The sequence below is a fragment of the Phocoena phocoena genome, chromosome 21 (assembly GCF_963924675.1).
Source record: "Phocoena phocoena chromosome 21, mPhoPho1.1, whole genome shotgun sequence".
Lineage (NCBI taxonomy): Eukaryota > Metazoa > Chordata > Mammalia > Artiodactyla > Phocoenidae > Phocoena > Phocoena phocoena.
Genome location: NC_089239.1, coordinates 35,634,861 through 35,779,039, shown reverse-complemented (window position 1 = coordinate 35,779,039; position 144,179 = coordinate 35,634,861).

Genomic DNA, 144,179 nt, shown 5'->3' with positions numbered 1-144,179 from the left:
TACGTGGCAATGGGTAGACCAATATTTTTGGTTCTGCTCGCCATACAATTCTTCCTGTATTTTTATATCTTTGTTGACAGGATTCTGTGAAAACCCACTACATCTAATCAGCTTAAACTGGTCTGACAGTCACGAAGACTCAGCCGGGGCAGAGCTGCCTTCCATGCTTACATACCCTTAGTGAATTTACCTGATAAATCCGCCTGCATCTGTTCCTACAGAAAAAAGAATTAAAAATAAAAAAGCATCTCAGAGCCGAGATTAGACTTTTAGACCCTCCTGAGCGATAATCCTTACTCTGGCATTGACTTTCTTTGTGGGGTTTGGCAAATGAGTTTTCTCCTCTATAATACAGGGATAATGATGCTTTAGTCAAATGGATGCTGTGAGAATTAATCCCTGTTATACAATTTATTGAAGATGGGAAGTCCCGTACAAAATATTGCTACTGCTTATAGGATTGAGGTGCAAAGACAAAACCACCACACGTAGCAAAGAAATCAAAACATCTCCAAACCCCTACTGTTCCCTCTCTCCCAGTGCCCTCCTTCTTAACTCAGGTGGAAAGTAGGCAAAACACTTTTCAAGGACATGTCCCCTCCTTCTGTGACAAGAATTGAAATGCACCACTGGACCCACCTGTGTCCGATGTGCTGTGCCTCCCCCAGTGCACGGGTGGAAGGATGGAAAGGTCTCATTTACGAGAATTGCAACGGGGGGGAAAAGGAGGGCTTTGGTTTCCTATGCAATTCTTTTGACCCTGAACCAGTATCTCTCTGAATCAATGGGTACCCTAAAGAGTAAATTTCAGGGAAAGATCTTTTCAGCGGCACTTAGGAAGGGGCTGGTTAGACTTTGAACTGTCAAGAAAAGAAAGAAGGAGCCCTGCTGTAAGGCGAAAACTAACGGGTTATAAAGATTGAGCCTTGTTTTAAGGAAACGAGCAGTTTTAATAAACACTAACAGCCCACAAGATGCTGGCTGTCGTGGCATGAGGAATTTCTGTATGCTGAATTACAGTTTTTAAATGACCAGAGATAAGAGAACACTGCCCTTATAGGGATTAAGGGAGGTAGGGACATGATTTTGTCCCCCAACCAAAATAAAGCATAGAATGGAAAACACTACCTAAGGTTCGTGTTTGTGGGAAGCTTATTTTTACAGAGATGCCGTCAGCCCGAGGTCCACTATCAGGTCAACTCTGACGATAACACAATTTTCAGAGGGGTTTTGAAGTGGCCTCTAAGGATATGAAGAATTGAGAACATTCTGACTAGAGAGTCTCTGCTTCAGAGGGTCCAGGTGGTAAGCAGAACTGAACTGAACAGGTTGGACTCGACGTGAGCATTTCCTGAAAGTGAGGATTTTGAGGGTGAGTCGTGGGCTGCTGTGGATGTCCTTCCACCCTGGTCCCCAGGTTATTCACTCATTCATTCATTCACCCATTTATATATTTAAACTTAATTGAAACAGTTTGGGTGTACTTTTCCCTAGAGAAAGGGTATGGATTAATCTTCGAGATTGCCTTCAGTTTTGTTTTTCAAGGATCAGTCTCCCTTAGTTTTAAACCTTAGATGGGGAAAGAGCAGAGAGGCAAACAGGAGACGGCGGTGGAGGTCTGTGTCATTTCCCATCTACGAGGCGAGAGGGCCTGAGCTGGGGCGGTCTCGTTCCAGGCACCTCTGCTGATATCTCCTCTCAATGAACCTCGAGTTCATTCACTCACTCATTCCTTTCATCACTCAACAGCATTTAGAGAGTAACTGCCATGCACCAATTTTCTTCTACTTTCCCTTTGTCAACTGTCCTGGTGCTTTGCCATTTACACTTTGTGAAAATAAATCATTTCCCTTCACTTCCCCGTCCTCTACGATCTTTTCTGGCCCGTGCAGATGTCTGAACCCCCTTCAGGATTTAGCGAGTCACGGCAGTCACACGCCACTGCAGTGGTGCCCAGCAGTGCTCTGATCCCTTATTCACAGAAAAAGACAAACACTGTAATATGCTCACACGCATGTGGAGGCAACGATAATCTCTCAAGCCTGTAAAACAAACAGCACCACCAAACTTTGTCTGTTTCAAGGCCTCTGTGTTAATATTGTGAATTCTTTGAATTAGAATAAAAGGGCAGTAAAATTTGAGTATATGCACTCCCTACAGAGGAAGTAAATAGCTTGTGACATCTGAATAGACTTTCCTAATTAAACCCTTTAAATTTCATCTAGTGTCATTTAGTTATTACCAATGCCATGGAGCCAGGAGATTATCAGGTGTGGTGCTTAAGTGATGTAAAAAATGCAAGTCTTCATTGTTTGTCTTCACACGTATCCATCGCCTGGAAGTGGGGTGCTCGAGCCTCCCCCCTTTTCTTACAAAGGATATACTGATTCCAAGATAGTAGCAGGTGGTTGGCTTGTGATGTTGGCAGTTTTTATTTGGAAAAGGGTTAAGTGATTAGAGCCATCTGGGGATCCTCAAGATCAACTGTGGCGTTTCTCGAATGAGCCTTTTCTCTGGCCTTGATGGAGGGCTGGCTGAAGCAACCCACTGTGATAAGGAAGTGCACATGCGGGAGAGTCGGAACATGTGACATGATGGCACGTATGGAATTACGCACCTTAGGTAACGATCTGACGTCTAAACCAACATACCTGCACCCTGGGACCAGGAGAGTGGGAGCACTGCCACTGAAGGGTCATGGTGGGGTCCGACCCCAACTGGGACAGTACTGCTCTAACTGTGGCCTTCTTTGGAACACATCTTTGCAAGTTCAAAAGCCGATATTATACTCTCTTACTTTTCCTATTCTCTTTGATAAAAGCCATCATTCTTTAAAAGTAAATACGTTATTTGAAAAACCTAAAAGTTTAGAGTTAAGTCAAATGAAGATGATGTCTAACTGAAAACACCGAGATGCAAACAATGGGTGGTCACACTCATTAGAGGGAGTTCTACAGGTCACATCACCTGGCTGTGACAGAGAAGACTGTCACTGTCACAAGGCTGGAACAGCCGTCACCCCCCCAAAGGTGATGATTCTCTGAAGGGTAACATTCAATTCTGTGCTGGAGTTCTGAAAGGTTTTGTTTGAAAAATACGCAGAACTTTACAGTACAACTTACTAGCTTACAATATTGAATGTTCAGATCAGTGCCTAGAACTTTGGTATATTCTCGATTCATTACTGAATAAGTGAATATTTTAAAAATACATGAATTAAGCTCCTGGTAACACATTTCATATACTATTTCCTGGCAACAGGATAACCATCGTGATCCAGTAACTGATAATTTTTTAGGGTTATCAATATTATATTTTGAGTTCAGCGCCTTGATTTGATTTTCTATGTTACAGATATTATGTAAGAATAATTCGCTCATTTGTTAGTGTGAAAGCTACACTCAAAGAGTAGCCCTGTGGATAAGAAACAACTTTTATTTGAAAAGTATGATTTTTCTTTTTAACAGAACCATTTCAGAGTTGGAGGTAAAATCAGAAAACAACCAAACAAGAGTATTTTTAAAGAGCTGTTATTATGGTAGTCCCAATAATATAATTCCTATAATATCTTAACACTCTTTGGCAGGCTATAAATTTATTATACTGGGTTGTCAAATTGACTGTATATAGCTGCTTGTTTTAACATTGATTTGCCTGCTTTTTTCACATTACCAGTCAACGTAGTAGGAAAGAGGAACTCTTAAAAAAATAACTCTTAAAATATCCATAAAAGTAACTTTTAAAAATTTGGAAGTGGCTCCCTGAAATGTTCCGTAAATTATCCGTAGAAGCTAGTATCGTAGTCAGATCTGATGACCTTATCCTAATAGCCAGGATCGCCGGAATCTGAACACCCGCTTCACAGGCAGCTCTGCTCCTACTGGGCTTCACGCTTCTCAAATATTTCTTTGCCATCTTCTAGCTTGGAGTGCCATTGAAAGGTGCAAAATATAAGTAGCTTCACAGACAAAGGTATCTGCCTTATGTGATTACTAAGACATTTAAAAGCTGTTTGTTATCCTCCAAAATAAATCCAAAGCCAACTAAACAAGAAGCACAGCCCTGCAAAAACAGCCTTTTCAATACAACCTTGAAGTTACTACGTGTTTCAATGCTGAGTTTCTGGAGTCCTTTCCAAGCAGCCAAAGCTTTGTCCCTCGCAGATTGATGTTTATGTCACAAACGCTCACTGAGAAGAGGTGAGGAATGGTTGCCTTCTGTTAGAACTACCTCTCTAAAATCCTGATATTAGTTCACTAGGTAGTCCTTGCATGGTCTTTTACAAAAAAAAGATTTTGTAATATGGTTATAAAACTCAAAGATCGGCTTTTCCCTCGGTGGGATTAAAGTCTATAACACACGCACAGTTACAAGGAACAAACTGAAACTCAGAAAGCAATGAAAATATCTTATTCTGTCTTCTCACATAACAATACCCTTTTCTTTGAATTGCAAATGAGCCCTTGGCCAGTTTTTCTGGCTTTATTTTTTGAGGGGAAGATGGCTTTCTTACACACACTAAGCAATTGAAAGTATGTGGTCACTGGCTACACAGATGAAACATGCCGTGAGCATTTGTACTGGCGCTGTTCTTTTCACACAGTTGTGAGATACAAAAGTGAAATCTGTTTTTCCCCGTGAGGATTCCTGTTGGATACGAGTTATTAATCGTCTAAAGAAGTCATTATAAATCACTTAAAATACTTCCTATTAAGTACTTGGTGAGGTTTAGCAACCAGCATACTCACCACTCGATTCAGTAATAAGCCCGGGAACCAGAATAATACACGGAGGAGAACTTCCCTCCAAGTACACGCGTGCGCACACGTTTGTAAACGCACAGAAGGGCTGGAAGCATGTACAACACTCTATATACGTTCTTCTCTATCCTTCGTACATTTGTTTACGGACTATATCTTTCATATAGTATATGTATATACTATGTACTATGTACATTTATCCTTTATACATTTATACTACATACTCCTGAATTCTGCCCATATTTTATAACCAGGATATACTATGTTGCTCACGTAGGAAAAACAATAAAGTTGGCGATAAAATGTACTGGTGGCTGGGCCATGGAGCGCCATATAATTGGTAAAGCCTTGTTCCACGTCCACCAGATTAGACACTGTATAAAGGGGAGCAGTTTGGGGACCAGATGAATACTTCTGTACCTCGCTTCTATCATATAATAGCTTTATGACCTTATGCAATTATGCGTTTTCTCTGAATCTAAGTCTCTCATCAGTGTAATGAGGGTACTAACACTCATCTCCGAGGGCTGCAGTTAAACAAGACCGTATCCACTGGAAATCCAAAGCTGCTCCTTTCTGCCCTGGTGGCTGCACATTCTTTCTTTGCCAATCACAACTCAACCGGTGTTCCTGCAACTCAGTGAAAGCCACAGAAATGCACCCTTGGCCGGTGTCACTGGGCAGTACACCACGTCCTCTAGACACTCCCACTTTTGTCACCTCGAATGCTACGTTCTCTGAGTTCACTCTTGTCACTTCGCCTTCTCCCAACAGACTGTGTTTCAGAGGCGTTACTGGCGCCGCCCCTTCCAAACAGTCATTATCTACTGCGTCCTCTAAGGTTTGGAGGACGATCGCGATCCGGTCCGTGGGTGTGGCTTCCACCGCATCACTGTGCAACTTGCAAAAATACATATATATAAACACACACACACACACACACACACACACACACACACTTGAATGCAGACGTCTCAAAGGCTGGCCCCAGATCAAGGGGCTCAACATTGCCTGGGAACACGTTACAAATGCAAACTCCTGAGGTCCAGTCCCCACCTGGTACATGAGTCTGAGGCGGGACCGGCACCTTCAACCAGCCCTTCGAGGGACTGCGCTGCTCACTAAGGTTTGAGAGCTGCTAAATATAAAGGCCATGACGCCCAATGGTAGCTGCAAACTGCAGGTAACTCTTAAATACAGAATGCATTCAGAACCTGTTTTGACACCGTTTCTACTCTAAGAGAGTTCCGTGTGAAGCTGAGAGAAGAAAATAGTACAGGAGTGGGTAGCTTTTATATGTGTGTGTGTGTGTGTGTGTGTGTGTGTGTGTATTTATTTATTAAGCAGTGTTTGAAACAAGAAAAGAGTAAGCTAAAAAAATAATAATCCAACAGAATTTGGCCTACAACCATTTCCATTTCATTTGGCTTTCTCTTGGGCTATATTACAAATGGAAATGTTCCAATAGTCGCTAAAATCATTTTCTATCTGGAAACAAGAATATCCAAATTCATAAGACTTTTTAAATAAACATCTGAAATAAAATCGATCATTGCAATGCTCTGGTCTTCCTTTAGACAAGGGAATCAAAGGCCAAAGGCCACTTTACAAGAGAAAAGTAGGAAAGCAAAATTACAGGGGATTGTGTTACTAACCCGGAAAAAACACACAGACACAGGAAAACAAAGTAGTGGTTACCAGAGGGACACTGGGGGCAGGGCAGGGGAATGGGTAAAGGGGTCACTGCATGGTGACAGATGGAAACTAAATTCTTGGCGGTCAGCAGGCTGTAGCGCAAACAGAAGTAGAAATATAATTTGTACACATGAAGCTTACATAATGTTATAAACCAGCGTTGCCTTCAAAAAACTGGTGTCGAGGTTCTTCACGGGCAATATACTAAAATGGTGAGAGTTGAAGGCTCTTAAGAAGCGGATGGACGCATTTTCATTTTGCAGTTTTATCTACAGGATATAGCAGCAAATGTCCACTCAAACACTTTTAACTGCTCTCATATATAGTTTCCCATATGGTCACCAGCTTCAGTACGTGATCGGGCAGCTTCACTAGTCCCAAAGGAAGTCTTTATTATATGGCTCCTCAGTAGGACGTCACCTGCCACTCACACCTTACATGGAAATAGCCCCCCACTTACGACGGGCTGCAAAGGAACCCGTAATAGACTCTAATTTGATCCATTCTTCTTTACAGCTATGGCCAAAGGGGACAATTAGCTCCTGCAGTTTATGCTTATACGTTTTGGGTTGGAATTATTTACAATTATCAGAGTAACCGCAAGAGGCCCTACAAGGGAAGAAGCGTCGGTTTCCCCGTCATTTACGGGAAAACCGGAACTGACATGTATGTCCAAGTGACGTGCAGAGCGGCCAGAGCCCGGGGATGCCCCAGAACACTCAGTAGGCCTTTAATGGGGGCTGCGAGGGCCCTGAAACGCGCATGTTCTAAAGGAATAAATTAAGTGACAGAACGGCCGAGAAAGAACAAAGAAGAGGAATACACAGAGGACTTCAGGGTACGTGGGAGTCAGGCCACGGTACAGCGCAGATTAAATATACCTACATTTTTAGACTACAACCTTTCAGTACTTCAGTCTTATCGTTTACGGGGGAAAAAGTAGTAACAACATAGAGCCCAGATTTTAGAACTGGCAGTGAAAGAATTAGTCTGATCAGTCCAATTCTCTGGACCCATCCCCTCCCCCAAACATATAAACCCAGTTCCGGCAGGGTCAGAACCTCCAGGGAGAAATCCCTCTGGCCGCTGCGCCCTGCCCTCAGGCTCCACTCACGGCTCTTCCCTCAGAAGACCTGCTTCCTGGGGAGTCAGGAGAGCTCCACGCAATTCCCCGACCCAGCTGCTGACTGTCAAGCACTTGTTAAAACCCTTGCCTGAGATGCCGGTAATTCTGGAACCTCAGAATGTCTAGTGAAAAGTATAAAATACACAATTCTCTGCAAGTTGTGATTTCATTTCTTTCCCAGTATAATGCCAGGTGAGTAACATAAAGGCAGGATCAGGCCCTTGTGCAGGTCCTAGGTTAATTACTTTATAATTATAAGCTCTTTTCTACCATATGATCCAGCAATCCCACTCCTGGGCATATATCCAGAGAAAACCATAATTCAAAAGATACATGCACCCCAATGTTCACTGCAGCACTCTTCACAATAGCCAAGACATGGAAACAGCCTAAATGTGCAATGACAGATGAATGGATAAAGAAGATGTGGTGTATTTATACAATAAAGTATTAGTCCTAAAAAATAATGAAATAATGCCATTTGCAGCAACGTGGATGGACCTGGAGATTATCATACTAAGTGAAGTAAGTCAGACAGAGAAAGACAGATATCATATATCACTTATATGTGGAATCAAAAAAAATGATACACATGAACTTATGTACAAAACAGAAACAGACCCACAGACACAGGAAACAAACTTATGGTTACCAACGGGGAAGGAGGGGCAGTAAACTAGGAGTTTGGGATTAACATAAACACACTAATGTATATAAAACAGATAACCAGCAAGGACCTACTGAACAGCACAGGGAACTGTATTCAATATCTTTTAAATAACCTATAATGGAAAAGAATCTGAAAGTGAATATATATATATATATACATATCTGAATCACTTTGCTGTACACCTGAAACTAACACAACATTGTAAATCACTATACTTCAATTAAAAAATAAAAAGACATAATAGTAATAAGCTCTTTCTTCCCCCATCGACCAGCTTTCTTCCTAAACACAGTTAACACGCTCTTCTATGAAACGTTTGAAAACGTTTACGAGGTTTGTGCTTTGGGGGTACGCTATGATGACGGCTTGAAGGAGCTCCTGTGGACTCACTGTCTTAGGAGAGCTTAGATCTGGCCAGCACGCAGATGGGGAAAGCAAGGGGGTCCCAGAGGCTGTCATCCCTGCCAACTGACACAAAAATTAAGCTCTCACATTTAAGTTATATACGACTCCCGAAGTGTAGGGTAAAAACTGGTTCCTTCTCCCTGCCTTCAAATTTCGAGATAGTTTCCAATTTTTCAGAAAGTATTCGATCCTTCGTTCAGTGAGCACTGACTGAATTGCCTTAGAGACAGACTGTGTCCCTGCACAAACTGAAATATACGCATACAATGTGTAAACAATCCCAAAACCCACAGTGCGTACTTTACTGTTTTATGCTGACTATAACAGTCTCACTCTTGTTTCCTCATGGCAATGGGTATTGATGTTTTGGTATATTATCTTCACTACTGGTTGGATGTTTTATTTACATGTCTTCGGAAATCTGAAACGGAGGACGCAAACACTACGTGATAACTAAAAGCCATAAGTTAAAGAAAATAACAGGTTGTGACCAAAGGAATAAAAGGCTTTTTACACACGTCGAATTCCTCCAGTTTAATGTTTGAATGAAAAGAATCTGCAGTGTAGCATCTCCCGAAATGAGGGAGATTCCACTCTGTTAACCAAAGCTTTCTGCTGCTTATAAAGACCCGAAAGGATTAGAAATACCCCAGCCTTCCTCAAGGCATCCATACTCAAAGAGCGCCAAATCCTGAAAGAATGACTTTCCAATTCGGTTTTTAAGTCGACTGATATTCTGGTGAAATATTCTTATCTTATTCTCTTTAAAAAAATTTAAATGAGCATTTCTTTTCTATCATGTTTTAAAGCTTCAATAACTACCAAAAAAATGGCTCTCAAAAGAGAGAGGAACACGGAAAAGCTGAAGGTGGCACGGCTCACAGGGTCACCCGAGAGCCGTAAGGAGCCCTCCAAAATCCAGCCTTGTCTTTATCCAGCCTGCACAGACCTGATGTTTTTTAGCACAATCCTTTGTTTCATAATTTACATGTAAACTTTACCTAAAGGCATTAAGTCTTGTTTTTTTCTCTCATTGAGAAAACATGCTCCACCAGACAGAACAGGTTTTGGCATCAAGAAACTGATGTCTACCACAATCCAATAATGCAAACCTCCTTTTCCATATAGGAAGAGAATAAGAGAGAACGGTTCAAAAAAGAGTCACTGGAAGGTCCTAGCAATGAGATTGTAGTTAGACTCACGGAAACAGAGGTAGATGGACCAAAAGCAAAGATAAATGTACAATATTTACACATCAGTTTGAAAGTCAGTCAAGCGAATTGTCATTTCAATAAAAGTGGGTTTGTTTCTTTTTTCAGAAAAGTTTACTCTTTGCTATAAACTGTACGTTTTAGAAAGCCATTGACTTGGTTTGTGACATTTACTATCTCAATTTTGAAGCAAATGTCACACCATCTTTACTCCCTCTTTTAAGTATTAACTTTGTTCAACCAAAACAGATGAGATGACAGTGACTAATCTTAAAAAATTAAAAGTTTGCTTCAATTTTAAAAGATAATATCATTTACTTTTCAGAGAGCCCGAAGGTTGCAGGGAGAAGAGGATGGAAGGCAACTTAAGAAGACAAGTATTGTACGGAGAACCTCGAGATGTTTATTATCAAAGAAAATGTTTCTCTGTCTAAGATACTGGAATTATGCTTTCAATATAGAATGGTCTACTTTGCCTGAAACATGAGAAATTTTGAATAATCCCATCAACTTCTCTGTATAATTCTAACTGGGAAAAATGTTTCCGCAAGAAGACAGCGTTTGGGGCTGTCCACAGGCTGTGTTAAAACCTAAAATAAAATATGTGATACAAGAGAGATCAAGGGCTTTATTTCCTGAAAAAAGATCACTTCATCTTTCCTAAGGTGATATCATGTCTGGAGGAAGTGCTGATCAGGGAATACAGCCAAGGATTTTGATACACAGGAATCTGGGTCCAAATTCTTACTCTCTAAGTTCTGTGACTTTGGGCAGACACCTAACCTACAAGAACCTGGGTTTCCTTGCCTTTCAAAAAAAAAAAAAACCCCGTAACTATTGTTCCCAATCTAAAGGACTTTTGCAATGTGGCTAAATGAGACACAGAGTAAAGCTCCTGGCACTTAATAGGCACCGAATAGATGTCATTTTGCCTCCTTTTGTTAGCCAGGTGTCATTTTACGTAGAAAATGTCTCAACTGAAGTACTGAGCCAAAAGCTATCCCAGAGCCTTTCTATGATAATTATGCCCATTTAAATAGGCAGGTGAATTCTATGAGTAGAATAAGCCTCTACCTAACAGTGATCTTGAAAAATAACAATATAAGGAACTTTGAAGGTCTATGAAGAAAATTAAAAAAAAAAAAGAAAAAAGAAAGTTTTAGTGGAAAAATATTTAAAAGTCAGCTGCTTGATAAATAGAAAGTCAGTAGTTCTGTTTACTGCATTCTTGATTTTAATATTCATGTATCTTAAGTATGCTGATTTGCCAACTGCAGACTAAATCACGTTATTTAATTTTTTTTTCCTTTCCAAATATCCACAAAGGCACTTTCTACTTTCAGAGCAGTATACATCTGATCTGATGGAGAGATTTTAGATGTCTTAAAAGCTTCGCACTTCATATCTGTTGAACTTACAAGGAGCAAAATAAAGGAAAGTTGTGTCTATACTTAAATAATTAAGAGCAGTGGACTCATCTGGGCATGTGACGTTATCAGCGACCACATATTTTAATTCAAACGCAGCTATTCAAATTAATGGACTGCAATGAACAAAATAAGTCACTATAGTTGAGAGATTTCATTCACGGTGACCAAGAATTTTATGTTCAGTACACACCTTAACTCAGAGTTTGAGACAGTACCTTTACGCGCAAGACGTAAACAATGTTGGCATACATCATGAACATAAACAGATTTCTGCCATTAAGGAAGGTGAAACTTATGCCTTTGGGGAAAAACAGAACTCTAGTGATTAGTAAACTATCAACCACCTTATTTTATATCTTAAATTCAGAGTTGTAAAAAGCTGACTCTAATTATACGAGAAAGGAAGGCCCACCTAGTACGGGAAAGCATAACACTAATTTCATTTTCTCCCCACACCCTTCCATTTTAACAGTGAAAGACAGCTTCCCAGGACGACTTTCTAAGTGGAAGGGCTTTTTTAGTTCCCAAACAGGTTCCCCTGGAGAAGAGTCACCTGGAAATTCAGACCCCAAAATGCAGCCATTTAATTAAGGCCACGGATCCTTCAGATGAAAATATCTTTGCGGCCGTGGACGTCAAGAAGAAACTGTGATTTGATGGAAAAAGTCCCCATCACCCTGAGCAAATCTGTTTCTGTGTCTTAGGAGCCCTTAGATATTTTGAGGCAATCAGATGTAAACAAATCCTTGTTTGCATAACAGATGTTTACACCCATCTGAAAATGTTGCACCATTAAAATTCCTGGTGGCGTTAAGCGAGAGAGCTGATGTAGAAAACATTACCAATTAATCATCCCACATCTAATACCCTGTGGACTACGTAAAAATTGCTACAAATGTGTATTTTTTTCAGTCAGCAGAAGTATAAAAGTCCTTGTTTTAAAAGGTGAAAGCTTCAGTAACCTGAAAAACCCAGCTGGGATGACTGATTGCCGTATAGGTTACAGATGGTTTAGGTTTTACTTTACTGGCTGGCAATCCTTCCCAGAGAAGAGTTTTTCAAATTTACAAAATAGTCACTTCGATGGTCCAAACCTGAACCAAATTCGTTAGCAATTTCCCTACAGACAGGAGGCATACTGAAGTGGAAAGTGTGAGGTTTGGAAAAGGAAAACCTGGGTTTAAAACCTGACTCGGTCCTCTAAGAATTGTGTCCCCTTAGGCAAGTTAGGCGACTTTTCTGTTTCTACTCCATTTCCTCATCTATAAAATGGGGATGATAAAGCCAAGAGGGTTGGGTAAAATAAAAGATGTTACATTTGGAAAAGGACTAGAACAGCGCCAGGCACATAGCAGTTTGCAAATAAATTAGTTTTAAAAGCTAACTAAACGTCTTCATAAAAAATAGATAACAATTGCTCAAAATATTTGCAACTCTTTTCTATCAGACTCATCCTACAGGGCCCCTCCTTGGTGCCCTCACAGGGGGAGGTGGACATTTCTTGTCCCATTGGTTGTATGACTTGCTTTGGCCAAGATGTGAACAGAAGTGGTGCAGTCTGTGTTCAAGTAGAAGCTTTGGGAGCCATTGCGCGGTCCGCCATCACTCTTCCTCACTGCCACGAGAGCAGCCACGTCTGCGATAAAGGCTTCTCCTTCTGGCATGAAAACAACAGAGAGTGGAGCCCCGTCGACCCCTGCAGCTCATGGAGTGTGAGTAAAAAAATAAAACTTCGTGGTTGCAAGCCACAAGACGGTGGTGGTGTTTGTCATCACAGCATAACTCAGCAAAGGCTCGCTTAATTAATACAACGGCGTTACGGCTCGGTGCCAGAAAGCTGTGGGGCGCTGAGAAAAGCACGGCCTTGAAGTCAGAAAACCTAAATTCAATTTCCACGTGGCTGTGTGACCTGGGCCAGTGCATGGCTTCATCGCTTCCATTTCCGCAGCCGCGGTGCAGGGGACCAGGGCACGGGATCCGCCGTGATTAGCTGCGTAGTTATAGGCAAGGGACTTCATTTCTCTGTGTCTCAATTCCTTCATCTGCAGAATGGGGATAATGATACCTATCTCACAGGTTGTTGTAAACATCAAAGGGGTTAATGCACGTCAGGTTTTTAGAGGAGTGCCTGACACATGGTAAACACTCAATATGTGTTAGTCATATTATTGTATTACTATTATTATTTTATAACTTTTCCACGGGTTTTGGGGGGAAGCTTAAAGGTAATACGGTTTGTGAAGGTACTTTGTAAACTATTAAGTGTTAACAGGTACCTATGATTGTAATGAATAACTCATTCATCATCTCATTTGCGACCTTTAGTAGTTACAAGGAACTCTGTAAGAGCAGAGATCTTTAGCTGCTGTGTTCTATCCCAAGCCCTCAAACTCTACCTACCATGACCACCATTGATTTCCTTTGTAATCCATACGACGCAGATGCTATTTTTAAATTATATTCTTACTGGCTGAATCTCAGCCACTTTCATAAATCAAGGCTTCGTATATGCAAGCTTATTTCAGGTCCTGGGTATAATTAACTATCTACTTAAATTATCCAACTTACTAGATCTACGTTAAATAAAAATATCACATGTCATCACTTTTCAGCAGAGATCAGAATGGCTGGGGCTACACATCAGAAGAATCACCTTAAATGAAAGAATATGTTGTAATAATGTCTTTGATCAATGTATAATAAGAGTTGCATGTCAACGTTTTTATACTCTGAATTTTGAAACTAATCTAAGACTTTCAGTGTTTTTTTCCTTTGATATTTAGGCTAAGACTATTGAAATTATACTTTACAAAAAGGTGACAGTAAATTTAAAAGCAAATATTAACTGAAATATCATGAAGAAACTAATGAAATTTGTTTCATATGTGCTTGAAAGTCTAAAGGCAATTAGAAATGATACATTTTAGGTCAACTTTCAAAACCCCATATGTAAAGGCCAGAAAAATCCCCTGTAAGTTAAATAATATTTTCTATGTTATTACCAAACAGCAATGGTATTACTAGTGCTTTAGGAATCACAGGAGAGTTTGCATTAGGTGGCTTTGAGGGCTGAAAGGGCAACAGTGCATTTGTTACAGTTATTTTTAAAAGGCTCTTCACCAAAGTTAACAATTTTCTTCCCCAATAAATTTTTTTTTGTTTAAGTATTGAAGATCATTGTGATTTTACTCATGCCACAGAATTATAAAATTATAGAATTAGGTATGTTCTTAGAGGTCACCTAGATCAATCCTTGGACCAATTTCTGCTGTATTTTACTTGTTCATTTCTTTTTTTTTTTTTTTTTTTTGCGGTACGCGGGCCTCTCACTGTTGTGGCCTCTCCCCTTGCGGAGCACAGGCTCCGGACGCGCAGGCTCAGCGGCCATGGCTCACGGGCCCAGCCGCTCCGCGGCACGTGGGATCTTCCCGGACCGGGGTACGAACCCGTGTCCCCTGCATCGGCAGGCGGACTCTCAACCGCTGCGCCACCAGGGAAGCCCTTGTTCATTTCTTTTAACAAATATTGGCTAAGTATCACCTGCCAGGTACCGTGTTAGAGTGATGACGTACGTAGGTAGAATAGAGGTCACCGGCCTTAAAAGTCTTCTGTCTCTTCTTGCCTGACAGCACTCTGTGACTAGACACTGACAGCGTTGCGAGGTAGACAAGGCTTCTGGACCAGAGGCTAATGGTTCGAGTCCGTCCTGCGAAGCGCTCGGACTTCTGCCCTACGATGGCCCCCATCCCAGGGCCCGAGAGCTCCTCTGTGGAGCGCCCACCGTGTAGCCCTTGCAATAAAACGCTTTTCAGATGCTCAAAGACGTTTTCCAGGGCTCTTCTCCCCAAAGTCCTCATTTTAGAAATAATTCTCTGCAGTTCCTTTTGCTATTTCCATATGGCTTTAAAAACAAACTTCTCCCATTTTTGTGTTCACCTTTATGGGTCGATTCTTGCTGAACTACTTCAGCTCTGATCAGCACACAGTGAAATCCACTGTCTTTTTTTCCCCAACATCCCATCTAACCATGGTCTCCTTGTTCACTAGATTCCAGCTGAAGCTTTCCTTTCTTCAAAACACCATTTTTTTAAAAAACGCTTTACATTTGCCCATCTCTGTGTCTTCCCATAGCTTCTCGAATGTCTGGTTCCTTCCCATCCTTCAATCTGCAATGTACAAATCAACCCCCACCCCACCCCGAGAGGCATTCCTCACGATCCTAACTAAACTGACTTCTCTCTCTCCAGTCACTATCTTAAATCTCTTTTATTTTCAGTTTAACACCAGCATCTAAACTTATCCGCTTATTTGCTTACTTATTTATTGGCAATTTCCCCCCTAGAAAGCAAGTTCATTCTTACACTGCTGGAGCCTAGAACAGTGCACGGCAAGTGGAAAGAAGAAAGGGCAGGAGGGAACGTCCGTGCTCTGGATCCTATATGGATCCACGTTGCCATATTTTCTTATGAATACAGTCACGATCGCACAAGCTTTCCTGACAGTCAGTCCACATTTGGTTATTCTAACTGTCTGAGGTCAACAGAACCATGTCTTTTTCACGTGTGGATGAGACACCTTCTTACACGATGGGACCGCGCTGGTGAATTTTACAAGGAGGACTCGGATGGTCCGATGTAGCCCACCACCCTAGCTGGATTCTGATTCTAATGATCCAGCACAGTTCTCTTTACCTGCCCCTGTCAACGAGGACTTTGATAACCACGCCATAAATGTCCTGGAAAACAAATATATTTCCACCTTGTGTACCCTTTCACAAGCTGGCCAGGTACCGTGTCGACTTAACTGTATCTAAAATGTTATTCTAGGGAGTTAAGACAGGCCATGACGTAAGTCTGACCCATAAGCACTGTTCTGCTTTTCTCTCTCTTCCCCTTTTCCTCCCCGTCTCCCTCCTCTTCCTTCTTGTCTTCCCTAATTCTTTCTCTTCCTACGCCTTGGGGCTGCCACCGATGGTGGTGACCCTGGGGTTAAACAATTCGTTGACGCCTAAGACATCTGCAGTGTGTCCATGCGACAACTTCTAGGGACCTCATTTCAGGCCATTTATGAAAAACACGTGCCCATAGGTGCTGCCCTCTGCTATAGCTCTTACTGCCTCTGTTTGTTCAACAGGAGAGACAAGTTAGCTCTCATGATATTTGCTGTTCTTTGTAGAACCAGGGAGGGCACACGTGGAAAGGAGTCACTGCTTACTACAGAGTACGTATTCAGAGGAGCTCCCTCCATAAAATGTTATATTGGTACTGAACAGAAATTAGAAACTGCTTTCCCCGAATTCTTGGATTTATGAACCATCACAAATCTCTAAAATCAATGAGGACCATTATTATTCTACTGGTTTTCACTGATTAATGACGGAAATGTTAAGAAAGCATCTCAGAGTCCTAAAGCCAATTCAGTGTTGACATCAAAACAGCAGCCTCTGCTTCCTTTCTCCTGGGCCTGGCTGGGCCCAGAACAGAGAAAGTTTTCTGTCCTGTGAACGCATCACATACCGACATCCTCAGATACCTGCTTCAGACAGGCTCTAGCAGGGACCACAGTTGTCACATTCATCTAAAGAGCCTAAATAACATGTGCATTGCCACAGTTCAAAAGACCACACTTGCTAAACGGAGAAATAAACTGGGACATTGCCCTGCTTTCAGTTAGAAGTTGTGACAGAATTTAAAGAAAAGTACAGCCGGAAGAGCCTGGGAAATCAAAACAAAATTTACACCCCCAATAAAAATGTGTGATATACTCTGGGGACCACCTGAAAAGCAATGTGTGACACAAAGAAACAACATCGACAGAGAAAAGAAGATCAGATCAATTCCTTTCCACTGGCTCTTCACTTTTCTGAAGGCAGCTGGAGGACGCTACAACACGTGAGACGGAGCAAAGGTGCTGGGCTTTCATTTCTCAAGAGAACTTTGCTGCTGGAAACAATTGTGTCTGTTCCTTGAAACAGTTTTTGGGAACAAAGTCCACCGATTAAGTAAACTCATCCCATGATCCATTTCTGGGTAAAAAGAGAATGATTTCAGCATGTCACGGGCTGTCAATATCCCCAGAGCCACTGACCTCTACTCGTTAAACGAACAACAGTGTAAAAGTTGATGGCTCGTTTTATTTTATTTTTTTAAATGGTTCTGAAGCCTTTGGCTGGTTCCCCAAACACTCAAAAGTATCCTACCATTTAAGGGGATTAAAGGCTTTTGTTGATTATGGAAGGCTGACATTAAAATAGAAAGGGATTCTGGCGATTGAATTTTGTGAAGAAATGCAAGATTCTCGTGAATTTAATTCGAACACAAACGACATCGAGCGCGGTTAATACATCGAGCGCGGTTAATAAAGTCAACAGGACTTGATTTGCGAGAAGGTACATTAACGTGAGAAGTAAAGTGATATTTGCGACCTCTGAGCAAACTGTGAAGTAGTAAAGTTTCCCTAAAGAGTTTACATGTTAGGCTACACAGAAATTGGTCTTCTCCACCTACATTAAGCACCATGGCGGTTACTCAGACCCACTTACAGGGGCAGTGGGGTTCCAGGAACCACTGGAGTGCGGGGCTTGTGAGCCCAGGATTCCAGGAGACCCTGTCGTCCTCTTCACATCCTCCATCAGTCTGGGAGCCAGGCCAATGGCCAGCGCTTACATATTTCACAATCACAGAACGGAAAGCAGATACAAATTAGTTAACCTGGAGGCCATGTAAGTAAGTGCGTCTAAACGTAAAGAACAGTGGCTGGCATTATAAACCCTCATAATGAGTAGCTGTGAATTGTTCCAACGTGTACAGCTGCTTCGAACAATTCCGTCGGTCAAGATAATAGAATTAAAAAAGAGGTGTTTAAAGTTCAGTCAGCCCAAAGCAAACCAGCTACAATTATGCTTGGATTGTCTTGATCACCAGAATGCTCTACTGCCCTCGGTTCTGTACTATAATAGAAGAGACACATGATTTCCTTCATGAGAGGGAGAAGACAGTCAGCCATGAGTGGCCTGCTTTCTCTGATTTCCTTATCTAAGTTCTGGAACCTCAGTAATAAAAAGAAAAACAATATTTGACATCAACGGGCAACCATTTTAAAAGATTTTGCTGATGTGAATATCAACTTTACATTTTTACACAATGTAAAATTAGGAATTAATGGGGCTTCCCTGGTGGCGCAGCGGTTGAGAGTCCGCCTGCCGATGCAGGGGACGTGGGTTCGCGCCCCGGTCCGGGAGGATCCCACGTGCCGCGGAGCGGCTGGGCCCGTGAGCCATGGCCGCTGGGCCTGCGCGTCCGGAGCCTGTGCTCCGCAGCGGGAGAGGCCACAGCAGTGAGAGACCCGCGTACCGCAAAAAATAAATAAATAAAAATTAGGAATTAGTTAACAATACTTCTGACGTCTCCTCCATTTTAAACCATCTCGAACCCTTTTTTCCCTTGGCTTCCGAGCTCCAACACATCCCAAGTTTTCCTCACACGCCTTTGGTTACTTGTTCTCAGTCTCCTCCTGAGTCCTGTCTTGGCCTCCAGCACTCCAGTCTTCAAGGCTCAATCAACCCCTCTTTCACGCTCTCCCCTTGCTCTGGACGGCGCCGTCCGTGTCCTCAGTGCCCGCCCGTATCCAGATGGCTCAGTAATTTGGTTTATCCTTCGTTCAGACTCGTCCTGACTGTAGACTTGGCTAAAGGCCTACCCGCCATACCTTCCTGGACACCTCAAAGAAATCTCAAACTCGGCAACTGTCAGGGTGCATTCAGGGTACCTTCCTCCATGCAGTCTACTCGGAGTTCTTCCCGTCTCAGCGAATGACACCACCGTCCAGTCATGCAGGTTCAAAACCTCGGGCTTCTCTTGTTTGCCTGCCTGCTTCTCTTCCTCTTTGCTTCTAATACGTCACCAGCTCTTGTCAATTTCATCCCCTAAATAGTTCTTCAACCAGCCCCTTTCCTCCATCTCCCATAACTACTACCCCAGTACAAGCTACCATCCTCGCTCACCTGGATGACGGGTGTGTAGACCCAGGGTAGGATTCCGAGAGAGTGGTCAGGCAGGAGAACCAAGAAAGTTTTAAGAAGGCAAACTGATGGAAAAGGCGAGGGGCCAACAAGGGAAAACAAAATACTAGATTGGGACTGAAAAGAGACCACTGGCTTTAGAAATTAGGAAGTCATTGCTGACCTTTGAGAGTCATTTCGGCAGAGGAGGAGGTGTGATTTTAATGGGCTAATCCAGTAATGGAGTATATGCTGTTCTTTCTAGAATGCTGCTATAAAGGGAACGAGATCCTTGTTTCAGGGGGAGGCAGTGCTGAAGGCATGTTTTTAAAAGGATGGTTGATTTGGGGTTGCTGGATGCAAACTATTGCCTTTAGAATGGATAAACAACAAGGTCCTGCTGTAGAGCACAGGGAACTATATCCATCTCCTGGGATAAACCATAATGGAAAAGAATACTGAAAAAAGAATGTACGTATCTGTCAAACTGAGTCATTTTGCTGTACAGCAGAGATTGGTACACACTGTAAATCAACTATACTTCAATAAAAGGAAAAAGATGGTTAGACGTGTGCATTTTATAACTTGACAAGGAAAAGAAAGGGAAAAGGAAGCTACTGAAGGTGTGACCGTGGAAGAAGGATTGACAAAGCAAGGATCCCAAGGAAGGAAAAGGAATCCCACACAGGGCAAAGGAAGATGGAGCATCACTGAACAGAAGAATAGGTGAAGATGCTTCCTCTTGGCAAAGAAGAAAGAAACGGAGTCAATGTATGATGGCCTCTCACGTCTTAGCAAATCAGAAGGCAGCGTTATCAGAAACGGGAAAGAAAGCTGTTAGAAGAGATCAAAGTGTTTGGATACTTAACTGAGTCAACAAATATTTATTGAGTGTCTCTTATGAGCTTGAGCACCAAAAACCCAGTAGTAAATTGGAGCGAAGCCACCACTAGTCTTGTGAAGATTCCAGCCCTCCAGGGATGAGATTTCTGCTTCCGTATTAAATCACCAAGGACGGAGGCAGATTTAGGGAACTGCATGGGAAGAAAATCTTCAAACCAGATGCCCAAAGCCTCAAAGGATGCCAGGGGATGATCTTGAGCTTGCTAAATGATGCTGGGAAGTGGGCTTCAAAGGAGGAAACACTGAGTGAAGGCCCGTAGAATAATAGTGTAAGAGAGGTAGTAAAAATGCAATAGCGTTTACAGGGCTCAGAGGCCAAATCTGAGGGGATGTAAACGGGTCTGGTTTCAAAGCCACATAACGTGGCTTTCATGCAACAAATACGCAAACTAGTAGGTGGTTGAGCTGCACTAAATATGCTATTTACGGCACCTCTACTCCAGGCTCCATCCCTACAGACAGAAACCGTGACACTGCCCCAGGGAGAATGCCGCAAAGGGAGAGCCCTGGCTCCAGCCTGCCCTTCGCTGCCCTCCCAGGGCCCGGCCCCCCAAGGAGGGCTGTCGGAAATGCTGGTAATCATCCACCTGTTCAAAGTTCACATGACATAACTTGGAGAAAAGCGGAGGCATTTTCACTCTGAGATCATGACACACGGTCTCCATCGCCCCTTTTATCTCTAATCCTGACACCACAGTTTCACAATTTATTCAGCGTCTGAGGGGTCCCACCGGGGACTGAGATCAAAGTGAGCCAGAAAAGGATTAATCCAGATAAGACAGAGGTTCTGATGAGAGTCGGAGCAGGTATTTAAGGAATGTGGCGAGCGTGCTTCTGCTGCTACGAACGTAGCTTTTAATCCACGGTTACTTCTGGCATCTCGGTTGGTCCCAGTTGATGCCCGTGACGCGACAGGCCCGGCACAAGAGGCCTATGTATAGTCCTGAACTTAGAGTCGATGCCTGTGCATGAAGCAGCTCTCACTTCGCAATTTCTTGGTGGCTGGCGCCGACCAGGGTCTTATTAAATGATGAGTTTAAGGCAAAGGCCAGGGTCCTTTTTTTTCCTCCACGAACTTTCTCTCAATGAAGTTATGAGCAAAGCAAGAAATGCTACCCTAGTTTTCTTCAGTTGCATTCTCTCTAACTGTTATTACACTGATGTTTTTTTCCCAACCATTTTAATTAATGGTGTTTTGTGAAATTTCTTCTGAATGTATTTTTCTGAGAAGTTTCATTTTAGAAAGCCCAAATGTGTCAAGAGATCTAAAATTAATTACCCTATTTTACACTTTGAAAATAGCATTTACACTTTGAAAATAGTTATTCATCAATTTTGTGGGGGGGGGTTCTTTGTAATCAGATATGTGGAATTATTTCTTCTCTTACAGCCTTTCGGTGATTATTTGGGATATAATATTACTAAAAGCAACAAACAAAAAATTAGATAAAAGTTACTGTCCTTCCTCCTTACTTCATTTGAAGTGTCAGCAATGCTATTTTTTTCCTCCCCTGTTTCGGTCTCTATTTGGTGTTAAATTTTCAACTAGGTCTCTTTCTAGGAGAAAACTCCAGAGTCAATCATTGTTTTTTTTTCTCCCAGATAAACTTCACTCTTGAGGAAACAACTTATTTGTATGATACAAATATCAAAGATTTTCCAGCATACTAAATGGTAGACTGTAATAAGCCTTTGCCGATTTTTAGAAACTAGCAAAATATAATTTACTAATAATGGAAAGATTCAACAAATTGAACATTGAAAGGAGCAGCAGTTGTAATATTACACAAAAGTATAATCAAGGTTTTTTCAAACGACACATATCTTAGAATAGTCTCAGAAAGATTTTGTTTTTTTTTTCACAGAGGGAGCATTTATCTAGAAGAAAGAGCTATTCAAAAATTATGATCTCAGCCCTTTCTCTCTGTCTCTCTTTTCTCTTGTTTGTTTCTGGCATAAAAAGGCTCAGATATTAGTGAGAGTCACTAGAGTATGTAAGTGAATAAAGAAGAGAAGGAGAAAAATTACGTGTGTTTGCATTTAAAAAACACTTTAGGGGCTTCCCTGGTGGCGCAGTGGTTGAGAGTCCGCCTGCCGATGCAGGGGACACGGGTTCGTGCCCCGGTCCGGGAAGATCCCACATGCCGCGGAGCGGCTGGGCCCGTGAGCCATGGCCGCTGAGCCTGCGCATCCGGAGCCTGTGCTCCGCAGCGGGAGAGGCCACAACAGTGAGAGGCCCGCGTACCGCAAAACAAACAAACAAAAAACCCACTTTAAATAATTTTCCTAAGACTATCATCCCCATTGTCTAAAATTATAATAGTTGTAAGTTACAGATGAAAAGATGATTCAGTCCTTATGCATAGGCCAGGTCTCTTATGCGCCACCAATCATGGAAATATTCATTCATTGATTGATTCACTTAATGCACGGGGAGAGCTACTGTCTGCCACTCCCTGTCCCAGGCCCTCAGGGACTCAGCCAAGAACAGAAAGTTCCTGCCCCAGTGGAGCACACGCTCGCTCGTGAGGAGCTCAGATCAACAGGGAGTGAACACATACAAGAATCCCAGAGATCGACGAGGAAATAGGGGAAAGGGGCCCTGGCTGGTGGCCTGTGGGGAGAGCCCTGGGGGTTACATTTGAGCTGAGACCTAACTGATGATCAGGAGCTGCCAGGAGAAACTGGGGGGGGGGGGCAATGTTCCAGTCAGAGGGGACAGTAATGACCGAGACCTTAGGAAAGAATGAGCTTGACTTGTTCCAAATCTTAAAATTTCTCCTCTGGGACTCCGCTGTCGGAAAACTTTGGGGAAGTCATTCTGATATAGAATCCTTATATGGCTGGGGGGAATCCGGGGCTCATCTGACCCCGGACTCCCCTTCTGAGGATAAAGCAGCTAAGAAAGAAGGAAGAGACGGCTGCTATTTAAAACGTGGGGTCTTGTGACTTAACTGTTCTTTCATTCCCTCATTCATTAATTCATTTCCCCAACTCATTTAAAAGGAACATTATTAACCAAGTCACCTAGAGTCTTACAGTATGGAAAACAAAAGAAACCTATATATTCCCATTGTGGTTAACTAGTATTTCCAGACGTATTTGCCGTTTCTTCCTGTGAATGCCAGAGGCTGGTCTTGGAAAATTTCCAAAATTCCTTTGGGATTCGACTACAGGTGCACAGTCTCGTATCACATTCTAAACCCTGGAAAGCTCTAAAGAGAATCAAAGAGACTCATGTGATGGCAAAGCAACCCGTGCTGCCTTATGCCCTTTATTCATCTCACTAAGTCCGAACGTTCACGAGTTTCGTGGAAGAAATGTTAAGAAGTGTTTAATTGTCGGGCGTGGCTACCACATTACTTTTCTCAAATCCCAAAATCCTGAATTCGCCATGAGCTTTGGCTAAAGGGTTCTCCAAGAACCTGCCAGGCTTACTGTTGTATTCAGAATTCTCAGCAAGGGCACCGGGCACTGCTACTGCATTATTCATGGCTGTCAAGATTATACTGCTCCACGCTCGGACCCAGTGGTCGTCTGTTCCCGTGGACGCCACGCTTTACTGCATCAGGAAGGTTTCTTACTTCTTACCCAGATGACCTTGTTAAACCATTTTCACAGATAAATGATTTAACACATAAACATTTCACATGTAAATTTTACGTAAAATGATTTTAGATCTATGCTGGGGAAAAAGAAAATGTTTGTAAGGTCCATCGTACAGTCCCATGAAAGAGAAGGAACTGCCAATGAACAACCATATCGTGAAGGCCAATCAGGCATTTCCCGTGGCTGAAGTAACTGTTTATGAGAATTAATGTCCAAGTTATGAATGGGCAGATGGTCTGTTTAACCACACATATTCTAGTTTGTCTTTCTTATCAGCCGCCCCGATTCAGGAGCCATAAGAGGAACTGCAGGCAGATCTGCAGGCAACTGTCCATCAGGGGCACCCCTTAAACGTGTTATTCCAGAAGTGTGAACTTCAGAAATATGACAACCTATGCGGTGTAAAGCTTGAAGGTTTAGATAACTATACATCGCTTGTTTGGCATCTTTAAAACAACAGCTACAAAATCTCAGTAAATTTTTGTTCTCAGAGAAAACAGTCGATAACATGTGGAAGCTTATAGGTTGGCTGAAGTATTGGGTGAAAAGGGATTCTGCTAGTATTTCTTCATCACTCTACTCACAAACGATCCTGCCCTAAGACTTATGAATACAATGACCCGAGGTAAATGCGAATTTGATCGTGTCACTTGCCTGTATCAAACCATCGACGCTTCTCTTTGCCTTTGGGACAAAGTTCCCCTAAAAAGTAGGTTCCAGGAGGAGAGAGATTTTTTTTTTAGACTGCTGCATTCACTGCTCTATCCTTAGGGACTAGAGCAGTGCTTGCACATAATAGGTACTCAACAGTTATCCTTGAAGTTTCAGTCCGTGACGCAGCCCACGTGCAGCCCATGCCAACTGTCCCCCTGCGTGGTGGTGGGGTCCTGTCTCCCTTTGCCTAGAGCATCTTTCTCACAACCCATTTCCCTCTTGCTCCATCACCTCTGTCCCTGTACCAGTCACCGAGGTCCTCCTTGAAACCCCAAACCAGGTTAACTTCCGGTGTTACCATTTTCTGCTTTATTCGATACCTTCCCTTCTGAAATATTCTTGCCATTTGCACTGACTAATTCCATATCTGATTTCCGCACAAAACTGTAAGCCTAATGAGGACGGCGACCGCAGTGATCTTGTCCTCCTCTGTTTCTTAGCTCATAATAGGACCTCGATAAACAAGCGCTGTCTGGATGAAGCACGGATAAGCCTTCTCCCTCGCCTCCTCCAGGGCCAGAGCTTGTACCCCTCCCTGGGAGAAGCGTTCTGTACGTCTGCCCGTGACATGGCCCCTGCGGACGTGTCTGCTTAGCCCCAGGGCAGCCACGCTCTCCCTGCAAGTTTGTCGTCTGTCACTCTTGCCCCAAACCCTGGAGCACGCTGAGGCCAGTTCTTGCACTCTTTAGAAACTGCAGAAAGCTCGGCATCGCCATCTGCACCCGAGTCACCAGATAGCCTGTCTTCATGAACGCTGGCGACTAGCACGTAACAGTGTCCCACGAGAACCGCCACGAGGAGGGTAGATTCTGGCTGCAAGATCTCTATAAAGACCGTGCGTAACCACACACATGTTGAGATATTTGAGATCACAGACACACACAGGACATTTTTAACCTATTAATATTTGTTTTCCCTGTAAATGCCCATATGCTTGCAATCCAGAATCATTACTATATCCCAGAGGCATTTTAGAGCTATAACAAGCACAGGTGTCTGTCTGTCAGCAAGTTGGTACCTGCCCCCAAGGATAGTCACAAAGTGAGGGCCACTGGCCTCCAGTGGGGTCCTGAGATGGGGGCTGGACTCCGCAAGGGCAGGTTTTGTGTCTCAACAGGGCAAGTGTTTCTCAGTGCTCTCCACCCCAGTGCCCTCACGGCTGCTCTGCTTTGCTCATAATGACCTTTGGGTTTGGAGGAACGTCCTTCCTGTGTCTGTTTTCTATGCATCCTTTAAAACTCAGCCCAGGCTAATTTCACCTCCTCCAGGAAGTCTTCCTGTTCCCATCTTCCTGCAAACTGGTTTCTCCCAGTGAGTGCCCACACCCTCTGGTTAGTATCTCTGTCAGTACTCTTAGGAGACTTTATTACAACGACCTCTCTGCCTGATTCGCTCACACTTGAGAACACAGACCGCGTCCGAGTTGTATTTCTAACTCCAGTGTTTAGCTTGGCATGTGGCACGCAGCAGGCTTGGTGCTGGAAAGGAAGAGTGAATATTCTCGCTGAATTCACTTCCCAGGAAAATAACTGCTAGCAGGGAGGCAAGGGGCAGGGGTCAGAGCTGAGGGTCAGGAGGGAACTGTGCTCTCAGGCTGTTCCCTCATCAAAGGTGGGCCACTCGCTCTGAGTGGGCAAACGGACCTTTGTGGACAGTAAGCCTGGATTCTCACCTCTAAGACGGAGGCTGGAGAGAGACCGCCTTGGGAAGCCCATGGCTGGCAGTGCAGAAAGAAGTGGCAGGTCTTATGAAGAAAGAGGTAGCCTTTCCCAGTGAACTCAGACTTTTCTGCCTTTGTCAGAAACCCTAAACCAGGACCGCCCCGTGACGGCTCAAACTAATAAATGAACCAACCACCCGTGGCTCAGATCCCCATGTGAGAAGGGAAACGGTGATGACAACATCAGAGGCCTGGAAAGCTGGAAGAGCTGAAAAGTGTAAATAGTGACTTCACCAAGATGAAACGAGCCCAGATATTTGGAGCAAAAGCCTGTGCTTATATCCAAGAGAATGTGCGAGAGTTCGACCAGACGACAGGTACCTGCAGCTTCTTCCGAAATGGAAGGTGATGGTGCTTCTTAAAGCGATTCTTTGTTTGCTCCATGGAAAAAAAAAAAAATTGGGATTATCTTGTCACCTAGAATATTGTCCTTTGGTCAAAGAATCTACCTAAACTCATCTTGGGAAGTTGGGAAGATGCCAGATCTGGAACATCTGTTGGGAAAAACAACTGTGACGGTGACCTGACCATGTGTCAAATACACAGTCCAAGAATAAAGGAAATATACTCTAGAGAGAGAATCCAACGTTTTGTGAATTTTAAGCAGCTTCCAGAACGTCCTCTTCCATAAGAAGCATAAAATTTCAATAGTGTTATCGTACTGCCAAAAAAGAATTAAATGTAGGCAACCCGCAACTTAACGAACAGGTTGTACTTCAGGAGTGTGTTTCTGAGGCAGTCGTGTGGGAATCGGCAATGCCCATTTCCCACTGAAACTGTCACATACGTGGCGGTCACTTTCCTGAGCGGAATGAAGCCACGATGCACGTGGAGTGCAGTGTGACTGACGAGCCCGGGACCGGCCAGGGCGGGACCATGCCACTGTGGGAGTGCACGTGTGAGGTGCACGGTGCTCACATTTTCTCCTGCCGAAAAACCAGTGGAGGCATCCGGGAATTGCCCTCGCTCCTGCTTGGGGCTCTCCTAGTCCTGTTTTGGCCAAGCGGTAGAAGCAGGGATGCCTCAGCCTCAGGTCACTGGAGCAGTTTCAGCGCGCTGATGTCCTAAGTGGGTGATTTGGAGGAGCTGGGATTGTGGGGTACGGAGGTACTCCTCCCTCTGGAGACCCCCCCCCTTCTGCATATTTCTGAGACTGTACTGTCTACACTTGTCCTTAATGACTGACCAAAAAGAGTTCACTAGGTGGACAGAATCGGTACGCAACAGACCGTTTGTTAATGTTCCTCTTGGGGCTGATAACGGTGGAGGAAGCTGCTGGGCTACTTTTATTTTCTTCCCTTTCCTCCTTGACTTTCTCAGCCTGCAGTGAAGGAGGGTCTCTCTCCAGGACCAACACTGGGGCCAGGTGAGAAGCCAGAGCTAGGGTTCTGAATAGAAGCAGAATTCCAAGCTCTTTCAACCAAGTAGGGCAGGAGAGTCGGGAAGCCAGTGATCGGAATGGACATTTGTATGTAAATTACCAACAGTTCATTTCCCGGAAGACCTCAGACTAACAATAACAGCAACAAAACTCCAGAGATGCCCGTGTAGCGTGGAAAATGAGAATCCCGAATTCTCCTGAAGAGTTAGTGAAAAGTTCAGGAAAGTGATTTTAAATGCATATCACAGACACATGCAAAAAATACGCAAATGAGCCAGTCCGGACTCTGGCCAGTTTAATCTCTAAGGTGCTTTCCAGCTACTATTTTTTCTCCTGCAGATTCATCTCACACCCAGATTGTTAGAAATTGTGGTGGAAGGCTGCGTATCACTCAATAATTCTCTGGGAGTCTGCTGGTGCCCCGAGCCCCAGGGCATCCGAGCTCGGCGCGTGGGTGGTGTACAGGCGGACCAGCTGTCCCAGGAGTCCAGCCCGGGTACGAAGCGCACCATGCTACTGGCAACCTTACTGCTGTTCTAGGAGAAGAGCCACTCCTATGACAGCTGAGAGGTCCTCACGAAGCAAGAGCCAGGAACATTCCTGCCCTGGGCGTAACCCTTTGGCCAGAGCCTCCTTGCACTGCTAGCCAGAGTTCTCTCCACTTTTTCAGGTTGTGAGCAGCTGCTGGTGAAATATAAACCTGGGCAACTGGACACAGAGGTCCAGAGCTGAATGTACTCAAGTGAAAGCAGATCACAGGGTTGGGCTGATCGTGTAATCACAGGCAGAATTACGAATGCGAGAAGAGCTTGTGGGCCCCAAGCTAACTTCCCCCTCACGTTCTTTTTTTTTTTGAGTATAATTGCTCTACAATGCTGTTCGTTTCTGCTTTGTAACAAAGTGAATCAGTTATACGTATACATATGTTCCCATACCTCTTCCCTCTTGCGTCTCCCTCCCTCCCACCCTCCCTATCCCACCCCTCTAGGTGGTCACAAAGCACCGAGCTGATCTCCCTGTGCTTTCCCTGAGGAGAATCCACTCCAGCTTCCCAGGTCAACACCCTGTGGGTCGGTAAGGACTCGATCAGAACAGGTCCAGCCCTCTCCTCGGGCAATGGAGACACGCACATTCAGCGAGTGAAACAATACCGAGAGCAATGAAAGAGGACGGAGGTTGGGGAATTGAAATCCGAAAAACATTTCTGCGATCTGGGAAGAAAGAAGTATAAGGAGAAAACAGGAAGTGATTCAGGGGTCCTTCGAGGCTGTGACACAAGGAGTCCCTGGTAGCCAACCCTCTAGTTTCTTCCCTCCTCCAGCACAGAACGGTTTTGGGCCTGGCGGATGGGAGCCATTGACAATGAGACCCCAGGTCTGGTCCAGGAAAGACACTCGTTGGTCACGGCGATCATAAGCCAGGACGGCATCCTCTCTTTGGCTGGGAAAGTTGCCTCTAATGTGCCACAACTATGGGATTGCAGGAGGCAGAAGCAGGGCTGTATAGTCTGGGAAATCATCCTCTCTTTGGCTGGGAAAGTTGCCTCTAATGTGCCACAACTATGGGACTGCAGGAGGCAGAAGCAGGGCTGTATAGTCTGGGAAATCATCCTCTCTTTGGCTGGGAAAGTTACCTCTAATGTGCCACAACTATGGGATTGCAGGAGGCAGAAGCAGGGCTGTATAGTCTGGGAAATCATCCTCTCTTTGGCTGGGAAAGTTGCCTCTAATGTGCCACAACTATGGGACTGCAGGAGGCAGAAGCAGGGCTGTATAGTCTGGGAAATCATCCTCTCTTTGGCTGGGAAAGTTGCCTCTAATGTGCCACAACTATGGGATTGCAGGAGGCAGAAGCAGGGCTGTATAGTCTGGGAAATCATCCTCTCTTTGGCTGGGAAAGTTGCCTCTAATGTGCCACAACTATGGGACTGCAGGAGGCAGAAGCAGGGCTGTATAGTCTGGGGAATCATCCTCTCTTTGGCTGGGAAAGTTGCCTCTAATGTGCCACAACTATGGGACTGCAGGAGGCAGAAGCAGGGCTGTATAGTCTGGGAAATCATCCTCTCTTTGGCTGGGAAAGTTGCCTCTAATGTGCCACAACTATGGGACTGCAGGAGGCAGAAGCAGGGCTGTATAGTCTGGGAAATCATCCTCTCTTTGGCTGGGAAAGTTGCCTCTAATGTGCCACAACTATGGGACTGCAGGAGGCAGAAGCAGGGCTGTATAGTCTGGGAAATCATCCTCTCTTTGGCTGGGAAAGTTGCCTCTAATGTGCCACAACTATGGGACTGCAGGAGGCAGAAGCAGGGCTGTATAGTCTGGGAAATCATCCTCTCTTTGGCTGGGAAAGTTGCCTCTAATGTGCCACAACTATGGGACTGCAGGAGGCAGAAGCAGGGCTGTATAGTCTGGGAAATCATCCTCTCTTTGGCTGGGAAAGTTGCCTCTAATGTGCCACAACTATGGGACTGCAGGAGGCAGAAGCAGGGCTGTATAGTCTGGGAATCATCCTCTCTTTGGCTGGGAAAGTTGCCTCTAATGTGCCACAACTATGGGACTGCAGGAGGCAGAAGCAGGGCTGTATAGTCTGGGAATCATCCTCTCTTTGGCTGGGAAAGTTGCCTCTAATGTGCCACAACTATGGGATTGCAGGAGGCAGAAGCAGGGCTGTATAGTCTGGGAAATCATCCTCTCTTTGGCTGGGAAAGTTGCCTCTAATGTGCCACAACTATGGGACTGCAGGAGGCAGAAGCAGGGCTGTATAGTCTGGGAATCATCCTCTCTTTGGCTGGGAAAGTTGCCTCTAATGTGCCACAACTATGGGACTGCAGGAGGCAGAAGCAGGGCTGTATAGTCTGGGAAATCATCCTCTCTTTGGCTGGGAAAGTTGCCTCTAATGTGCCACAACTATGGGACTGCAGGAGGCAGAAGCAGGGCTGTATAGTCTGGGAATCATCCTCTCTTTGGCTGGGAAAGTTGCCTCTAATGTGCCACAACTATGGGACTGCAGGAGGCAGAAGCAGGGCTGTATAGTCTGGGAATCATCCTCTCTTTGGCTGGGAAAGTTGCCTCTAATGTGCCACAACTATGGGATTGCAGGAGGCAGAAGCAGGGCTGTATAGTCTGGGGAATCATCCTCTCTTTGGCTGGGAAAGTTGCCTCTAATGTGCCACAACTATGGGACTGCAGGAGGCAGAAGCAGGGCTGTATAGTCTGGGAAATCATCCTCTCTTTGGCTGGGAAAGTTGCCTCTAATGTGCCACAACTATGGGACTGCAGGAGGCAGAAGCAGGGCTGTATAGTCTGGGAATCATCCTCTCTTTGGCTGGGAAAGTTGCCTCTAATGTGCCACAACTATGGGACTGCAGGAGGCAGAAGCAGGGCTGTATAGTCTGGGAAATCATCCTCTCTTTGGCTGGGAAAGTTGCCTCTAATGTGCCACAACTATGGGACTGCAGGAGGCAGAAGCAGGGCCGTATAGTCTGGGAAATCATCCTCTCTTTGGCTGGGAAAGTTGCCTCTAATGTGCCACAACTATGGGACTGCAGGAGGCAGAAGCAGGGCCGTATAGTCTGGGAAATCATCCTCTCTTTGGCTGGGAAAGTTGCCTCTAATGTGCCACAACTATGGGACTGCAGGAGGCAGAAGCAGGGCCGTATAGTCTGGGAAATCATCCTCTCTTTGGCTGGGAAAGTTGCCTCTAATGTGCCACAACTATGGGACTGCAGGAGGCAGAAGCAGGGCTGTATAGTCTGGGAAATCATCCTCTCTTTGGCTGGGAAAGTTGCCTCTAATGTGCCACAACTATGGGACTGCAGGAGGCAGAAGCAGGGCCGTATAGTCTGGGAAATCATCCTCTCTTTGGCTGGGAAAGTTGCCTCTAATGTGCCACAACTATGGGACTGCAGGAGGCAGAAGCAGGGCTGTATAGTCTGGGAATCATCCTCTCTTTGGCTGGGAAAGTTGCCTCTAATGTGCCACAACTATGGGACTGCAGGAGGCAGAAGCAGGGCTGTATAGTCTGGGAATCATCCTCTCTTTGGCTGGGAAAGTTGCCTCTAATGTGCCACAACTATGGGACTGCAGGAGGCAGAAGCAGGGCTGTATAGTCTGGGAAATCATCCTCTCTTTGGCTGGGAAAGTTGCCTCTAATGTGCCACAACTATGGGACTGCAGGAGGCAGAAGCAGGGCTGTATAGTCTGGGAAATCATCCTCTCTTTGGCTGGGAAAGTTGCCTCTAATGTGCCACAACTATGGGACTGCAGGAGGCAGAAGCAGGGCTGTATAGTCTGGGAATCATCCTCTCTTTGGCTGGGAAAGTTGCCTCTAATGTGCCACAACTATGGGACTGCAGGAGGCAGAAGCAGGGCTGTATAGTCTGGGAATCATCCTCTCTTTGGCTGGGAAAGTTGCCTCTAATGTGCCACAACTATGGGACTGCAGGAGGCAGAAGCAGGGCTGTATAGTCTGGGAATCATCCTCTCTTTGGCTGGGAAAGTTGCCTCTAATGTGCCACAACTATGGGACTGCAGGAGGCAGAAGCAGGGCCACAACTATGGGACTGCAGGAGGCAGAAGCAGGGCTGTATAGTCTGGGGAATCATCCTCTCTTTGGCTGGGAAAGTTGCCTCTAATGTGCCACAACTATGGGACTGCAGGAGGCAGAAGCAGGGCCACAACTATGGGACTGCAGGAGGCAGAAGCAGGGCCACAACTATGGGACTGCAGGAGGCAGAAGCAGGGCCACAACTATGGGACTGCAGGAGGCAGAAGCAGGGCCACAACTATGGGACTGCAGGAGGCAGAAGCAGGGCTGTATAGTCTGGGGAATCATCCTCTCTTTGGCTGGGAAAGTTGCCTCTAATGTGCCACAACTATGGGACTGCAGGAGGCAGAAGCAGGGCTGTATAGTCTGGGGAATCATCCTCTCGTTGGCTGGGAAAGTTGCCTCTAATGTGCCACAACTATGGGACTGCAGGAGGCAGAAGCAGGGCCGTATAGTCTGGGAAATCATCCTCTCTTTGGCTGGGAAAGTTGCCTCTAATGTGCCACAACTATGGGACTGCAGGAGGCAGAAGCAGGGCCACAACTATGGGACTGCAGGAGGCAGAAGCAGGGCCACAACTATGGGACTGCAGGAGGCAGAAGCAGGGCCGTATAGTCTGGGAAATCATCCTCTCTTTGGCTGGGAAAGTTGCCTCTAATGTGCCACAACTATGGGACTGCAGGAGGCAGAAGCAGGGCCACAACTATGGGACTGCAGGAGGCAGAAGCAGGGCCGTATAGTCTGGGAATCATGCTTCGTCTCGCTGTTGTTTGCTTAACACACATTTTACAAATTACAATAATACAAACGACAGAAAATAAAGCTCAAAAATATTTGCCTCTCTGATAAGGCTAGGCAGAAAACAGGATGCAAAGAAAAGCCTTCGTTAAAGAGGGCGGGACACCCTCAAAGGGAGAGCAGCACGGAGATAAGTGTGAAAGCTGTAAGTAGAACGAAGCTCTGCAGGGGTCAGCTCTCTTTCCTGGAACGCCGGCTCCCTCACGGCAGGGACTGTCTGTTGGGGTCACTGCTCTATTGCAAAGAAAAGAGCTTGCTGCGGAGTGGGTATTCCAATCAATATTTTCCTAATCAAGAGGTTACTCAGGGTTCAGAAGGAAGTCCTATGAAGGATGGCAGAAATGTTGTCACCTCCCCGTCTTTGGTTCACCTGCTGCGTGGCTAGAGGGAGTCTTCCGGGGCACAGAAGAACGATTACTGAGGCCTCTTCTGACCAAGGTTTGCCGGAACGCTTTGCTGGCCTAGGGGTGAGGATCTGGGCGGAGGATGTACGTGGGGGACATGGCACATTCCAAGGGGCCATGCCTGGAGCTGGAGCCACACCCCTGAAAACTAGTTATTTGGAGATCAGGTACACTGTGTTCTTTATCCCAGTTTCTGGGAAGAATTTTTTCTTAGTAGCTCCAAGCAGGCAGGGGACATAAAGTTTCTGTGTCTGCTTACATCCAATTAACGTTCAGTGAGTCTCTGGCTACTTAAAATGGGGAAATAATGCATATTTATTCACACATGCTTTGAGATCTGTGGATAAAAATGCTATATTACTAGTAACCACAATGAATGCACATACTTTAAATATAATTATCAATTACCAGCTACCACCTGTTGCGATAACTAACTACAGTGCCTTAAACACCGTCCTTTCAAATTATAAGACTGGCAACATTCTTCAGTGTCATAGGCACTACGGTCAAGGAAGTTCTTTGTTACTCTTATTATGACTTATGTATCAGCAAGAGAAATGGAAATTAAGCTATACGAATTCCTCAAGTATCTGAGGACCTATAGTTAGGATCTGATCTTACAAAGTCATCTTTTAAAACTCTTTGAAGCCGCGCTTAATGGTATCCACATAGCCTAGGGTCATATCGCTGCATTTTAAAAACAAACTTTTACCCTCTTGTCACATCAGACATTAAATGGTTAAGATGCATACAAAGTGAGAGGCATTTTTATAAATACAAAGCCCCTGGTACAGTTCAGTTCATAAACCATGCATAAACAGAAGGTATTACGTTACTCTTTCACCACTCGGGAACAGAGATTGCAGCTGAAACCATAAGACTCTGCTTATAGACGGGCAATTATTACGGGGTTTTATTCTTCAAAAGCTATTAACATTTTTATAGCGTAAGCAAAGTTTTTACAAACAACCTCTAAAATGTGAAGAATGATTTTTCTGGAACTCCTCCTAAATCCTCGCCTCAACATGAGACACTAGATTTGTTTACTGAAAAGAAAAAAAAAAAGACTAAGTAGGTTAAAGCTGAAATAAAAATGCTGCTGGCGTAATGTCAAGGAAGTCTCAATGAAATTCCATCAAGCTGCTCTCCACAGCCTGTGTTCTGAAGGGCAAGGCAACAATAGAAAGCAAACAGACGTGGGTGTTAAGTCATCAGCAACATCATTAAAAACTTATTTACACAGCCTGATCCACAGAGTTGCAAGTCTCAAACTGGCCGGAGCTCAGGGCACTGAGGGTGTTCCCCCAGCCCACCTCAGTGCTGTTCGCCAGTGACCAGTGGGACACGCACCACTGTGGCGTCTCTACAACAAAACTGGAAGCTTCCAAACTACAAAGGAGGAGATACGGATGCCTCCATGCTCAAGTCGACAAAGGCATTTCACCTCACAGAATAAGACAAAGATAGAAATCCTACCATAATGCTAGGAGTGAAAGAGGAATGTCTCGAATCTGCTCCTACGCCTCTAAAGTTTGAGAGTTCATCCTAAAAATATATATATATGTATCTGCGAGTATAAGAATACGTTCTCTATGCGTTTGGTAACGAATTTTCTTGACGCCTGTTGTCACAAAGTGAAGAGACACCTGATAACTAGATGCTTTATCTGTGGAAGACACCAATTAGTGACAAGGCCGACTTCATTCCTCACGGAACCGCTAGGACCTGGCATGTCGCTGCAGAGTCACCGGGAGAGAAATCAATAGGACGGGATGTGAAGGGAAATATCTATTCTTAAAGACTTAGTCGTCCAATTTCGACTGCGCAACCTTTGAGTTACAGATTTTAGAGCTGCCATGGGTCTTAAACAACATCAAGTCCATCCTCATTTTATTCATAAGAAAACCTAAATACACTGCTGAAGGTAAAGTGATTTTCTCAAAGTCAGAAGGTCGCTTTTTGCTACTCCACTTACTCTCCCAGAGCACTGGGGTATTCCCCTTCCCCTTAATATGCTTTCCTTTAAAGAAAATTTCAGAAGCCCTGAACCTCAGGGCTAGCATAACAAGAAAAAGTAGATTTCAAAGAATTTTCTATTGGAACACGAGTGGTTTGGATGCAGTATTTTTTTTTTCTTTGCCGTGAAGCTGTGAAACACAGAATATTTTGAAAGGACAACAAAATTAAAATTAAAAAAAAAGACAAAACAAAATAACTGCACACACAAACACACACACACAAAGACAAAATTAGACTGAAGCTAGACTTCTGAGTAGCTAGGTTCACAGAAACGACTGCTTCTCACGCAAAGACCAGGTGCTACGAGCAGAAACTGGAGCGGTCAGGGACGCCTTCGGGAAAGATTCTAACTGTGTGGCCCGTAATGATCACCGTCACCAGGGAAGGGCCTGAGGCTGAAAGCCCAGGCATCGGCACCAGGAAGTCAACAGGACCCTGTGGTCATGTGACCCTAAGTGGGTCTCCAGGGCACCAGAACAGTGCAGACCTATACTCTCAGACCAGGAAAGGGCAGCTCTGGGAAACCAATGGGAAAACCAGGCAAAGAGGACTGCCCTGCCCACCCTTTGAGGCTGCAGGAGTGAAATCCAGCTCACCAAATGCAAAGTGGGGAAGTTTAAAGAAAAAGTCACTACGGCCCTATTCCATAGAAAGAAGTGTCTATACTTGAGCCCTCTTGTGCAACTCCCAAAGTTACAAAAGATAGAAGAGAAACGGGCAGCAATAGGAGTTATGGTAGAAAAGATGAGTTAAGACAGAAAAGCTCTAAACTGCCATTAAGTCACTGCAGGAAGATGCTAGTGACTTGCAGAGACGCATTGTGACCAAAGTCTGTACCCAGTCACTGCGATAGACCAGTGCAGGGTGGAACCACGGTGTAGCACGACTGCTCCACAGAAGAGGCTGAACACTCAGCCTCTCCAGCCTCAGTCACCAAACAGGGCTTGATAACTTTCAAGATTCACAGCTGCGTTTTCTGTAATGCAGCTACTTACACATCTATATCTAAGCTCGCTCCCAACTGGCAGCTTGATTCCAGTTTATTTTCACGTTATTCTTGTTTTTCTTAATTATTATCTTTGTTCTTGATGAACCAAGTTAAAGGAGCCTATTTGGGCATTGTTGAAATAGAAACTCATTAAGTTGCATTAGTCATCTTGCTTGTCCAGTTTTGGTGCTTAGATTGAGGCAATCAAGAATAAAATAGGGACTTGCCTGGTGGCGCAGGGGTTAAGAGTCCGCCTGCCAATGCAGGGGACGCCGGTTCGGGCCCTGGTCCAGGAGGATCCCGTGGAGCGACTAGGCCCGTGTGCCACAACTGCTGAGCCTGTGCTCTGGAGCCCGTGAGCCACAACTGCTGAGCCCACGTGCCGCAACGACTGAAGCCTGCATGCCTGGAGCCCGTGCTCCGCAACAAGAGAAGCCACGGCAATGAGACGCCTGCACGTGGCTCGTTGCAACTAGAGGAAGCCTGCATGCAGCAACGAAGACGCAAAACAGCCAAAAATCAATAAATATTAAAAAAAAAGAATAAAATAGATCTCTTGCCCTTGACTCACGTCTCCGTCAAGGGTCAGCTCTGCGCATTCCTCTCATCCTTAGAAAAGTCTCCCAGGAATTCATCTGCATTCTTCTCTTTTCCTTCATGGGTTGCCACCTTCTTTACTTTTCCAATTTCTTTTCTCTTGGCCCAGCTATGGAGTAGGACATCCTACCCAGGTTTTCTGTCTTTGTTGTCTCTGAAAACGGGCACACAGGCCTTCTTCATGTAAGTACTGAATCCATCAACAAGGAAATGGACGGAATAGCAAACACCAAAACCGAGAGTAAGTTATAAAGGTTCCAACACGTTACAGAATACTCAGCGTAATCGTCCTCGGTCTATATTTCCTGAAGGTCACTTTCTTGGAAGATATTTTAAGGTCTCTGTTAAATGGTCCCTTTTACTGAGCTGTGCTGTTTTAGATCTGTGATGGTAGATTAGGAGTTGTCACTGCAGCAATCTAGCAAATCCTGAGCCCTGTGAGATGCTGTGTTCTAACCTTCACTCCAGGTACAGTCTGCCCCTTTGTCAGATGCACGGATGTCTTACGTAAGAAAGCCGTTCTCTTTCCTGACCCCTATAGCTTTTCCTCTGGGGCACAAGCAGCTCTTCATTGACTTTGGAGAAACATCTCACACCTTCCTAATTGGTCCTTTTAAATCCCACAATTATCCATGTTCCCTCTTTGTGGAAGGAAGATCCTCCCTTCAAAGGACCCCAAGATTCCTCCCCTAGCCCTGAGATCATCGTGTGTGAATCTCCAGGCGTCAGTTCCACTCATCTCTGACTTTCCACGGTTCCAGCCCTAAGATGTCCTAACCATCCATATACCATAGTCCCTGCTTCCTGACGACCACATAATTTACGTTGGAAAGGTTTGGGTACCAGTCACTGGGGCAGGTTCTCTCAGTGAAGCCTGGCTGTTTTGTCTGTGGTAGTCTGTGGACATCGTGACCACTCTGTTTTGAAAGCAAACCTCCAAGAGCCTCCAGCAGAGACAAAGCCACACCTTCCCTCTCCAGGACCTTGATCTTTCCCATGTTTATTTGTCCCCATCTCCATGCTAAATCCAAATAAGACCCATTCTCAGGGGCCATTTCAAAACTTAACTGCTAGACGTTATACATCCTGAGACCAAAAATAATCATCATTGCTGTCACGTACTAAGTATGCAAACAGGATATACAAGGCTTGGAGGTACATGATATCCAGAGTGGGTTTCATTTAATCCACAAAACAAACCTAAGAAGATTGTATTTTCAACCCCATCTTCAGGCAAAGTAAGTCAGGATAGAGAGGTAAAACAACTTGCCCAAGGTCTCAGAACTAGTAAGGACGTCTGCCTCCAAAGCTAATGCTCTTAATTTCTGTGCTCCACTGCCTTCCTGCAGAAATGAACAAGCCCAGCAGGATGTGGGTTGTTACGAGCTGTGTACATAGCTTTGAACATCTCCCTTGTCTCACCTGGGACCACGAACTGGTGTGTTTCTATGTCCAACTTTATAATATAAAAATTTTAATATATTCATTATATTTTTCAATAAAAATAAATTTAAAATTGAAAAGTAAAATGTAAATATTGATAACCATAGTTTTCACCTTTGAAAGCAGAGGATTATTTCACCAGGAAAACTACCTTTGACAGAGTCTTCTAGGCTACCAGGTACATAAACAACTGTTACTCAATTCACGTCAGGAAAAACTTTTCTCCCATTTGAGAATTCCAGCCAGAAATATAGGGTCTGGCTACTCTCCCTGGTAAAACCTGCAAGCCAGGAGCTCCTCTTCCATACGTTGTCTAATTTTGCTGCTTTTGTTCTTATTCAGGAGAATATTCAGCAAGAAAAAGAACAGGGCTTCCCTGGTGGCGCAGTGGTTCAGAGTCCGCCTGCCGATGCAGGGGACGCGGGTTCGTGCCCCGGTCCGGGAGGATCCCACGTGCCGTGGAGCGGCTGGGCCCGTGAGCCATGGTCGCTGAGCCTGCGCGTCCGGAGCCTGTGCTCCGCAACGGGAGAGGCCACGACAGTGAGAGGCCCGCGTACCGCAAAAAAAAAAAAAAAAAAAAAAAATGAAAAAGAACAGAGCCGCTACTGAAAGGATCTCGCATGCCTATGAGAAATAAAAACTGTGAGAAGTGGTTGCCTCGTCTTTCAATTAAAACATTAAAAAATGTACTTAACTGAAAAAATTAAAATCAGAAAGTGGCTTGATTTATCAGTTGATAATCTATATTGTGGAGTACATAAAATAAGTCACACTATCATCGTTTTCAGAAAAAATTCTCTCAAGTGTTGGATTCGAAAAGAGGATAATCTTGGAAGGACGTTTCCACCATCTTTCTTCCATTGCCTGCAGTCAAACACACTCCTAACAGATCACTTTAATTGGATTGAAACGATCTGTTGGACATTCTACTGCTTATATTAACACAGGGCAATCCTGTAACTGCTGAGTGGTCTAGAGAAGTACTAATAATTTACCAGCTATTCAATTTCTTTCTTTTACCAATCTATATCCATTTGTGGCAGGGTTCTATGATTACATTCACATACACATACCCAAACACAAACACTCAGTATTACAGAAACACCTGGTGCAAACTAGGCAACTATGAAGATTTATTCTTGGTGAGCCTCAGTTTTCTCATTTATATAACGGAGATAATACTTGTTGACTTCTTAAAAGGGCTTTTTGGTTTTAGGAACAAATGTGGTCCTGTCAGGTATGTTAAAGCATGTTGTAAACTGTAAGGTGTAAGCGTGTAATAAAACATATACTACATGATTATATTATCACTATTATTATTAAGCTGATGTAGCTGTTCTTTTCTATGGTAGCATAGGCCTAGCAGAGAAGTATCATTAAAAGTACTATAAAAATCTACAACATACTTTTGTTACTTAGAATATAATCTAGTACTGATTTTTTTGTACGCATTTTATTGCCTGTGCTATTCTTCTCTTTCCCAAATCAACTTGAGAAAAGATGAGAGACAATGTGGCCGACAAGGTAAGAATAGAACCCTATATTGGCAGGAAAAGGGATATTAACATCGATTAACTTATTTTTACCAGAACAAGGAAGGCATTACAACCCTTCCAACTCATTTCTCCCTACAATCCGCTCAAAAGCATTTTCCCCCATTCTTCTCTCTCTCTCTTTTTCTCCTTCCTATTGACTGGCAAGGTGCTGAATGCGGAAACACCACTCAAGGAGTCCAGGTTCCTTTCCCATTTCTGGAGCCCAAGCTGGTTTGCATCGACCAGTGGGGAAAGGTCCAGAAGATGAACAATGCTGGAGGAGCTTCAAGACGGCGGAGGAATGAGACGCGGAGATCACCTTCCTCCCCACAGATACACCAGAAACACATCTACACGTGGAACAACTCCTACAGAACACCTACTGAACGCTGGCAGAAGACCTCAGACCTCCCAAAAGACAAGAAAGTCCCCACCTTCCTGGGTAGGGCAAAGAAAAACAGAAAAATCAGAGACAAAAGAATAGGACCTGCGACAGTGGGAGGGAGCCGTGAAGGAGAAAAGGTTTCCATACACCAGGAGCCCCTTCGCGGGCGGAGACTGCGGGTGGTGGAGGGGGGAAGCTTCGGAGCCACGGAGGAGAGCGCAGCCACAGGGGTGCGGGGGCAAAGCGGGGAGATTCCCGCACAGAGGATCGGTGCCGACCGGCACTCACCAGCCCGAGAGGCTCGTCTGCTCCCCCGCCGGGGCGGGCGGGGCTGGGAGCCGAGGCTCGGGCTTCGGTCGGAGCGCAGGGAGAGGACTGGGATTGGCGGCTTGAACACACCCTGCAGGGGCTTAGTGCACCACGGCTGGCCGGGAGGGAGTCCGGGGAAAAGTCTGGAGCTGCCGAAGAGACAAGAGACGTTGTCTTCCCTCTTTGTTTCCTGGTGCGCGAGGAGAGGGGATTAAGAGCGCCGCTTAAAGGAGCTCCAGAGATGGGCGCGAGCCGCGGCTAAAAGCGCGGACCCCAGAGACGGGCGGGAGACGCTAAAGCTGCTGCTGCCGCCACCAAGAAGCCTGTGTGCGAGCACAGGTCACTATCCACACCCCCTTCCGGGGAGCCTGTGCAGCCAGCCACCGCCAGGGTCCCGGGATCCAGGGACAACTTCCCCGGGAGAACACGGCGCGCCTCAGGCTGGTGCAAATCCAAATCTGAGCCCCGGGAGCTGTGCAAACAAAGAAGAGAAAGGGAAATCTCTCCCAGCAGCCTCAAGAGCAGCGGATTAAATCTCCACAATCAACCTGATGTACCTGCATCTGTGGAATACGTGAATAGACAATGAATCATCCCAAATTGAGGAGGTGGACTTTGGGAGCAACTGTAGACTTCGGGTTTGCTTTCTGCATCTAATTTGTTTCGGGTTTTATGTTTACCTTAGTTTAGAATTTAGAGTTTATTATCACTGGTAGATTTATTTATTAATTTGGTTGCTCTCTTCCTCCTTTATTTCTTTTATATATAGATATATATTTTTTTGCTTTTTCTCTTTTTGTGACTGTGTATGTATATGCTTCTTTGTGTGATTTTGTCTGTATAGCTTTGCTTTTACCATTTGCCCTAGGGTTCTGTCTGTCCTCTTTTTGTTGTTTGTTTTTTTAATAGTTTTCAGCCCTTGTTATCATTGGTGGATTTGATTTTTGGTTTGGTAGCTCTCTTTCATTCCTTCTTTTTCTTTTCTTTTTTTATTACTTTTAATTTTTTAATTTTTAATAATTTTTTTTAATTTTAAAAACTTTATTTTATTTTATATACTTTTTCTTTCTTGCTTTCTTTTGTTCTCCCTTTTCTTCTGAGCTGAGTGGCTGACACGGTCTTGGTGCTCCCGCCAGCTGTCACACATGAGCCACTCAGGTGGGAGAGCTGAGATCAGGACACTGGTCCACCAGAGACCTCCCGGCCCCCCGTAATATCAATAGGCGAGAGCTCTCCCAGAGATCTCTGTCTCAACACTAAAACCCAGCTCCACCCAATGGCCAGCAAGCTTCAGTGCTGGACACCCTATGCCAAACAACTAGCAAGACAGGAACACAATCCCACCCATTAGCAGAGAGGATGCCTAAAATCATAATAAACTCACAGACACCCAAAAACACATCACTGGACGCAGTCCTGCCCAACAGAAAGACAAGATCCAGCCTCATCCACCAGAACACAGGCACCAGTCCCCTCCACCAGGAAGCCTACACAACCCACTGAACCAACCTGACCCCCTGGGGGCAGATACCAAAAACAAAAGGAACTACAAACCTGCAGCCTGCAAAAAGCAGATCCCAAACACAGTAAGTTAAGCAAAATAAGAAGACATGGAAACACACAGCAGATGAAAGAGCAAGGTAAAAACCCCCCAGACCAAACAAATGAAGAGGAAATAGGCAGTCTACCTGAAAAAGAATTCAGAATAATGATAGTAAATGTGATCCAAAATCTTGGAAACAGAATGGAGAAAATACAAGAAACGTTTAACAAGGACCAAGAAGAACTAAAGAGCAAATGAACCATGATGAACAACACAGTAAATGAAATTAAAAATTCTCTACAAGGAATCAATAGCAGAATAACTGAGACAGAAGAACGGATAAGTGACCTGGAAGATAAAATAGTGGAAATAACTACCACAGAGCAGAGTAAAGAAAAAGGAATGCAAAGAATTGAGGACAGTCTCAGAGACCTCTGGGACAACATTAAATGCACCAACATATGAATAAGGGTCCCAAAAGTAGAGAGAAAAAGAAAGGGACTGAGAAAGCATTTGAAGAAATTATAGTTGAAAACGTCCCTAATATGGGAAAGGAAATAGTCAAATCCAGGAAGCACAGAGAGTCCCATACAGGATAAATCCAAGGAGAAACATGCAAGACACATATTAATCATACTATCAAAATTAAATACAGAGAAAAAATATTAAAAGCAGCAAGGGAAAAGCAACAAATAACATACAAGGGAATCCCCATAGGTTTAACAGGTGATCTTTCAGCAGAAACTCCAAGCCAGAAGGGTGTGGCAGGACATATTTACAGTGATGAAAGGGAAAAACCTACAACCAAGATTACTGTACCAAGCAAGGATCTCATTCAGATTTGACGGAGAAATTAAAACCTTTAGAGACAAGCAAAAGCTAAGAAAATTGAACACCACAAAACCAGCTTTACAACAAATGCTAAAGGAACTTCTCTAGGAAGGAAACACAAGAGAAGGAAAAGACCTGCAATAATAAACCCAAAACAAATAAGAAAATGGTAATAGGAACATACATATCGATAACTACCTTAAATGTAAATGGATTAAATGCTCTAAACAAAAGACACAGACTGGCTGAATGGATACAAAAACAAGGCCCGTACATATGCTGACTACAAAAGACCCAGTTCAGACCTAGGGACACATACAGACTGAAAGTGAGGGCATGGAAAAAGATATTCCATGCAAATAGAAATCAAAAGAAAGCTGGAGCAGCAATTCTCATATCAAAAAAAAATAGACTTTAAAATAAAGACAATTACACGAGACAAAGAAGGACACTATATAATGATCAAAGGATCAATCCAAGAAAAAGATATAACAATTGTAAATATTTATGCATCCAACATAGGAGTACCTCAATATGTAAGGCAAATGCTAACAGCCAAAAAAGGGGAAATCGACAGTAACACAATCATAGTAGGGGACTTTAACACCCCACTTTCACCAATGGACAGATCACCCAAAATGAAAATAAATAAGGAAACACAAGCTTTCAATGAGACATTAAACAAGATGGACTTAATTGATATTTATAGGACATTCCATCCAAAAACAACAGAATACCCTTTCTTCTCAAGTGCTCATGGAACATTCTCCATGAGAGATGATATCTTGGGTCACAAATCAAGCCTTGGTAAACTTAAGAATATTGAAATCATATCCAGTATCTTTTCCGACCACAATGCTATGAGACTAGATATCAATTTCAGGAAAAAACATGTAAAAAATACAAACACATACAGGCTAAACAATACACTACTAAATAACCAAGAGATCACTGAAGAAGTCAAAGAAGAAATCAAAAAATACCTAGAAACAAATGACAATGAAAACACGACGACCCCAAACCTACGGGATGTGGCACAAGCAGTTCTAAGACAGAAGTTTATAGCAATACAATCCTACCTCAAGAAACAAGAAACATGTCAAATAAACAACCTAACCTTACACCTAAAGCAATTAGAGAAAGAAGAACAAAAAACCCACAAAGTTAGCCAAAGGAAAGAAAACATAAAGATCAGAGCAGAAATAAATGAAAAAGAAATGAAGAAAATGATAGCAAAGGTCAATAAAACGAAAAGCTGGTTCTTCAAGAAGATAAACGAAATTGATAAACCATTAGCCAGACTCATCTTGAAAAAAAGGGAGAAGACTCAAATCAATAGGATTAGAAATGAAAAAGGAGAAGTAACAACTGACACTGCAGAAATACAAAGGAACATGAGAGATTACTACAAGCAACTCTATGCCAATAAAATGGACAACCTGGAAGAAATGGACAAATTCTTAGAAAAGCACAACCTTCCGCAACTGAACCAGAAAGAAATAGAAAATATAAACAGACAAATCGCAAGCACTGAAATTGAAACTGTGATTAAAAATCTTCCAACAAACAAAAGCCCAGGACCAGATGGCTACACAGGTGAATTCTATCAAACATTTAGAGAGGAGCTAAGACCTATCCTTCTCATACTCTTCCCAAATATAGCAGATGGAGGAACATTCCCAAACTCATTCTATGAGGCCACCATCACCCTGATACCAAAACCAGAAAAAGATATCACAAAGAAAGACAACTACAAACCAGTATCACTGATGAACATAGATGCAAAAATCCTCAACAAAATACTAGCAAACAGAATCCTACAGCACATTAAAAGGATCATACACATGATCAAGAGGGGTTTGTCCCAGGAAGGCAAGGATTCTTCAATATATGCAAATCAATCAATGTAATACACCATATTAACAAATTGAAGAAGAAAAACCATAAGATCATCTCAATAGATGCAGAAAAAGGTTTGACAAAATTCAACACCAATTTATGAAAAAAACCCTCCAGAAAGTAGGCATAGAGGGAATTTACCTCAACATAATAAAGGCCATATATGACAAACCCACAGCCAACATTGTTCTCAAGGGTGAAAAACTGGAACCATTCTCTCTAAGATCAGAAGGAAGACAAGGTTTCCCACTCTCATCACTATTTTTCAACATAGTTGTGGAAGTTTTTGGCCACAGCCATCACAGAAGAAAAAGTTTTAAAATGAATCCAAATTGGAAAAGAAGAAGTAAAGCTGTCACTGTTTGCAGATGACATGATAGTATACTTAGAGAATCCTAAAGATGCTACCAGAAAGCTACTACAGCTAATCAATGAATTTGGTAAAGTAGCAGGATACGAAATTAATGCACAGAAATCTCTTGCATTCCTATATACAAATGTTGAAAAATCTGAAACAGAAATTAAGGAAACACTCCCATTTACCACTGCAACAAAAAGAATAAAATACCGAGGAATAAACCTACCCAGGAGACAAAAGACCTGTATGCAGAAAACTGTAAGACACTGATGAAAGAAATTAAAGATGATACAAACAGATGGAGAGATATACCATGTTCCTGGACTGGAAGAATCAACATAGTGAAAATTACTATACTACCCAAAGCAATCTACAGATTCAGTGGAATCCCAATCTAACTACCAATGGCATTTTTCACAGAACTAGAACAGAAAATTTTACAATTTGTATGGAAATACAAAAGACCCTGAATAGCCATAGCAATCTTGAGAAAGAAAAACCGAGCTGGAGGAATCAGGCTCCTGGACTTCAGACTACACTACAAAGCTACAGTAATCAAGACAGTATGGTACTGGCACAAAAACAGAAATATAGTCAAGTGGAACAGGATAGAAAGCCCAGAGATAAACCCACACACATATGGTCACCTTATTTATTTATTTATTTTTGCGGTATGCGGGCCTCTCACTGTTGTGCCTCTCCCATTGCGGAGCACAGGCTCCGGACACACAGGCTCAGCAGCCAAAAAAACACAAAAACACAAAAAAACTACAATGAGGTATCACCTCATACCCGTCAGAATGGCCATCATCAGAGAATCTACAAACAATAAATGCTGGAGAGGGTGTGGAGAAAGGGAACCCTCTTGCACTGTTGGTGGGAATGTAAATTGATACAGCCGGGCTTCCCTGGTGGCACAGTGGTTGAGAGTCCGGCTGCCAATGCAGGGGACACGGGTTCGTGCCCCGGTCGGGGAGGATCTCACATGCCGCGGAGTGGTTGGGCCCGTGAGCCACGGCCACTGAGCCTGCGCGTCCGCAGACTGTGCTCCACAACGGGAGAGGCCACAAGAGTGAGAGGCCTGGATACCACAAAAAAAAAAAAAAATTGATACAGCCACTATGGAGAACAGTATGGAGGCTCCTTAAAAAACTAAAAATAGAACTACCATATGACCCAGCAATCCCACTACTGGGCATATACCCTGAGAAAAGCATAATTCAAAAAGAGTCATGTACCAGAATGTTCATTGCAGCTCTATTTACAATAGCCAGGACAGGGAAGCAACCTAAGTGTCCACTGACACATGAATGGATAAAGAAGATGTGGCACATATATACAATGGAATATTACTCAGCCATAAGAAGAAACGAAATTGAGTTATTTGTAGTGAGGTTGAGGGACCTAGAGTCCGTCATACAGGGTGAAGTAAGTCAGAAAGAGAAAAACAAATACCGTATTTTAACACATGTATATGGAATCTAAAAAAAAAAAAGGGTTCTGAAGAACCTAGAGGCAGAACAGTAATAAAGAGGCAGATGTAGAGAATGGACTTGAGGACACGGGGAGGGGGAAGGGTAAGCTGGGACGAAGTGAGAGAGTGGCATGGACATATATACACTACCAAACGTAAAATAGATAGCTAGTGGGAAGCAGCCACATGGCACAGGGAAATCAGCTCCATGCTTTGTGACCACCTAGAGGGGTGGGATAGGGAGGGTGGGAGGGAGACATAAGAGGGAGGGGATATGGGGATATATGTATATGTATAACTGATTCACTTTGTTATAAAACAGAAAGTAACACGCCATTGTAAAGCAATTATACTCAGTAAAGATTTTTAAAAAAGAAAAGAAAAAAAAGAATGCTGGACCCTCTGCAAAGGATGGCTTGCTCTAAAAGCTCTCCCAGGAGTGGGGTTGAGGTCACAGTGGTGTAGACCAGGAGCAGGCCCCTTAATCATGACTGAAAAGAAACCCAAATTAGTGCTCTCATTTCAAGCAATTTCTCCAGAGCAGACGCAGAACTGTGGAAGATGCTCCTCCCACACCACTGTAAAAGTATTAATTAAAAAAGCAAAGAACTAAACGTTAGAACAATGGGAAAAACTTAGAAAGAAATTCTTAATAAATGTAAAATACGTAACTTGCCTCTTGAAATGAAAGCTCGTCATGACATGTGATTTATTTTTTCTTTAGAGGAAACAAACCCACTTGGCAAAGATGAAATACCACTTGATGTACAATAGTAATTTCCTTACTCATCTTTTGAGGATGTATCTGTATTCACAAAGTATATAAATACATTTCCCCCCAGTCCCCTCATACTTCCAGATATATATGACCGGGAAAAAGAAAAAGCAAGAAGAAAAAACCAAAAGCCACAGACAAACAAACACACGTACACACACAGAGGTACACTCACCAATTCATTGGCTACGAATTTTGTTGTTGGTTTGAAACGTGGGGAGCAAGGAGTTAAGGGAGGTTTGTTGATAGCCTATGTGCAGACAATTTTGTACAGTTTAACGGGTTTTAAAGACCTCCATGCATCAGTGACTATTGTTAAAAACATAGTGAATTGGTTATGACAACCTGTGGGTTAGTTTACACCACAGTCTAAAAATTGGGAAATTCAGTTTAGAAATTTGATCAATATTCATGCCATCTCACATCATAATTCAATTGGCAAAAATGCAGTAGAAATCTCCCCAGGGCAACCCTGAAGAACAACTTACATGCTGGTGCTTTAACATGTGTAAACCTCCTGCTTGGAATCACTGATGGGGGTTGATGGAAGCCTTGAACTTTTAACAAGGGCTTCCTGGTGATTTGATTGAGGGGTTAACTGTGATAGAACAGCAACGAGAACGTTAAAATGAATATGCCAAGGCAAAAACTCAAGATGCTTTTTTTTAACTCTCCAAGAGCACTCTGCAAAAAGCATAAAGAACTGTCAAGATAGGATCTTGCTTAAAACGCAAAAGGTATTTTCAAAGCGAGGATGACATTTGCATACAATACGTGCTGACGACTGATGATATGCCCAAAATGTCTTACTTGTAGATTGAGTCTGTATGACATCAAATGCCAGGATTAAAAAAATAAAAAAGGGTTGAAAATATTAGATCTAAAAATATTTATTGATGCCTTTCTCTAATTAATTTAAACATTCACCTATTAGCAAATTCTGGAACTTTAAATTTATATAGGATATTATGACCTCTGAGCAGGATGGAGTATGTATAGGACGGTGGCTGGACCATTATTAGCTAATTATACAAGACTACATTTGAAAGACAGTAACTAATATAGCTTCCAGTGTTAGGCTGCCAGCATCATTATGATTTTAGCTCTGGTATTTTTACTCTAAAATGTTCTCCCACGTGGCCCACCACCAGATTTTGGGTCGTGGCCACCTTGTATCAATTCCTGGATTACCTCTTCATTTTGGGACAGAAACATGATGCTAAGGGCACTTTTCTAAAGTTCAATTTCAATAAAGTTTCTGGTCTTTAAAAAATAAATGTCATGGCAAATCCTTTAAAAGATCAAATATTCTAATATTATTCACCTGATTCTCTGAGCTTAAAGTGGCTAACTTTTAGCAGGGAAAAGAAAAAATTAGAAATTTTCCTTTAAAAGGAAAATTTGAAGAGGAAATTGCATGTTTACCACATGTAACAAAGGCACAGTGTCCTCCCCCTCCGACCTTATTTTGATAAAATCAGTGCAAATGAAATCAAGAACTGTTTAAAAATGTTAACATTTTTCTGCAGCAGTGTAACTGGATTTGAGCTAAGGTACTCAGGTACACACAGAACAATCGTGCCTTTCACCAAGAATTCTAAGTAACTTGACACCCATAAATCTTCATTATGTTTGATTAAGTGAAGGGGTAAAACAAAACTCTGCTAAAAGCTACGCATATAGAGAGGCTAACTCACTCTGAAGCGCTATCGTTCTGATAGTTTTGGTGGATAAAATCCACTGAAATAATTTTTCTAATCAGTAAAGAGAGGTCTTTTCCAGTCTCTCATGTTGGAGCTCAAAACTTATCCTAAATAACCCTTATATAGGAATAATTTCTCAAGAATAAAAAGAAGAAAAATATTTTTTACATGATGACCCTCACAGAGCTGTAGATTACTGTTTTATATCACACACTATTCATTACCAGTTACTAAAGGAAAAATAAAAATGGGGAAAATTACAGTCTTGGTATACACGTAAAATGTACACTGTACCATCTGCTAGCTATTTGGTAATTATAAGAAATATCATGTAATGTGATCATAAAGCTATGATTTTTACCTAACTGTTTGGCTTGGAAGTAAGTATTTCTACCTGTCAAATGGTCTCTGGCTAGCAAGTAGTGTGAACCTTTTCCAATGCACAATTTACTGTCAGTCTAAGGTGACTCTGGCTCCAGGGTGGTCCTCTCACATTGGAACACTGCTTGGAATGGCAGTGAGCTGCGTGATCCCATAAGGGATTGCAGGAAGAAGGGAAGGGCGAGGAAAAGGTCCAGCTGTCAGAGCCCGGAACTGTTCCAGCGGCAGAGACCCGAGACCAGCCACTGATCTTCTTTATCAAGCTGACTTGTCACAAGCCACCAAAACGGAAGACACTCCTAAGGGCCGAAGAACGTGGGCTGTGAGTCCTTGTTTTCATTTCATAGGCCACATTGAAAGTTGAGCTCTCTAAAATGTGTTCCAAGAAATAGAAAAACCCAGTCTGTCCAGAGGCATATTAAGTACTCCATTTACAGTACCAAAAAGCTTGACAAATAACATAAGAAAGATTTTCCAAATCAAGGATTACTTTCTTTTATTTTCTTCCTTTTTTTTTTGGAGGGTGAGCACACTTCACCGTCAGACTGAGTGACAGCGGAACTGGGTAAGTGTCAATCTGTGTGAGCTTGCGATGCAAACTGAAACAATTATTTTAAACCATCACTTGGATTTCAGAGAAGCATGATCGCGTGTGTTTTCTTAGGCTGGATTTTAACTGCCACCGTTTGAAGCTTTTGGATTTTAACTCTCACGATGTGCTTCTGACAAATGCTTTTGTTGACAATATTCAAATTAATAGAAATGAAATATGTTTCTTCATTTTCAACTACTTAGTTTCTATTCAAAATATTATATATCTTAGCTTAAAAAAATACCACGCCAGATAGTATACATGAGTGAAGAAAATGAATTTTAACATAATCTACACCAATCAAGGCACTGGTACTGTCAAATTTTCATCATCTTTTTTCTTCTTATGCATATGTTTGCAAATATATTAGGTGTTCCCTCAATGTATTTAACAGTTAAAGGTACAGAAGGGTTAAATTAATTATCACTCACTAGTTAGGTTGTGTAATGTGAAATGGCCAATAGTTGACCATTTTCTGACTTACCAAGATGGCTTAATCTATTTTGGTAGAATGTTCTGTGTGGAGCAGCAAAGGTCATGGGCTTTGAAGTCGCCTACTGCGTGACTTTAAACAATTTATCCTCTCTAGGCCTCAATTCTCTCCTTTATAAAAGAGGAATAATAATGATACCTACTCATCAGGGTCACCAGGCAGTTTAAGTGAGATAACACATGAAATTGCACGATGACCTACACCCAGGAAGCTATGATAAACTACTGCAAAACCTGGAAGCGCAACAGTATCATAGCTTATGTAACACGTTCAATCAGGATTTCAGTTAAAACACCTTCAAAAGATTAAGGGGTTCATCGAAACACCAAATACGTTCTTTCTTCCATGCGCTCAAGATGATTGCCGTAATGAGAGGACATTGTTCAAACCACAGATTTTGCGGTCAGATTTATTTTGATTGGGGGCCCTACTCTGCTTCCTCTAACATATGTCACTTGGAGCAAGGAAGTTGGTCATCCATAAAATAGGACTTATTTACACATAAGAAAACGCACCTGAAGCACCTGGAACGTTGCTTCCTTACAGAGTATGTTATGTGGATGCTACCCGTTACTTAAGGTGTTTTTATTGTTATCATGTGATGCTTGTCTTACTCAAGTTCTTTATTTTTGGCTGAAGTCCAAGGAAACAATTTTATCACCCCTGACATGTTTCCATATTTAATTAAAATATTTTTCTTAGGCAGGATACCTTTTTCTTTATGGGATTTTTAATGCCTATAACACTATTATTTAATTTTTTTCTGCCCTAAAGGTAGAAAGAATACTTTAAAAGGGATATTCCAAATAATATCACAAAGTAATAGCTAGTCATACTGCGGAAAGACTATAAGCACAAAAATCAGGCCAGACTGTCTGGATCCAAGTCTCAGTTCCACCATATCTTGGCTCTATAGCCTTGGACACATTATTTAATATCTCTGGGCCTCAGATTCCTCATCTGTAAAATGGGTAGAATAATGTCACCTGTCTCATAAGAGGATTCTGAGCTTTAAAACAGTTAACACATGTAAAATGCTTTGAACAAGTACTTGACACACGGTAAGCCCAGTAAGTTAGGCAAGTGCTCGTTAAACAGTTTGCTTTAAGAATACCAAGACACACGCCATAATCTTATTTAATACAACTTCAAGTACTTTGATCTTATATGCTGAATCTCACACAGGCCACTGTCTTTGCTTTGGCAGTGCTATTCAGATAATCACTTTGCAGAAAAGTTATGGGTTGAAATGATGAAATTTAAAAATGCACTGAGCCAGGTGTCCACGCCTCCGGTGAGACAGGGCCGGGGGATGCTCTCCTCAGCTCCTTGCCTGGGTGGGCAAGTCAGGCTCCAGGGCCGGCAGAAATCCTCTTGGGAAGGTCCCACCGAGTTCCCGGTCAGCATGCTGCACCCGAGCAGAACGGCTGCGTGGGACTACTGCTCGGCCGCTGCAGAAAGCCTTCTGGAATCCGACACGTGATCACTCTGGCACCATTGGCCAGCTGCTCCTGACCTGGCCACGTGAAGGCTCCGACTGTCCCAGCCTCTGAGCTGCAGAGAACCAACACTATCAGCATGTCTCTCACCACCATGAACGCAAAGTATCTCAGTGAAGAGCGTCAGGAGGACGTCCTCAAAGCCCAGACCGGCAGGTGCAAGGTCTGAGGAATGGGAATAACCCAGTGTATCTGGGTGACCTCTGGAGGCAGCTGAGACAGAGCTACAACAGGGCAGTGGCTGACACCCAACTCATAGCCCATCTTCTCCAGCCGTGTGGCTGACAGGGTCTTGGTGCTCTGGCCAGGTGTCAGGCCTGAGCCTCTGAGGTGGGAGAGCCAAATTCAGGACACTGGACCACCAGAGACCTCCCGGACCCATGTAATATCAATTGGCGAGAGCTCTCCCAGAGACCTCCATCTCAACGCTAAGACCCAGCTCCACTCAACGACCAGCAAGCTCCAGTGCTGGACACCCCATGCCAAACAACTAGCAAGACAGGAACACAATGCCACCCATTAGCAGAGAGGTTGCCTAAAATCATAATAAGGTCACAGGCACTCCAAAACACAACACTGGATGCGGCCCCGCCCACCAGAAAGACAAGATCCAGCCTCATCCACCAGAACACAGGCACCAGTCCCCTCCAACAGGAAGCCTACACAGCCCACTGAACCACCCTTACCCACTGGGGGCAGACACCAAAATCAAAAGGAACTACGAACCTGCAGCCTGCAAAAAGCAGACCCCAAACACAGTAAGTTAAACAAAATGAGAAGACAGTGAAATATGCAGCAGATGAAGGAGCAAGGTAAAAACCCCCCAGACCAAACAAATGAAGAGGAAATAGGCAGTCTACCTGAAAAAGAATTCAGAATAATCATAGTAAAGATGATCCAAAATCTTGGAAATAGAACGGAGAAAATACAAGAAACGTTTAACAAGGACCTAGAAGAACTAAAGAGCAAATAAACCATGATGAACAACACAATAAATGAAATTAAAAATTTTCTACAAGGAATCAATAGCAGAATAACTGAGACAGAAGAACGGATAAGTGACCTGGAAGATAAAATAGGGGAAATAACTACTGCAGAGCAGAATAAAGAAAAAAGAATGAAAAGAATTGAGGACCGTTTCAGAGCCTTCTGGGACAACATTCAGAGCCTTCTGGACCAACATTCGAATACGGGTCCCAGAAGTAGAAGAGAAAAAGAAAGGAACTGAGAAAGCATTTGAAGAAATTGTAGTTGAAAACTTCCCTAATATGGGGAAGAAAATAATCAAGTCCAGGAAGCACAGAGAGTCCCATACAGGATAAATCCAATGAGAAACACGCCAAGACACATAGTAATCATACTATCAAAAAATTAAATACAAAGGAAAAATACTAAAAGCAGCAAGGGAAAAAAATAAAAAGTACAAGGGAATCCCCATAGGGTTAACAGCTGATCTTTCAGCAGAAACTCTCCAAGCCAGAAGGGTTTGGCAGGACATATTTACAGTGATGAAAGGGAAAAACCTACAACCAAGATTACTCTACCCAACAAGAATTTCATTCAGATTCGATGGAGAAATTAAAACATTAACAGATAAGCAAAAGGTAAGAAAATTGAGCACCACAAAACCAGCTTTACAACAAATGCTAAAGGAACTTCTCTAGGAAGGAAACACAAGAGAAGGAAAAGACCTGACCGAAAACAATTAGGAGAATGGTAATAGGAACATACATATCGATAACTACCTTAAATGTAAATGGATTAAATGCTCCAACCGAAAGACACAGACTGGCTGAATGGATACAAAAACAAGACCCATATATATGCTGTCTACAAGAGACCCAGTTCAGACCTAGGGACACATACAGACTGAAAGTGAGGGCATGGAAAAAGATATTCCATGCAAATGGAAATCAAAAGAAAGCTGGAGTAGCAATTCTCATATCAAAAAAAATAGACTTTAAAATAAAGACAATTACAAGACACAAAGAAGGACACTATATAATGATCAAGGGATCAATCCAAGAAGAAGATATAACAATTGTAAATATTTATGCACCCAACATAGAAGAACCTCAACAATAAGGCAAATGCTAATAGCCATAAAGGGGAAATCGACAGTAACACAATCATAGTAGGGGATTTTAACACCCCACTTTCAACAATGGACAGATCATCCAAAATGCAGGCGAATTCTATCAAACATTGAGAGAAGAGCTAACACCTATCCTTCTCAATCTCTTCCAAAATATAGCAGAGGGAGGAAAACTCCCAAACTCATTCTATGAGGCCACCATCACCCTGATACCAAAACCAGACAAAGATGTCACCAAAAAAGAAAATTACAGACCAGTATCACTGATGAACATAGATGCAAAAATCCTCCACAAAATACTAGCAAACAGAAGCCAACAACACATTAAAAGGATCATACACCATGGTCAAGTGGGATTTTTCCCAGGGATGCAAGGATTCTTCAATATACACAAATCAATCAATGTGATACACCACATTAATAGACTGAAGATTAAAAGCCATATGATCGTCTCAGTAGAAGCAGAAAAAGCTTTTGACAAAATTCAACACCCATTTATGATAAAAACTCTCCAGAAAGTGGGAATAGAGTGAACCTACCTCAACATAATAAAGGCCAAATATGACAAACCCACAGCCAACATCATTCTCCATGGTGAAAAACTGAAAGCATTGCCTCTAAGATCAGGAACAAGACAAGGATGTCCACTCTCACCACTATTATTCAACATAGTTTTGGAAATCCTAGCCACGGCAATCAGAGAAGAAAAAGAATAAAAGGAATACAAATTGGAAAAGAAGAAGTAAAGCTGTCACTGTTTGCAGATGACATGATACTATACACAGAGAATCTTAAAGATGCCACCAGAAAACTACTAGAGCTAATCAATGAAACTGGTAAAGTTGCAGCATACAAAATTAATGCACAGAAATCTCTTGCGTTCCTATACCCTAACAACGAAAGAATGAGAAATTAAGGAAACAATCTCATTCACCATTGCAACAAAAAGAATAAAATTCCTAGGAATAAACCTACTTAAGGAGGTAAAAGATCTGTATTCAGAAAACTATAAGACACTGATGAAAGAAATCAAAGATGACACAAACAGATGGAGAGATATACCATGTTCTTGGATTGGAAGAATCAATATTGTGAAAAAGACTATACTACCCAAAGCAATCTACAGATTCAGTGCAATCCCTATCAAATTACCAATGGCATTTTTTTTTTTTACAGAACTAGAACAAAAAATCTTAATATTTGTATAGAGACACAAAAGACCCCAAATAGCCAAAACAATCTTGAGGGAAAAAAGCAGAGCTGGAGGAATCAGACTCCCTGACTACAGACTATACTACAAAGCTACAGTCATGAAGACAATATGGTACTGGCACAAAAACCTAAATATAGATCAATGGAACAGGATAGAAAGCCCAGAGATAAACCCACACACCTATGGTCAACTTATCTATGACAAAGGAGGCAAGAATATACAATGGAGAAAACTTCTTCAATAAGCGGTGCTGGGAAAACTGGACAGCTACATGTAAAAGAATGAAATTTGAACAATCCTTAACACCATACACAAAAATAAACTTAAAATGGATTAAAGACCTAAACTCTTAGAGGAAAACATAGGAATAACACTCTTTGACATAAATCACAGCAAGATCTTTTTTGACCCACCTCCTAGAGTAACGGAAGTAAAAACAAAAATAAACAAATGGGACCTAACGAAACTTAAAAGCTTTTGCACAGCAAAGGAAACTGTAAACAAGATGAAAAGACAACCCTCAGAATGGGAGAAATATTTGTAAACGGATCAATGAACAAAAGATTAATCTCCAAAATATATAAACAGCTCATGCAGCTCAATATTAAAAAAACAAACAACCCAATCCAAAAATGGGCAGAAGACCTAAATAGACATTTCTCCAAAGAAGACATACAGGTGGCCAAGAAGCACATGAAAAGCTACTCAACATCACTAATCATTAGGGAAATGCAAATCAAAACTACAACGAGGTATCACCTCACACCAGTTAGAATGGGCATCACCAGAAAATCTACAAACAACAAATGCTGAAGAGGGTGTGGAGAAAGGGAACCCTCCTGCACTGTTGTGGGAAAGTAAACTGATACAGCCACTGTGGAGAACTGTACGGAGGTTCCTTAAAAAACTAAAAATAGAACTGCCATATGCCCCAGCAATCCCACTACTGGGCATATACCCTGAGAAAACCATCATTCAAAAAGTGTCATGTACCACAACGTTCTTTGCATCACTCTTTACAATCGCCAGGACATGGAAGCAAGCTAAGTGTCCATCGACAGATGAATGGATAAAGAAGATGTGGCACATATATACAATGGAATATTACTCAGCCATAAAAAGAAACGAAATTGAGCTATCTGTAGTGAGGCGGATGGACCTAGAGAGTCATACACAGTGAAGTAAGTTAGAAAGAAAAAAACAAATACCGTATGCTAACACATATATGGAATCTTAAAAAATTAAATAAGTAAATAAATAAATGGTTCTGAAGAACCTAGGGGCAGGACAGGAATAAAGACGCAGATGTACAGAATGGACTTGAGGACATGGGGAGGGGGAAGGGTAAGCTGGGACGAGGTGAGAAGAGTGGCATGGACATATATACACTACCAAACGTAAAATAGATGGCTAGTGGGAAGCAGCCGCATAGCACAGGGAGATCAGCTCGGTGCCTTGTGGCCACCCAGAGGGGTGGGATAGGGAGGGTGGGAGGGAGACGCAAGAGGGAGGGGATATGGGGTATGTGTATACGTATGGCTGGTTCACTTTGTTATACAGCAGAAGCTAACGCACCACTGTAGAGCAATTATGCTTCAATAAAGATGTTGAAGGAAAAAATGCAGTGAAACACTGATTATGTATTTACATAAGAAAATGGGTGTTTGAATCACACCCATTTTCATTCCAAAAGGACTTTGGTTACAAAGATGGTCAGTGGAGCTCTTTAATGGGATGCAAGTCTGTCATTGTTCTAGAAAAGACCTGGATCATTTACAGGAATTAAAGTATGGAAGCATTGTCTGAACAAGGTGGCTGAATGCTATCAACAGGATTCATGACTCAATTCAGCATTTATTGTACACCTAATACATGCCAGACACAGAGCCAGCAGCTAGGAACTCAACAGTAACTGAGAAAGAGCTTCTAGTAAATAGTGTCTAAAATACGACATTCCTGTTTATCCCCTTGTTTCAAAGTGTATGAGGACTGCATCTACGTAATCTTTATTTTTCCTATTCAGTTAGGATTGATGACGGAGGTGGGGTAGCCAAACTGACAGGGAAACAGTATGCACCAGACCACAACTGATGCCCAGATGATTTATGCTTTCCAAGAAAGGACACAGGTACCAAGTGATAGCACATCAGATCATGAATTTGTTGACCTAGTGCAGTGGAATTGCAATGACCATGGGCAAGGTCACATGGGGACTGAACAAGCTGAAATTAGGCCACGTTAGCTTGAAGGGAACTGCATTCACCTGGTAACCTTTAGGTACCTTTTACACATGTGCAGTAATTTGAACCCAAATGGAACCCACCAGCAGGTCTGGCTCAGGAGTATTTCTGTCTCCTTTGTGAATATAGTCTGACCTAGCTGAAGATCACACGTTTTGAGGACTGTATGCTGGCGATCTTTTCTGGTTTGTAAATACAAGGACAGACATACAGCGGAATTTCCACTGTTTTGTCATGGTTACATGCGGACTGTTCACTGGCCTTTGGAACAATCAACTAGCAAAAAAAAAAATCAAAGAAGGGATTTTCAGCAGAGAATATAAATTCTCCAGAGACTCTGAGACCACCCAGGGGCTAGAGGGGGATAGAGCTGCATCCTTTTCTCCAGCTCTAGCTTTCCTTCCCTCATTCACAATTAGGTGTTCATTTCCAATTAATGTTTTATTACTTTCAAAGGTGAGTTTTCATAGAGGATTTCTGGAGACACTAAAGCCCCAGTCTTAGAAAGGTATCTATAGATCAATGGAATTTGAGACCTGATTGCGAGTCAGGAGCGAAAAATAAGTGAACCAATGTCCTTTGCAGTAAAGATTACTCTGTTGACGTGTTCAAGGTACAAACAAGAAGACCTGCTTGTGAAAAACAATCTCCTCTAGAATTCAAGGGAAAGCCTGCTGCCACTTTTGTGCCTTAAGTCCATAGGATCTATAGATTTCCATGGCCCTACAGTCTACAGATAACTTGATTCAAATTTTCTACTCCGCTACCATTACAAAAAGAATATACCATGATCTTTTCGATACATTTTGATTGGCTCTAGGAAACTGGGAAACTCTTCCTTTTTTTAATCACGTAGATTAAAAAACCAGCACCTTTTTCAAGGAAAACAATAGCACATGAGGACCCCACAGAACATCTGTCTGACCTCTTTTTTGGTTTTTTGTATCTTTTTAAAAAAGCTAGACAAGTGAAGTGGTCATTTAGTGAAGAGGGAGCTTGCCTCGATTCAACTATAACTGCCTCATTTTGGAGGCATCATTTTTTTTTTTTCTCATTAATAAAGATTGAATCAGTCACTCGCATCACCCTTTGCTTTAATGACATTTGTTCTCAGGAGTCAACTAGACTAAGTGCTGTTCTTGTCCACTAGGAAAGCTCTTGAGAATACCATTTATAGCCCACTGCCCACGTGACAAGGCGAGTTCTTTGCACTTCGTCTGCACTCTAGCTCAGAGCTATTTCTTCAAAAGTTTCTGATGTGCTCTTTTACCAGCAGAGTTTCACGCCTGCTATCAAGATAAATGATTACACTCTTGCAGACACCTTCCTTATCTCTAGCTGGAATTTCATTTGTGTACCATGATTTAGTTAAAGGGTGATATAATAGAAAATTAATGTATTTGTTTTGATCTCAAGAACGTGGGTAACTTAGGAAGATCTCCAATGCATTCTTAAGGACTGTTGACATCCATAACCTTAGTTACTCTCAAGTCGCTAACATTCTCTAACAGATGAATTTTATTGTAAGAAAGACTGCCCTTTATTCACAAACATTATGACGTCAACAACACAATCACTGTCAAAGTTTAAGTGCTTTGTTAACGTTTGTTACACCTTGTAGAAATTTAGAGAAGATTACCCAGAGTTCATGAGGGGTGTTGTAAAAAATAAATATGATAAATAGAATTTAAGCTCCTGAAATGAAGGTTCATTATGGACATCCAAAAACATCGCGGTAAATATGTGTCTCTCATCAAGAAGACACATATGTAATTAAATCTTCATATCCTATAGCATATTTGTGCCATAGCTTCCTTATCTGTAAAGGGGGAAAGATAATGCTGTTCACAGCTACTATAATGATTAAATGAGATCATATGATTAAATGAGATCATATAGAAAAAACTTCATATCTTACACTATGATGTCCATTTAGTTCTTCAAATTTTCAAAGGATAGAGTCAAACTACAGATCAGATGGCAGGCCAAAGAAATCTATTAGTTATGCTATAATTAAATTTACTTCGCTTTCTTGGAGATCACAGAGTAAGCACATATTTAAGAAACACCAGGAGTCAAGAAACTAGAATTATATCTCATTTCCAACAAGTGATGTATTATGCTTCCCTAATACATTCAAATTTCCATGTAGATGTAAACCCTAGTTCCCTAACAGCACATCTTTCTCCTTCTCATTTAAGAAAAGCTGCATTTCTTCTTTCTAGAAAATAGCCAAAAATATATAGACTAATTTTTAAATTCTATTACCATAGTGGGGTTTGTTTGTTGCTTAGAATTTTGGTCAGGCAAACAGAGCTAAAGAAGTGGTATCTCTATTTACTGAGATGACATTAAATATGCCTTCATATGGATTGTACTGTATCGTTTAGTAACTCTTCCTAATGAGACATTCACAAACAGCTCTCAAAAGGCAATAAATCACCATTGTATTGAATTGAATCGAGATAATAATTAAGCCCATTCAAAACAACCATGTTTGTTATGAATTATGAAAAGCCTATCTTAATTTCTTTATACTTTTGGGGGTATAATAGCTTTATTCTGAGGATAAAAATAGTTGTAGCCAAATCTTTAACAGTATAATTAGGAAAAAAGATGACTAAATGGCTCTGGAATGTATTAGTGGGTAGTATGGTAATTCATGTCACTTTTTAATTTCATTTTGCTTTTTGGCCCATGTTTTATCACTTCCATATAATATCTGAACTGACTCATAGGTTATATGATATTCTGAAATATGGTGCAACTATAATACTAAATGCACTCTGCTTTATTCAATTACTTAATAAGTTCTTAGAAGTTCTTTAGAAGCTTAACAGAATATCCATTTAAAATAGGACTGCCAATCACAGGGAAGGTCTGGTTTTCCTGGAGTAGGAAACAGTCCTCCAGGTAAACTTACAGACCAATGCTTTTAACTGCTGATCAGAGTGTAAATCCTCTAATGGAATGCCGCCGTGCTTCAAATCTGTAACATCACGCAAAAAGACAAGGAATCGCAGGATGGATGGGGCTCTGACGTTCGTGATGCGGTCTCCACATAAGACTTAATTTCTTTTGCTCTTTAAGTAAAGAAAAAACCCACCTCTTATGGTCAGCACTGCATCCCGCCTCTTTGGCATCTCGGCACCCAGGACAACGATAAAGGACATCTGTTTGTGACTGGTGACCTTTGGCACCACCAGTTCTATCTTTGGGAAGTCAAAACTGATTTTCTTCCACTTGTCACACTAAAATCTAGACTCTGTCCTTCCGGTTACATTCTCCAAGAGCTCAGTGGTACGGGCACCAAAGGATTAGGAAGCAGCAGCTTTAAGGGGAGCGGGCAGCGTGAGGAGCCCGGAGAGGCAATCTATTCCAGCTTCCGAGGGAGCACCGGCTAAGTGGTGAACAACATGTAAAGTGCTCACCTGACATAAGTTTTTTTTTTTTTTTTTTTTATGTAGTTGAGATAAAGAGAGCCTCCGGTGGCTGACCTTATATTATTACTCGGAGCCCCAAGTACTTGAGCAGAGGGGACCCCAGGCACACTCTTAGCTGCTGGTGTAATATTTGCTGCTGCCTCATTCTCCTTCCACTTGTTTGTTCCACTCATGGCCTGATGTGCCTGATGTCTGATTTCCAGCTCTGGAAACCGTGTGCAAGCCCTGCTGGGGGAGGGGGGGTGGGTTCAAGTCTGGATTTGAACTGCAAAGGAGCACATCGCTGCGGGCTCCCAGGAGTCAGGCGCAACTCAGTATCTGTCTCGGTTTCGCTTGGAAAATGTACAAACCTTTTATAAAACTTATGAAAGAGATAAGGGAATCCCTAGCATTTACATCTCCATTCCATATCTAAAAGTAGTCTAATAATGGGAAGAAAAGAATATGTATTCATATTCTTTGAGAGACAGGGATGGGGTTTAGCGAACTGTACATTTCAATTAATTTAATAAATAGATATTAGCACACCATTTGCTGTATTTCGTATATGCTAGGCTCGGTGCTACATGCTTGATGTATAAGAACCCATTTAATCCTAGCAACAAACCTGTCAGGAATTGTAATGTCTCCGATTTACAGATGAATGAACTGAGGGCCCTGCAAGGATTGAGGAATTTGTGCAAAGTCACACGATAAGTAAAGCAGCAATTTTCAAAGAATTAAAAACAACAAAGTGTATTTAAAACATATTTTCTTTGGTAAATCAGAAAGTACTTCAGTAGTATACATTGCTTCTGCCTCATTGTGATGAAATTCAATGCTTTCAGCATTGAAAAAAATGATTTCAGTATATTTTCTTGACGCAAGGATTCAGGATCTTTTAAAAAAATTAATAATCTGAATTACTTGATGATGATTTTTTACAGGTAGCAGACTTGATTTCTGAATCACCTACCAAGTCTTAAGTGGTTAACATTGGGGGTTTCTCTTCATGTACACACCAAATTTCTTTTCAAATTCAGAATCAGAATATAGCCTATATTTTAGACATATTTCTGTATGTAATTAAGCAATTTTCAAATAGAAAAGGGAGGCACAGCATAAATATAAGACATACTGGAGTGGTTAATATTTAATTATGGCATAATTAATCATAGAAGCTCACATGAATCTAATTTATTTGTGTTCTCCCCAAAAATGCCATCTTTGATTTCAACCAGAAAAAAAAAAGAGACAAAAGTATAAAGAACAATGCATGCACTGTATCTATACATCTTGTAAACAAGAGCCACATCCTCTGCTCATGCGTTCAAAGAGTTTCATGAATATCATCTTTACACTTTAAAAGAACCCTGCGGGCTTCCCTGCTGGCGCAGTGGTTGGGAGTCCGCCTGCCGATGCGGGGGACACGGGTTCGTGCCCCGGTCCGGGAAGATCCCACGTGCCCGTGAGCCATGGCCACTGAGCCTGTGCGTCCGGAGCCTGTGCTCTGCAGTGGGAGAGGCCACAGCAGTGAGAGGCCCGCGTACCAAAAAAAAAAAAAAAAAAAAAAAGTGACACCAGAGGGCAGGCAGCAGGTGGGTTTGCACAGGTAGGAAGGAGAAGCTGGCAGTGAAAAGGCAGGGGCAGAGCTCTGGTCTTCGAGCTCACATTCCTCCAAGTATAAATATTTAATACCTTCTAGTATAGCCAGGCTGATATGTTCATATGTTCAAATCCTTCAGATTCCATCACCCTCGCAGAACCCTAGATTCTTGCCCCGTGTAAGGACCTACTTACCTCCTGTATTTATTTTATTTTACCTCCTGTAAACCCAGTCAATACTCCCTTCCAACGGCATAAGATGCAGTTACAAAATGACTAATGGCTACTGAAGAAATTATCTACTGGACTAGGTAACCTTTCTTTCAAGGACCTTACCCAGCTCTAGCAGGAAAGGTATTAACAGAGGGGACATGTTTGGGGAAGGTGGGTTGCTAGCAGTGACAGATGCCAGGTAGGTGTTTAGGATAACAGCGACTGAGGATCTGAAAGAGTAGAGTCTTGGCAACTTGGGCCGTAGCTTGGAAAGAACGGTGAGGACGAGAACGGTATTGCAGAAGCATGTGACGAACACGCTGGTAGAGGCAACGAGGCACATTGGAAGAGTCCGGCTTGACCGGGGTGATGGGATGGCAGCTGGAGTACAGCAGCATCCAAATAATGCTTATTGTTTCAAAGGGGGTACCTGAGCCTATCTGAAGGCTGAAGGGGAAAAGTCCATGGAAAGTGCTGGATTTCCTAAAGATAGGAGATACACGTTGCCAACTAAACTAAGGTTGTAAGAGCCGCAGGGAAAGGCCAGATCAGATGAGCTTAATATGCAGGGAAGCCCAAGGATCGGCACATTTAACAAAGCAACTCAGTGATGAGACATCAGATGGTCCCAAGACCACACGTGGAGAAAACCTAACTTACAGAGTGATCAACACTCTACCGTCTTGCAAACATTATTTGTGGAAATTTGTTTTCTCTGCCACTGAGTACCTGCATACTATCCTTGATTTGGCCTCTTGACCCACAAAGCCTAAAATATTTACTATTTATCCTTTTTCAGAAACAGTTTGCTGACTCCTGCCTTAAAGGCGTCTGGATGAGAAGTAACTTTTATTCCCCAGACCAGAGACCCACAGGCAGATCCACAGAAAGTGATGTGTTCAGGTGCCTCGAGCTTTGGCACCTGACTTCCTAATGGTGTGGCTGCTGCAGGATTATCCAATGCTTTTTATTTTGCAAAGGCAAGTTCCTTTGCTCCTCACAAATATTTAACATCGCAATGCGTTTATAAAGTGCAAAGTCTGTTGCTAGAAAAGGCATGTTAAGACGCTAACTCTGCGATAAGCAGCCTGCATTATTAAAAAAAATACCTACAGTAGACAAGGCAAGGGCAACTTTCCTTTGCATCACTTACAGTTTTAAAGCTTGTGAAATGTTTGGAGAAACACACTAATATCCTACTACAAGGATATCTTCTTCCAAATCATGTCAGCATCAGCACCTTTAACCAGATGAATGTTTAGAAATAGCTTAAGAGCAAACACTTAAACTGCTGGGGAGGGATTTTAAGCACAGCTGTGATGCCTGCTACACAGAAAGGAGGTGCCGAAGACAAAGCTCTGGGTAGAACACAATCCAATAAAAACTGATTACAAAAAATAATGTCTGGTTTTTAGAAAACTGGCGTATTTAGGGACCCTACAGTTAAGTTACTTAAACGATTTCTGATCATATTGTCCAGTAGTTAACATATTGGGAAAGTTTTCAGACAGCCCAAATCTACTTTAATAATGGTTTTTTTTTTTTTTTTTTTTTTTTTTTGCGTTATGCGGGCCTCTCACTGTTGTGGCCTCTCCCATTGCGGAGCACAGGCTCCGGACGCGCAGGCTCAGCGGCCATGGCTCACGGGCCCAGCCGCCCCGCGGCATGTGGGATCTTCGCGGACCGGGACACGAACCCGTGTCCCCTGCATCGGCAGGCGGACCCTCAACCACTGCGCCACCAGGGAAGCCCAATAATGGTTCTTAAAAAGGCTTCTTCCTAGTGATTTTTTTAACTACCCTATGTGATGTACGAGTTACTTATATGGCAGGTTCAATTTGTAATATGGACTTCCAAGATAAGCACCAGTAATATCAGCTTTTAATACTTTTAATAACAGCTCTAACACTCGGGAGATCTTTTTATATATGGGTTGGGAGGGATGGTCACCTTAAAAGGAGAGCACAAATGTGAGAGTACTCTTTACATAAGGTACTTAAGCTACAAAATGAAGTAAACAACTTCATTTGTAAGTAGAAAATGCTCCCAGCTTAGTTTTAAAATATGAAGTACCAAGTGAACCTCGAGCTGCTTAAATAAGTGTTTTACATTTTTCCAGCGGAGGCTGAACTAGGAAAGGAACAAGAGGACATTTCTCCCCATTGAATGAAGATATAATCGCTTTTATTGTTGCCAGGTCAAAATTCAGATTCCACACAGCAACCTCTGACTAAAGAACAGTAAACCCTTTCAGGTCAGAAGGTCCTAGATGGAGCCCCTCAGAAACATAGCATAATAGTCCTGAAATAACAAGCAAACATGTAGCTTTCTTAATTTGCCCGGCTGGACTCCTGTAATAAGTACTTAACAACCGCAGGCTCCTAGCAGCTCAGCAGACATCGACAAGACCATTTGCCAGATGATTTAGCAAACAGATTTCCGAGCGTCTCATACGTAGGTTGAGCGCGTCACATAAGAAAACATGCAGGGAGTTAGACATAATAATAGTAGAGCGGAGTTTTAAGAATGAAAACAGAAAAAAGGATTGAGAATTTTAAAGTCTAGGGAATTAGGCAGATATGCCCAATTCTCTTCCTGAAAAGAAGCTCCCTGAATTTGAATCCTCAGAAACTCCTGCTAATTTTTTATTCTTTGAGCAAATAGCCTGAAATTGACTTCTTGGGAAGGGAGACAGGACAAAAGAATCCGGAATTGACTTGTAGGGAAGGAAGAAAAGGGCAGAAATCACTAGAATTTTGAGCAACTGACATTCAGCAAGTACGGAACATGAAAGGTTCTCGACAAATAGTTGCTGAAGGAATAAATCCAAGTCTATGACACATATGGGACAGCCCCACCATAAAGAATGCTGGCGGAATTCTCAATAAATAATAGCGGTTAGGAATGGGGAAAAGGCATTCATAAAGGATTCACTCTCTAGTGTCAGGAATTCCAGGCTTGACCATGGGAAGAGGGAGACATTTTCTTGAATCACAAGTAAGCAGTCCCGTGGCTTTCTTCTCACAGGACTGGGCCATGACCGAATCTGAGATGCTTCTAAGTGGGGAAAATCAGGGTAGCAGTGGCATTTACCATTTTAAGAATGAGAGCAATCCTGAGGGTCTGTGAGGCAAGCCATCCACACCAGAACAGGAAAACCAAATTTACAACGGAGAAGGGCTGGCCTCCAACAGGGGCCCAGGAAGCCTGTTCTGAGGAGGGAGGGTAATTACCCCACCACTTTACCTTACAGTTACACTGTGCTCTATTCTCTGAAGACACATTTTTAAACGGGAATGTGGACAATTTTACATGTCAAAAATCCAACCAACCATTTTTATTAGATCCCATATTCGTTTAGCTCTTTTTTTTTTTTTTTTTTCCATTTTAATTATTCCTTCTTTCAGTGAATTGTCTAAAGTAGTAAGTTGCAGGACTTCCCTGGTGGTCCGGTGGTTAAAAATCCACCTGCCAATGTAGGGGACGCGGGCTGGATCCCTGGTGGGGGAACTAAGATCCCACATGCAACGGGGCAACTAAGACTGAGCACCGCAGCTACTGAGCCCATGCGCCACAACTAGAGAGAAGCCCAGGCGCCGCTACGAGATCCCATGTGCCGCAACTCAGACCCGACACAGCCAAAAATAAATAAGTAAATAAAAATAAATAAATTAGTAAGTTGCTCTTCTTTCGGTCAGCCTTGGAGAAGGATAAAGTGCCCAATAGTTGACGAGAGGCCACATTTCACATTTGAGAAGCATGACTTAAAATTAATTGTCAGTTTGCTTAATTTTCTAATATTCTGCCTAACGCACTTTAAGTGTGTGCGAGAGTAAGATGGGGCCTTCGGAACCTTCCGTGAGTCGAAAGCATCCACACAGACTCCCCCGAGCTTCCGGGATAAACTTTACACAGGAGGAGGACAGCAGTCAAATGTGAGAAGAATATGCAAATAAATAAAAGGTTCCTGGAGTTGTCGACAGGAAAGCACGGTGCCAAGGGCACAATGAACGGAAGTGAAGCTTTAGAATGAGTCAGGCTGCCAGATGCTGCCTGGTGATTTGGGGGCTGCCCAGGGGAGCACCCAGGAATAGAAAGGCTGGGTGTAAATCAGTCATAGAAATACTCCACTGCAGCTGGGGGGCCCAAAGGAAATATAGTCACAGAGAATCAAGAGCAGGGTGCCGGGGTCTGGGACCAGCTGCACCGAGAATGGGGGGCGGCAGTCAGGTGTGAGAGGTGGAAGGTGGGCCCGAGGGGGGAGAGGGGCACGTGAGCCATCCAGAGGCCCCAACTTCTATAAGCAATGATGCAAACAGCTGAGGTTAGCGGATTCGATTATTTAGTAATTAAATGCAAAGAACTTTTTGGCTTTACGTGAACTGTTTCAGTTAGGAGAGCAATATTCACAAAGAGAAGGAGAGTTGTGAAATGTACACTGTTGGAAAGAGGGTGTGAGCAGAAAAGGGATGGGAGAATTAACTGTATTCTTAAGGCCAAATTGTGCTTTTGGAGTCGCAGCTTAAGTGGGAATTACACCATCCAGTGAGTGTGAGAGAATTATTTGCAAACTGTATTTTACTGTAGACGGGATGATTTTTAATTCAGAAAATGAAACGTAAAAGCTTTTGCACAGCAAAGGAAACTGTAAACAAGACAAAAAGACAACCCTCAGAATGGGAGAAAATATTTGCAAATGAATCAACGACAAAGGATTAATCTCCAAAATATACAAGCAGCTCATGCAGCTCAATATTAAAAAAACAAACAACCCAATCAAAAAATGGGCAGGAGACCTAAACAGACATTTCTCCAAAGAAGACATACAGATGCCAACAAACACATGAAAGAATGCTCAACATCACTAATTATCAGAGAAATGCAAATCAAAACTACAATGAGGTATCATCTCACACCAGTCAGCATGGCCATCATCAAAAAATCTACAAACAGTAAATGCTGGAGAGGGTGTGGAGAAAAGGGAACCCTCCTGCACTGTTGGTTGGAATGTAATTTGATACGGCCACTATGGAGAACAGTATGGAGGTTCCTTAAAAAACTAAAAATAGAACTACCATATGACCCAGCAATCCCACTACTGGGCATATACCCTGAGAAAACCATCATTCAAAAAGACACATGCACCCCAATGTTCACTGCAGCACTATTTACAACAGCCAGGACATGGAAGGAAACTAAATGCCCATCGACAGACGAATGCATAAAGAAGATGTGGTACATATATACAATGGAATATTACTCAGCCATAAAAAGGAACGCAATTGGGTCATTTGCAGAGATGTGGATGGACCTAGAGATTGTCATACAGAATGAAGTTAAGTCAGAAAGAGAAAAACAGATATCGCATATGAACGCATATATGTGGAATTTAGAAAAATGGTACAGATGAACTTGTTTGCAAGGCAGAAATAGAGACCCAGATATAGAGAACAAACATATGGGGGAGGAGGGGGGATGAATTGGGAGATTGGGATGGACATATATACACTAGTATGTACAAAATAAATAACTAATGAGAATCTGCCGTATAACACAGGGAATTCCACTTCACTGTACAGTAGAAACGAACACAACATTGTAAAACAACTACACCCCAATTCAGAAAAAAGGGAGAGAATGAATAAGAATGAATGTGAATCTTACGGGACAAACAATCAGCGGATCCACAGCTGAAACGGAAAAGTCCCAAAGCTTCCTGGGGAAATGGTAATGACACAGACTCAGCGTTCCTGAACAGCTTATGTGAATCTACCTTTTAGACAAATCTCTCAGCAGATCGTTCAATGCAAACGTCTCTATGTGCATCGAGGAGGAGAAAAGCTGTAATTTTAATTGAACAGACGCGTGCTTCTTTTGACTTTTTTAATCCTTTCCATTTGCATTTAATTATTATTTTCCATGAAACTGAATTTAACACTGGACTTGTGCGTAAGCCTTGTAGGAGAAGGTTTTCAGGAATCTGCCAGAGCCATTTCCTGTGTCTCATTAAAATAATGGGCAGGAGAGTCAATGCGTGAATGGAAGGACTGTAGTGTGCTGATTATGTGGAGACACTGAGCAGAACAGAGTGTGTGACACAGTGATTAAGATGACCTGGCTGGGGCTACCCTGGTGGCGCAGTGGTTCAGAGTCCGCCTGCCGATGCAGGGGACACGGGTTTGTGCCCCGGTCCGGGAGGATCCCGCGTGCCGCGGAGCGGCTGGGCCCGCGAGCCACAACTACTGAGCCTGCGCGTCCGGAGCCTGCGCTCCGCAACAAGAGAGGCCGCGACAGTGAGAGGCCCGCGCACCGCCATGAAGAGTGGCCCCCGCTTGCCGCAACTGGAGAAAGCCCTCGCACAGAAACGAAGACCCAACACAGCCAAAAATGAATAAATAAACAAATAAATTAAAGATAACCTGGCTTGAAACAAAATGGTGAACTGAAAACGGAGCTGTGTACAGAGCATCTAACAGAATCCTGCGAGGAAGCTCAAACGTGATCACTTACTTATTTCAAGTGTATTTTCAAGATAAACTTATTATGAATTATTCACTCTTTCCCAAAAAACAAAAAGAAAAAACCTGTTATGAATTAGTTTGGACTAAAGGTTTTCACATGTTTTCAACTTATTGTACCATACACACTTAAAAATAACACTCATGCATTCTGGAAACATCTGAACTCTTTTTTCTTTTTAAATTAATTAATTAATTAATTATGCTGTGTTGGGTCTTCGTTTCTGCGCGAGGGCTTTCTCCAGTTGTGGCAAGCGGGGACCACTCTTCATCGCGGTGCGCGGGCCTCTCGCGGCCTCTCTTGTTGCGGAGCACAGGCTCCAGACCCGCAGGCTCAGTAGTTGTGGTTCACAGCCCTAGTTGCTCCGCGGTATGTGGGATCCTCCCAGACCAGGGCTCGAACCCGTGTCCCCTGCATAAGCAGGCAGATTCTCAACCACTGCGCCACCAGGGAAGCCCCATCTGAACTCTTATATGGGCCTAAAGATAACACCCTGACAGTCAGCATGAGGATAACACCATTTGAAATCTGCACCAGACTGAACCTGCTGTCACTCTCATACTCTATCCAGCTGTCTCTGTATTCCTTATTTTTTTTTAACCATAATGCTGCTCAAAACCTCATCTTTGACTCTTTTTCTTTCTATTTTCCCTCATGGCCAACTAATTACTGAGTCCGGTTGATTTTCCTCCTTCAATATCTCTGCCCTCTACCCATCACCATCAGCACTCTGGTGCTTCGTTAGTGTTTAACCTTGAAAGCAACAGCTTCTGGACCACCTCCTTGAATCCATTCTGCACCTTGGATGGAACTCATTTTCTTGAAACATGGCTCTGCTTTTCTGTCATCCCCCAGCTCTAAAGCTTCCCATGACTTCAGGAGGTCTTCTGGGCTTCCACCGTGTTCAGGAGGGAGGCCGAAGGCCATATGCCTGGGCAACGGTGCGACTGAGCAGATGTCCTGCTAGAGGGGCTGTGCTGCTGTGCCCACGACGGGAAACCACTTGCCAAATATGCTCCACCGGAACAAGAAAGGTAGCAAATTCCTCCAGTGCAGCCATCGAAGCCCCAGCTCTCAGGCCCGGGAGGGGCTGGTTCAGAAAGAGAGGAGAGAAGCAGAGCAAAGCTGGAGAGTGTGGGCTCCGAGGGGCAACGTCTGCTCTGAGCCAAGTCTGTGGCTTCAACTCTTGGCCCCTGAAACAGGAGCTCGAGTCTCCCGACCGCCTTTGTCATTTATTGAAGACCTTAAGGCAGCTCTTGGGGCTCCAGAAAGCAGAAGGCATTCTTTGCCCTCTTTTCTTCGGGCAATTTCCTTCCAATGTCTTTCCTCCTACCATTTTGCAAGGTTGGGAGCGGGCTGGACAAGGCAAACACTGTCTCTTTCTCTCCGATACGCTAAGCGTGAGCCATGCTTAGGGAAACCTACCTGTCGCCTTGAAGCTGGGGTGTGAGCGGACGGTTAAGGGAGAAGAGGGAAAGGGACCACACGTTATACTTGAGTCCACTTGGATAATGATGCCGCGGTCTCCCATGGCATAGGAGGGCCGTGCAGGCCCCCGCCCAGCCTCTTGATCTCTGACCTCATCGCCCAGGCCCATGGCGCCCGGCTCCCTGCACCTGCGCTTCCTGTCTGCCTGTCTGGCCGTGGGTCTGGCTGAGTCCATCACCATTCTCTCTCAAGCATGGTCAGCCTCCGCGCCCCACTCCTGGGCAAGGTCCAGGGCCACAGGTAAGAAGGCAGCCTTGGGCACTTCGATTTTTTTTTTTGAAGTACAGTACACACACCTTAGTCGTGCATTCAAAATTCACCAGGAACTCCCAGGCCCGTTTAAAAAAGTGTGAGTTCCCTCAGGTACGCAAGTTGCTATCCAATAGAGCTATAGATGTGCCATGCTTTCAAATTCCACTGGATCCTTTAGCTGGAACGGGCTCTGGGTCTGATTCCACTTTCAACCGACCGCCTTTAGCACGGACACAAGCAGAGACAATTGGTTGGTTTGATGCATGAATAACTGAAGGACTTTCGCACAGACCAAGTGTTTCTGTTTACATTTGTAGGTAGTGATACAATTTGTCTTCCACGATTGTACAAGAGCTTTAGAGACTGTGCAGATACAGCATTCCGGGCTGGCATTTCCACCAGAATATCTTTAAATGCATAGTTATTATTCGATTTCCTAGGAGACCCTTGAGCACTTGCACAAAATTTTAGTACTTAAATTAATAAGACAGTGTACGCCTCATATTGAAAGACCTAATTCCATGTTTGGCTATACAGAGGCAGTGGATTCTGAAATAAGCCCTTATAAAAGGGCCCTATGATGAGACAGCTTATCTATTTGTTTCTAACATAAGGGAGGCTTTCTGAGCACTGCTCTCTCCTCCAGACCTCCAAGCCCTCCCTTGGGGTGATTTTAGACCCTCCCACTGCTGGAGTTGACCGCTGCTGCCTCCCTGCCCCTTTGTCCTACTTTGGATAAGCATCTCTGGTTGACCTCAGCCCTCTCCGTTGTACACAGCCCTGGAATATTTACCCTCCTCTCACAGATCCGGTTCTGTCAAACAGCATCAGTCATGCCGTGTCTCAGGAATGTCAATCGTAACTGAAAATGTGTCAGTTTTACTAACATAAACACTGAGATAGCTTCATTCCGCTCTACTGTTATCAGCGAACTGTTTGTTTTTCCTCAGAAATTGGAGATGCTTTTTGACTCCAGAAAAATAAAAAATGTTGTAACGAGTATAGATTTACAACATTCTGCAGTAAGAGTGCAGTAATGTCTCCAAATTAGGGAGCTTGGGAGACGCCTTTTCTAAGGTACTGTTTGGTTGTTTGAAGTTGTGGTGGTCTCTTCTTCGAATACGAAAAGGAACTCTAGTTTCTAAGGTTATTCCTCCCCTCTGCTGGTTCAGTTTGTAAGGACCGCTCATTACATGACCATGAACGTTACCACAAGGAAGGCAGGAGACTGGAGTGAACAGTGTGCATTTTTAATTGCTCTTTATCAGTCTGTCTGTATCCTTGTAATCTTCCGTGCCAGGGAGCAAATTTGCTGTAATATGTGTTCTTCCTTATAGGCAAAGCATAAGTACAAAAAAGAGCAACCTTCTGTAGAGAATAACTTAGCCAAGGACACTGTGCTCCATCTTTATGATGAAATACATACTTCCCATTAAAAGGCAAATCTGTCATTTTAAAAGGTTGAATTGGATGTACTTTAAAAATAATTCCAGCTGGTTAAAACGAGAGCATTGAAAAAAAGCTCAGTGAGAATGTTCTCTTGGTCTGTAGTATTTTCATTTTCCTGAAGTGTGAATTGGATATATTTTCTTTTACTTTAAACCCTTTATTCTCAGTGTCTGATTCTGAGTTAGTGGAATAAGTTTTAAAGATGAATTGAGCTCAGTAATACTATTTCTAATACTTAAAGTTTCTATTTCTGTACTATGTATTTCTAGCAAAAAATTGGCCCATTTGAACTGATCTTTTTTCTATGACTACACGAGAAATGCTGATATTTTCTACGTCATTCCGTTACATGTGCATCATTTCTGGACCTTTTATAGCTCTTCCTTTGAAAGCCTTGTCCATTTAATATAATATCAATATTCTTTTCATAAACTAAACGACTAACTACCTCCTGGTAGAACAGAAGCAAAACATAACTTAAAATATTCAATGAGGTTCTGTAAAAGCCATCTCTGTGTGTGTACAGACACTAGTACTCCACATCTAGCGATCTGAGATTTGTCTCTGTGTGTGTGTACACAGACACTAGTATTCCACACCTAGGGATCTGAGATTTGTACCTGGATCTTCACACCTGTAGTAAGCTTGGATGCTGAGCTATTATTGCTATTATTTTTTCTAAGAAAACAAACAGAAATACAAACACACACAAACACTTTCCCACCAGTCAATGTTCAACTCATCGAAAATTTTGTCCATGCAAGTTTAATTTTCCTCACTAACCACCAATGACTTTTGCTTCTAAGATATTGAATAACGAGATGTACATGTGTGATGCTTCTTCACATACAGCCCTGGTCGACCACCATCATTAACCACACTGGTGATTCCTAAGTTTATGGCAATGTTTCTACTTCCTGGCTTTCACTCTTGTGTCCCAACACTATCCAAAGTATACTCTTCAATTTTGGTACAGACCTTACTTATGTATGTTGTACCTTCAGACAGTTTGCAAAATGAGATAAAAGCAGAAGGAGGCAAAGGCCCATCATCTTCCTTTACGTGTTAAGAACTCTTTTTGGTTATGATTTGCTTTGGCTTCTTCCTGTTGGATTTTACCCCCGTCTAGCTCCTTGCCCACTCCCATTTGTGCCTCTACGGTACAGCCTAGGCTGTGGTTTTATACCCCTCTCAACCGACACTTTTATTTGTACTCCTTTTCCTCCCTTTCCTCTGTCCTCATCACCCAGACCTCATCCTCTGGGTCTCTAGGCACCCAGCCCTGGCCCAGCGGCTGAGGCATCCCACATCGGCTCTGCACTGCCCAACGCCTGCCTGCCTTTGTTGCTTGCACCCTTTCCCACCACGCTGACTGCTCGCTGGCTTCATTCTCACTGCCTATCATCCACGGCCAGCGGCCGTTTATGTTTTGTGCTATCTGTCCTTTCTCCGCTCACCAAAGGGGCAGGCTGTCGGCAACATTCTGCCAAGGTCACACCAATACCTAAAAGGATAGGTTGGGTCTTAAAGGCAACCCGGGGCCCACGTGCTGACCTCTCTGGCTGTGGCACTCCACCTAGGGGTGCCTCCATCCTACCGCCGTGAGTTCCCGTAACCTCTCACCTTACCTTGCCCTCAATCCACAGGCCTCTTCCCTCAGCAAAGTAATCTGATTACCTGATGAAAGTAATACCCACTAAGGTGTAAATGACTGATAACTAAGCCACCTCCACGGGAACTTTGGAAGTTTATTAGTGCAAATGAATATCTAATCTGCAGAATGTGTTGTGGAATAGGGCAAGAATTCTGGGTCAGGAATCTACTCTAGGCCTTCCCAGCGAGCCTTTATCTCCTTGCCAAACAGAAGAACAGGCTTAACAAGGCAGCACTGCGCTTCTGAGCAGCTGTGAGCCCTGCTGAAAGGCCACTCCAGATTATATAGAAGTAGGTAGCTGCTCTCAATCTGCTAACTAATTAAAGTTGTTCTATTTCAACCATTTATATGCAAAGGATGCTTATTATTACCACAGTACCGATTTATGGCATTTTATACTTTTTTTTCTTTTGTATTACTGAGCTGCGACCTCTTATTTTCCTATACCCTACCATGGTGGGATAATTATTTATTGAGTTTTTCTTAAGTAATCGAAGCAGTGATTTAGAAACTTTTCTTTTTCCTCTGAATAATATCCTCTGTGGTGAAATAAACTCTTAGGGGAAGAGCAGAACTGCCCTTGTTGGACTGGGGGTGCAGCCCCCAGGATGGAACTGGCTGTTCCCTGGGCCAGACTCTCCGTGCCTGGAGAGGGTCACGGTGGCATAGTTTCTAATCCACTGCTACAGGAGATATTAAGCAGTAACAGTATTAACCACAGGCCTAGACTTAAGATGTGCACAATTAGGGAAATCAAGCTAACAAAAGTGAAACTCTGAATGTCTACTTCTTCAGCGCAACTCTGTTAAAAATCTTGCAGAAAACTAAAATAATAACCCCCCAAAACTAAAAATAGAACTACCATACGATCCATCGATTCCACTACTGTCTATATCCAAAGAAAATGAAAACACTAGTTGAAAAAGATACATGCAACCTCAGTGTTCACAGCAGCTCTGTTCACAATAGCCGAGACATGGAAGCAGCCTAAGTGCCCATCAACAGATGGATAAAGAAGGTGTGAGATACACACACAACACACATCACAATGGACTATTTACTCTGCCATAAAAAGAATGATATTCTGCCCTTTGCAACAGCGTGGATGGACCTAGAGAGTGTTCCACTTAGTGAAATAAGTCAGAAAGAGAGAGACAAATACTGTTACCACTTCTATGTGGAATCTAAAAAGTAAAACAAAGGAATGTATATAAAAGAACAGAAACAGACTCACAGGTACAGAGAACAGACCAGTGGTTACCAGTGGGGAGAGGGAAGCGGGGGAGCGGAGAGAGAGATGTAGAGGATTAAGAAATACAAACTACTAGGTAAAAATAAATAAGCAACAAGGATATATTGTACAACACAGGGAAAGACAGCCACTATTTTATAATAACTTTACATAAAGTATAATCTATAAAACCACTATGTTGTACACCTGAACCTAATATAATATAAATCAACTATGCTTCAAAAAAGAAAAAAGAATCAGGACAATGAAATGGGAAAAAAAAACCTAAAATAATAAAAATGGAGCTTGCTATTTGTATAGGAAATAGGTTTGCAAGTAAAGTAATAGTAGGTGGAATCAGAAAACTGCTGGAAGGAGCTTAAATTGTTAAATTATAGCAGGTTGACAAAATGGCAGAAGGGGTTCTGAGGACAGAAAAAAGTGAAGCAAGGTAAAAAAGGAACTCTTACAAGTCAGGTGTTGGGTCCCTCTGCTGCTGTCAGGATAACCAGACTGACACGCAGCATTTCACGGGGAGAGAGGAGGGTGTAAAAAGGCCCAGGGCAAGTACGGCACTTGGTTTGAAGGCAGCGATGCTCTACGGGTCTTTGGTTTGGGTACAGAGATGTGAGATTCACAAGATATGACTGTCTTAAAAACTTCCTGGCACATTCCCTTGAAATGTGTGGGAAATGATACAACAAAGGAAAAGTAAAAACATGTCTTCAATGATCGGAATGTTCCTTTAAAAAGTAACGCTCTAGCTAAAAAGAACGACTAAAAATCTGTAGCAGAAATGGAGACAGGCCCTCTATTCTTTCCCCACAATCAGCCCCAGTCACTTTACTGCCCCCGAGGGCTCAAGTCCAGACGCAACTTTCCACCCAGAGAGTGTGATGACAATGAACAGAGATGAAGGCCAAGAGGCTATAGGGTCAAGGACCAGGCTCACCTCCTGCCGCCCTGGAACTTGCTCAGATTGGTCCTGGGGAGCCGCTGACCTTCGGAAGTGGCAATCCCACACCGAGTTTCTGGATGCTACACTGCCAGTTTGTCCTGCCTCTGGACACGTGACAAATCTTCCTGGACTACTTGAGTGTTACATCCAGTAAACAGAGGATCTACAGGAACTCTATGCATAAAGCTCTGACCCTTGTCTTGACTTGGGGAGACAGTGGTGCGGGCCTAGCTCAGCCCGGGTAAATTCCCTCCTCCTAGGGGACAGCAGGGGAGTGAAAGCACCGTTCTCCAGTGCTGACTTTCAGGGAGAATTCTTAGAAGACTCCAAGCAGAGAAACACAGGGAAGCAGAAACCACAGAGGATTGTTAGCTCTTTTCTGGAGTTCAATCCAAGATAAGCTCTCTTTCCAGGGCAGTTAATCTTGGCCCTGAAAAGAAGTTGCCAGAAGGGTTATTGATTTCAAAGCTACAAGCTGCTTGCAGGAGTTGAGGTCTAGCCAGGGCCTCGGGGAGGTTTTCAAGGTTAGAGATTTTCTTCTGAGAATATAATGGAAAGCCATAGTTTCCTTCATAAAAAGTCATAATTAGTGTTTGAAGCTATAACTGAGTTAACGTTTACAGCAGAGGCAAATCTTTTATGTTTTTTGGCATTTGTATTCCTTTTTAAATGTCTTCCACAGCATATTGACAAGTTAATTTAGGGTTATGGATAGTAATTAAAATTCAAAATTCATATTAGTGTAACTGATATTCAGCAATGATTAGGAATTAATATTCAGAATGTAGTAAAAGGCCATATTTATGCTGTTATTTCAAGACTCTTAAAAAATACGTTTTCAAAGCTACGTCTCCGTGTGGCACCGTATTCTAAAATACTCTGTTATCCGCTTCAGAAGGAGAGGTTGACCAGCTGATCCTTGCCAGCAATCAAGTCCCCATCATTTAGAAGGGAGACAGCTCAGGCATGGTGGTGTGAAGGGAAATGCACTTTCTACGGGCTTTCCTTGCAAATCAAACCCCTCTAAGAGATGGCAAATACCATAGAAAGGTATTTTTTTGCTTGAAATTCCATCATACATTGCTCATGTTATACTGACCCCCTCACAAAGGGACAAAATTTCTCCTTACGTGGCTTGTTTGAGTGAAACTATTATAAAGAAATCCTTCTTAATATATAAATGTGTGTGTGTGTGTATAACTATATTGGTTACATTTTATTTCATCTGCCTTGCAGTTATAACCACAGTCTGAAGTAACCCTATTTTTTATGTCTGAATACTTCCAGGGTAAAAAAAAACCAAATTTCATCACAACAGAAAACTTTTAGAAAAAACATGAAGAACAGTCTAACCTTTAAAGTTCACTCAGAAGCTGAAATCCTTATCTGAATTCATTATGAAATCAATGGAACCTCTGGTTAAGATTCATGTAATTATAAATAACACGAAGACCACGAAGAGAAAGAAATGTTCAAGTCATAAATCTCTCAGAGCTTCTGAGACTTCACTTCTCACTCTCACATGCTTGTGTTTTCCACACCCAAGAAGGACTATTGTACCACTGTGGGTTATTGAGTCTGGCTAGCTGGCTTGCTGCCTATCCTTTCATGAGTTAAGAAAAGATCATATAATCTGTCTTTTGATATTTCAGTTCACGGTTTTCAGCATGCTTGTATCTTTGCCAAGGAATGCATATCGAGTGAAAATCCTCTGCTTAACATGCACCGTGGGAGGAGTCACAGGTAAACAAAAAGCACGATGAAAAGACACTTCTCTCTCTCAAAAGATATACCAAATCCTTGTTTCAGAATATATTCCGGTAACTCTATAAATTTCATTGGTGTGAATAACCGTGGCTTGGCGACGCTACATGCATCAGTATACATCAGCTGGCATGCCACAGTGATTTTCAGGGGCGTTCAGTTTCGTTACCAGTCAGAAGGATCACTTAACAATTCTGCTCAGAAACAACAGGGACAAAAAGCAGCTTGGATCAAGGATACCATTCGATTTGCCTGCACTAATAAGTGTCATAAATTATTTACAGAATTTCAAAGTCTTGAAACTGGTGAAGTACACCAGGGCAAAAGTAGAATTTGTTTGTTCATTATCAATTATTTACACAGTATGTTTTACAACATCAGATGTGTAGAAAAGGCATAATCCTGAGAAACGGCATACAATGAAAAGCATATTATGTTAATTCCATAAAAGCTTAACATGAGACATCAAGTTGTGGAAGCTATTTGATGCGGTATTTATAAATGTTTCAATGACAACCTCAATAATACTAAACTCTAAAAAGCATTCTGAAATATAGATCTATTTATAATATCTAGGTGAGTGAGAAGCCATGCACACACAATTCCTTGCATAATTATAATAAGGGGATTTCAAATCTCTGATGAAATGGTGACTTCAAAATAAAAAGGGTTCTTGTTCTACTACTAAAATATTTGTAATACAGGGTCACACACAATAGAGGAATCCAATCCACATGCATCCAAATAGGTTAGCCAAAAAATAAACACGTCAATCTTTTTAATCAAACTGGCACTTCAAATCTAATGTAGTCATTATAGATGAAAATGTTGCTGAGATTAAGAGCTACACCCCTGGGATGTATGGAATGTATGTTGGGACACTATTGTTTTTTAATATGCCTCCGGTCAAATGTGGTAAACTTCACACTTTTAACCAGTGCTGTTTGTAACAGATTGAATGAAACAGGTCTACCAAAGAATCAATAAATGTAAAGACAAGAAAGAATTAGAGAGGCTGGCAGACTTGTACCTATTGTCTGGGGGAATTAGATGTCGGTTTGAGTATTCTAACTCTGACAAAGGTTTCCAAGCTTTAATTTACTAGAACATATAATGGGCCAAGGAGAGGCTGGGAAACATAGTCAGACTGAATACATTATTTAACAAACACTTCAATGAATGTTACACACTTTCTTTTTTTTTTATACTCCTGACATATTCTCCCCATTCATTTTTCAGAACCTTGTTTATCAATGAAACACACTCCTCTAAAAGAGACTTCTCCCAGGGTCCTTAAATTCCAAACCCATGACGGTATATTTAAGGCTGAATAATACACCCATGGGGACGAACGAGGCTTACCTTAATGTCAGGACGAAAGAAGTATCGGAAACCCTATTGCTGAATTTCAGCAAGCAAACAAAACATGACGATGATGCAGGATTAGGTGAGGAACTCCTGGTTCAACACGTATGCCTAAATAGGACAAGACTTCACAAGAATTCTCCTCCGCTCTTTACTTTTCCAGCGACCGAGAAAAGTTTAGGAAAGCTCGGTGGCTGGCATAGCGAAAAAAGACCCAGTGCCTTTTTGTTTATTTACTTATTTTTTCAACCTAAATCCGTGGACTTAACTGTGCTTAGCTCACAAAGGAGTTGTTCAGCCCTTATCCACACACCAGATGCAATTTAGATAGGTTGAACTTCTCCCCACTTATCTTGGGAAAGGAGAAAACATTCCATTAATCAAAAACGAATGCAGAAACACCCTTGGGAATAAATGGAAACTACATTGCAAAGGGAGAATTCGTGTTCTCTGTAAAACATGAAAGAACGACATGTCAGGAAACGGGCCGAAGTAGCCAAATACTAATCAACACGTTGCCGGCCAAAAATTACTCGAGTCTCTGCTGACTTTCACTGCCTGCCCGTCAGTAACGAGAGGCACACATCTTACTGAAGTAAGCCGCCCTGTCTGCTGTTTCGTGGTGCTCTAACCTGACCTCCGGCAACCAGCAACAAACCAAACAACGAACAGATATTCAAAGTGCCAAAGAGACATGCGTTTGAAGGGCGGCAGGAGACGCAAAGATGGCCCTTGTCTGCAGAGTTGACCATCTAATCAAATACGTTTCAGATACTCTCAAATAGGGTCGAAAAGCATTTTATGTAAAGAGCCAGATGGGATTTAGGCTGTGTGGGTCACACTGCTAGGCACAACTGTCCAACTCTGCCATCATGGCACAAAGCAGCCGTGGGCAAGACGTAAACAAATCCAGGTGGCTGATTTCCAGTAAGATTACTGAGGGACGCTAAAGACATGACATTTCATATAACTGTCCCATGTCATAAACTATTCTTATCGTTTCTTGTCATCTACTTAAAAAGGTAAAAATCACACAGGCCACACAAAACAGGTGGTGGGCCCGATTTGATCTGTGGGCCTGTTGCTAAACCTTTCTCTAAAATAATTATGTAATAAAGACCATGACAAGTTCTTGGCTCGTATAATCAGAAAATGCAGACTGTAACCAATCAGGGATGCAAAAGTACATTAGATATAGTTACCAATCTAAAATGCAGCTCTAAATCTGTTTGAAGACAATACAATTATCCCAGGGGCAACACTGAAATGAAATCCCGATACAAAATATCTTTAGATCTCGATGTACCGCAGGGTCCCTGGCATGCGGTAAGAGTATGCAGGGCAAACTTCCGCCCAGGAGGCCGGAAATCCACATTAATTTCAACTGAAATGGTCATGCATTTAGGATGTAAAGGTAAGCTAGCAGGCACTGTTCCTAATATCTAGGACCTAACCATCCTGAAAGGCTAAACACGTAGTTCTTGCAACAATTCTAGATAAAACCAACTGCACTAAGTTTAGCAACTGAGGTACAACGTGTGCTGGGTAAGGAGAACTTCCGGCGGGGTGATCTGCCGTGACGTTACAAGGGAGGCCGTCCTTGAGACCGTCGCCTAATCAGAGGCACGCACGTGAGCGGAAATGGCAGAAAGGGACATTCTAAGCAGAGGACCGAACTTGGGAGAAGGGAAGGGGCGGGAAGCGTACACAAGGAGAACTCAGAGAACCTCAAGGGCTGAGTGGGTAGCAGACAAAAGAGATAAGGATGGATTCATATTAAAGAGGGCTTTGAACGCTACCCTGAAGAATTTGGACTCCATTTTTATGCAGATGAAGGCCAAGAATTTCAAGCTCTTTTTATACAAATGAAATTTTAGCAAAGCTGAAGTCTTCTTTATAACTCGAGTTCAATAATACTCTAATCACAAAATGAAAATTTTCATAAAATAATTTAAGACCATACATTTCTTTCTAAAATCCTTCGGCCACTGTTCGGAATAAAAATTAACGTGACGTTTACAACACAGGCCTAACGTGGTGCAGCAGGAAAGGGCTCAGCACAACGCAGACGCTTAATAGATGGGTAAACGATTGTCGGTTATCTTTCGGATCCAGGCCAATGTCAGGCAAATGAAGTAAAGTTGGATTTTGAAGCTTAAGCAACACGAAAGGAAATCTTTTCTTCATTATCATATGAAAATTTGGAAGCCTCCAATATATCCCCCCCGACCCCTGTTTTCAACCTATTATCTGTGGAGGCAAAGTTGGCATTATACCAGGCTTATGTCGCTGATAATTTTCAGTGAAAAATTTCAGTTAGTAAGACATGGCGCATGAGAAAAACCAATAAGTTAGAACTGATTAATAGAAACAAACCTGACATGTACACTTGACACCTCCAGGTAAATTCAGTTCTCAAACACCCACTGGCCTCTTCATTGTCATCAGAGGATAGTCATAAATACCCACAAATGGATTATTGGATTCAGGTGCTCTGTGAACCTTAGGACAACACAGTGCTATGATAACCATGTGAGATGAGGTGCTTAGAGGAGGTCCAATTATAAGCCCATTGAATGAGGGGCCAGAAATTTTACATGTGTCCAGCTGCTCAAGCAAGCTTTCAGAGGACAGGCGCACATAAAGTACACTGAATGTTTGTTCAAATATTTGTGTGATTTTCCACAGTTTTCTGTAGTTATCTGAATTACTGATATAGTCAGAGGCACACCAGAAATACTTCAGAATGTCGGTACTGTCAGAGCAAATTAATTTAGGAAGTACTTGTCGAACCGATTCTAGGGGTCTAGAATTCATGTTTAGGGGAAAAAGAATTAAGGACACAACTAAGGAAATAATAGGTTTCTTTTTCTTTAAATTTGCAACTACACCCAATTTTTTATGAAGAAATGTATATGCGTACAACAATGTATTTATAGAGAAGAAAATGTGATACAGACCTCAAAATATAATACCTGTTAATCTCCCCAACTCATTAGTCATTCATAGTTTTTAGTTTTAGTCATTTTAGATTTTTTAAAAGGGAAACCAGAAAACAGTTCTAAGAATCATTAAAGTCCTTTTTTAAAAGAAGGAGAATTCTAAGGGTAAAACCCAGCAAACTGTACTCATAAAGATGCAGATGTCCGCCATCCCCACCCGTAAATGTGTCTCTAAGCAGGGGAGACAATTCTGGATAGAGGGGACTGTAGCCTCCATAAGTAAGGTCCCCCTTACGGGCCGGCGTATGTGTAAGCTATGTAAGGACACTCAGGCAGGCGGGCACAGACACAGACACACACACACACACACACACACACACGCACGCACGCATGCGCTGACCGATTTGCAGGCATGACTAATGATGTTCCTGCACAAACCGCAGTCCACACCCTTTTGGACAAATTCCAGACACCAAATGAACCAACTTCTGAGATGTGTGGGCTGAGCTGAAACCGTCTGTCCCAGGTGTACCCCCAGGAGGTCCGCAGCAGCGAGCCTGGGACGGGCCTGAGACTTTGTGCCAGCCACAACGGCAGTCCTCTCATCTCCAGGTGACGTGCTGTGCAGTCTCCAGGTCTGGTTTCCTCAAGGCTCTTTTCTCCAACCTTGGACTTTCTTGTATACATACATCTAAAAAATATACACATTTGGACATTTGGGTTTCCCTGGTGGTGCAGTCGTTAAGAATCCGCCCGCCAATGCAGGGGACACGGGTTCAACCCCTGGTCCAGGAAGATCCCACCTGCTGCAGGGCAACTAAGCCCATGAGCCACAGCTACTGAGCCTGCGCTCTAGAGCCCGCAAGCCACAACTACTGAGCCTGAGTGCTGCAACTACTGAGCCTGTGCTCTAGAGCCCGTGCTCCCAACAAGAGAAGCCACCGCAATGAGAAGCCCATGCACCGCAATGAAGAGTAACCTCTGCTCGCCGCAACTAGAGAAAGCCCACGCGCAGCAACAAAGACCCAACGCAGCCATAATTACGTTATTAAAAGATATATACACCTTAGTGTGTCTAGTTGTGCTGTAACACGGGTGTACTATTTAGAGCTAAAATCTCCCACTCATTATCAAGTCTATGCATCAGAGAATTTTTTTTATATGAGACAAAAGTGCAAAGCATGGATGACCTGGTGTCATTTGATCAATCATGCCCACTTAATCCAGAAAAGTCTCACTGAGCTGAAGTTACATCCTCTTCCAGCACAAGGAGAGAGAGAGCCACCAGAATCAGACACCAAAGTCACCTGTTACACTCTATCACGTGAAACACAAGAGGAACAACACTGATACCTCACCATAACTTTTAGTTCATGTGAAACTCCGTAACAGAACTGGATTAACATTTTGCTTTTTTTAATACTGAAAACTTCTCCACTTACTTTCATTCACTCCCAGTCTTACAGCTCTCACCGAAATAGGCTTTACTGTGTAAATATTTAACGTCATCCTCGCTCAACTACAGTATACAGTTGTTTTAAAGATGCTGAATGATAAGCGACTCAGTTGAAGTTTCCCACTGACGGGACACAGAGATGTGTGACGAGCAAAGCGGACGTGAGTCAATCAGCAAACATTCATTGTACATCTAGAGCACTCAGCAGGTCAGGGTGCTTCGGAGAAGGCTGCTGGCCTCGCTCCAAGGAGCTCTAGTTATTAGAGGAATCAGGCTTCCCTCTTTGCAACTACTTAGAGCTTTGACACCCTGACCATTTGATCCTGTCAAACCTTATCTTTCATTTCTTGTCAGTTTTGTTTTTCTTCACTCAGTTAATTACATGCAAAAGCACAGCAGCTCACCAAGGCATACTCAACCCAATTCAAAATATGTACCTCCTTGTTGCCATTCTTGGCAACACAGAAGTGAGACCCACTGACAGTACGTTACACACCTCTGGGAACATGCACAGCTTTTATTAGGGCATCCAGGGTCCTGAGCGATACTGAGCCATTTCTGGGTGTTTAACGTAATGTCAGAAGATGATCTGAGTACTAATAAGACTCATGAGACATCCTGAGATTTTAAAAGAGGCGTCCGGTCTTCTCATCTACAGATAGGGAAACTGAGGTCTGGTGAGTTTAACTGGCTCAGCTAAGATCACATATTCAGTGACAAACTCAGAACGCAATTTTACTGAGTCTCAAAAGGTATTTATTTTATTTATCTAAGTTTTAAAATACCTGTAACAAATAATGCGAGGCAGAAGGAAAAAATATATGCACACCTACAGTATGCATAGTGTAACATATGTATATAATATGCACTTACATTTGGTCGTATCTCATTTTACCTCCTCTAAATTATTGAGACTTTCACAGTTGTATTTCGAAAAAACCTTTCAGAGTTAAACATTTAAGGACTGTATTACATACAAAAAAGTCTGGGAAACACCAGCTTCATTTCTGGTGCTGTTTCACATAGATTGTTGTTAACATGTCACAAGCTGCGGACACTTAAAAATACTGTTTAATTTTCTTTAATCCATTTCGTTTTATGGATCTAAAATGGCCATCAGACAATAATACAGCAGTTTCCATAAGGAATAAATTGTTACCGCTTGACAAAAAACTCTTTTTATGCCAGAAGAGGGGAATATAAAAATGTCTTTTTCATATAATTATATTAAAAAATGTGTTCGTACGTTCTCTCATATTACAGCTGTTAGAATGTTTTTTTATTTTCCTTAAGCCACTGACTTCAGAGCTTTCCTTTTCTTCCCCATTTTTTCCTAATTAATTTCTGTTCAACCAAAGAATTCTTTTCTTTTATGGCTTCTGCTATCAGAGCAATGCCTTCATGATGTGAGCAAGCCCATTTCTGAGCTCTGCTCTTCCAAAAACAGGGGTAGGAAAGATCAAAATATTTCTAAAAAGGGTACTTTCCCATTTAGGTGTTATTCTTCACGTAAGGAGAGTTGACAGATAATTACTTGCCTGTAAAAAATTGAAATCTTCTGCTACTCAAAGATGGACAGTGCACATAAACAGAGAAATATAACCTTTAAAAGACAGTCCGAGCTTCACAAACTCGGTCCTACGGGGAGTCATGTGCTATTAATCAACTTACTACCTGAGTTCTGATAAGTCTTGCTTTTGTTTATCTTGCTTTATCATTATGTGTTAAAGTGTTTTAAAAAAAGAACTAGAATGAATTTAGCGTATTGTTTCTCTTCAACAGATTTCTCTTCTTCTGTTTTTCTCGTGTTTATTTTAGATTTTGTTTATACTTTAAACATCCAGTGTTAACGAGGTTTCCTTATGCACTTTGCGAACTTTACAGACCATTATTTTTCATTTTTTTTTTCTTTTTATGCTTTGAATAACTGCTTTTCCTTTTAAAGAATAAGGGAGGAAAGTCTGTTTAATTAAATAATATAGTCAAACAACTGCTCTTTTTTACACCGCAATTGCTTCACTATTAAAAAAAAAGGCAAGGCATAAAACTCAACTAATTACATTTATTAAAGATCTGAAGAAGCAGTGGTAGCTCTGCCAATACCTCCTACTTCCACCCTCACACCAACTGCCTGAATATTAGAAAATCTGGAGAAATGAGATGCCTAACACAAATTATTCAACAGGGTAGGGTTATATACAAATACATATAATATTTATGAGATACATTGGTATATTTCTTACCCAAGCTATTTGAGCTCATACAAACAGACTTTTTTTTTAAAAAAAAACATGTCACTGCCATGAACTGGCAACTCAGTTAAGACAAATGCAGTTATCGGTACGAATCAAGGAGTCAGAAAATTGGCCGTTTTGAGATCTATTCATTCTGTGCATGTAGATGTGGCTTAGCTTTACTCCCCAGTTAAGAATATGTAATAAAAGTAACAAGTTCCAGTGAAGTAAGTAATCTGTTATTAAAAACAAACAAGGGAGCGTCTGTTATTAAAAACATAAGCTCATTTTCCTTCAGTATAGATTCAACGGCATTGATCAATAAATATTAGAAATTATGTTTGAAACAGGCAAATTTTGTAAAAGGAATAACTTAAACAATGATATACTTCAGAAGTGATTCTATACTGATTTCATTCAAATATTATCTCTTACACTCATAAATCTACTAACTTTCTCTACCTTTTAAGAGATACTGACAAAAGATTAATATGAGTGTTTCATCTCCCATGGACACACACACACACACACACGTAAGCATGGGTGTGCATGCACAGGTAGGAAACTGATCATCACAATACTTCAGGTCAAACATACCACTTAACAAAGAGAGGTTTTTTCTTTTAATTAATTGCACCATTTTCCCTTTTCAGCTTCTATATAAAAAGGAAGCTTAGCTATGTGCTTACAATGATAGTTCAGGCTAGAATCCATTACTTTAATTACCTTACAGTGAGCAGAAAAAGTCTAATGTGTGGTAAATGTAGCTCTCTTCACAGAAAAACAGATTTTAAAGGCATGCGCATTTTCAAAAGAAGCTGGACACACTACAGTCAGGTTTCTGTGTTTTCTATATACAACTGGTGTCTCATTTTGAATTACTTGAGCACTTTGCAAAGCGTATATGCACCATAACAAGAGGTCAAGTTTCACTCAGTGAATCGATTCAATACGAGAAGGAGAAATTTCCACAGAGGGAAGGAAATTGCCTTAAAGTCAACGGGCATCATTTCGTTTCAGCTTCCTGCTCTGAGGGCTGGGTCCAAAGGCCTACAGCGCTCGCTCTGTGCTGCTCTGACGAACAGAAGGCTTGAAGGGCTGTTAGAGAGAGTACTGATGGAATTATAACCGACTAGCTCTCCTTCTGGTGAGGCTACCCAGAAAAGACGAACAGAGCAACGGCTAAAGAAGGTCTCTGTTGTCTAGGTAAGAATGCAAGTTTTCTTTTTTCCTTTTTGAGTTCTTCACTCCAATGGTAACCTCAAATTCAGAAAAGCCAAAGATTCAGTGTGGCTCACACTGGCTTTGATCAGGTTTCCAATATAGTCTAAATAACAGATCATTGTAAAGGATACGTAAAACAGTTTCTGTTCAGACAGTGATCAGTGTTTGAAAAGAACTCTCTGTTTATGTTACGGTGCCATCAACATAGAACTTTCCTCAACAGTTGATCAGAAGCCAGTGATGGCACTAAAGTTAATGGAAATGAGGAAACAGGTTAGATTGCTTGGGTGACTAAACTGATATAATAAGAGTCAATGACTGGATAAAGAAGATGTGGCACATATATACAATGGAATATTACTCGGCCATAAAAGGAAACGAAATCGAGCTATTTGTAATGAGGTGGATGGACCTACAGTCTGTCATACAGAGTGAAGTAAGTCAGAAAGAGAGAGACAAATACCGTATGCTAACACATATATATGGAATTTAAGAAAAAAAAATGTCATGAAGAGCCTAGGGGTAAGACAGGAATAAAGACACAGACCTACTAGAGAATGGACTTGAGGATATGGGGAGGGGGAAGGGTAAGCTGTGACAAAGCGAGAGAGAGGCATGGACATAAAAAAAAAAAAAAAAAAGAGTCAGTGAAATGATTTCAGAACTGATGGAGCTAATGACACCCAAGCCATGTTGAGAAGCTTCCTTGGACAGCTTCTGTCCAATTTCCAAAAATCTGTATAAAATAGGTGGTTTTCACGTGACTGTAACAAAATAATTTTAAATCAAGAAAGGAGGGACCCATCTTTCCATTCACAAGACCGTATCATTTCTTCTTTGTGAGGATTAGACAGGTGTTCAGTCTATATTTCCCCCAAAATAAGACCGAGAATACTGAGTTATAGATGACAAAATTACAGAAATAGGCTGGCTCTGTTTATTTTGAAAAGGTTCGTTGAAGTTTTAAAAACACATTTAATTCTTTCAGAAACGAAAAATTTGCATCCAAGCCGTAAGAAATTCACTCCTTTTCTAAAAAATACTCAATCAGGCGTCCCTTTACAGCTGTAATTATATTTTCAGCATCATCAAATATATTTTATTAAGCGCTTATGCCTTTTGGTACAATGGTCATTTTTAGAGACTTGGAGTGCTTTCGTGTGATTTTATCTTGCTTCTACATCAAAATGTAAATTCCTTAAGGAAAGAAACATCCCATGTAACCCCCCAGATGCCCAGTAGAGTGATTTGCATACTCAATCAAAGGATTTGATTAACCTCTGTCCAGAAATTTCAGTCTTAGAAACCTAGCGATCTATTGGGAATGAACGTAATAACCTTCTAGTATAGGCTGTCTAAAAATCTTTGTTTGTACAAAAATATTCTGCTTGTCTAACCTAAAGCATTCTTGCTGTGATTTCAAACCATTTCTTATAATCTTGGACTTTTTGAAGTTGAGGAATCAAACTGCTGGTCAGCATTTTACAAAATACATAAAACATTTCCTTTGGAATAATAAAATAGGACTACCACTTTCTATATCAAGATTGGGTTTTATGTAAATGTAGTAAACTACATCTTTAGTTTTAATATGGAATATATTTTCAACATTACTAAATTAGATACTGGAAGAAACTTCACATGTTTGTTTTTTATTCTCCACTAAAGATCAAGTACATTAGGACACGTGAATGAGAAAAAATAGAAAACAAACATGTAAAATAAATGCACGTTGCACTAATACAATATGATCCAGATAAGGTTTGCTGCCTTTTCAGAAATAACTCCTACAGTCTTGGCATGCTTCTACTCAGGACAGTTCTGTAAATATGCACGTGGTTCAGGACATGGTAAAAATGAAAATGCTGATAAAAAAATGGACATATGTTATCTGGTCTCTCAGTATGTCAAACTTCAGCTGAAATAGCTAGAAAAGAAGGAAGGAAATTATCCTTCCCCGGTCCGTTCCTTATTATTCTTAGAGTCTTCCCTGAGTTCATGGGAGTAGAAATTATGTCTACCAAAATAGTCCTTGGTTCTGTAACTGCATATTAATGAATTACAATCGAGGTCCTTTCCACAAGCAAGAAATAAGGGTGAAGACCTCTATCTCAATCCTTTTTGAGCATGAAAGCACTGACTCCTTTAAATAATTGGCTAAAAACAATGCAACATCCTCTAGGCGAGTTTTGTGGTGATTAAGGTAGCTTTCAATATTTCCCAGAAACTTCTAAAATGCAGTTTTCATCTTTGAAAACCTAATTTCACCCTTAATTTTCTGCAACTCCATACCTTTTCAGTTGTTGATACGTTAACTGTTCAAGTCTCATCTAATATTCTCATCAAATTGATGGCTATTCCTTTTAATTGGAATATTCAGTCGTATAAATCATGTTTTAATCATTTGATCCCATTTTCCCAAATACTACAAAAATTAACCATCCAACTATTTAATTCAAATTGCACAGTATTTTGGCATTTCCTATAGCGATTACTATTATTTCTTCGTTAGTCTCTTGAAGTGAAAACATTTTGGAGAAAATAGGAAGTCCTACATCAGAAGGTAAATCGCTTCTAGTAGGGTTTCAGTTAAACATGTCCAGTTTAGAAATCTGATTGGGCCACTGGCTTCTTTTTTTAGCTTAAGCTAGTCATGTAACCCCTCAAAATGTAAATAATGATACTTGCAGATGGTCAGGAAAGAAAATATCTAGATAGATCATAACTAGTAAAAATGAAGATAGAGACTACTTTTGCAGTGAATCCTGGTCTGCATGGGAGTAAGAAAACGGCTACAAATTCAAACGAATTAACTAAAAGCAGCAACCTCTGGTTTGAAACCCCCGGATGGCTGAAACCAAAGAGCTAGTTTGTCCATTAAGATACCCTGAAATCTAATATTTCAGCATAATGAATCACAGTATATGACTGTGATTTTAAGTTATTCCATTGTGAATCACACTTACTTGATTTCTGTTAATTTTTTTTCCTAATTAGAAGAATTTAATGAAAAAGGAACATGCATGCAAGGGTGAGAAGTGATTTGCCCTGGGTCTTCCTTAGCTAATCATAATAGATTTAGTGGTATGTTGGGTTTCAGTTACATTGCTTGTGTGTTTGCAACATGTGGGTACTTTAAAAAAATCAGCGATTTAAAATAACAAACCACGTGGGGTGGGTTCTCTTCACACATACAGTCGTACCACCTCATCCTCCCAACAACCCTAGCAGGGAGGCATTTTACCGAGGAGGGGACTGAGGCTCACAGAAGTTACCTGCCTGAGAACACACGCTAATCAATAGTGGAGCTGAGCTTAGGACCCAGGGTGTCTAGGGTCACAGTCAGGCTCCTGGACAGCACTGCTTTAATAGGCAAGTTCATACCATTGCCATTTGGAAGAACTGGATCACCAAGAGATACATATAGTCCTGCCAGTGTAGAAATGCACTGTGCCTGTCCCTGACCCATTTCAAGGGCTTTTCCCATAACACAGTTTTCTACTAGGGCAACCTAGGGACCTTCCGTTTCTCTATTTAGTACCCTTCTCCTACCTCCTGGAATTTCTACACCAACACCAAGAAATCTGTCTTCACGTTGTCTGTACTTCATCACCCTGAACTTATTCTCTCCTTCATACAGGACAAAATTTGATATGTAAAAGTTCAAGCTTAGAAATAAGTGACCAGGAGATATGAGATATAAGTGACCAGGAGCTATTAACATTTTAATAGGGAGTAGTTCACTCATGCAAAATAGGAATGGAATTCCATTGGGATCACTTAGGCATCACAGAATAACAGAAGCGATCCTTGAAGGAAGGGTTTGCCCTTCAAATGATATCATATCTTAAAAAACCTGACCTTTATTAGAACCAAGTCTAAAATTTTCCTACCCTTTTTCATCACTGACCTAGGAGGGTACAACTATCCAATTGGATAGTGCAGTATTTTTCATCAGCAATGATTCCTCAAAAGGAGAAAATGAATTTTACAAATTTATATTAGGATTTCCTTATATCGGTCAGATTAACAGTTTACATGTGATCATACAGACATGTGACCACTGATTTATATTTTAAAGCCAAAGGACACACTACCTATTAAACCCTTTAAAAAAATTTTTTTACAACCAAATTAAACAAACAAGCAAGACCTCAGCCAAAATCATAATGGGACATTTACAACGGATTCATTTTTAATGAAATATGATTGGTGATTGATTATGCATTACACTATCTTTTTACACTTGCCAAATGGGATATGAAAATCAAGCAATGCTGAATATAAATAATCTGACGCAATCTGATACACATCTTGTAAACAGCTGCCTTGAATTTACAAGGCTGATCTACATGTAAATGAAGTAACCTTTTTAACTGAACCGACCGATTGGCTCTGCTGAAAAATATCAGTTCACTTTTTTTTTCCCTTTAAGTAAATACCTACCACAGGGTCAAATTGCTAGAATTTTATACTCTGGAATTTCCTCCCAGAATATAACATTCTGCTACTGTACATTCTTCTTAACAGGTTTGATTAACTTTATAAAAAGGGGGTCAAATACTGACCACATTAGAGGTTTGGTTTCGATTCCTCACTAAAACTGGTTTTGTTAAGCTGAGCTCGGTGGCTCCCGCAGAGAAAAAAGAGGAAAACAATTAAAGACTTTTTCAGGAGGCCCCATCTTTCAGCAGAAGATTTGGGGGAACATTCTTCTTCACATCCAGTCACAGTCAAATGCCTTTTAAGGGTGTTACTGAGCCACAGCACGGCTTTGGTTTTCTATTATTGCCTATTGTTAGGTCCAAGGTTCAAGGGGAACAGTAAAGGAAGAAATGAAACAGTCCTGATTAGTTTACGTATACAGACGACTTGATTGCCATTCCAGAGCAACTTCTTTCTTTCTTTCAAAATCTTAATTGTCTTGTTGCTTTACTTGGTTACTGGGTTTTGATTGGCTTTCATGTCACAGCTGGTTCATTCCTATAGCCATACAGATAAGAAAAAATGAACTCATCTCCGCCAAAAATGTCAAGATTTCATCAAGAAGTCTTCTGAGGCCAGATGATAGGCAGAAATAAAAATAAGAATTTAATAAATGAAAGAAAATAAAAATTAATGAATGGATGTGACTTGTGAAGAACAATGAGATGCTATTAAAATAAAAGGAAGCTAAATTAAGTGTTACTCAACAAATGTGCTTCCTAATAAGAATACTGTTAACAAGAAACAAATGACTGTTGTCCAGAAGCACCACAAAAATGATTTACATGTTACGTGCATACTGAGTAATATTGAAATAAGAAAGGCTGAGATGCTTATTCACATAGAATGACTTTCTGAAACTTATCCAACTTAAAGAAGTATAAAAAAATGCTCTCTTTACTATATAGCATCTAGAGATGCTATAAAGGAAGATGAGATCTGATCACTGCGTAAACATATGCTAAAGAAAGATGTCAAAGGAGGATTTCAAAAAGACAGCTAAAGTGTAACAGCGGAGAAACGCCACATTAACTCTGCTCTCGGGGAAAAACACAGAAGCAAGTAATGCAAACACACGGGTGAGGCTATCGTCCTCCATAAATATGTAACTAAATAGCAACATTTTCAAGTTCAAGTCATTTGGTAAAAGCCAAGGAAAAACAAATATTAAAATGTTACGAGTGAAAATAAAGTTCTCAAAGCAGCATTTTCCTAATTCAAAGTTCACATTACTTTAAGAAGAAAACCCTTCATTTTTTTTTTTTTTTTACTCTGAAAGCAGGTTTTATTCAAATTTCTAGTGTGCATGCAACCGCAACCATTAAGGACTTCAGTCCCCCAAATACTTAAGTAAATACTTAAAACAAGCTATAATTTAGTGAAGTGGATTCCTGCCCATAATACAAAGCTGATTCCATATAACCTTCTGGAGGAAGAACACAAAAGTGGGTTTGAATGTGAGGTCTGAACAAAATGACAAAGGTTATGGCTGTTTTTACTAAGCTACAAACATATTCCAAACTCATGCAAAGTCTAAAATTAAAGAAGCATCTCATCCCATAATGTTAAATTTGACTTTTGCTGTATTTAAAAAATAAACAATATTTAGAAGACAATGATCTTCATACGAAGAAAAATCTTCATATTTCACACAGCCATGTGCGCACACCAAGATGCTTTTTGAACTTGAAAGCTGAATCAAAGGCTTAAGTAAATGCTGTGCAAAGGAAGTGATGGTGTCAGAGCAGAGATGACTTTGAGGTTTGCAATATATATGCTTTGTTGTACTGTTACGTAAATTATAATGTTTTATAGTACTGAAACGTTTAAAAATAGACACAGATTTTTAAAATTTCCTGTTCTATCATATATTGTTATAAAGTATCCAGTGTTTATTCTCAAATTGGGATACAGAAGTTGAATTAAGAAATGCCTCGACAGTAGTTTTGTTTCTGTTTTTGTTCTTCATCCCAGCTGTGGAAGAGAGGACTATTTTTAAACGAATTCAATGAAAAAACAACATCATGTACTGCTGGCCCACTCCGGTTTGGGTTCATCCTGGCCACACATTCCAAATGAGTCTAAATGAACAGGCATTATGTAAATAGGCATCGCTAAATAAAAAGCAATTTAAAGAGTTTATTTTGGTTAATTTAATACAAAATTCTCGCCTTGAAGACACCAAACTGCTCCTCGATCAGTGAATGGTTGAGAATTCAAACCGTGGACAGGGCTCGGGTGAAAACAAACGATTTCACTTCTCGCTCTACAACATATACTCTGGTTTCCTTCATTCCAATGCTGACCTCTGCTTTTAAACATTTGGAATCGAAAATTTACAGGTATGTATAGATGAAGTACGATAACCACACCACCTGTTTAAGACGGTGATATAAAGAAATTAACTAGAAAAAATTTTAGAATGCCTAGTAGGCCCCAGGGTAAAATACAGAATCATAATGTTAAAACTCACAGATACTACAGGAAAATGACTATGAAGTTGTTGTATTTTTTCTCTAAGAAATAATTAAGTAATGAGTTCAACTTGTTAATTTTTAAAACCATTTAACTAAAATACTCCATAGCTAACAAAATTAGTTATTCAATTTAGAAGGGAAACACACATATCATGAGAAATCCTGAGGCCTAAAAAAAGAGAATTCCTGAATATGCAAGACATGGATTTTATGGAGAGTTAGTACGTATATTTGTAGGTTCATAGTTTTTGAATTCTATTAAACTCTTCCTTGGGGGATGGCTTCTGTCACATTGTTTGAATCACGACAAAAGCCACAGAAAAGATCAACAGTGCTGGGAAGGTAATGATCTTTCCCAGGCCTCTCTGGAGCTGGTTGTGAAATTTATAAGGAAAGTTCTATCCATGGCCTACGTAATTTTTTGGTGAGGCAGTAGAAATTGATTCCATCTATCTAAAAGAATAAAAGTTGTCAATTTAGGTATGTGAATGTTCTCAGCTGCCACAGATCTTGGAGACACCTGGGGTTATTAAAGGCACAGAAGTTTAACTTATGGATGTGTGATTCAATCATCTATCTTTTAACTAGGTGATAGGTATTAAATACGGTGCTCTATTTTGTAGGATGTAACGGAATTACAAAATACCATTCCTGCCCTTGGGGTGCTTAGAATCTACTAGGAAGATACAAACATTCTGCATCCGTGAAACACGGAGTGTTTTAACAGGAGCTAACTCTTATCAGAGCAAAAATTTTATGTCAAAATGTATAAAATAGTGTAAAGAAACTTTTGCCCCTAGATTAAATCCTAAGACTTCTCTTGAGTCGTTTAATTGTGGGCTCATCTGAACCTCAAAACTTTCAACAAGTTTTTTTTTTTGTCAATGCAATTTATATAACTTTAAAATTTTAACATAATTTCAAACTTACAGAAAAGTCGCAAAAGCAGAACAAAAAATTCCTACACACCTTTACCCAAATTGGCTACTTATTAACATTTTGCCCCCTTTGCTTCATCACCAATGTGATTTTATAAACACAACAATGCAGAATAAAATGACTTCATAGCAATTATAATTAATCAATATTTTTTAGGATGGTTCAAACTCAAGTTAAAGGGAACACCACTTGGCTGCCAGGATCACCAAGTACAAATCTAACCACAGCCTTGAACTGGAAAGCTCACTGGATTCGTTTCAGTAGTTTTTGAGAGCAGAACAAAAGAAAACATGTATGCCAAACATTTGATAATTTAAATGAAAGACAATTCTTTATTTCCATCTTGACTCTAGATAGTTCTGTAATCACCTCATTTGGGAATTTTCAGGGTGGTTTCATGGCAGAAATTTCCCCCAAATTGGGTGATTTAGGAGCATCAGCTTGATGAATCCAAAGGACCATAGATGGATCAGGGCCTGGAGGCACGATTCTCTGAGGGGCTCTGAGTGGGATGCTAACTGGCAAGTCCAGGTACAGGTGGGCAGAAGAATTTGTAAGATATTTTTCAGATTGAGAAAACGAAAGTGTTTGGGACTACTTCATCTGGCTCGATTTTGGATCGTCCTAACCGCTCATTAAAAAGAATTAAGAATTAAGCTATGATTGTGTCTCAGTGACTTAATCTGATGGTGGGATGGTAACACCTCACACAAGGTAAAGGGGAGCAAGGAGGCTTTACTGAGCACCACCTGACCGCCAGCACTGGCCACTGGTGGAGACTCTGGCTTGACCCCAGGGTCTCATCTCACTCATCACTGACTCATAGGTCATCGTTTCTTGAAAGTCACTTTAAACCAATCATCTCTAAAATGCTAACGTCTCCTCCCACCTCTCTCATCATAAGGCTTGGACAAAACTGGGTATCAAATTTTAAATATCTGTGTGAAAAGAGTTCTGCCAACTTTAAAACATTATTTAAATGTCAGTGATTACTTTAACAGATAATTGCAACAGCTTCCTTTAGAACTTGTGAGTCTAGAAGAATATTCACTTTCAAACCGAAGGATGTCCTATGTATTCGTTTATGTAATACCGCTACTAATAATGAACACTTGATGAGTGCTAGTTATGTGTCAGGTGTGATTCTAATGTCTTTAGCCTCACTACAAACCTGAGACTAAGTACTATTATTATCTCCACTTCAAAGACAATGACGCTGAACCACAGAGAGTAGGTAATTTGCCCGAAGTCATAAGGCAGTACATGGTAGAGCTATAATTCAAAAAGGTAGTTTCCTTCTGGAGCCCATACTCTTAACCACTATGCTAGACTGCCTCCTAACTGTGTCATTTATACAATCCTCCATCGTATAAACATCATCTGTTACAGGCTGACTGGAAACCATGCCCTCGGCTAAGCACCGTGTCCTCTGTGTATGAAAACACTGGTCTGACAGTACGTGGACAGAGAGACCTAACTCATCCACTAAAATACCTAGATTCTTCAAGGCACAGTTAGGTTTGATCAAATAAGTCATTCACCAGGCAACACGAAATGGCTGAAGCTACCAGAGAGTGATTCACTAATTGCTGGACAGTGGGTCATTTCAACCGTGTACACAAATCCCTACTCCCAGAGCTACTGAGGCACTACCACAGTGCTCCGTAAGCACCCACGTGCCCCTACAAGCATAAGACTTGCAAAAGCATGTTTGGCTTTATTTGGAAGATGATGCAGGACCTTTCAAATGCACTGGCTTTTCCTACACTGCCATCAAGAAGACAAACCGGGCAAACAATCATTTATGGTGGACATATTGCTCTAGCATCGCCTGTCCTCAATCCGGGAGAAAAACTGACAATAACACAGCCATCAGCTTTCCTGTGCTGTCAGTGTCTCTTTGGCAGAGGATAAAAGTAGGCAGGACTTCTTTATTTTCAGACATCTTAAATAGTCCATGGGCCTCTTCTGTGCAAGCACGCTGAGGGATTTTTGTCTTGATTTTAGAATTATGCAGGGGAGTAATGAAAAGAATGGCATAAAAGAAACAGAGTATGAAATATTTCTGTGTTTTCACTAGCATGTAGTCTTTTTGTGGTTTGCAAATATTTACATTTACATCTATATTTATATTTATATTTGGCAGACCAGAGACCTGAGGTGGTAAAGATAAATGAGAAACGTGCCCCAAATGGGGGCATCAGTAACAACACAGCACCAAGGCCTCGCCAGCTGCAAACGACACACTTAAAAAAAAATTGTAGGTTGTGAGGAGTCACTAATAAAATTAATTTCTAACGTGGTAAAAAGATAAGACATGCAGGATCATGCTATCTGCCTTAATATGCACTTCCTGAAACACTGTCACGTACCAGGTTCTTCCCGGACAAATGGACTTCTCGCACCTTGCAAACCCACAGAAGAGATTGTAAGTTCATTAAGCTGCTTGCTGTCTTTCAAGAGGTTTTTTCCCCCTACTTACAGACAGTGTGTAACAAATTAAATATCCAACTGAAATAATGAAAATGTCAATACTTGTAATAAAAGTTTTCCCAAAAAAAGGAAATTAAAAATTGAAAATGAGTGGAATAAAAATGTTTTTCTTTTTTTCCCCCCTCCCTTTAGACATTCTTTCAATTAGAAAGGAGACCAAACTTAAATTATAGCTACCAATTAATTTTTCTGCTCTCTGGCACGTGAAATAAGCGTCTTTCATTAAATAGGATATTAAAGCTCATTGGTTATACAAGGAACCTCCAGATTAATAGACTAGAGTTCTCCAGTTTCAATTATTTTCTCTACTTCCTAATATCGGTTCAACTGCCCCCCTTTCCCTGGTGGGGCTTAATCTCTCACTCCTATTGTCCCTAAGTATTTAACTGACTCTTTCCACTACTGTGGGGTACAACCTCCTCGTTAAAATACGCGTGTGTGTGTGTGTGTGTGTGTGTGTGTGTGAGAATTAGTAGTTAAGAAGGGCTTAAGATAAAACCAGCAGCAGCAGGGAAAAAAACAAAACAAAACAACACAAAAACAGTGCCAGCTAGGAAATGAAAGTGGGCAATTATCCAGAGCTTTTGTTTTGCAGCCATATACACTCACATGTTTCCAGAATCCCAAACGAATAAGGAGAGAAAATAAGGAATCAGTCCTGACTTCATACTGTGTATAAATTAAATTCCTAATAGATGATCTATAAGTTTGCTTTTGTTTACATAAACCTATTGTTTTAGGAAGCAATTCTTAGTCTTACAGACACTACCCCTAGTATCAAAATTCATTTAATGGATAAAAAGAAATTTCCTGAGACAACAAAGATGGGGTGTCAAGTTAAACTAGATGCCTAGACCATAATCTTTGAGTATTAATCTTAATTTCTGGGAAAAACAAATTTTTAGTAATCCATTTGCATAAAGCCGGCTTTTTGAATGATGGCTTATGATTTACGAAAAAGTCACTATATTCTTAATGTTATACATTGTAACACAGTCTTAATTAAAAGAATAGCAATTTTTTCTGTTTGGTACCGCCGAAGAAGTGATCCAAAAGTGCACATTTTTAAGGTATGTTAAAAATCTTATCAGTACTCCAAATACAGCTGAGGAGAGCTTAACATAGGAGAGGAATTGGCCTAATATTCATCCACACATTATTTATAAGCCTCCGATAGATATTCCACTTGTGGTCGCCTTCCTTTCACTGCTGAATTTGTGTAACAAGCTGTATATAAGATTTTCCCGTATTTCGCATATTCCAGGTCTCCCACTGTGTCCCCGAGTGCACAGGCAAATGGTACTCGTTTCCTCCTAATCAGGCACAAAGGCTCTTGTCCAAACTTCATTCTTCAGCGCCTTTCCGCATTCTCTGTCAATCTTCCTATTTTGAAACCGTTGGTCACACCGGCCAGTGTCTATGCACACGGCCTTGACACTTTTCCAAACTCCATAAATGTGACCTCCATTCCCAGGACTGGCTCCTGATCGTTTTATTGCTCCCGTATCGAAGATTTTGCTAAATTGTAGTTCTTAGACCCTCCCTCTTCCATCTCTTTCCAGAGACACATTTATTCTCAGGGTTTAACTAAGACCTATTTTGAAATGCGTATCACCAAACATTCTGATGTATCGTCCCTAAACTCTTGTCATGAATCCTCAAATCCTATCGGATTTTCACGGAGCCACTGTCACCTTCCATGTAGGAGAGCAGTAGCCAGCTTGGTCCTGACACTGCAGTGTTGTTTCTTAGGTGCTGAATCCTCATGTCTCAGGGCATCATAAACATTTGTTGACTAAACGAGTATTTTAAAAACCGCTTGCCATTGTCCACTCTCACTTGACAGAACCCCGAGAGTTAGAGAGTCAGATTGGAAACAGAAACGGCCTTGATTCTCATGACCCGGGAAGAAACTGTAAGAGTCTTCCCTGGATTCTTCTTTTCATTCCTATTCACGTGGCCACAAAGTCTAGCCAACCCTTTGTGCTTATTCACATTGGTTCGCGGAACTGAATTTTAAAACTGCTCCACATCAGGCACACCCATTTCATAATACCACAGGAAGGATTCTCTAAGTTCTGGCGTGGTTCATGTAAAATACTCACTGAAACACTCGAGTTATTACTTTGAGTCTGGACTCTGCTGATATATCTTATTACACAAGGTCTTTACCACCCTGCATGTTTCTGGATGGCAGTATCCACCAAGGTATTTGCATATAGTAGGACTCAACCAGTAACTCACTGAATTTATGAATAGATAATTTAAAATTTACCCAGTAACTTTATGACTACGGTTTTTCAGGCTTTTTGGGCGCTCTGATTGACAGTGCCCAAAGTAATCAATAAAAACATTTTGGACACCGGGTTGTTTCCCAATATAAATTAGTATATGGATCATTGATTTATTAAGCATTATCTTGTGTATTTGGTTCCACAGCCAGAGAACCGAGGAAGTCAAATTTCTGTGAGGTTGATTTTACCAAACTAAGCGTGGATAGTAACTCCACTGAGAAATTGCCCCAAGCAGCAATCCAACTTCATCTTTTGTTAAATCTCTCTCACTCGGCACCTGATCATATAGTATTTATAACCTTGCTAACCCTTTTAAAAATTTTTATTTATTTATTTATCTTTGGCTACGTTGGGTCTTCGTTTCTGCGCGAGGGCTTTCTCCAGTTGCGGCGAGCGGGGGCCACTCTTGATCGCGGTGCGCGGGCCTCTCACTATCGCGGCCTCTCCCGCTGCGGAGCACAGGCTCCGGACGCGCAGGCTCAGCAGCTGTGGCTCACGGGCCCAGCCGCTCCGCGGCATGTGGGATCCTCCCAGACCGGGGCTCGAACCCGTGTCCCCTGCATCGGCAGGCGGACTCTCAACCACTGCGTCACCAGGGAAGCCCTGTATTGCTAACCTTAATGGGCATGTCTTGTCTCACGTTGAAGACCGTCCACTGATTGGAGGGGTGCCCTCTTAGCATTCTTTCCATCCCCCCTCAGTTCTATGCCGTGTTCCTACTAGGTCTGCCTTAAATACTTCTTGTACAAAGACTCAGCATTAATGCCAAAAGAACATGTGTTCATAGAAATTCAACATAAAAAAATATAAAATCAAATTTCAAAAAACTGAAGTGATATCCTATGTAAAACATGTGTACATCACAACGGACATTTTGCAAAGGTCTGAATAAATATTTATAATGGTGTGCTGAAAAGCCGGTTTAGATGTCTCCGTTAGTATTTTTAATTATGTCGGTTCATGAATATTTTACTTCAAATCACTTCTTTCTCCTTGCCAAATGGAAATGATCATAAGGCCTCTTTTGAAGTCAAAACAGACCCTTTACTGATAAAGTAGAAAGAAGAGGAAAAAATACTATCGAAGAAATTAAAAATTTCTTTTCCATACACTTGTAGTAAACCTAAGTTCTGCCTATAAAAATCAGTTAGTAAGCTATGAAAATTCATTTAAAACTATTTAATAGCCTTGTGATACCAACTCACCCACTTTTACTAAGATGGCACTCTTCACAGTACACACTATTTATTGAACTTTTCATTTTTAACCTAAACATTTTCAAGTCAGACAGATAAATGATGAGACACATGATCTTTGATGTGGAAAACACACTCAATACTGAACTGTGTTGTGGATTACAACAGATTTATCTGGGTCATAAATTTTAAGTTAAAAGTAACAATAAATTTGCGGAAAGTAGAAAGGCTTTTAAACATCATTTAAAAAATGGACATGAGACAGTACTTGGATCCTATACAAAAAAATAGTGTTCCTATTAGAGAAAGCGATTGAAGAAAGTAGGAAGATGGCAAAAGTAAATATACTGGCCCCCAATTTAGTCTTTGACACAGAGAGACTAATTAAATATAATACTATCTAAGTAACTCAGGGAGACATTACATTTTTAAATTTATTAAACTTACTACTTTAAAAAGTTTGTGAAGGTTTATTTAAATAGCGCATTTTCGCACAATTGTTTTGTCCACTGAAAACTACTTTGTATCCTGTTGAAAGTAGGCAATACTTACATGTAAAATTTGGGAACACTTGTCAGAGCTCAATAAATTAAAGGTAATTTTCAAGCTTATTAATAAAATTTCCTTGGTTTGTAAAGACTGATGATCATAATACTATAGTTTTTACATGAATAACATTAAATTCTGTCATGCAAAATTACAGATAACACATTTTAAAAAGTAAGAAACAAACAAAAAAAAAAAAGTAAGGAACATCAAAAGTCCCACTAGATTGCTTTACGTTTAATAAGAAAAAACTCACTTTAAAATGTTTTATGTACTAGCTCAGCAGGACACATGTACATCATCACTGAAATTTTACGTTGTCACTTAACATTTTCCCTAATTTGTCTAATGAAATTAGCTAATGTGTTTTTATTATTGCTATTTCTGTTATAAATCTTACAGAGATTTTTATTTTTCTTAACTTGGAAAAAGATCAAAATGCTTGCAGATTTCAGATTGCTATTAGATGTAATAATTATACACTAAACTAATTACCACTGAACCAAAACCTGACTAACAACTAATTAAATTTTATTACATCAACACAGAGCATAGATTTTCAATTTAACACAGGGCGCAACTATAAACACGAGTCCATCAGCCTGCATATTTATTTCAAGTAAAACATCTAGGTCAGATTTATAAAGTTTGAACTTGGCAGGGTTTGTAGACTAACTTGTCAGTTTCACAAATCTACTAATTTGCCGACTTCTAAGAACAGAGAAAGGGGCTACTTGCAAAGTGAACGTAATGCATCATTGCCAAATAATTCCTATCGTAGCCAAATGCATACTGTGAAAAGGTTGCTACGTAACGGGAAAAATCAGGGAACGCCAGAAAGAAATACTTCCCATCGAAGCCAAACGCGTATTGTGAAAAGGTTACTACGTAACGGGAAAAATCAGGGAACGCCCAAAAGAAATATTTCCCATCGTAGCCAAATGCGTAATGTGAAAAGGTTACTACGTAACGGGAAGAATCGGGGAATGCCAAAAAGAAATAATTTATTTTAAGTTCGGCCGTGCATTTTATTTGTGACTTCACTTTTTCTGAGATTACTGACACACACCACTGCTGAGTCTTGGTTTCTTTTCAGTAAAATGGAAGTAAGAAAAACATGCATGTTATCTTAGAGGAATGCAAGTAGCATGAAATGCAGACTCTTTAGCTGAGATGAAAGTACCCATTTGTTTACTGTTTAAGGAACCAATGCAGACTAAAGTGCAACATCAACCGTAATCCAGTATGCATCTCAAAACAGTGGATACGGAATCTCCATTCATTTTTCAAGAAACTGCATTTAAATTGGTCACTCACAACAATTGGAAAGTATAAGAGATTCACTTGATAAACTTTAATTTCATAAAAAAGAAATGTTTACTTTCTACCAGATGGTAAGATTAAATTACATAAACACTGTCAGCAAGTGGAATCCTCAGATGTATTCATTCCCACCACAGAAGCTTCAAAACCTGTCTATAATTTTGTAACTGATGTTTAGAAACAGCTGTAGCTGGCATAGCTACATCTTATATACGTCAGCTTTAAAGGATTAAATATTTTTAACCCCCAACGGAGAGGTCTTTTGCTGCTAACAAGCCTAGAGTAAATTACACCGGAAGAGATTATTCCATTAGAGTTATCTCACACCAGATATTTGGTAAACAAAATGGTCCAGAATCATAAGTTTTTCTTAATTACTGGAAATTCCGTTTGATCTGGGCAAAAGAAAGATTTTAAATGTACAGCACTTTCTGATAATAAATGTAAGATAAAATCTCCTCTAAAGACACTCACATATATCTTCATTAATATTTTAGATGGTAGTAAATTATACATTTTTTTCTTCATAAGAATTCAGTTTGTCTCAAGAGACTTTTTTTTTTCCTGGTGTAGATTTACACTTCAGTTTTTGGTAGAGTCAGTGTATCTTCTATTAAGAGTTTAAAATGAGCTTTACAGTAAATGTTTAAAACCGATGGTAGAATCGGCAGGGTCTTCTGAAATGCTACACTGCGAATTTTGTATTCAGTTAATCTACCTGAGGGAACACAATTAACCAACCTAACTAGCTAGACTTCAGGCTTCAACCACTTGATTTATGAATTAATCTAATCTAATTAATTTTCAAGAAGCATTGATTAATGGCAGTCAAATGTACAGATCTTTGGAGATGAAATCCATCAACACGAATGTGTATATATATATATTTACATATATATAAATGTGTGTATATATGTGCATACTTATATATATACTATATATAGTATATATATATATTTGTATATACATAGCATGTATATATACATATGTACATATATACACACATTTATATATTTTGTATATTATATATATAAACATACACATACATATTTTCTCCCATATAATTCTCATTTTTAAACCTTAATCACTGTGGACTATGTGAATAATTTTTAAGCCTGTGAATACAAATGTTCTAAAAAATTAGACAAATATAATAAATAATTATACAGAGTGTGTTCTTTTTTCAGAACATGTAATAAACGAAAACTGGTCCACACAAATGAAAAGGTAAAATCGGATGACTGATTGAGGCACTAGAAGAGATATCAGCTTAGAGAAGAAAATTCAACACAATTCAGCACAAATTCCCCGAATTATAAATTACACATATAATTTGTGTTACATTTAAAGCTACATTCTAAACTTGTACGTACAGCATACTGCCTTTATGAAGATGACTTTTTTTTGTGGGGGGGGGCAGGGCGGTGGTTAATCACAATACACTCACAGCAGAGACTTCTACAAACACTGAAAGAGAACAGTACGAGGATGAGGTGGTTACTTTCATGAGCAGCTTCTGAAACTAGTCTCTTTCATTTATAATTATATATATAACTCACCTAGCTCATTTATAATTATATATATAACTCACCTAGCTCCGAGAGGAATAAAGCATGATGGAAATTCAAGCTTGTGCTTTTTACTAAAAATCATTATAATATTATCCAAATTTAATGCACTGACTGATAGCCTACATCATAAAACAAGTGTAGCTCTACAAGGGAAGTAATAAGTCATTCCTTTGAAAGATACACGTAAGCCCAAGAATTCTTTTGTCCTCCGTGTGTCACCCCCATTCTTTATCAACTTCTACCGCTGTGAAATACTTCCTGGATCTACTTATACATTTAGATTGTGAATTAGCATAGTCAATAGAGTGAGGCGAGCTATTTAACAGAGAAATGAAGTTAAGCTCTTATTTTACACAAGACAAACTATTTATTTCAACTTTCTCTTATTCATTCAACTTTCTCCTAATTATGTGAAATTTATACTCCTAAGCATAATTGGATGAAACAAACTTTTTGTAGTTTTCAAGAGGAAAGAAGGCATCCTTTCTGATAAATGTCTTCATTTCGTACTACCAGATGTCTCTCTGTATCCTCTCATGCTTTCTGATTTTATTTTTGTAAGTGTGAGAACACTGAAAATGCCAGCCATTGTAGTCAGTCAGCTTGAGCCCCAGCAAAGATTACATAGTGAGATGTTATCTTGGTGGTTTCACATAAATACTGAACTTGAAGTCCACCTGGCTCCTTGGGATCCACAGCTGAGCACAGAGAGCACCCCCAAACCCACATTTGATTAGCTCCATTTTACAGATAACTCATTTTAACAATCCCATTTTAAAATCCAACACAGAATGTCATACACCAAACCAACTTAGTTCTAAACATAACTTGCTTCTCTCTACCTTTATGACGTTCTAAGTCTTAAAGAAACTAGAATTTAGCAATTACAATAAATAATGATACCTGTGTAAACATTGGGATTTTTTTTTTTTTTTTAAAGGGCAGCAGGAATTGGGTTAGAAATAAATTTCAAAGTCCATCACAAAACTACTGAAAATATTACTTCCGTACTCTGGGCACTTTTGCTAACTGTTTTGTGGTTTGGGGGGTGAACTGCCACAGATTCCCCTGGAAGCTGCAAAGTGATGGCAAAATCGGCTCCATCAGGGGATGGAGCCCCTAAAAAGGCTGTTTCGAGATTCATCCGTGCTGAATGGCTGCGATTCTTGAGGTCTCTTCCCTCTGCCTTGGGTTCTAACATTAGCGCCGAAGCCCAAAAGAACGACTTTAGAAAAAGGTGCTGCGACGTTATCTGCCTTTTTCAGTTTCCCGTGGAAAGTTGCAGCTGAGCCTGAAGAAAGTATGTTTTAAAAACCTGCTATTTTATTATGCCTGTGGGAGAACACCCTTGCAAAACAGCGGCGTTAACTATGGGATCTTTACTAAGGGGTCAGCGGAGTTACCGGGTTAATGACTGTATGCATACGTGGCAGAATCTGCCTTTCCACCAGCCCCTGCCTCACCCGCAAAGGACGCGTGAGAGAGGACTCAGCCTGCTTTCAGGTTTCTCTTCAATTTGCTGCACTACAAGCGCCGAACAGAGTAGAGCAGCGGCACGAATGTTTCCAAAAGCTCTCAGAGATCCTGCTGGGGGGCTGGCGTCCTAGCACTACAGGAAGACCTCTGCTTAGCCTGCTCCTCCAAGCTGAACACGGAACACGTGTGTCTGGGCCTCATTTGACCACGCGACTCAGGGCAGCTCAGCAGAGGGTCAGGAATCAGATGGAACAGGTAAGAAAATTTGCTAGTACATCCGGCCACAAAGGCAGCCACACATCACAGACCAGTTTATAAAGACTGACCTTGCTTATGAATCCCAAGTCTTTGCAAAGTGACAGGTGAACGTGGCTCAAATAAAACGAAATTATCAAGTAACTTCTCCGGCATCAGAAGCTTCCTAAATATAAGGCATAGTCTCGGCTCTGATGGATGTTACAACAATCTCGGCTCTGAAGGGAAATCCTAAAATAATAAGTCTTGACCAAGTCCTAAGAAAAAGTGAGAGATCCATGTTTCCCTGGAGGAGACGGTGTTTGAGATGAGGCTTAAAGATTGATTAGACTTAAATCAGTGGTTTCTCAATCCTGACTGTGCTTTAGAGACACCTGGGAAACTCTTTAAACGTACTTGATCATGACCATGTCCTAACTCCAGAGATTCTGATCAATCAGTGTGGGGTGAAATCCCAGCGCTGGTTTTTTGTGAGAACTCCCTAGGTGATTCTAAGGTGTTGTTATGGTTGAAAAGTACTGAATAAACAGAAAGTAGATGGGAATGTTCCATTTTCCAAAATGACGAAGAATAAAAATTGTAAAAAAAAAAAAACAGACTCCCCCTTAAGATGGTTAAAAATCTTTTGGGGGCAAAAGAGTACAGAGACTCTAGAACTAGCAGTGTGAAGTCAGGTTTTAGAATCCTGAGTCTTTCATTCGTTTATCGTTTAACCAATAGGTGTTCACCAAGGACTACGTATAAGGTGCTATATCATGTTATTGGTAAAACAAAGGGAAGCAATACTAGCAAGGTCCCCGGCTTTATGGGCTTCACAATGAAGTGGAAAAGAAAGACATAATAAGGGGGTTTGTGTTATGTGTTGTTTTAAACAAGGGATGATAGCATCCTTTCTGCATACTTAAAAGATCCCTCCGGCTGTGATGTGCAGAGAAAGATGGACGGGGATCCAGACTGACCGCAATGAACCAGTCAGGAAGCCCCTGAAGGGCTCCCACTCAGATGTCACAGGACCTCGGATTAGCATGGCAGCGGTGGGGACAAAAGAAGCATACGGTTTCATGAGATATTTAAAAAGTCAAATAAAAATAAACTAGACACTGCGACGAACTGGATATAGGGAGTGGAGGGAAGAAAATGGCCAAGGATTGGTCAAGGTTTCTGGCTTGATAACTAGGTGGACAGTCCTGTCATTCCCTGAGTTCGGGGCCAATGGGAGAGGCTGAGGTTTTCAGGGAAAGACCCCACGTTCAGATCCCATGTTAGTTCTAGGAGCATTTGGGACACCCAAGAGCTTATGTCAGATGGTTCCTTCCGTGTGCCCAGCATGGCCGTAGGGAGGACGTGTGGGCCCAGCACTACCCCAGTTTATGCTTTTTGCGCTGGTATCTTACACTTCCCTGCCCACTTTCGCTCTCAAATTAGCCATGCTTGGATGACAAATTATAAGGCCCCCCTAGATACCTAGATCCTCGGCTGGGAGCCGTTCTGAGTGGAATCTTTGTGAACTGTCTACTCATGGGTGAGCACTGAAACCACGGGAGGCAATGATATCATGATGGTTGGAAGAGCGGACATAACGCGAAAGTAGGTCTAAGGGCTAGTTTCTGAGGAACCCCAGTATTCGCAGGCCAACTAGAAGAGGCCAAGACACTAATGGCGCAGAGGAGTAGCTAAGACGCAGGGAGAGGTATGAGGAGGTGTCACAGGGCAAAGGGAAGCCAGCCCTTCACGGAGGATGCTGCTGAGGTCAAGTTCAAGGACGACTAAAAAGTAGGCGTGGCTATAGTTACATATTCATCCCAGCCTTGCTTTTGTCCCGTTTAACAATAAGACGTTTCCCCTCTATGACCTTTACATTCCTTCCTATAGTTAGAACCCTTTCCATTCTAAAAAACTGAAAGCGCAGAATGAGGTAAATGATAAATAGTTCTACAAATACTATACTACGGGAGCAGAGAGAGATGAACCATGAATTCTGCTGAGAGCCAGAGAAGATTTAACCAGGCCCTACAGGAGGGGGAAGGCTTGCCCTGTGCTTGGGGAAACGGCAAGCTCGTCTGTGCCCAGCACGCTGTGTGCACCAGAGACGCACTGGGAGGCGGGGTCAGCAGAGTCCTGGCCAGACCGTGAAGAATACACCCCGAGGACCGCACTGAGAAGTCTGGGCTTCACCCGATAGATGAAGAGGGGCCACTGTGAGTTCACGGGAGTGACATGCTCAGATCAGGAGACTAGGAAGAACACTCTCTGCAGGCAATCCAGGAAAATGGGTCGGAGACAGGAGGGACTGGTGGCAGGAAGCCCAGTTAGAGGACATCTGCCGTCATCAAGATGAGGGATGGTGAGAGCCAATGAGGAGGAAAAGGGGTGGTGGGTTCAGACCCCAGAGAAGGGAGGACGCGCAGGACCTGATGACGGACTGGACATGGGGGGCGAAGAGTCCGGAAGACGGTTCTCACGCTTCTGCACGTGTGCCCGAGAGGGTGAGTGTGCATACTGCAGGGGAGCTTGGTCCTCAAGCCCGAGACCGGGAATACTGTCTTAAAAATGATGAAGTTGGGGCTTCCCTGCTGGCGGATGAGAGTCCGCCTGGCGATGCAGGGGACACGGGTTCGTGCCCCGGTCCAGGAAGATCCCACATGCCGCGGAGCGGCTGGGCCCGTGAGCCATGGCCGCTGAGCCTGCGCGTCCGGAGCCTGTGCTCCGCAACGGGAGAGGCCACAACGGTGAGAGGCCCGTGTACCGCAAAAAAAAAAAAAAAAAAAAAAAAAATGATGTTGAGGTGCCATCGAACTAACCCCACCCTCCATGCTCCTCCCTTCCTTGTGTTCCTATGGCTTATAGAGCTTGTTACCTCTTCCTTCCGACTGAATACCGCTCTACGTTGTTAGTACTACTGTCTATTGCGTGCTCCTTTGGGACTCCTAAGATACACCACTTCCGTATTTTTGCGCCCCTTTCTCACAGAGCCTAAACCAATGCTGGACTCATAACAGATGTCTAATAAAGGATAACTTGATGAAGCACTGGAGCTGAAAAGGACACAAGGCTACCTTCCACTGGAGCCAACTAACATTTCACAGACAACTATTTACAATTTTCTCATCAGCAAACATTAAGCAATCCGATGGGCTAATAGGTTAGCGAATATGTTTTGTGCCATGTATTTTTTAAAGAAACAAACATACAATATATCCAAATGCTAAGTAATTCTGTCAATGAAATAGAAACATATTGTTCCTGTGTTCAAGTTAGTTCTGTAATTATTTCTACTTAATATATCTGTATATTTTAAATATACGTTATAAATTTGGGCACCAAATTTCCACGAAAAATCTCCTGGAATCTTTAAAATACTGTGATTTAAATAGTATGTACTTAGGTCATTCCAACAATAATGTGAAAAAAGGGATCATACATTTTCATTCAAAAAAATGAACCAGAATGTACTTAAAATGCTGACCCTGTTAAGACAGGTCTGTTTGTTTGTTTGTTTTTTCCATAAAATATCCTAGTTGTCTGCCATCATTAGGGGATGTGCCTTTGGGTAAATTTTAAAGATGAATCTTACATTCCTTGAAATAGCAAAAATCTTTTCACCTGTTTCGTATAAATATTTGTAAAATGTGTCACACGCATTGCCCCCTTTTCTTCTCTAAGTGATGCTGGACCCTCACCGTGAGTGCTGACTGCTCTCATCGGCACTGTGTATGTCGCTCCCTGGGTAAGACGTGGCATGCTGTCACTTTTCTGGGTATCCACAGGCCAAACCCCTCTCCTTAAACGTACCACTTCTCGTCGGTAACTTGTCACATCAGAGAATCAACACCATTAAGAGTTATTCATGAATTCAAAGCAGGATTCTAGGGAACAGCCCAAGTAAAGAGAAGCAGCCCTGTGACTGCTTTTTCGTTATTCTTACTTAATTCAGAGCTAATGATGCAGCAGTCTGGCCGCCGGAGAAGCGTGTCCGCCTCTCCTGAGACACACACACGCTCACACCTGTTATTTATGGCTAACAACGTACCTTATGCTACGTGAGCCCTCTCCGTGCTTTGTCTCACTTCATCCTCACAACCAGCCTGCACGTGGGTATGTTATTAGCAACTCAGCTTTATGAAGCTTAAGGTAACCAAGAGGCACAGTTGGGACTTGAACTTTGGTCTCCAAATCCGACTTCAAAACCTACACGAAGCCATCCTAGAGAGCACAATGTTCCCTCTAAGATGCCACCAACAACCACTCCGGGGACTGAACTCACCACCACCCGGCATGGAGAGTGTGCAGGGCACCTGCCGGGTGCCTGCTGACGACACTGCCATCAGCCCTTAGCACCAACCTGTAGCTCAGATGAGGACGCGAAGCTCAGGGATGGGGGGGCTGGATCCAGGGTCACACAACAAATGAATGACAGACGCAGGACCCGAGCGACCTCTCTGGTGACAGAGCCCAACTCAAACCACAAAGCAATGAAAACCACTGAGCCCCAGGAACCTCAGGTGTTCTCTTTACTCAGTGAAGGCCATGGGTGAGACCTAATCCAATACGTCACATTTAACTTTGGATTTTCCTTTTCTATAGAATTTAGCATCTAGATTCAGACAATATTCAAATTCAATGTAAAAGAAAAAAAAAGTACATCAGCCATAGCTCGCTCCTGGACTTTTCCTCCAAAGTATAGGTGTGTTAAGAGTGTCGAGATCAGTCCCTGATGGGAAGAAGACAGACTGAGGAGAGAGGGCTGTGACGTGGCCCTTGAGAGGGCCAAAGCCCAGAGGCGCCTGTCACTTAGCCCTTTGCCGCCTTGGCACGAAGAATGCTCCCAGAAGGCTTGCTGGCAGCCCGGGTTTCTGTTTTACAGCAGGAGAAAGTGTACTGCAAACTGACAACATTTTCTTCTCCAAAATGGGGAGAAGAGGATGACATTTAAGATAATCCACAATCTGGACCAAAGCGCTCTCTCCACACTCATGGCAGATTTCTCCACGGGAGGATCCTCTGCTCACTCGTGGCCTCCCCAAATACATATGCAAAGCTCTGCCTCTACACCACAGGTTGCAAAACGGTGGCCCAACTGTCAAACCCAGCTGGCAGTCGTGTTGTGTTTTATCTGTGTGTTTTGTGGCTTTTTTCTTTTCTTTCTTTTTTGTTTTAATGAGCCAACATTCAAAAACCTAGAGATTGCATATAATTCACATTCTGGCATTTCGTGAAAAATCTCACCACCTGGCAACGCTGTTTCCCCTCCACATGGCAGGGACGAGTCTAGAGGCGCGACGGGGTGTCCCCTTTCGGATGAAGTCTGTGCCCTGCAGTGCAGAGTCCGTCACCCTGTGCGTCTCTGACTCCTGAGGCTGTGTCAATACCATTTATTATCAAACTTGCTCCACTGCTTTTCTCATACTGAGGAAACATTTCTCTGTCCCTGTGTCTCTTTCGAAAGTGGGAAAAATGAAAGACAAAGAGAACTACGTACTTTGAAGGGATACGAGAGAGCACGTAATGGTGGAGACGTGAAAAGGTAATACGCAAATAACCAGGTCAATTTCTTTCACCTAGGGTACCTGCCGGCGCTGAGGTCACCTGTTCGTGAATTCATTCCGGTTTGTTGTCCTGGATCTCTCTGTTGCTATTCCAGTTCCCTCTCCTGAAGTCCCCTGACCTCTGTACGTCAACTCCTGTCTTCTTCCAGAGATCTACAGGCTACAAGCCGTGTTTACTGTTCTCATCTCAATGCTGACACCTCCTTGCTGGCACTATACGTTTAACATGAATCACAGGTAATCTGAAAATAACAGAATCGTGCACTTTCAGGACTCGAGTGGTCCTGGATGATGCTGACCTGAGTTTCGAGGCCACAAGCCTTTGGAGAAAGGAGCTATTCGCCAGTGAGGACACTTGACGCTGATGTGGAGTGAGGGGAGATTTCAATCCTGTATCAATTACTTACTGATGGCTTCCTCAGGGGCGGGCATTGTGCTCCAAGCTGCGGCTGTGCTGAGCCCAGGAGAGAGGATGGTCTCCTCCTTCCCAAGGTTGGTGTGGGCAAGTGTGCAACAGCGTGCCAAGTTATTACACAGGGAAGGAGGCAGATGGTTGACCTCTGTTGTTCCCAGGTCACTGGCTTCCAAAGTCCCCCTCTTTGGGGGCGTCAATGGCCATGTGCACGTGGGCTGGGGAAGGAGAAGGTGGGAGCTCTGAGCCGCTCGTCTGTCTAGTCCTTTCATCACCTGTGAGCCCCCTGGCACTCCCACTGTTTGTTAGCAATGGGACATTGGAAAGGGCCTCCCCGGGTCCCTTCCAGTGTCCCAGAGTTTCAAGCACCGTTGAGGTCCGTATGGTGTTTCCAATGCTAGAAACTCTAGTTTTGGTACTCCCTTCAGTTGTCTGGCATTTAAAGATTCATGGGCTATTAGCACCCAATCTGACCAAAGTAGTAACCCTTCCATCACTTCCTTTGGCTTTCTTAACAACCTTAATGACTGTCGGTTTTCTTTTATGTCATGTTGAACTAGAAGTGAAAACTTCCTGTGGGTCTGAGATCGTGTCTTTTGTCCTTTAATCTTCCCCAGAGCACGATCACTTGGACACAGAACAATGGCAAAACACACGGGGTTTGATTTAAATGAACTGGGAGTGGGAAAATGCCTGTGAATCAGGGGCACACTAAAAGAGAGACATTCATAGCAAGGCAGAGCGCTGTGGCATTTATATAGCCTCGCAATTTTTATAGGCATGACTGCAGTGGCTCATTATTAATTATTTCTAATATATTAAATATCAAAGGGGAAATTTTTAAAGTTTTGAGTGGTAAACAGAACACTTCTTCCCCTGAACAACTCTCAAGAGCTCCCCTGAAAGTAAAGTAAATATGAAACTAAGCATTGCTTGTATTTTGGCCTTAGGGTTCGAATACCTTTTCCCACATTCAGGACCCTTACATGAAAAGAAGCAGAAGAATGATGTACTACTTATGGTGTCTGTCTTCTCTAAAAGAAGCCTGATTTACCAACCCCTCGGCCTGCCCTACTGGTACTCCACAGAATTTTCACCAGGCAACAGATATCCTCTATAATCTCAAGCAAGAAGGAAACAAAAATCATTGTGTTTATAGGCAACATCTTTGTGGATACTGAACTCAATAATTTCCTACACTTCTCTAATCCCAGAAAGTACCTTTACGTATTCCTAGAGATCAGGAAGTCCTACTGTGCACAGAGACTGGAGAAAATTCTGATGTTATAAAAGAGAGAGATTACAAATAAAGACAGGCTGTCCTCAAAAGGTGATAAATTTAACATGACTTAAGGCTATAGATAGCTAGAGTTTCCGGTTTTGTTCTATAAATAAGCAAATATGTTGAATTTTCTCCAAAAAGCACTCTCTCTAATTTCGACGGGGTTAAATCACTGTACGTTTGTTAAGTGCCCATGTGACAGCAATCATTCTCCAACTTGGCACATCAAAATAAATGCAAGAGGCTGATCAATTTCTCTCTACAATGTCGTATTTTAATGGGTTTTTAAAAAGTGAAAAAAACTATCTTGTTTTGTTTAAATTGTGACCATCACTTTAGAAAAATGACCCATGGAAATGCATAACCACTTGATTCAGGGGTGCTTAACTCCATAAAAATGTACTTGTTCTGAAGACATTATTAAATTTTCAGTGATTTTTATCGCTCAGTATCAGTGAAGCCTAAAGTTTTGTTGTGTTTTAATCCTTGCAATTCTTCCTAATAACCACTGACATAATGATTTGAAAACAAACAGAATCATCCATGGACCTACACACAGCACAGTCCTACTCTCCTTCAACCTTCTTTTATCCGCAGTTATAGGAACTTAGGTGCACAAAACACATGTATTTGTAATCACATTGGCAAAAAAAAAAAAAAAAAAAAAAAATCCTCAAACAGCTGTGGAGACAGCAAAGATTAGAATCTGATACTGGCTTAGAATAATGAAGAAAGGGATTGTCAGAGTTCGGCTACAGAGCTGATGAAAGATAGAAAGAAAACCTGCTCTTTAAAATCCTTAATCTGTACTACTTTATACGCAAAATTAAAACAGAAATACTCTAAGAATTAGAAATGGTAAACGCGATGACTCTTTTTAAACCAGGCTATTATTTCAAAAATGTATTAAACCTGTGTCTCACTGATAATAAACTGGAAATTTGGACAATATTTACATAAAATATTCTAAGGTCTTATTTAAATTCTTCTTCCCTAAAAATCTTCGAAAGTAACTGAAACTTGGTTACCTCTTGCTAGTTTCTAGGTAGCATTTATTTTTTAACATCATATTTATGCCAATTATAAAAGTCTAGAATCCTTTACAAAGGACTGAATTATCAACTGTCATATTAAAGTGATCATAAAAGATAATTTTTTAAGTAGTTTCCTTATAAATACTTTCAATTTAATGTTTAAAAATGGAAAATACTTTTAGAGTCATGTATCTTTCAGAACGGATATATTTATTTATTTTTACATAAAATCTTAAGAGGATAAGAAGTCAGCACAGGAATGTGAACATTATAAAGTCATCTTTTGACGTGTGTAAAGTATGCTTCAATGAATAAGTATAGAAAAACCAGAATTATTTTAACTGGTAAAAAAAAGTACCTACTTCCTCACTTTGCAATTTTTATAGTAAGCTTTGCTACTCTTTTTAAACTTTTAGAAGCTAGAAGTGTCAGAAATAAGAACCCATTTATTAAGGTAAATTAATTGTCCTAATAAACTGTACTTCTTTGGGTGGCATCACTTGTGTTTTACAATGAAAATGTCTTAATTGACCAGTATTTGGTATTTGATTCTTGAACGGGATGAACTGGTCTTCTATTTGATTTACATTGACTAAGTAAAAACTGATATGAATATAAATACAATTAATTGTCCCACCTGACCACTCAATTTAATGTATTTTTTTGACCAAAAAAGGTCTGCTTTGAACATGACACCCTTCTCTCACAATTATATTTAGAATTGTTCATTCTAAATGGGAATATAATAACAGAAAAACCCTTTTTAAAAAAATCCCTGACAAAAACATGCTCACTTTTACATACACAGAGAAAATTAACTAACCTTCATAATATGTGATGGTTTCATTTTCACATGCTTTTCTTTCTTCCTCAAGTTGCTCTCACTATTATTACTAGCACAGAGAAAGCTTCCAAAGAACTTCAATCCGGCCACAGATGTGCAAACTTCACTGAGGCAAAAGCCACTTCAAGGACTGAGAACCTGGCCATAATTAGTTCACTGATCATCTGATGTAAGGAAAAAGCATCCTTCAAAACTTTTATCTTGCATCAAATTATGAACCTCTGGATCTTAGGAGCTGAATCTATTAATGCTTAAAATATATATTTAGACTACAGTGCTATATAAATATTAGATTTAGGAAAGGAATCAATTAACTTTTTAAAGGAAATGAAATGATGGCCAGGCTAGTCTAGTGCTATTTGATAAAACCACTGTGTAATAGATTCTGGGATCACAGAATTAGGGCAGGACGTATAATCCTTCATCAAAGAGTGACAACTTGTCCACAAAGCCCCCTCTTCCTGATGGGATATTCTTTTAAAAGTAATAACGAGGACTTGAAAACTATGTAACACTCTTCCACCAAAATTAGCCATTAATACCAATGAATCTTAATCCTAAAAGAACCAAAACCTCACCCAGAAAGCACTGAGATCCCTTCCTTTGGAAAAGAAAAAGCATAATGTGCACTAAAAATTTCCATCTATTCCTAAATGAAATGCTTACATTCCAGCCTTAAAATTAAATGATAAGACATACCCCAGAAGGAATGACTTTTTCTAAAAAAGGCAAAACCAAAATAATAATAATAAAAAAACAGTCCCTCCAAGGCTTACACTAATAACAATCTTCAAGATTGAGAACCACTAATACTTTGCTTTTTTTCAACATTTAAAATTTCCACAGTGAATTATAGCCTTTTATTTTTTAACATCTTTATTGGAGTATAATCGCTTTACAGTGGTGTGTTAGTTTCTGCTGTATAACAAAGTGAATCAGCTATACAAATCAGCTATACAAATATATCCCCATATCCCCTCCCTCTTGCGTCTCCCTCCCACCCTCCCTATCCCACCCCTCTAGGTGGTCACAAAGCACCGAGCTGATCTCCCTGTGCTATGCGGCAGCTTCCCACTAGCTATCTGTTTTACATTTGGTAGCGTATATATGTCCCTGCCACTCTCACACTTTGTCCCAGAAGAGAGAATATAGCCTTTGCAAAGCTCAAGTGGTAACTACACAACCAATCCGTATACCTTAAACGTGATAAACAGATACATTTAAGACGTGATACGTTAACGATCTGTGTTAACTCACATTATCATTTGCTGATAGCTAAATATAAAATTCACAACCTTGATCTGTTACAATTCCTATCTGAAGCACAATGCAGTTTTTAAAAGCTACTTTCATCGGATGATGTGAGGAGAATTGATGGCACCTTACAAAACGAGCACGCGTCCCCCGCTTCAGCTCCCTCATTCGTAGATACCACACACCTGCACTGTAAAGCAGAACTGTTTTATTGGAAGGGGCAGGTTTTATATAAAACTTCAAGAGAAAGAGATTAGGCTTCTGTTATTGGCTATACTGGTTCAAGGTTGATCCAACTTGCTAATATCACAGTTAAATGAAATGCAAGATTATATGAATTTTACTGAGATGACTTGAAACTAGAATATCAATAAATGATGTATCTTGAAATATAACATTGATTTTACAAATTCATGCTGGGCAACTTAAGGACGATAATATAAATACATCATTCATCTTTCATTTTTGTAACATGTAACTTTTTCGTTATCTGTGTGGACATTGCACACATATGTATTAAGAAATATTCTCCAAGTGTCTCGATTATGTAAAATGGGATATTCGTTAAATCAAAGTATTTTTATGATTTCTAGAACACCAGATTTATCTAATCGTCTTAATTCCTTTTAGGTTTCTTTAAAAACTTAGACTGGAGTTAGTGCATGTTTTGATTACTACTATTTTAAAATCCCTTAATTATAGACTATAGAGCATAGTACCCATATAAACACAAATCTGAAGCTGTGATTAGTGGAAACATAGATAAAAGATAAAAGCCGTAAGTGTAAAGTTTAAATTTAGGGTTTATTTACACACACATATTAGTAAAACAATATTTGAATTTGAAAAAATATAAAATGAGGACTTTTTTTGTTTGAGGCTGCAATTTTTTTTTTTTTTTTTTTTTTTTTTTGCGGTACGTGGGCCTCTCACTGCTGTGGCCTCTCCCGTTGCGGAGCACAGGCTCCGGACGCGCAGGCTCAGCGGCCATGGCTCACGGGCCCAGCCGCTCCGCGGCATGTGGGATCTTCCCGGACCGGGGCACGAACCCGCGTCCCCTGCATCGGCAGGCGGACTCTCAAACACTGCGCCACCAGGGAAGCCAGAGGCTGCATTTTTAACTACAATTTATTATGCTTCAAATGTTTACAAAAAGTTTTTTTTTAATAAATTTAATTTTAAAATTTCATCCTTTGCAATGATATATTTGCCTTGAAAGTAATAACACTATACACATACTACACCACCTAATGTCATACAAATTAAAACAACATAGAAGAAAATTATATCACCATCAAAACACAGGATAGCAAATATTAAAGTATTCTATCTTTCATAAAGTATTGATTCAAAGGCCCCGCTACACATGTAATTTTTAAAATTAGTAACAAAGAAAAAGGCTTTTATTGGCAAATCAACATGCCAACACTGTTTACAAAATTTTTATGATGCCAGAGTCTTCTCTTTCAGAGACTGTATTTTCTAGGGACTGTACTAAGGAAGAAGTTTGCTCTATTTGATTTTTAATCACAGGAAATACAGGACAGGCTATTCTATTAATATTTGGCAAGAAAAAGTTATGCAAAGACATAAAATGTACTCAAAGTGAGGATTCAACTCTGGTCTGACAGGTACACCTTACCTGAGTGTCGTAACTTTCATTTTTGTTTAAATTAAAATTTATTTCAAATGTTAAATATGCTAACAGCGTCACAGGAGAAAGACAAGTTGAAAATGAACTCAAAGTAGAAATACAAACTTAGGAATATATCATAGAGGGGAAAAGTTCTAACTTGAAGGATAATATCGGGCAAGAAGTTCACTTCAACCTTCACCCCTTCCTGGATCCAAAGTCAGCAACAGCTTTGTAAGGTAACATAGTCTCTTTTTCCTAGAAGATATGGTTATTTTCAAAAGCATTCTAATTCTTTAGGAATGTCTCTTTAAGTATTAGTGAACATGAAAAGGGTTAACATTTTAGTTATTTTGATTATATTGAATTATTCTACAAGTATTATTGATACTATCACAGAATTCAGCAACAACCCTGTAAGAAGAATGCCTTACATTTGTGACAGCCAAGAGACAAAATATGGTTGGGTACACTATAGCTTTTATTCCTTCATGCTATTAGGGTGAGTCACTTTTATCTATTTAAATTACTAGCTTAGTTATTGTTTACAGTATTTTTCCTACCTTTATTATTCTCATTACACGAAATGTACAAGAAAGGAATTTACATTTTCCAATATTCATTTTTTTGCTTATAAAAATGTAATAACGCCGTTCATGACACGTTTTTCTGTTGTTCTCCAGAGGAAAACTAAAAGTCAGATTTGTTCTTCTAGAACTACAGGACTGACGACAGCTTTCTTTAGCTGGAAGTTATTCTAAATTCTGAAGAAATTAAATTTACATCTGTCTTCTCCTGGTTTTCATAATTGTTTTAAGTGACAAGCCCTGTGCCAGCTTTTTTTGTTTTTTAAGAGCTATTTGAAAGAACCAATCCCCTGCCCATTTTTCCCACCTCCACGTTGACAAATTCCAAATTCTCTGATAAAAGTATAAGCAGAGATGTTACACTTTAAAAGAGCATTTGGTAGATGGAGGATAAAAAACAAGTATACTTTTCAATAGGTTCACTATGATAACTACCGAAATAAACACATCCCAACATGAATGCAGTTGCAGGTGCTTCCTGCAAACCCATTAAAATACTTCACGCATTTCTTGTTGCATGAAAAATTAAAAATTAAATGAAAGTCATTTCAGTCTTGTCTTGTGACTCTCTGCAGAACATACCTTCCAGTGTGTGGTCCAAGTCTACGAGCTCTCCCATGATACCTCTCAGTACGGAGGCCAAATGCTGAACATGTAAGGTGCTGGACATGCTCTTGAGGAAAGAAGGACCCTCTTCTCTGGAAATGCCCCTGTTATCAAAGACACCTCACTCCCTCACACTGATAGGAGGTTCACAATTCTAACCATAAAAGATTCGTCGAGCTTCACTCGAGATGAAATCATCCATTCTAATAAGAGATTAGCTTTTCTTTTTTTTTTTTTTTTCTGCTGGGGGAAGTAGGGACCACAAATTCACATCATCTTACTATTCGGAAATGCTTCAGAACCTGACTGAAGGAAGACAGTCATTACCAAGCCGTTATTTCTGTCTAAATTGTGGCCATCTCGAGAGGAATTATCACAATTCCGGCAAGTAGAACTGATCATGGACAAAATGACAGAATGACTGAAATATACTGGTTATGAGCCTTATCTTCAAAGATAAGTGACCTTGTAAGTTACCTCCTAAACGATCCTTTAAAATAATCAGAATGTTTTTGGTAAGTCTCTACATAAAATTTATAAGTTGGTGTTTAGTCCCATATACAAAGGAAGTATACCTATAAAATAGAGCTGTTAATATGTTTCCTTTTCCCCCGTCAACATGAAGAACCATATACAATATTTAGAATTCCTTCGATGAATTTTTTTAAAAAAACCAACAAAGTTCATATTCTCTTGCAGGGATCTAAAACGCACATACTTAAAGTGAAAAAAATTTATAAGTTAATTTTCTCCTGTACTTACCAATTAACTTCAATGACCATATATGCCGTTTATAGACTGCTTTTCCTGTCAAATACGCTGCTACACACAGAAAATGCTCAAAGGACTATCACAGCCTAAAAGATTCATATTCATATTGTCTCCTCTTCCTCTCCCCACTTCTCTCTCTCTCTCTCTCTCTCCTTTCGGTTTTGAGGCAGAGGCCCAGGAGACCCAGTTACAAAATTATTATTATGAAATAACCTGATAATATGATTATTAAGTAGTATGATTCTCTCCCCTGGAAACGCAAGTCACATCATCCCTACTCCTGCAATACCTGAAAACACCTTATCAACACACAGAATCCCACACTAACTTTCAGGTCACGGACCATGAACTTCCAAGTGTGAATATATGCACTTATTTTTTCCAAAACACTTCACTTTCAAAAGGGATGCTCTCTGTTTTGCACGCTCCGGGTGAGCCAGAGGACTACAGATGTAGGGAAAATGACTTTTAAACTGCCACATCTCCATTAAGTGGTTGTTAACTCCTAATCTACAATACAGAATGCAACCATAGTTTGAGGATACGATACACTCCATTCTACCCACGCTGCTCACTGCATTAGAACCACCTACTATCTCACTGAAGCCATGGAACTCAGTTAAGACTGCCACCTATCACGAACTTGTTTGGTAAGTCAGGACTAGCCCTTCCAAGACTGCAGAAGTTACCAACAGGGCAGTAAAAGTCTCATCATTACCATCATCATCGTCATTCTATGATATCTGAGATGGTTTCAATCCTTTATTTACATGGTTGATGAGTATATTCTATGATACTGACATTAATTTGTACAGTGACTTATTTAAAGTATAAACAGGTTTGAGTAGACGTTCTCTTTTATGAGACTACTACGTAGCTGCTATAACTAGCCAGTTATCAGAGTTACTGAATCAAAACCATAAAATATTTTATCAAAATTCTTTCAAATTAATGAGTCCTACAGTAGTTTTGGTATACGAAACATCTGTATATCTTAGAGCGTGTTTCTGTGCTTTGAGAGTTTACATTCTAATGGCTGGCTAAAAAAAGGCTTTGAAAATGGCCATTTAAGTGAACTATTTTAGTATTAAAAACTGTTTTAAATGAATGTTCTTAACTGGAAAAACACTGATTCAATGTAAATAATCTATGAGCATCCAGAGGAAAATTAAAATACAATGAACATGTTTCCCACCAAGTCTTTTCTTCCTGAAAGCAAAGAACAATGTCACTGTGGAACTTCACATGTATCTATGGAGCAGTTCCATCCTTATTTAGATATCCTGCACACCAGGCTATATTAGAATACTTATCTGTATTAATCTTAGAGTCTATGCTTTTAATATTTTATTTTACTGAGACGATACGCATGGAGCACAGTAAGCTACACGCCCAAGAAAATCTTAACGTGGTCTTTCAGAAAAGAATAAAAAGCTGATAAAGCTGAAGCCGGCTGGACACAACTAAGAAACAAATGCAAACAGCACCGCAGGGACAGTACCATCTACCATCTCTCCAGGTTTCCAAAGAGGATGAAGAATAACCTCCACATGCACAACCCCTCATTGTCAGGATTACACCTACCACCTTGTGAAATTAGTTATCACCCACGCGTGAGATGCAGATCTACAATTTTAAGAAATCCTTAAAAACTCGGCTAGAATGCTGATATAAACAAAAAAAGGAAATAAACTAAATGTATAACGTTCACCATTTATGACCCAAAAGATGATAAAACCTTTTGATGAGCGAGAAAACACACCTTGAGACATATTGTACTGGGGGAAAAAAGGCTATTTTAGTTGAAAATGTATTAATGAATTGCTTCTGCATGCTTTATCTAGTTCTTAGAGAAAGTTCAAATTAGGTCTCCCAAAGGATGTTTTAACGACGAGAAGTAATATTTTGAAACTCGTACAAACCATCACGCTTGTTTGGAAACAAATGACTTCTCAGGATGTAGAAGTATCACTATCAATCACCAACAAGTTAATTCTACATAATAAGGCAGGTTTGGATGCAAACTGGTCCATTGTGGAATGCTGTATCTAAAACTGATTACAACAGCACTCAAAATGAATGCAGCTCTCCAAACCACTTCTTTGCTCAGAAACATTAATCTCAATTAGAAGGAGAGCTTCATAATGGTAATGCTTGGTATAAAAAAGTATAAAATAAATCAGTTTTTATAAGACACAACAATTAATCAGTTTTGAAACTAAGAAATCTTTTTTTTTTTTTGTTACTCATAAAAGTGCCAGTCAGGACTCTTAAAATAGCCAGTATCTCCAAAATCAGGTTCTGAATGTGTCCTCAAAGAAGCTTACGTGACATAGTACTTAAGACTCAGTTGTTGAAACTTTTCAGTAGCATGGCATTATTGTACTAGCTTTTTGTTACGCTTCTTTATTCTGAATGCATGTGAAATTCTTCTCCACTCTCGTTCTACTTTATAAAACAAATACAACTTTAATTGAAAAAATTCAAAGGGATGTATGATGGATTGCGGATCAGAGTAAAAGTTTGATAGCAAGTTACTGTATTCTTTCCTGATATTCTCCATGTAAGTAAAAAAAAAAAAAAAAAAGTTATGTCCTAAAAGTCAAAATAGACATTTGACTATCAAATAAAACATTGTTAGATAAGCAACGCGTACTTGAACATGCCTAACAGATTTCTACAGCATATCTTCAAGAAAAGGGCAGACGGTTCATTGATGCTGTGGAGTACCCTGACTCACTTAAGTATAATACCTTGATGACACTCCTCAGCCACCCAGATATCAAATTTTTAAAGGGAGAAATAAAGTTTAATAGGAAGGAGGTAAGTATATTAAAATAATATTAATAAACTAACAAAGTTGTCTTCATGGTGGTTTTCTAGCAGACTATGGCCATCCTCAGGACTCACTTCCCAGTACCGTTGTAGAAAGGACAGACTTCAGCATTTCCAAACACTCTCACAGCTACGGCAAAAATATCATTTTTTGTACATCCAGCTCAAGGTTGATCAGGTATTTCCGATAGCACATTCTGCTCACAATGACAGGCATACACTTTGGTCTCTTATTTGCTCGACTCTTTATAAAGAGAAAAATTACTCTTGGTTCTCAGAAGCAAAGATAAGGAAGACCAGCTTGAACTTGCCAACTGGATGATTATTGTTTAGCTAGGTTTTCTTTCCAAATAAATTTACAACTTTCACTCTATTTAAGGGCCTTCTTCTATGCAAAGGTAAGCATCCTTATCTTTCTTTGTCCTCAGCCTAATAAAGCACGTTGTTCCCTTTTCTAGCCAAAAAGACTCATGACACGCCTCCAAGATCATAATAAGAAAAGCCTCTGTAATTGACCTAAAACATGTCTTTCTAGAAAATAAACAGAGCCATGCAAAATGATTCAATTTTGAAAAATAAGTACTCGGAATTCTACTATAAATGTATCTGCTTTATTTTAAATAACCGAGCAATCCTCATTAGGGTCGACGTTCTCTGTCTATGCGTGGCTAATATGGATGCTACTGGCAGAGGATACTAATGTATTTTCCAAATATATGAGCACTCCTATAGTTATTAGCATGTAAGTACATTTTTCATTAAAATTGTGTAGTATATGTACAATATATTTGTCTTACTCAAAGGAACTAATTTTCCTCCTAATATTCTTCTAAAAATTAAAAATATATTTACTACTAGCAAAAAATAGTACCTTTGAGTAAGAGGAATATTAAAATTCATCGAAGAAAAAAGACTTAAGGAAAATGCAACAGGAAGAGAGATACACATAATCCTGAAATACAAAATAGAATAACTAAACTCATTATAATCCCCCCTCCTTAAAGAATTTAGGAATAATTTGTGAATGCCATGACATTTTAAAGTGGGATTAGCAAGTCATATTACTGAACTAGCCTCTCACTCTTAGAGCAAGAATTAAATATTTGCTCTGCATTTAGAATCACAAATCGAAAGTTTCAAGGCTCTTCCAAGAATGCCATATACTAAGAAATACAAGCTAGAGGTAGATAATTAATGAACATATTAAGGAATGCACAAAGCAAGATTGTTGGCATATCTGTAAACTCTTTTGTTTCAACTGAAACATTAAAACCGATAATGATTAATTACAGTTACTCTTAATTCTAAACTCTGTTCCTCATATACTAGAAAGACTACAAGTACTTCTCCAGGCAGGCAACTGGGAGATGGGTGTGTGTGTGTGTGTGTGTGTGCGCGCGCCTGTGTGTGTGTGTGTGTATCGTATTTTAAACAAATTCACGAAAGGAATCAAATCACCAAGTTCTGTTCAGTTGCAGTAACCATCTTTTGGGATACTCTTCCAAGCTCTCCAAAGATGCCAGTCCTGTCTTTTTTTTTTTTTTCCTCCTCCTTTTGACAACAGAAGGGAAAGGTAATATGCCTGAACATATTTCTATTTCGAGTGAAAAGACCACCCAGTGGATTCTGCCAGAGCCTGCAAATGTCTGACAAATACACTGCCAGAAGATAAGAGAGAGAGTAGCATGAAGACACAGTCCTCTTCTCGGCATCTCAGCCGTCTGGGGCGCTGTAAAAAGTGTTTGGACAGCGCTCGCCCCCTTCACTTCCACCGCGCTCACCCCGAAGTCCCTGGAAACTTCCCTCTAGCTCTAAATCACAAGGACTTCGGAAACCAAAAGTCCTGGCGGTGTCACGCGCCGGAATTCCTCCTTACCCTTCCTCCGCGGCGAGCCTTAGCGGCAGGTCACCCCCAAGCGCCCTGAAGGCGCGGCGGTGAGAACGGCCCGCGAGCCGCCGAGGTGTCGCCTCGACTCCCGGAAGCCGCCGTAAAGACCCCCTAGCCCGCCGTCCCGCGCGAGGCGGACTTGGACCCCGAGCTGCAGGCGCCTCGGCCTTCGGGCGCTCAAGCGCCCGCCTCGGGACACCCGCGTGCCCGCCTCCAGCCTCGTCCGGGCTTCTCAGCTCGAGTCCCGTCGAGGCCCGCCGCTCCGGGCGGCGTCCCCGCCCTCCGCTCCGCCCCAGCGTGGCTCGGCGGGCGCTGGCGGAGGCGCGGGTCCACGTCCCCGGGAACCGGGCCGACGCGAGGGCGGGGCGGGGGCCGGCGGCCGGCCCCGGGGACAGCCCGCCCCCCGCCCCCCGGCGCCGCGGCCCGGGCCCGGGCCCCCCGAAAGGAAGGAGGGCGCGCCGGCGGCGGCGCCGCACTTACCGCGCTCTGCCCGCCGCGTCCACCCGAGCAGCGCGCGCGCACAGCCCCGGGCCGCGTTCCAGGAGCCGGGCGCGGGGGGACCCGCCGGGGGAGGGGGGGGGGGCGGGCGGGGCGTTACAACTTCCTTCCCGGCCCGGCGGCGAGGGACGCGGCGAGGGGCAGCGCGCCGGGCGCCGCGGAGTTCACTTTCTCGTCTCCCCCGCGCTCCCCCCTCGCCCGCCACCCCCCCCTCCGCGCGGCAGGCGAGGCGGGGCCGGCGTTTTCGCTCCCGGGTCCGCCCGGGAGCCCGAGGATGGAGGCGGCGGGGGAGGGGACGAGGACGAGGGCAGGGCGGGCGGGCCAGGACCTTTACGGTGTGGCGAGGGGACGCGCCGGGCCGAGAGTGCCCGAGCCCAGGCGCGTACACGTGTCCGCGTGTGTGCGAGAGAGACGGAGAGACAGAGAGAGAGAGACGGAGGGAGAGAGGGCAAGAGAGAGGGCGGCAGAGAGAGGGAGGGAGAGAGAGAGAAGGAGAGAGGGAGGGAGAGAGAAAGGGAGGACAGAGAGGGAGGACAGAGAGGGAGGAGAGAGAGAGGGAGGGAGAGATAGAAAGGGAGGGAGAGAGAGAGGGAAAGAGAGACGGAAAGACGGAGAGAGGGAGAGACGGAGAGAGAGGGAGGGAGAGAGAGAGGGAGAGGGAAAGAGGGAGGGAGGGCGAGCGGAGAAGCCAAGCCTACCATGCGCTTTTCCCCCCGTGCGGGCCGAGCTGGACCGGGCGCTGATCGTTTGTAATCGCGGCCTCGTCCGCGCCGCCACTAGTCAAGATGACAGGGACTTTATTTCCTCTGCTTCTTCATTCAAAAAAAGAGCTTCCCGGCTAGTGCCTTTTTCTGCCAACGGGGATTTGCCGGCCCGGAGAGCGCTCGCCGCCCCTCCCTCGTTGCCCCCTCCCGGCCGCGTCGGGTTCGGGAAAGCGGCGAGGCTCCCGGCGGTGACCAATCAGGGCACCTGCTACTCTGGCCGTGATTTAGGGGTCGTCCATGAGTAACACTTCACGCTGATGAATGGCCCTAGCCGGCTTTCGGCTCTGAGGAGGGGTCCGCCGGCCGCAGGTTGCGAACACGAGTGGATGTACAGCGCCCGCTGCGCTTCCCACGCGCCAACGAAGTGCGTGGGGCGCGCGCGTGCAGGTCCGTCCCCTTCCTCCCCGCGGGGCCCGAGGAGGGGCAGGCGGAGGGCGCAGGTGGCCGCTTTCGACCTCAGTGGAAACACGTCCCCGTGCAATCAAACCTCCAACCTTCTTCGAAAAGTACTGCCCTTGGTCTTCCACAGCGTGGGCACTTCAGGTCAGCTGAGTCACCCGAGGACGTGGGAGGGCAAGACACTGCCGGGGAGATGAGTTTCGAGGCAGGAAGGTGCAACTACGGGTTTCCACCCCCGGCAGGCGGCCCGTCCCTTACAGAGCGTCTGGAAACGGCCCGTGCCTTCCTTTCCAGAGTGTCCTCTCTTCCGAGGCTGAAAAGTGCAAAGGACCTTCGGACAGGGGAGCGGGCTCTACACACGCAGACTCCCTCAGCGGCCCTAACTCGGTGGTACGAGCGTCCGCCCTCGGCTTCCAGCTCCGGGACTCAGCAAGCCGCCCTGGCCCGGGGACGGATTCTGGAGGCCTCCAAAGGCTGCGCACCCCTCATTCTCATTCCCTCCCCCGTCCCCGTTCTCCCCCCAGATTAGCAGCTAAACACTACCCCTGCCTTGACGTTGTTTGCTGTGGCAGGAAAATAAAAGTTTACTACTGTGTACTAAGCACTGTCACTTCCGACTCCCTCAAGTTCCCCGGGAAACCCTCGCTCGCAGCCCCCCAGCACCAGGCCCGCCCCCGGCGGGAAGATACCCTCCCGGGGTGGCTTTAAGCTCAGGCTGCGCCGGACCTTTGGAACAGCCAGCCCGCGACCTCAGGCGAGCACATCGCTGGCGTCTTTCGGTTCGAGGACCCCGTGGCAGCTGGGCCGGGGCGTGCACGCTCTTGGGGCGCCCGAGCGTCTCCCCCGGAGGTGGGGGGCGGGTGGTGGAGAATCAGTGCCCCGTGCCGCCCAGACCTGTTCCTGGAAACCTGGCAGAGGGGCTTATGTGCCTGGAGCCTTCTCTTCCCATCTCTCGCTCCCAGCTGCTGAGCCGGGGCTTCCACCGACCTGCATCTAACCCGACTCGGGCCGGAGGAAAAACACTGGCATTTGTAACGACGTGCGGAAACAGACCAAGCCCTCGGAAAACCAGAACAATGCCTCCTAGAAAAGCCTGAGCCTTTGGGAGAGAGTTTCTCCACAGTCTGGGGGTCGAAGTGACACGCAGAACACGTGAACTTGCATTAGTGTATGCAGTCCCGCAGTCTGAGCTCCCGAAGTCGGTAGGTGACCAAGCGCACTGCCACGCGTTGCATTAAGAAGTAGCAACAATACTTGAGCAACCCGACCCCGTTCCCAGGGCCCCCTGGGCGCCAGTGAAGCTAAGCACCACAGGCGCATCTTTGCCGAAGGTTCTAGAGTCGCCCCGGGGTGGATCAGTCTCCTTCCTGCCACGTGCATTTCACACTTGGGGGGCGGGGGAGGGAACCCAAGGCAGCGGGGTCAGATTAATTACTATCCCCCTCTCATTCTAGCCATTCTCATTTTCTTGAGAAAACTTGCCAATTACGAAGGCATGCCCCAGATTTTACATGACAACCACAGAAACTACATAAAACCTGTGTCCCTGACAAGACCGGAAGGAAACTTGGAAGATGTTTCATCAATCACTGTTTGTAGCCCAGTTCCCATAAAAACATGGTAAGTTTTCAAAACTTTTATAAAGTGTCCGAGTAACACTCCCCCTGGTTCTTTCAGTACCTTGCTACCTAGGAATACACACACACGCACACACACACACTTGCTACCTAGGAATACACACACACGCACGCACGCGCACACACACACACACACACACGAGAAAAGAGACTTCGCCCCAGCCCAAAGGGGCCAGACCAGAAGAGCTACATTACTGGTAGGACGGTGGGAGCCGGGGCCAGGGAGCTGGCGCGTTTCTCCTTTTCCCGCCCCCCCGGAACCCTCATTATAGCTAACGCTTGGTAGCAAGCGTAGGAAACAAAAGAACTCATAGGACTGAGAAATGGTAAGAAATCTTGGAGCCTGTCTCTAGCCCAGCTCCCCGCCACCGGATATTCAAAGTTCTTCATTCAGTAGGTGATGCTGAACATTCACACGAATTGGCTACAGCACACACAGAAGACTCTAGAACTCATTGGCACGGCCCTGCGCGCTCTTCCTGCCAGGCGCCGCCGGCGGACAAAGCACGCAGGTGTCCAGAGCAGCGCTCAGGCGCTCCCGGCAGCTACGCGCGTTCGGCTGGGGGCTCCGCGGCGTCTCTCTGTCCTCTTCCCTCCCTAACAAAGAAGTTCCGTCCTCCGAGGCCCTTAGGAGAAGCCGGTGTTGTGCAGGCCCGAACTGCACCGCACGCCTTCTCCTCCAAATGAACCCCTGGAGAGCAGGCATCCTGCTACGGGGCCGTCAGGCGTTCCGCGTCGCCGAGCTGCTGTCGAGGGAGGGCGGGACGATGGGCTGCTCACGCCGCGCCCTCGGCTGCGGGGGAAGCGCGAGCGAGCGCGGAGAAGAAATGCAAGACGTGGCTGCCTGTTCTGCAAACCCTCTGGCTGCTCGCTGCGGACTCCGCCGGGCTGCTGCCGGTGACTTGGCCGTGTGGGCGCAGCCGGCCGTGCAGGGGACAATGGGACCGAGCCGGCGGCGTCGCCCTCGCGGGGGGACCCCCTGGTCACACTGATACGCAGCTCTCCGGAAAGAAGAAAAAAAAAAAAAGCTGCCGAGCTCCCCTCGCAGTCCGCACCCCCTCCCCTGGAAACGCAGGCCTGCCGCCTTTGCAAGCCTCGGAAGAGCGCTGGGGAGGAAGCTAGTGGCCGGACCTGCAGGTTCACTTTGGGCTTGGGAAGGACCTGACGGGGCCCCGGGGCTCTGTCAACTCCCCACATGAAGGTGAAGCTTGTCGGTTAGAGTCAGCTTCAGGGGCGCCTTCCCGGGGAGGGGGGCGAGGCGGGGCTGTCAGATTTCTCCTTCTCTCCTAAGGCTCCAGCCTGGCAGCCGTTCCTGCGTCCCTCCCTTGGGGAGCGGCCAGTCCCCCGCAGCCACTTCCTCCTTTGACTGGCCGGGGCTTTCAGGCGTGCAGAAAGGGAGTACCAGGTCAGGCAGGTAGGAGGCTCTCCCAGGAGGCTCGTGGATACCACTGGACTTAAGAGCTGTTCTTTGGACTTACCGCATCTGCTCTAGCAAACTGAGGCCACAGAGACCTGACCGCTGAGCTCAGATCCGGGAGTTGCCTGGGCTGCATCCTCTCCCACTGACCCGACTCCAGGCGCTAATGAGAAAGGGAGGAAATGCCCGGGCACCTGACCTCCCAGCTTTCCTTCAAGAAGATCAGGAAAGCCCATAATCCATATCCGTCCAAAAGGAGGTTATGTCTCAACCGACAACAAGTAAGTGACGAGTCCCTTAAAACAGGGGCTGAGGCTGGTAGTCACCGAGGAAAACAAATCACTTCGCAGGTAGCAAGCAATTAATCTGGAGTACTGTACGTCACTAGGACTGAACCTGCACACAGAAGTCTCAAGCAGCTCTAAGTTCTCATCAGGTGTTCCGTTTACCCCCCTTTTGCAAAAATAAGCAACCTATTTCCCTCGGCTGTTCCGCGGAGGGAAACTGCAAAACAAAGATTCTGATTTGATCACTGACGATGTCATAAAATTAAATGACTCTCTGTAGTGGAAAATATGCTTTCATTACCTTAACTCAAGCAAGATAGGTCTCTCTCAGCGCCCATGCCTTTTGGAGCCACTGAGTGACGTGGCGATCAGACAAACCGGCCTTTAAATGGGACCATGATTTTCGGGGACATTAGTTTGTGTTCCATGGCATGAACCGAGCCTGCGCACGCCTCTGACCTTTGGTGAGAACACAGTTGTGAGGCACAGTCCAACTGCTGACTTGGTTTTGCTTGAGCCACATAAAAGATGCGCTCTGCAAAGGAGTTTGAACGCAGAGGCATCTTTTCATGTTTTGGGTTAACTCCATACGTGGGTTTAAAATCTGTCAGATTATTCCACACTAAAAGGTGCAACCTTTATCATTAACACTTAGCCTGTATATACAGTGAAATATTATTTGGCAATAAAAATAACTGAAATAGTGATGCAGGTTAAAATATGGATGAAACTTGAAAACATTACGGTAAGTGAAAGAAACTACTCATGAAATATCATCTATTGTAAGATCAAGTACACCAAGTAGACACAACTACAGAGACAAAAGTAGATTAGCGGTGGCCAGTGGATGGGGGATTGGAGGTACGAGAATGTTCTAAAATTAGACTGTGTTTGCACGACCCTGTGAATATACTACAAACTGCTGATTTGTACGCTTTGCATGGTGAATCGCGTGGAATGTGAATTATATCTCATTAAAGCTGTTAAGGAAAAAAAAAGTTATGCTGGAGTGTCTTTTAAAATCTGTCATATTTTCTATAAACATTTTAGTAAGTAGTGTATGTACTGTATTTAAGGTATACATAGTGTATAGTGTATTCGAGGTATACGTATATAGAGCATTTAAGGTAGGCTCTAGTAGGTTTTATAAATTAGTGACACAGGACAATTTTGTCCGTGATACAATGTCTGTTAGCTGTTTCACAATCCAGGCTATAAGTTAACTTGTAAGCATAGGTTAAAAAAAAAAAAAAAGGCATGACGTGACTATAATTCAGTATCAGACCCATTGGAAATCTCCTCCTTTTCCAGAAGTGCCCTCCCTTCTTCTCCCTTTGCCGACTCCCTAGTCGGGAATGTCCTGTACCCTCAGCCGGCTGGAACATCTACTTTTGAGAGCACCAATTAATGACACACCCCTCCCTGAGACGCTCTTCCGCGGTATTTTCGGCATGTAATAAGCGAGGGCCCCATCTCTTCTAGGGGCCTTTCCCAGTAGCCAAGAACTCCTGGAGCACCAGGCATTGGCCTTATTCCTCTTTAAACCCACAGGGTCCAGCACAAAGTTCCGTCATATAGAAGACTCTCAATAAATGGCTGTTGAATGAATGAGTGAGCACACGGATGAAATATTTTCATTGTATTCAGTCGTTCTGACCTTCTTTTAAAAAAGGATATGTCAGAAACAGAACTGACTTTGAAAATGTATTTGCAAAGTATGCTCTTCCACTTTCCTGCCCATCGTTTTGCTTAACAATTCTAGGCATGAGAGCAAGCCACATGAATTTAGCTCTGAACTTCACTGACTTATCTCAGAAAAATATGCAGTAGTAAAGACAAAAATAATAGGAGGGTCTTCCCTGGTGGCGCAGCGGTTGAGAGTCTGCCTGCCAATGCAGGGGACACGGGTTCGAGCCCTGGTCTGGGAAGATCCCACGTGCCGCGGAGCAACTGGGCCCGTGAGCCACAACTACTGAGCCTGCGCGTCTGGAGCCTGTGCTCCGCAAGAAGAGAGGCCGCGATAGTGAGAGGCCCACGCACCGCGATGAACAGTGGCCCCGCTCGCCGCAACTAGAGAAAGCCCGCGCGCAGAAACGGAGACCCAACACAGCCCAAAATAAGTAAATAAATTAATTAAAAAAAAAAAACTCACTCATTAAAAAAAAATAACAATAATAGGAAAAGGCAAAGGCCAATTTGGTTTTCCTCTTTTTCAGTAAGATGTACCATTTATTGAAATTTGGGGGGAAATGTTGTAAGTACCTATTATATGCAGACGCTCTAAGAATTTTCTGTTAAATGGGACCCGATTTATGAAACCTTTACTGTCTTCCGAATTTCCTTTGGATTTTTAACGGTAAGAAGTAAGGAGCCTAAGATGACTGCTTCTCATTTCTTCAAGACAAGGGTTCAGCTGGTATTGGGGAAACAATCTCTGTTTGTTCCTGTCTTCTCAGGGGGACTGTTTCTAATTGATCTGGCATGGAATTTAGTTGGAGATGTGTATGTTGCAACCGAAGCAGAGAGCCTGTATGCTTTGTAAAGTGATAACCATACAGGCCTTATTTGAAACACTCGAGGATTTTCAACATTAACCTGGGTTAAATTGAGCTATAAATTCCACTCAAATGTATACATCTTGACAAATTCATCATCACTCGAAGATAGATTCAATCCATGCTCCCCTCAGATTAATAAAGATGATGACCGCTGATCACAAATGCAAAGGCTCGTGGTGATGAAGTACCATAATGGACTTGGCACTGTTTAAATGCAAACCGCCCATATTAAGCAGACGTTTTCTACTGTTATCACTTTCGGTCGAATGGAAATGTTTAAAAATGATCTCTGGGTAAAGAAAAGGATATACAGGCAAATCTACTTCCTCTTACACAATTTTCAAGTGCACTTCACTCTCATCGCGAAGATTTAGTTAAGCAAAGGCTCAGCTAAACGAAAAAGCAAAGCGGCTGGAAGTTACTTCGTATGGAACTGGGTTCAGGACTTCTACAAAATAATTTATTTACTAGTCTTCATTTAGGGATCTGATCCATCATGGAAGCTTCCAAACACAACAGACTTCTAGGGCTCCCTTCGACTCCTTCTGAATATCAAATTTCGAGCTTACACTTTATTAAAGATGATAGTCCTAAGTTACAGATGTTGATGGTCCTTCCCTAGCAGCTTTAAATTGCCTTGAAAAAGATACAGTTTCTTTAATTAAAAAAGCTGCCCAGAGCTAATCCCTCTAGCTGAAAAAAGAAAAGTTTTAAGCAATCTCTTTCTGCTCGCAGAGAGAAAGGCAGACAATACCATAACAGATCAGAAACATAAGCTATAGTGTGCAGCTAGGGGCACAGCAGGGAACTGAATTCTGCTCCGACTGTGTCATTTTTTAATCCCCCATCCAGTTTTCCCCCGTCTGACCTCATGCTGAGATGAAGTTATCAGAGAAGACAGCTTTACTCTTACCAATGAATCCAACCCTGGCTCTGTATTATCCTCAGCAGATCAAAACACCGCTTTCATCAAATAGCATTTTCTGCATAAAAGGCATGCAATTGCCCGATAATTTCACCCAAACTATGCTATTCATTTAAAGGACAAGGAGAGAAGTGGGATTCATTCCTTTGGTGGGGGGGGGGGCAGCAGTGAAGAGTGAGGCTTAGAGAGAGGCAGAGCCTAGACCAGCTAACTTACCCCCTTCACCCATGGGAACTTTTCTGTTTTTAAACACAAAATCCCAAGAAGGGGTCCATTTGAAAGTCCCCCTACTCCTGCGCTTTAAGATTAATTGTTGGAGGAATTTGGTGCAGTTTGAGTGACAAAAGTGTAAGTTGTGTAGAAAACTGGCAGTGAGAAATTACAAAGCTTGCTGATGCCATTAGCCATGCTTCCCTGAACCCCAATAAAAACATCATATCCAGTAAAATTGGAGAAGCATAAGAATTAGCTGAACAGTTGGATGGAGTTTTAACACAACCTTGCGTGGGCGGGGGAGGTGATCCTCCTGGAAGATCTTTCTACGCATCACGAGAAGTCTGAACCCTGAGGTTGGGAAGACAAAGATGGATCACACAATTTTGAGTGGATACTTTGAATAACATTTAAGAAACCTGAGGAGGGAAGATGAATCTCTTTTTGATTTAGAAAATACTTTAGCCTCCTTGAGATTTTCTTTTCCATTTCATGTTGAAACAGTCTCTCATTTGCATTGTAGATTGTATAAAATGTTATAATGGCATTCTCTTTAATGGATCCTAACTCCATATTGAATGACATCAGTTGTTTTGCTCAGGGTATCCTGATAGGTTAGAGCAATCAGACGAAACCATTTGTGTCAAGTAAATGGAATTACTAAAAAGTACTAAAACTCCCGTGCGGGTGTGGGTGACCTATTAGGTATATGTTAATATCCTTTATAGTATGTGTTACTCACCATAATTTTAACGATTCGCTTGGAAATGTAACTCTTCTGCTCAGTTATTTCAGAATTTATTCTGTAGACTGACCCTGTAAGAAATCCAGCTTAATCTCTACCCTTCCATCACCCAGACAACAATTAAGCACAAAAACATGTAAGAAAAACAATCAGGACTGCTTGGGAAAAAAAAAAAATAAATTTAACACAGTTCGCACCAGACGGAGGCTAGGAATACTCCTGGGAATTCATGAGACAGGTGAAGGGGCAAGAGTTTTCCCCCTTGAAAGAAACACAGAAATTAATCATGGCATATTTGTCATCACTGGCATTTTAATTACATGTATGTATTCTCTAAAGCGTTGAAGTGTAATTAATAATTGGGTATTTTTTCCATACCAACTTCCTGAAACTACAACTCAATACCCAAGTGCTCTGAGGCTAAATGTCTGTGTGTATGTATGTATATACATACATATATATATATATACATGGTCTACGGAGTAGTGAAGTTTGAATTCATGTTTCCAAAATAGAGCTTCATGACATACAAATTATCTTAAATTTAATGTGATTAAGCATTAAACGATGGTATTTCCTTGAATTTAATGACAGTACTATTTTCACGTCAAACTTGATTACAGGAACCAGCTTTCAGAGTGAACTGTTTAAAATCCCAAATCATTAACAGATCATTTAGGGTTCAGTCCCAGAAAACTTCTTGTCTGTGAAATATCAACTAAAGACATGGAAACAGAGAGGGGAGTTTCACATTTTGCCCACAAGTGTGTGCAGCGTGTGTGAGACTGATTTTAGAAGTCGGAATTTTGTCCGCAAACGCTGGGAGAGAGAAGCTGTTTACATCATCAATACCACCGCGACTCTCAACACACACGTGTAATTGAGGGTGTAATTCACGCTCGTATACCATTTCCTCAAAATAGCAAAGCACATCATGGACCACTACACCCATGAGGAGTGGAGACAGTGAGAAAACTGACCTCCTCAAGACTTTAGAACATTTCAATGCAACACAGGATTTTGATCTGTTACTCTTTACTTTCACCCAAGCCTGTGTTCGATGCCGACCGATTTCTCTCAGAGACTGCAACTGGGTCATTCATAAATCCTGATTTCAGAAGTAAGTTCAATCACAGTCACGTGGGCCTGCGTTCTGGAAGGCTAAGCAATCGTCCTCGTGGATTGTGGAGTTGTCTGACTTAAACAGCACTGCTGTCAGAATATAAGCCGCCCACACAGTGCAGAAATAGGTATTTCTAACATTTTGGGTATTCTCTCGACTGAAACTTCAGTGCACCTTGCTTACACTACATTAAGACCGCAGAGACTGGTTTGCTCTGTAGCGTAACACATTACTAAGAGAGGACAGTTGTAGATTAAGGCCACGAAAAGGCTAAAAGACTCAGATTGGAATAAAGTAAGTTCTGACAAGGCTGCAAGGTCTGATTTTTCGTTTCTCTGATGAAGATGTAGCTCTGGGTTCTGTTTGGCTTAGGGAAAAATGGCAGGAGCCTGGCATTTCTGGAGAAGATGGGGAGAAAGGAGAATCTGGCCCAGGCAGAGTAAGTGTCCTGTTAACTGGCCACTTCTTTCCTAGCACTTGCCTCCAAATCTAGCACTTTTAATCCACAAAATCTATGAAAGATCAGGATGTACCTTCCCCCTCTTTTACCCTTGGATAAGATATCTAGGAGGAAAAAAAAGTAGGCCATGAGAAGATTATGAGCTAAGAGCCTTTTATAAAGAGGGAGGAAGTTGGCAGAGGGAGAATCTGAGTTAGAGGAAAGCGAAGGAAGAACAAGCTCACACTGAAGAGAAACTTCAAGGATGCTGGGAGGAAAAGAGGGAGCCCGTGGGAGCCGTGGGTCCGGGCCCTAGCCTGATGCTCTGCTGTAACGGAGTCTCTCCATTTACACGGATGAGTGAGTTCTGGACTCCCGCCTCCAGAGTTTGCTGTGTTACTTAGAAACTAGATTTGAATCACACCCGGCCACAAGTCTTATCTATTTTCAAGCTTATTAGAAATCGACCTTTAGGGGGCAGGGGAGGGAAGGATTGGGAATCTGGGATCAGCAGATGCAAACCAGTATATAGAGGATGGATAAACAACAATGTCCTACTGTAGAGCACAGGGAACTATATTCAATATCCTGTGATAAACCATAATGGAAAAGAATATGAAAAAGAATATATATATATGTATAGCCGAGTCACTTTGCTATATAAAAGAAATTAACACAACATTGCAAATCAACTATACTTCAATACAGTTTTTTACAAAAAGAAATCAACCTTTATAGTATTTTGAAGATTTTGATAATAAAGAATTTTTACCATATTAAAATTTGATGATTATCTTGACAATAAATGGGCTGACAAAATCTGTAGTTGTCCGAGACCAATGTTTTTCTAACTGTGACCATTAGACCACACGCATCAGAATCACCTGGGGGTTCTTAATAAAATGTACATTCCTGAGCCCTACCTCAGCTCTGTGGAATCAGAACCTTCAAGGAGGGAACCAATACATAAGCATTTTTCACACGCTTTCCAGAGCATTCCTATGTACAGGGAAGTCTGAGCGATATTGCCCTGCGCTAAACGCTTTACATAGCGCAACTAGGTATTTCAGTTTTTATCATTAGCCTATTCAAGAGAACGTGATGCAAATAAATCTAGTTGAATTATTTTCAAAAGTGACACATTCCTATTGAAGGACGAAACCCAAATTCACAAAATGAAGAAGGTGAGAATATCTGTCTGAAGACATTCCAGCTGAAAATTCAGTTAACACTTCAAAGTTGGATTTTGAATCATTCTTTCCAAGAGTAGAAAAATCAGTGAGTTATAAATTGAGATAGCATTTTCTATGCGTCTTAATGGTTGGATTACTGAGTACAAATTTTGGCTGACTACATTGTTCAATAGTATATGTATGATTCTAAAATTATGTAGAGTTTGAATGAACCTTTAAATATGTATTAGTTCTATTTATTATCAGAAATGAAAGAATTCTTTGTGTGAGATGGAATAGAACTGATTCAACATGCACAGCTTTTAATAGAAATCAAGAATAGATACGTCCAAAATATTAAGAGCTGTCTCTGGAAGCGAGGCATTGCACAGGTCGGCATCCCAGGCTATCTCCAGGGTGGTTCTCAGAAGTACTGCTCTGGCTGAAAGCCCTTAAATTTTTAACATGAAGCGCTCTCTCTACCCTAGCATCACTTCCTTCTTTGGCAACGACTTGTCTCTGAAGGATGTGACTTTCAACGAAGAAGTACTATTATTATACGTAAGGATGTGATCTTGTTTCCCCTTACATTACAGATTTAAAGTCCTTACTGTGAATAGTGGGGGAAGACATTCAAATAAGTCTTTTTTTATATTGTCTTAACTGCTCGTTAGTATATCATTAGTCTACCTGGTCGTCCTTCGGCCCTTCCTCCTACCCCGCTTCACCTTGCCTGCATGAGTTCTTTCTTTTAGACAATGTGCTCAGCACCTAACATGCACTGTCTCCTGTAATTTTCATAACAACTTCAAAACTAGTTACTTTATTTCCCCCATTTTAAAGATGAGTCCTTTGCAGAGTAAGCAATGTGGCCAAGAGCCAGGATTGATAGCCCTGATTCCAGGGCCCAAACACTTAGCAATGACACCTATCTCTTCCTTACTGGAAACAGGAGGAATAGAACAAGTTCTGATCATAATTTAGTTTACCTTCTATACATGTACACAAGACCATGTAGACACAGAAATACAAAGTCAAGCTTAATGAAAGAGAAATGCCTCTTAAAACAAACACAACTCCGACAAGAATTCCACAAAGAAAACACCTTTTTCTTTTGCTTGAGTCTGTTTTTGAGAAAAGTTAATTATTTTACAATGTGAAAAAAATGAACTCGACGCAACTTTAAATCCTGGTCCACAGCAAGATTATTCATCTTTCTTTACGTGTAAACAGATTTACAATAAAAATTGCTCCCAATATTTTATAATCCCTTTATCTATATCTATAAACAAAATTACTGCAACCATCAGCACTTGTATGAAAATAATGGCTTAAGGTTACACTTGCAGAAGATTTCAGTTCTCTCTTGAGAACTGAATGATGATTCTCTCTTCAATCACTAATGTCCACAGCATAGAGTTAAATCACTATTGTAAGGTCTGGATATAGTAAACATTTTGAATGATAAACATTTGTGGCTCTGATGAAAATTCTCCAGGAAGGCTGTGACTGCTCCAGTGGCCTCTAGCTTGCAGAAGCTGGTAATTCTCTTCAGAGAACCAGGAAAGTTAAGAAGGGCGGCTTGTAAGCTCGCTGCTGCTTGAAATGACAAATCATTGAAAACCTGTCCCTGAGAACAGCTTGGGGAGTAAATGTGGATAATAATGGCGTATGTGTGGCTGCAAAACAATAATGAACCTGTCTAATCAACTGTTCTGAATAGCAGTAGATCACAGTGGAAGGAAAAATACACATCCTTATTGACCCTTTGTGCATTCTGTTACCCATAACTCTTCCCGAAGGCAGAATTTAATACAAATAACTGAAACTGGAGTAGTAAAAGTAAACCCATTATCTTTTCTTCTTTATGGATATGATATATTATGATGGGAGGGTTATTTTTTTTAATTTGAATTTTTATTTTATTATTTTTTTAATTTCAATTAATTAATTTTTGGCTGCGTTGGGTCTTTGTTGCGGTGCGCGGGCTTCTCATTGCGGTGGCTTCTCTTGTCGTGGAGCACGGGCTCTAGGCGTGCGGGCTACAGTGGTTGTGTCACGTGGGCTCAGTAGTTGTGGTTCGCGGGCTCTAGAGCGCAGGCTCAGTAGTTGTGGCGCACGGGCTTAGTTGCTCCGCGGCATGTGGGATCTTCCCGGACCAGGGCTTGAACCCGCGTCCCCTGCACTGCCAGGCCGATTCTTAACCACTGCGCCACCAGGGAAGCCCCAGGAGAGTTATTTTAGAAAGGACTTAAAGAACAGACTCATATTCATAAATCAAAAAAAAGGTGAACTATGGCCTGATCTCCCTTTATTAATTTTGGTTATCTTCATAATGGATGCATATTAGTACAGATAAAACGTATTTTGTTGTGCTCCTTAATGACTGATAAACTATTATATTATTGATTGTACTGGGCACATTGATTTTCCATGTACGGACAGGCCATATGTTGAGGATTGAGTTACAGAAAACAACTTCTTTGTCTCCTGCAATTCCCTTTAAAACCTTTAGATTTTACACTTATGTCAACACAGTTCATGTCATAGAGAGCTACTGAAAGGATTAGATTAGTTTATGAAGACGGTCATGGCCCCAAGTCCACTTGATACGCCAAAGATCACTATCACCACCAACAAACTGAACTATTTGTCAAGTAAAACTTTCATTTCATCCTGGGGTTAAATCTACCACACAAGAAGGAACAGAAAGTCTCCGCAATATCAACTTATGTCCCAAGATGTTGTGAGACTCAAATGAGATAGCATTTAAAATTTTTTAAGGTTTCCATGAAGCTTATAATTAATATCTTTCATTTATCTAAACAAGCATAGTTCTTCCAGTTCAACTTATGTAGTAAAAACCAAAGTGAATATAACGTATATTAGTCATCGGCTTAATGTGATGGTTTCTGTGAAGTGATGCTACAAGTCTTCTAGGTTTGTCTTAATTTTAAACATTTATTTAATACCACCCGCACAGATCTGAAGATGAGCAAAAGGTATACAGGATTGAAAAATGCGTTCTCTCTTCTTGCAGTGATACATGATGTTGAGCCACTGCGCTCGTTCAATAACTACTTCTTTTAATTAGTGAAGAAAATGTGCAACTTGGCTGAGTGCACTGCCTCGGACGAGGGAAGCAGACTTCTCAAAAAGAAATGTGATTTGTATGTGTATGATTTTCTATGGATTATCTTTTTAATATCAAATTTTGGTGAGAATACCATCAAAATAATTTTTTTTTTTTTTTTTTTTTTTTTTGCGGTACGCGGGCCTCTCACTCTTGTGGCCTCTCCCGCTGCGGAGCACAGGCTCCGGACGCGCAGGCTCAGCGGCCATGGCTCACGGGCCCAGCCGCTCCGCGGCACGTGGGATCTTCCCAGACCGGGGCACGAACCCGTGTCCCCTGCATCGGCATGCGGACTGTCAACCACTGCGCCACCAGGGAAGCCCCAAAGTATTTTTTTTTTTATGTTTATCTAGACAAACTGCTTTGCAGGTTAGTATTTTAAATCAGTTAAACCTTTATCTGAAGGGGTCATCGTTTCTTTAATTTGGATAACTTAAATTGGACCCAAATCCTTGATTTCAATTAAATTGTCCATTATTTTTGTCATCATAATTTCTCAGACCACTCTCTCCATCTGAAGTATATTTAAGAAAAAAGTCTGCTTTGCCTAAATTTAGAAAAAAGATACAATCTAATTTGGAGCGGTGAGCTATTCTGATTATGGTTTTGTTTCTTTGCAATATTATGACTAGATTAGAAACTTCACAATAGGAAAATTACTAGCCAACTCAATATAGATTTATATATTTGGAGATACCACAGATATATCTGTATATTCATGTGTGTACTTGTTTCTGTATATGGATGAATAGATAGATAGATATGTCTGCATATCTATATTTCTTAGTATAGTTTCATACTTTGCCATTGTTTTAAAATAAACTAAGCTAACAGTCTCTTGGCAGCATTTACTCCCGGATGCTTTAAAAATAATACAATTAAGAATCTACCTTCTTTTTCTCGATTTACTATTTTCTTAATACATATTTACACCTGTAAAAGAATCAGTGCATCATAGAGAACTTTCAGTCTGACATATAATATAAAGTATAATACCATCCTTTTTGTGAGATTCGTTCTTCGATTACCCTTTTTTGGTTATCCTTTTATACCGAGAGCTTTTAAATTCTGGGTTTTCCCTGATGGGTGACATGTTGTGCTCTTTCAAACAAGGTGGTTCTGCTGATGCATCCAACAATTTCGGTTACTTCACTTTGTAACTTTTTCATCATATTCAACATTACCCCTTAAAATTTTTTGATACTTCTTCTTTAGGAAGCAAGAATTCTGAAGAGTGAATTCTGATTAATATTAAACAATATAAATTTGTCTATTTGTAAAAAAAACCTATGTCCATATTTTCCTTTTCTTTGTATTACACATTATGGAATAGAAGTAGATTTCCACATCTGTAGTATAAATACGCGAAGCTAAGCATGTTTAGGTGCTAGCTCACAGTATCCATGCTTAACACAATTCACCTGCTACTTACTGCTTTTCTAAAACTATTTGCTTTAGCAACATTTTTTTCAATAAAATAATGGTACTGATTTTTCAGTAAGGAATGGTATTTATTACGTGAATTCAAAATGACTTGACAGTGATACACTCTGTGGAATGCTAGCTGGCTATCACCTGGGGATGTGACCCTTATTCGCATTTTTTGCAAGTGCCTCGTTGCCACAGATTTTGCTGGGCAACCTTAAATTAAGGCATTTTCCTCCCTGATGACCTGGTGTAATTTTTTAATAATGTGAATAATTGTGATGACAGAATTAATTTGAGTATGAAAATATGAGGAAAAAAGTCATTACATTTAACTCAAGTTAATTGTTAATTTTGTGAAAGTAGATAGTACGAGCAAACTGAAATTTAGAATGTCAATTCCAAGCTAGTTTCTTGAGTTATTTTTTGAGTTTTTCAAGGGCTTAATATAATGTGAGGTATGATTTAAGAAGTAACAATTATTATTTGGTGATAAATTAGAAGAATAAAATATTTAATTCGAGTCATATATGTATACACGTATATGTATGTATATATGTATATGTACACACATATATACTTTAAATGAGGATTTCCAAAATTCTCAGATTTACTAACTGGATTCTTATTGTTATACCACAGGGTGAGGTCTCATTTTGGATATGCAGAAAGAGAAAAATCAGTCAGTATTGAGTTGTTCTCCTTAAAGACAACTTGAATCTCAAGTTTCTTTTAATAGGGAAAAAGGAACAATTAAAGGGATATTTTAAATTACTGAAAAAGAAAAAAGTACACCCAAACTCAAATTTTATTAATAGCTCTTCTGCTAATAGCATAATTACAGATGACACTAAAAAATTCCTACACAGAAAAATGTATAAAAAGGTAACATCTATTATAACAGGGAAATGAATTACCATATAAGAGGGCTTTTTAGTTTTCCTACAGATTTTATTCTGTGGCTCTTTTGACCAAAATGAAAAGGCAAAGCATTGTTAACAATACTATCCGGTAATGTAGACTGAGGAACTGTTTAGAAAACATTACTATAATTACTAAACAAACCTATAATTCTTTATACTATATATTATTGGTTTCAAGTCACCACAATCTACATAAACTAAAATTCTGCCTAAAGCAGCTTAAACTTTCTAAAAACAAATTAATATTTTTCACCTAAAGCAAATATTTATTTAATAACTTATATTTGACTTATAATACATATCCTGCCTAATTTATATTCAATTTCCTTAATATTCAAATTTGGTCTCAGTAAAATATACTTTAGTAAAAGAAAATTGACAAAGAAAAACAAGAGTACTGCAATTTTTTTCCCATCCCAAGTTAATATCTCTTTCGAAATATCCCAGTTTGCATGCTATATAGACTACGTAAAATATAAAACAGAATTTTAAAAGCACTGCTTACTTGATGACTTCGTTTTTGAAAAAGAGCGTTTCAGTAAACTTTGTCCTGCTTCAAGAGAACAGAGCTCCTTTTAAAAATGCAGCAAATAGTGTCGGCATGATCTTTTTTCCTTTATGTTTTATTTAAAATGTTAATGGAGTAAATCCACAATTCACATAATTTATTGGGAAACACTTTTGTTCCAAATAATGCATTGTAAGAACAGTGATATACAGGCAAGTCCCCTTAAAGAACATGCATCAATTCCGTTCCCTTTTGAAGCATATTGCAAATGCCCTCTAACAGGGTACAGCAACATTACATAAATCATCTTATATGAAAAATTAACATGACATCAAATATTTATAAATATTAATGCGTATGTTAATATAACCAAAGCTGTAACAAACAATCATAACCTTGCCAAGTTCCCTAGGACAGGCGCCGCTGATAATGATATCCATTATCTCTGGAGGAACGCACAATTATGAAAGTTATACACAGGATGCTATGTTCTTAGCTGCTTTTAAATTTATCCATTAAATGTCTACCTTATATATGATATTAACCCTTTACGCACACATTCTTAAGAAATAGAAAGGCAGTTCTTGTGGGTATCTTAAAGATCATTTTTACTTAATCATTTACATGGAAGGTCCCTGATTTGTCATATGACTTTACGCATAATTGGAGTATACGGTATCCTACAAATTCATTCACTTGGACTCTTCTCATCAACATGCATTTAAGTCCACATATGCATTTAAGCGTA